This window comes from Ostrea edulis, chromosome 2 (assembly GCF_947568905.1).
Source record: "Ostrea edulis chromosome 2, xbOstEdul1.1, whole genome shotgun sequence".
In the NCBI taxonomy this organism is placed as follows: domain Eukaryota; kingdom Metazoa; phylum Mollusca; class Bivalvia; order Ostreida; family Ostreidae; genus Ostrea; species Ostrea edulis.
Genome location: NC_079165.1, coordinates 58,807,765 through 58,951,943, shown reverse-complemented (window position 1 = coordinate 58,951,943; position 144,179 = coordinate 58,807,765). Strand labels below are relative to the sequence as shown.

The 144,179-nt window shown below is 35.2% G+C and overlaps 3 protein-coding genes across 10 annotated transcripts in view; 1 reads left to right on the top strand and 2 right to left on the bottom strand.

The window, feature by feature from the left end:
- Positions 1-20,043, top strand: part of LOC125682586 (inositol-trisphosphate 3-kinase homolog) — a 138,359-nt gene extending 118,316 nt beyond the window's left edge. Inside the window, 3 exon segments of the mRNA XM_048923236.2 lie at positions 13,470-13,643; positions 13,895-14,071; positions 15,582-20,043. Of these exon segments, the coding sequence (XP_048779193.2) occupies positions 13,470-13,643; positions 13,895-14,071; positions 15,582-15,650 (420 nt within the window). The 3' untranslated portion in view covers positions 15,651-20,043.
- A 13,124-nt stretch (positions 20,044-33,167) lies between these two features.
- On the bottom strand, positions 33,168-122,150 carry LOC125678683 (protein turtle-like). 7 transcript variants are annotated; one of them, XM_048917311.2, is made up of 17 exons: positions 121,925-122,150; positions 68,681-68,746; positions 59,998-60,330; positions 48,520-48,795; positions 44,781-45,062; positions 44,313-44,600; positions 43,819-43,934; positions 43,303-43,462; positions 42,959-43,070; positions 42,615-42,793; positions 42,213-42,245; positions 41,432-41,512; positions 41,049-41,342; positions 40,678-40,752; positions 39,073-39,204; positions 37,682-37,739; positions 33,168-36,569 (listed from the first exon to the last, which is right to left on the bottom strand). In XM_048917311.2, the coding sequence occupies exons 1-17, from the start codon at positions 121,983-121,985 to the stop codon at positions 34,610-34,612; spliced, it is 4,506 nt and encodes a 1,501-aa protein (XP_048773268.2). In that variant the 5' UTR covers positions 121,986-122,150; the 3' UTR covers positions 33,168-34,609. The 7 variants fall into 7 exon arrangements, with proteins under 7 accessions (XP_048773268.2, XP_048773270.2, XP_048773269.2 ...); XM_048917313.2 differs by lacking the exon at positions 40,678-40,752 and having other exon boundaries at positions 121,925-122,144; XM_048917312.2 differs by lacking the exon at positions 42,213-42,245 and having other exon boundaries at positions 121,925-122,122.
- Positions 122,151-143,630: 21,480 nt separating this feature from the next.
- The window catches only part of LOC125678684 (zinc finger protein ZPR1-like), a 27,234-nt gene continuing 26,685 nt past the window's right edge, over positions 143,631-144,179 (bottom strand). For both annotated transcript variants that reach the window (XM_048917317.2, XM_048917318.2), the window contains exon 14: positions 143,631-144,179. This exon is cut by the window's right edge and continues 939 nt beyond it. The gene's annotated coding sequence lies outside the window, so the exon portion shown is untranslated.

Sequence of the window (144,179 nt, the reverse complement as noted above, 5' to 3'; positions counted from 1 at the left end):
TCTTAAATTCATTTGTATAGGTGGAGTCTCTGGATGATTTAAGGGGGGAATTTTTACTCATTATTTTGCATCCTTGTTATGGAAATTTGCGTTCCAGATCCAGATGGTCAGGTTTTAATACAAAACATTCAAATACATTGAAAATTTACCAATTAATTTTTTATGTCCCCTTTGCCTCCCCCCTCCCTCCTTTGAAAAAGAGGGGGTATATTGTTTTGTACTTGTTGGTCGGTCTGCTACTTGACAGTTATCAAACTTGATACAGTGGTTGCTCCGAGAGAGTAGATGGCCTCTAGTGATTTTCATGTCCAAGGGTCGGTCAGTCTTGTCCATTCAATATCTAAAGAACCCTTTGCTTGACAGTTAAGAAACTTGGTGTTGTGGTTGGCGAGAGTAGGGTCAAACTGGACATAGCAAAAATTGTCCTCAATATCTTGAGAACTCTTTGCCTGACAGACATCAAACTTGGTTCACAGGTTCTAATTGAGGAGAAGATGACTACTATTGATTTTGAGGTCAATGGTCAAACTACCCTGGACGTAAGATATTTTCTGCTTAATATAAATATTTAAAGATTCCTTTGCTTGCACCTGTTGGTCGGTCTGTTGCTTGACATTCACCAAACTTGGTACAGTGTTTGCTCTTAGAGAATGGATGACTCCTATTGATTTTCAGGTCACATGCAAGGTCAAGGGTCAAATTGGACATAGTAAGATATTGTCCTCTCAATATCTGGAGAATGCTTTGCTTGACAGACATCAAACTTGGTACACTGGTTCTACCTAAGGAGTAGATGACTCTTATTGATTTGTAGGGCACAAAGTCAAGGGTCAAACTACTCTGGACAAATGATATTGTCTGCTCAGTATCTTGAGAACCCTTTGCTGACAGACATCAAACTTGACACATTACCTCCTAAAGATTATAGATGACACCCATTGGTTTTCAAGTCAAAGGTCATGAAAGAAATGACTGAATATTTTAAATGTCTGCTCAGCATCTTGAAAAATCAAATTATGGTTGCCCTTCACTTTCATATTTTTCACTACCACTACAGACATTCTAGATGGAAAGTTGATCCTTTTCAATGTTTCTAAAACTTTTTTTTTTAAAACTTCATGAGGGTATGAACTGTGACACTTCACAACAGCATACTTCATGAATTGTTAGCACTTCATGAATTGTGTTAGCACTTCATGAAAAGTATGCTAGTGTAAAGCGTTGCACATCATAATCCTATGTATTTTTGAAATTTAGAATTATTTCTTATATTTACTTTCTACTTTATAAACAGAAACCCAACTCCACCAGAAATGCTGTAATTATGTCTCCCCTCTTCCAGGGGGAGACATATTGGTTTAGTCTGTCACTAAATCTTGTGAATGCTTCTCCTCCTATATGGCTTATCGGATAGATTTGAAACTTTTTACAGCTTCATTGCCATTTATAGATGTGCATATTGTTGGGACAGGAGGATTCAATTATTTTCCTAAAAGTTATAGTGGATCTAAAAGGGGTGGAGGATGTAAAATAGCTTGTGAACACTTCTCCTATATGGCTTATCTGATAGACTTTAAACTTTTTACAATACCACGATTTTTATTGCTTGTAAATTTATATGAAAATGTGGTGTTTTGAATCGTGCTATTATTATTTTTTCGATATAAAGCGTGCTTTAGTGATTATTTTGTATCGAAAGTGCAAAAAGCCAGATATGCATATTCTCGTCAGAGATTTTCACGCCATTAGTATGTGACGTCATACGTGTCAATGTCGGTGAAGCGAGCAAGCATGAAAACATTTAAACAAGTTGTGAACAGCACATACAGCAGGCTATTGATACAAAATGGAGAGATCCAACAGTTACAAGTCCCATTATATTGTGTTGTACAGTATATAGCTGTAATAATCAGCACAAAAAAGAAGAGTTTCTTTACTTTTACCAACGAGGCAAGTCGGAGAAAATTTGTGAGCTTAGAACTAAATTTAGAAATACTTCAAACCAACAGAAAACCATCTTCAATGACGAACTTACACATTGCATTCTAACCCATTTAATTCATGATATCGACATTTCTGTTTACAAATTAATAGGTTCGTTGTCCTTCAGACTGGACATAATCAGAGACTGCCTTCAGTTTGAGAACTCTTATAGCCTACCAGGTATTGAGGCAATCATTGAAGTCGCCGCGGGTCTGGCAACCACACAGAAATTTCTGTGTAGCATACACTGTTTTATATATATGCACCTTTGATTTCATATGCAACGATATATTGCCCCTCCCCCCCCCCCCCCCCCCCCCCCCCCCGCTTGAAGTTTTGAGTATTGACACCATGTACGAAATGACCACACAGTCTACCCCTAACCCCCACCCACCCACCCCGATTAAAATAGTAAGAAAATGAAAACGTCGAAAAAATGCCAGTTAATAATCGTCAATGATGCTGAAATATGGCGGCTTTATTTTTAAAAAATGACGGTGCGTGCCAAGTAGTGATAAGAAATTGCAACAATATAATGAATGACAGCCCCCCCCCCCCCCCCCCCCCCCCCCCCCTATTTGTTTTTAAAGTAATGAGAGGGACGATTATAAGGTAAACGTTACGACTATTGGCCCCATGTCTTCCTCTCTCTCTCTCTCTCTCTCTCTTAAACACACACTAAATACGATTTAAGATTGGTAATTTTAAAATCCGCCCCCCCCCCCCCTTGAAAAATTATAAATTAAATCAATATCTCGATATCGGTAAATCGACAGTTTCCTTCGACACATTGTAGGTCAATGCATCAATTTGATTAAAAGCAAATCTCTACCTTCTCCAGTGTAACGCTTAGAGAAGAACTCAGATTTTAATTAGATCAGCATTGGCTAATGCATGTTACACTCTACATATACAGACCTCTAATGCTTTAGAAATATTATGATCTACAAGGGAACACAGTCAAAATGTTTACAAACGAAATGTGTCATTCAGATATATACCAAAAGTTGAAAATTCCATCCTTTCTGTGAGCAGGATCTCCGTCCGAGTCCGTCAATGTCGATGTAGTATTAGGCTAATATAAATGTTTGCTGAGGGAATTTCTTTAAGATTTGACTCAGCGGCAGGTTCAAATATGTATGGCGGAATCTTAAATACTAACGGGATGTCATCGATGTCGGAACATTAATTATCCATTCTGTATAATTTATGACTTTCAATAGAATCTATTCACACACACATACATAGCTGCTGCAGCACATTGACACGTATGACGTCATGATGTATCACATGACTAGATAGCTCATTGGTGACGATTTGAGAAGCGGAAGCTTTGAATATATGCAGATAAAATGCATGTTTGTATCAATTATTGGGAGTAATGAAACAATATAACAGCATAAACGTGCTTTATTAAGGTTACTCCTTATGATTTTAAATACATTAAAAATCATGGTAAAAACCCTTTAAAGTTATAGTGGAACTGAGGGGTGGAGGGTGTAAAATAGTTTGTGAACACTTCTCCTCCTATATGGCTTACTGGAGTTTATGATGTCTATGTTCCAGCTCGTGCTTTCTCTTCCATACTATGCAGTACATAAAGGGGAGGAGGTTTCATTTGGAGCACTTTTAATTTGGGGAGTTTTGGAGACATTCGTTTTTCATAAAAACAATCTCTAGTATTTATTAGGTGGTTGTCTGGTTTTTGGCATCATAAATGGAAATCAGTCAACTACTGAATAAATGCTACAGTATTCCCGGTGGTGTTGGATTTCTTTGGATTTTCATACTGCTGATGAATAACTACGATGCAAAGCTTATTGAATACCCAAGATATCTGGTATCTACAACTGGAAATCCACCTCATACTGCATGATATTGGATCCAGTCTTCTTTTTTCTTTTTTGTTGTTGCTTTTTTGCTTGTTTATAGCTTAAACAAATAAATATGAACTTGTGTGTGTGTGTATATGTATATATATATATATATATATATATATATATAAGTTCGTAAATCATTATGCATGCAGTGACATAGTCTACCTGTATTTTTTTATAAAATCTGTGGACAAGCCAGTACTATAACCATAAAACGTGAATATTACTGTCTTTGAGAAAGTCTGTTGCTATGGTTATTCCATTATTTCAGTATTGATTTCTCTCCACTGGTTTGTGTGATAATACTCGTGTTCAAACAATTAAGAAAGAGAAATTTGATACAGAGATGCAAAAGCAGTAATAATGAAGCTTGTTATTTTGAGAAGCCGCCATAGATGGAATAAAGCACTAATTAAGAGAGAGGTTTCTGTTTGCCAAAGTGAAATTTATTAAAGATCAAGGCTTGCTAGATTTAATGATAAAATAATTTTTTTAAATTAAATACATGCAATTTGACCATGTGGCTAACTGTATCCTTTTTAAGCACCCCCCCCCCTCCCTGAGATCGAAGATCGGGGGGGGGGGGGGGATATTGTTTTTGTCCTGTCTGTCATTTCGTAATTCTGTCATTCTGTCTGAAACTAACTTTAGCCTTGCTAATAACTTTTGAACAGTAAGTGCTAGAGCTTTGATATTTCACATGAGTATTCCTTGTGACAAGACCTTTCCGTGGGTACCAACATTTTTGACCCTTTGACCTTGGCTTACTTTTTGAAAACTTTAATCTTTCTAATAACTTTTGAACAGTAAGTGATAGAGCTTTGATATTTCACATAAATATTCCTTGTGACAAGACGTTTCCATGGGTACCAAAATATTTGAACCTGTGACCGTGACCTTGGAGTTTGACCTACTTTTTGAAAACTTTAACCTTGCTAATAACTTTTGAACAGTAAGTGCTAGAGCTTTGATATTTCACATGAGTATTCCTTGTAACAAGACCTTTCCGTGGGTACTACTGTGAATTTACAGTAAGTGTGAACGACTCAGCTTCTCAAGTTCATTCGAGGTCTCGGATAGTTGGTTTCAAAACAAATCTGTCAATGATGACGCATCAAGGAAAGAACAATCACTGCGATTGGACCAATATTTAAAGGGGCGGGAATAAAAATAATATTAGATGGTCACACGTGTCTTTACACTAACGTGTCATTACATAATCTTTTAGCACGATGGAAGAGACTGCGAAAAGGGAAAACCAATACCAACTAAAACAATGACGTTGATTTTAAAATTACATGCCGAGGGTTTATTTTATGGTAAAATCAGTAAGAAATTAGGCGTCATAAAGGCCACGTTATAAAATTGTCAATCATGGGAACTCTTGCACCGAAAATGTCGCCAATGAAGCTCACACCGGATGTACTTTTGTTTATCGAGTATGAAATTAAAAAGAAATCAAGTGTATATTAATAGAGAAATCAGACAAAATTTATTAAGAAGAAATATTTGTACCCCTGACAATGTACCATAGGTGTCTTTAATTTGTAGAGCTGCGAGAAATTTTTAGGGAAATTACTTTCAAGAAACTGCAAAGAAAATCCAAGAGAAGCATATTTCGTCTGAACACAGGGACTCGTCACGAAATACCTGTCTTTTTAAAATTTGACATCGTCTATTCTATATTTACAAATAAATGTAAATATAGAATAGAGAGGGCCAATTCGTGATGAGCCCCTGTGGTCTGAACACGAACGAAGTGTTGAAAACTTCTTTGCTACTGATTTTATTGCAATTTAGGCCGAGTCAGTTATATATATATATATAGAGAGAGAGAGAGAGAACTCTAAAAACTTTGTTGAAATATTTCGACCGGGTTACCGGTCTTCTTCAGTCGTGTTTTCGTGAAGGAGACCGGTAACACGGTCGAAATATTTCAACAAAGTGTTTAGAGTTTTTTCTGTATTTTACTTCTGAAGAAGAGACTATATATATATATATATAGATATATAGATATATAGATAAAATTTCAAACTCCTATGGACATACAGTTAGGGGTGGACCAGTGATAAAGGTTCAAAGGTACGCCAGTATCGCAACATTAACAATCAACCTTTGCTGTGGTTTATTATGATGTTATAGAAGGCGCGTCTAGTGCTAACAAAATGCTGAATTTCTTTAATAATGTGTTACATGAACAGGAGAGGGATGGTTTGGGGAATTTAGTTTTTGCTAGAATTCACAGAACTTGCCTTTGTTCATTCAATTAACAGTATCTAGCGATGGTTACTTCCGAATTTCTTACGAAAATGTGGGTATATATAACAGTAAAAGACATCAAAGCATGCCATGTGTTGAAAATAAATGTTTTCTCGAAGTAGAATATCTATTGATCTTATTACTTAATCTGACAAATTATTTTAGGGGCGAGATCAAATGTTCAATGTTAGAGAACACTGAGTTCGCATAGTTCTCACCAAGACCCCCCCCCCCCCAATACAAAACTAAATATGAAGTATGTTGAAACTAATCGATTAACAAGTAAAACAAATGACAGTGTACATTGAAACTATTAAACATTTATTAAAATGTATTATTATGTGGTTTTAAAGTCAGTTGTCTTTTTTCCCCACTAACGTGTAATCGATGTCGGATGACAGAAACTAACGAGTTTTTACCCCCTCTTCCCCCTAACTATTTGAATTTAGAAATTCCAATGCTTTGCAAGATTTCGAAAATATCCTCCGAGAGATTCATTTTAAAATAACGATATGGAAACTGCAAATGTGAAAGAGACAACAAAACAAAAGCATTGTTCTTAAACGGACAAAAGCGCCTATAGAAACATGTACTGAAATTTCTGATCACTTAAAACTGACAAGTATCTACAGGAATTTAAGGGAGTAACCTTTCAATTTTTATTGGGATATAGAGGCAACTGTGGATCCTGCCTTTTCCCGCAGCATTATCGATCCCGTCATTTTTTTTCCTTTTCAATATTCAGCACTATTTGAATTCTGGGATATTGCTATCCTGCCTTTTCTTTATATATCGGAGCTCGCCTTTTTCACCCTGTATTCCCCCTCCCATACCTATTGATACTGCGATGGATTATAAGTATAACACGGTTATTCCTGTTTAAAAGATAAAATTTATAAGGTATCTGATAAAAGTTATATCTTCTAAAGTTTACGAGATATCTTGTATCTTTTATAAGACATCTTATATTTTTTTTATTTATAAGATATCCCATCACTTTTATACATGTAGATATCTAGTATATATAAGATAAACTTTACAAGACATTTTACTAACGTAATTTCAAATCTCCGTTGTCAAATCAAAACCGATATTGAATCTCACGCTACGTACGGTGCAACTTACACTGAAATCAAATAGTGAAACTTACACTTGTTAGGCACGAGATAATATAATGCCAAATACTTGGGACCGCCTACCTATAATTTAACCGACCTATCAAAAGCGCTCTTTAAAATCACTCGGGGACTTTCCAAATGAACTATCTGAAGCACGTCATGTACTGGCCGATATGTCTCGTTCACACTTACTGTAAATCCACAGTAAATCTTTTGACCTTGGCATTTCACCTACTTCTAGAAAATTTGACATAGTTCATAACTTCTAAATGGTAAATATTAGAGCTTTCATCTTGCACATGAGCATATTTTGTGACAAGATCTTTCTACTGGTACCAAGATATTTGTCCTTGTGACCTTGGAATTGGCCATTATTGGGGAGCATTTGTGTTTCACAAACACATATTGTTTTATTTGACTAAATGTATCAACATTTCAAAATGATGCCACATTTCTTTAATTTTCATTTGTAACTAATATAGAACAGCATCTTATTTTGGGGAAGATCATTTTTAGCTTCCCTGAGCTATAAGTTCTCATCACCCATTGCCTCTAGTCCATCCATTTGTCTGTAAACTTTACACATTTTCGTCTTTACATATTTTCGTCTTTTTCTCTAGAACCACTAGGCCAATTTAAACCAAACTTTGTACAGAACATCCTTTGGTAATGGGTACCGTATATACTCGCCTATAAGTCGGTTTTTTGGGAGTCAATTTTTGGTCCAAAACTTTATGTCCGACTTATAGGCGCGTCCTAAGAAGATTGGTATTTTTCTGGGCGACGTAAAGTAGTGTTTTTAAACAACTCCGATGATTATCATGGACTACCACACAAATGATTATTGTTCACAAATATCTAGACGTATTGTTTATGTATTTTAAAATCATGTATAAAGTACAAGTACTTACATATTTTTATCTAGTTTAAAATTATTTACATACCGGTAACTACAGTGTAATACTTTCAAAATAATCTATCGTTTATCGGTAAAATTGAATTACGAACCTGATTTAATATTGAAATATTCATATGTATACCGGCTGAAACATATTTCTTAAAAGATTGGATATTGTTCACAAATAATTTAGATCATCATTCTTGACTCTTAAAAACTATTGTTGATACAATGAATTATACCGGAATCCCACAATAACAGTTTTCGCGAGGCGCGTGCCACTAAGTAAACACAGGGCCAGGTACTGGTCATTAGGAGACCATAATTGCTTAGGTAAACAAGGGATCATGGTCCATATTAGATCAAGGGATGCGTTTAAATCCCAAACGGATATGGCTTGGATATTGAGCACCTCATAATTATTAATTTCTCCAAGTAGTTTTTGAAACATAGGTTAAAACACTAGAGAATTGACTTGAAATTGTCAACCTATTCTGACAAAAATTTGTACCGACTTATAAGCGGGTCAATGACAAATTCCTACAAAATAACCTTAAAAAATACAACCGACTTATAGGCGGACCGACTTATAGGCGAGTATATACGGTATTCAAAATTGTTAAAATGAAGGACCATGTCCCCTTCGAAGGGGAGATAATAAAGAAAAGGTAAAAATAGAGTGGCATCATTTAAAAATCTTCTCAAGAACCACTGGGTTAAAAAAAGATGAAGCATATTGAAAACATTCCTGACATAGTGTAGATTTTAAATTGCTCAAATCATGGCACCAGGGGATAAGATTGAAGCCACAGTGGGGGATGAAAGTTTTATGAATGAATATCAAGGAAATCTCAAGAACAGTCAAGGCTATAATTAGTCATAGATTAGTCATATTGATATGCAAGCATTCTTAGATTGTGCAGATTCAAGTTTCTTCAAATTTTTACATGGGAATTTATGGGGGGAAAGTCTCTAAAAATCTTCTCAAGAACAATAGGACCATGATTAGTCATATTAATATTGCAAACATCCTTACATAGTGCCGATTCCAGTTTATTCAAATCATGGTCCCAGGGGTAAGTTGGGGCATCAGTAGTGGATCAAAGTTTTGCATGGTATTACAGGGGGAGGGGATCTTTAAAAATATTCTTTTCAAGAACATTATAGCCATGATTAGTCATACCAATATGCAAGCATCTTTAGGTTGTGCAGATTCCAGTTTATTCAAATAATGCCCCTGGGAATAGGATAGGGCCGCAGTTGGGGATAAAAAATTTACATGGCAATATACGGGAAATTTTATGTCCCAGTAATTGGAGAATCAAGGGCATATAGATGTTGGTCAATCTGTCTGTTTGTCTGCAAAAAAACTTTAACCCTGGCCATAAATTTTGAATGGATGGTGGTAGGACTTGAGGGGAGAATTTGGGTTTGTACTTTGGTGGTGGGGGGGTGGCAATTTATGGATCTTGGGGTCTAAGGGTAAGACCTAATATTGAATAATCAAAGTTTAAAGGGACATGGACATAATTTGAGATGAAAATTTTCTAATTTTATTTTTCCATTTTTAGGTCACCTGATTTTACTCAGGTGACCTATTGCAATTGATTGTTGTCCTTCACCGTGCGTTAACAATTGAACATTTTTAACTTCTTCTTGATAACTACCAGGCAAATTTTTTTTTAGAATTTGGTATGAAGCATCTTTGGGATAAGGGGAACATAAATTGTAATTATGAGGACTCCAGCACCCCTGGGGCCCTAGGGGCGGGGCAAAAACTGCCCAATATTGACCAATTTTCAAAATCTTCTCTAAAACCGCACATGTTTAAGAAAAACTAAATGCATGGTGATGTAGAGCAGAAAGGCCTCTACCAAAGTTGTGAATTTCATGATCCTTGTCGTAGGTGTTTTGACCCCAGGGCGGGGCCAAACTTACTATATATAGTGTCTATGTGTAAAACACTTAAATAACATCTTCTTTAGTATTATTGATACTAAATTGAAACTAAATGGATATTTAGAAAGAGCAGGTTGTCTTTTACCAAAATTGTAAATTTGATGATCCCCAGAGTAGGGGTTCTGACCCCAGAGTGGGGCCAAACTTAGTAAATAGTATTTATGTGTAAGTTTGCTGATACTGTATAAAATCTGAATACATACTTAGGAATAGCAGAAAAGGATGTACAAAATATGGTGAATTTCACAACCCAGGGTTATGACTTTAGGATGGGTCTAATTCAGTCATCTATTTTGATGTTTTAATGTTAATACACCTATTATATTATGTAAAGCCTTTCATCAGTGTATGTACTTTTGAGGGAAGTGAAGTTTTAAGAACATGTCTTGTTTTATACTGTTGCTGAACATTAGAATTTAGTTTAGATATTCAGAACAGGAAATGTATTTTAGATTTCATAGCCCTTGGGAGTAATGATACTTTTTAACCAGTACCCGGGTGACCGTTTAAGGCCTGTGGGCCTCTTGTTCAATTACAAGTTAATTCTGAACACAATTAAATAGTTTCTAGTGTTTGACAAATCTCATTTTGTTTTAAACATATTTTCTATTGAGCAATCTATATGTAAACAAAAACATGCGTGAGCCTTGTTTATACATAACAAGGAATTGTGAGTACTGTATCTGTCTTGTAACTCAACAATTGATACTCAAATTTTGGTTGATGATTAGAAAATACTTCAGTTTAGCATTGCAAACAATAAGAATAGACAAATAAAAATTTAGAATGTTCAGCTTAAATCGTGTCCATACCCCTATAAATGATACGTGAACATTAGGGGGGGGGGATATTTTTTTTAAATCTTTAGAGGAGCAAGGCCATGTTTAATAGATATTGATGTTAATTATAAAAGCAAAGTTGTGTTGATTAAAGTTCTGTTAAGTCATGACTTAATGGGGCTGGAGAGAGGTCATAATACAGAGTCAAAACTTTTCATGGGAATAAAGGGATGAAATTTATTTTTAAAATCTTCTGAAGAATAGCGGGGCCAAGGTGATACATATGAACATTGTGGTTCATGGTTCTCTTTTAGTATATCATGCAGAAATGCATTTTTAGGTCACTGGAGTAAACTCAAATTTACAATTTATGTCCCTCTAGTCCTAGAGATGCTTCGTAATAAATTTGAGGTAGTTATCAAGAAGAAATTAAAAATGTTCAATTGTTAACGCACAATGACGGACATTTACCAATTGCAATAGGTCACCCGAGTTTACTTTGAATTACAAAACAAGTTTGGGTTATATATGCCTCGTTCACACGAAGAATTTAATTCGCATTAAACGTAAGTTAATGTGAATTAAATCTGAACCGCGTTCACACGGAGATTTTAATGCGCATTAGTTTACTTCGAATTAAAATTGACGTCGCGATTTAATGCAAATTAAATTTACTTCGCATTAGCTCCGTGTGAACGCTAAGCGAAGCTAATTCGAATTAAATGTAGACGCATGCGTAATGGCCAATTTGGGTCACATGCATCATACCCATGGTCAGCTATATATATTAATGTTAGTTTTGTACGAAAAACTAAGCAAAATGATAATAATTAATCACTAAAAACATGTACAAACAGCATGTCATTAGGTAATGTCAGACGTAAATCTGTGCTCTGCATAGGCAACTGAGTAATACATGTGGAAGGAATTGTTTTTAAATACGACAACAATGTTTTAAAATAGTGATAATATGATTTTCTTTTTTACATTTTTTAAAAACAAATGTGCCGCTCATTGTTAATTTGTATACCATATGACGTCATAGTAGACTTATGATACGTATTAGTAATTAAAAATTACGTCACAACAGTAGTCAGCGGAATGGTGAAAAAGACGTTCCGAAGTTTTAAAATTGGGCCCATGAAGAAACAATATATTGTCTAGATTGAATGCTGGTTGTCAGAGGAAATAACAAGTAATTTCTTGGGAACATATCAATAAACACGACAAAAAACTCCTTATGTGTAGATCAGTTATGTATGTAAATTGTAAACATGTAGTATACTACATGTAGGCCTATATAGCGTTTTGAACAAAGAATTCTGCATCTACACAATATTCATTAAAATATCTATAAAAATAATTTTCAATAACATAGTCTATTCTATTATTTCGCGCACCCTTTAATAGAGATGCATACGAATTTAATGCGCATTAGTTTACTTCGCATTAAATATTACCGCCGTGTGAACGCTATTTAATTCAAATTAATTTAATGCGCATTATTTTACTTCACATCAAATTTGATGCGAAGTAAAATTTAATGCGCATCCGTGTGAACGAGGCAATAGATTTAGTCGCTATGTCTACCAGCAGTGAATGTCTAATTTTATGTCTTCCTAATATTGCATACCATAATATTTGTATGATAATTACACACATATTTTTTTTTCATAACACACCATAGCTTTAAATTCCACACCTTTCTCGGGGCATATATCAAAAGTAGAAAATTAAATCTGGCCTGACTGTCAAAATTGTGAAAGCTGTAATTGAATGTACATGTACAAATGAATTTTTACTAAATGTGTATATTATTGCAATTTTCAAGCTGGCATTGCATGTCAGTTTTACTTAGACTGGGTTGGTAAGATATGAGTGTTGGTTCAGCTAATTATTTGTGCTTTTCGGATATTAAATCTATATACCACAGGCATTGTACATGCAAACTTTAAAAATTCTTCAGCATTATCCTACGCAAACTCCTCTACCTCTCCTTGATAAGTAGATGACAAGTCATTGTCTGACAAACAAAGTACAGTTGAAATCCAGATACTACATTTGATTGGTGAAAATTTGTGCTTTTGATGAAATTTTTTTTTTTAAATCTCACACAAACGCTGCACCTTTTCCATTGACTAAACAATTTACAATGATGTATTTTTTGACCTACTGGTTTATTGTTCTGATAAAATTGAAGGGTGTGCAGACAAATTGAATAACATGTTAGTACACCATTACATATTATTGGCCCAGCTAATGCATCATTAAGATTGTTTTTAAAACGTCATAATTAATTGTAATAGCCCATTTTTTAGAATTCTCTCTGCTTGTCAGTTAACAATTTGAAATGGTCATGGATGCTTTTGTCAATACATATATTGGCCAGATTGGCATTGTGATGTCGGTGTGATTTGACGTCAGATTGGACCATAATATTTTAAACTTTTCATAGTAAAATCATGTTGGAATATAAATATAATGCACGTCATTTTATACATAGAATTATTACATACTTGATGCTAAATTTTCCAGTATTTTTAGGATAATTTCATTGTAAAGTTGTTAATGCTTTTGTTATTGTTGCGTTTTATAGGTGTCAGGCGAATCACCTACCACAAATTTGAAGAAGGTGAAAACAGTGGCACAGGTAGAAAGTATTCTCTCTAATTTCATACAGGGCCAAGATTCTATCAGGTGGCAGTTTCACAGTAGGCTAAAAGACATCAAGGAGAAATTTGAATCATCCACATTTCTTATGTCACACCAGGTAAGACAAATTCAATTCAAATAAATTTAAACTTAGAGTAAAAATGAGCAGATATTTATCAACCAAACAGTTCATAAAGTCTTTGGATAGATTGTAGTTAGCAGTCCACCATCAACATTTTTTCTGGACTGGCAAATGATGGTTTTACAGCCAGCCACTGGAATAAATACAAATGTCTTTGTGACAAATTCCATTATTTCATTTTACAGCAGTGATAGAGGATATACCATACTTGTTTTCTTTTCTTACAGATTATTGGGAGTTCTATTTTGTTTATGTTTGATGAGAAGGGTAATACTGGGGCATGGATGATTGACTTTACAAAGACTTTTCCTATTCCCCATGGCAAGACCATCAACCATAGGGATGAATGGATGCTGGGAAACTGTGAGGATGGCTACCTATTTGGTGTGGATTCATTAATAAAAGTGAGGAGAATGTATTCTGCTAGTAGAGGGCAGCAATGTTTTAGTTCCCCAAAAGGAACTACTAGTTTGTATACTGTCCATCAATCCTTCTGTCCATCTGTCAAAACTTAGTTGGGGTCTTGATTTTGACAAACTTCTCTTTGATAGCTACTCTTCCAATTCTTTTAAAATTTGGTATGAAGGATCTCTGGAACAATGGGTACATTCTAAATTTCAAGATTTTTGCACACAAATGGCCTTAAAGGTGGGGAAAAGCTGCTAAAAAAAGACAAATTTTCAAGAATTTTCTTCTCTACAACCATACATCTGTAAGAAAAACTAAATGCTTAGTCATTTAGAGCAGGAAGACCTCTACCAAAATTGTAAATTTCATGATCCCTGGGGTAGGGGTTCTGATTCCAGGGCAGGTCCAAAGTTGGCATATTTATAGTGTTAATGCATAAAACATTTAGATAACATTTCTTTAATGCTATCTATATTAAGAATCTACATGGATATTTAGAAGGAGCAGGTAACCCTTCACCAAAATTGTAAAATATTGATCCAGGGGTAAGGGTTTTGGTAAAAGGGTGGGGCCAAAATGGTCATAGTGATTAAATGTTTTTAGCCGAGTTGCAACGAAGTTGAACTAGGCTATTGGTTTGGTGATGCGGGCGGTTGGGCATCAACAATTGGTTTCCGGATGATAACTCGAAAAGTTTAAATCCGAATTAAATGAAACTTTGATATATTGTTGGGTACCAGGTAAGGAAGACCCCTATTGATTTTGGAGAGAAAAAGGTCAAAGGTCAAGGTCACAGTGACCGAATATAGAATGAAAATTTCAGAAAAAAATAGTTTCCGGATGATAACTCAGAACGTTTAAATCCGAATCAAATGGAACTTGGATATATTGTTGGATACCAGCAAAGCAAAGCCCCTATTGATTTTGGAGAAAAAAAGTCAGAGGTCAAGGTCAGTGATCGAAAATAGATTGAAAACTTCAGACAAATATGGTTTCTGGACAGTAACTCGAAAAGTTTAAAACTGAAATTAGTTCTTCACAATTATAAATATGCCACATCATTCCTGAATTTACAATGTATCCCATGCAACTCGGCTCATGCACCCCTGGGTGCATATATAGATTTTTATTATTTGAAAGACTTCATCTTTAATTTTATTGATACTATATAAAAATTAAATGCATATTAAGGAAAAGCAGAAATGAATTTTATCAAAATTGTGAATTTCACATCCCCAGTTTTTGGGGTATTGGGGTAAGGGGGGGGGGGGGGATCTTAGTGAGCATTGCTCACAGTACCTCTTGTTTTGTGCTGCTGCTGAAGACTAGAATTTAGCATTCAGAACAGGAAAATTATTATAGATTTCATAGCCTTGGGGCTAGTGATACTTTTAACTAATACTCAGGTGAATAACAAGGCCTGTGGGCCTTTTGTTTTGGCTTATGGCTCTGTACTTTGGAGTTGACATCAATTAGAACATGAAATAGGTAACTTTCTGTTGTTAGATTTTTGAGAACCTTGACTGCTGTACCTCTACAAACATTCATGTTCCTCACCACCAGGATGATGGCTAACAGGGAATCTGCTTTTCTACAATCCACTCTGAATCTCATCTCACAAAAACCACACTGGGACCATGACATGATCATAGAGTTCCAAAGGAAATGCATGCTTGCAGTGTTCAACTAAATGTTTTTAATAACATTGATGTGATCAACTGTATAGGAAATACTTTGTTAATTATGACAAAAATGATGAGGTACCATTTCAGTGAAGTACGATTACTCCAAACATTGAAATGCAAGGTGCAAATGTATTTTAAATGAATTTAACAGATATTTAACAAACTATATTAATACTATACATGTATGCTGTAATGTATGACTTGAAAAGTGTTCTCTGTTAAATAGTACTGGTATACAGGTACATGTGTGTTGTCCATTTAGATTTTTCTTTGTATTGTGATGAGTGCTTTCAATGCACAACAATGCATACTCTACAAGTGGTTATGAATGATATTATTTACAGCAGAATGAATAGAAGGTACCACTATAAACAAGGTGTGATATATACTATTGAATGCAAATGATGAAAAAATCAGGAATTGTTCTCACTTATAGAAATTAAAAATGTATTAGCATGAAAATACAGTTCATTTTAAGCTCAATTTTGTCTCTGTTAGAATATTGTATAACCAAAGTGAAGCTGTTTTAGAATTTTAGAACTGTCAGACTGAATATAGTTTCAGGGTACAAATTTTTAAAGTCCATGTAGTTTAATAATTGCACATATAATCAGTAATGTATTTTGTTGAAGTATTTATTTTTAAACATTTACTTTTAAACAGTATGTTGTATTATGTATGTATTCAGACAGTGTTTAGTGTAGGGGAGGGGAGACCACCAAAAGACATTTGTTTTGTAAAACATTGTTATCTATTACATTGACTTTATACTTTTTTTATACGCCTGTCTAAGACGGGACGTATTATGGTATGGCAATTGTATCCGTCCGTCTGTCCCGCTTCATGTCCAGCTCATAACTTGAATACTATGAGACCTAGAATCATCCAACTTTGTCAGCTGATACATCTTGTTTAGAGGGTGGGTCACACTTCAAAGTTAGGTAACTGTGACCTTCGATTGAGACTATATGGCAAAATCCTGTCTGACTCATAACTTGACAGTTATTTGGTCTAGAATCATTAAACTTGGTAAGTTAATGCACCTTGGGTAGAGGGTGTGTCACACTCTAAATGAAGGTCACTAAGACATGACAATTAATGTGAGTAATTATTTTGTTTCTAATATTAATGATATAGATATACAGTATTGTACTTCAAAATTCACAAAGACTTAACAAGCACATCACACAACAGATAAAGGAATTGTACAATGATCATAGCCATGGTGTTTCAAAGAGTTCATTTAATTTTGATTAGAACCAAATTCTGTCTGTCCAATTAAGATTCCATTTGTCTTTTGGGAGTAATGATCTAAGCCATGGTGTTTCAGAGAGTTCAGCAGGACATGCAAAGATCATTTTGATAAGAGGCAAATTGCATCTGTTCAGTTGAGTGTAAGTAAGAAGGCTGTGGAAATAATGTATCATTCCTCAAGTTATTGTATATGGGGCATTTCTTTGTACAACCCAAACATTGTTAATAATTATATCATGTGAAAAAAATCTAGATACAAGTAATAAAATGAAACATGTTTTGAAATGTAGTTATTTGAACAATTCAAGAGATATATTTACAAGTCAATTGCTGTACCAAGATTAACATGATTTTGTCCCATGCACTCTTCTGTTTATGATTAATAAACATTTGACAGGCAGATCATGTGCCATGGTGGTGCACTTCATTTATTATACGCACGTCTTTAGACATATTATGGTACAGCAATGTCTGTTTGTCCTTCCGTCCGTTTGGGGTTTTTTTCTTTCGTTTCTATGTATTTTCATATCTCTGTCACACATCAAGCTGTAACTTGCTATATAGCTTCTTTGTGGGTCACTCTAGATCATGTTGCAATTTTGATCTATTCTGCCCTCTCTTGGAGGAGTTTTGTAACTTCATTTGACATTTTTTAGCCGAGTTGCAATGAAGTTGAACTCGGCTATTGGTTTGGTGATGCGGGCGGGCATCAACAATTGGTTTCCGGATGATAACTCGAAAAGTTTACAATCTAATCAAATGAAACTTTAATATATTGTTTGGTACCAGGTAAGGAAGACCCCTATTAATTTTGGAGAAAAATGGTCTAAGGTCAAGGTCACAGTGACTGAAAATTTCAGAAAAATTTGGTTTCCGGAAGATAACTCAAAAAGTTTACAATCTAATCAAATGAAAATTTGATATATTGTTGGGCCCCAGGTAAGGAAGACCCCTATTAATTTTGGAGAAAAATTGTCAAAGGTCAAGGTCACGGTGACTGAAAATAGAATGAAAATTTCACAAAAAATTCAGAAAGTTTAAATCCGAATCAAATGATACTTAAAGATATTGTTATGTACCAGGTAAGGAAGACCCCGATTGATTTTGGAGAAAATAGATCAAAGGTCAAGGTCACAGTGACCAAAAATAGATTTAAAATAAAAAAAAAATTGGTTTCAGGAGGATAACTCGAAAAAAAAATTAATTTGAATCAAATGAAACATGGATATTTTGTTGGATACCAGCAAAGCAAGGCCCCTATTAATTTTGGAGAAAAAAGGTCAAGGTCACAGTGACCAAAAATAGATTGAAAACTTCAGACAAATATGGTTTCTGGACAGTAACTCGAAAAGTTTAACTCCAAACTCCTTTTAAAAATGTATTCTCAAGAATTTTTTATGTTATATCCAACAATTAGTTCTTCACAATTATAAATATGCCACATCATTCCTGACTTTACAATGTATCCCATGCAACTCGGCTCATGCACCCCTGGGTGCATATATTGATTTTTTTTTGGTTAACTCCTTTCACAGTTTTCAAGTGAAGACTTTTCTTTTTAGAGTGTTTGTATCGGTATTAAAGATGTGAAAGGATTTTGATTTCCTTCAATTTTTGAGAAAATTACAGGTTGTTGAACTTACTCAGTTTTGAGGAATACATGTACTGTAAACATACTTTTTTTTGACAGTGTCATAATTCCACAAAATAACAATTTCTGTTCATAGATTTCTTGGATTGCCATTGTATGTCCTAAATGTACTTAAAGTATGCTAGACAAATTACTGCAGCATAAAATTTATGACAGTGTACATGCGTAAATTATTCTGATGTGGAAAAAAAACTACATCTACATTATTACAAAGTGAGTATATGGTTTGTCCATTTAAATTCCTTTTACAGTTTTCAAGCTAAGGCTTTTGTAAACAACTTGAAGATGTGCTTATTGCAAGTATTTTGATTCCCAACAATTTTATAGTTTTCTTTGATGTTTGAAAAAGTTACAGGTTGTTGAACTAGGTCAATTTTTAGGAAATATTGTACACACAGAGCTCTCGGTTTGTCTATCTACCCCCTGTCACAGTTTTTAAGCTAGGACCTTTCATTTCACAGCTTGATAATGGCTGATACTACCCTAAGTAAAGTTCTACAACTCCTGGCATTATTGTCATGTTTGCTAATTAGTGTCATAGAAAACAAACCCCTTAAAATGAACACCCTACATAAGCTTGTAACAGGCGTATTATGTACCGTTACAAACTCTTTCAAATAAACACCCTACATAAGCTTGTAACAGGCGTATTATGTATCATTACAAACTCCTTAAAATAAACACCCTACATAAGCTTGTAACAGGCATATTATGTACCGTTACAAACTCTTTCAAATAAACACCCTACATAAGCTTGTAACAGGCGTATTATGTATCATTACAAACTCCTTAAAATAAACACCCTACATAAGCTTGTAACAGGCGTATTATGTACCGTTACAAACTCTTTCAAATAAACACCTTACATAAGCTTGTAACAGGCGTATTATGTACCGTTACAAACTCTTTCAAATAAACACCCTACATAAGCTTGTAACAGGCGTATTATGTATCATTACAAACTCCTTAAAATAAACACCCTACATAAGCTTGTAACAGGCGTATTATGTACCGTTACAAACTCCTTCAAATAAACACCCTACATAAGCTTGTAACAGGCGTATTATGTACCGTTACAAACTCCTTCAAATAAACACCCTACATAAGCTTGTAACAGGCGTATCATGTACCGTTTCTAGTATTCTTTGTTTTCAACCGTATGATATTTTGCATTCCAATGCTTTGTCTCGGAATATCTAGCCAATATATTCACAGTGTTTGACATTTGAAATCTGCTTAAATGAAATATCTAAACAAATTGTGGTGTATTGTAAAAACTTTGTAAATTGTTTAGTTGTTGCCAAGCAGCATTTTTTTATGCATTGAAAAAATGTGTGCAGAATGTTTATTGCAAACATTAAATTGAATTTATGATAAACGTGCATTTAATGTGGTTTTGTGAAAAGTGCATAGATTTTAACAAGTCCATATTTATGAATAGTGCTGGGTGTGTATACATGTACTATTATTAATAGTGATAAATTCCAACCTTTTCATATACTTTACATCATGAAATTAAAATTGCAAAGCCTGAATTATAACCTACACGTATTCCCATATCATATAGATTAATTGTTATATATATATTTATAAAAAAAAATATTGTATCTCTGAAAATACTTGAGGGTATGAAGTTATGAACTATGATGCTTCATGCAGGCATACTTCATGAAGCACTCATATATTTTTAAAAGTTTTTAATAATTGACCTAGTTCAACAACCTGTAACTTATTATCTGAGTTTTTCTAAAGAATTCATGAAGGCACATTGCTGTTTGGTGCCATGTGGTTTGACCTTCCAAGTGTTCAAGTACATCTATTTCAACGGCCTGGGATTCCAACAGAAATGAAAGTAGAATGTAAATTTCATTTTTAAAAGTGAAATTTACATTCTACTTTCATTTCTGTTGGAATCCCAGGCCGTTGAAATAGATGTACTTGAACACTTGGAAGGTCAAACCACATGGCACCAAACAGCAGTGTGCCTTCATGAATTCTTTAGAAAAACTCAGATAATAAGTTTACTATCTATTATGGTTATTTTGTGCACCAGTACAATACATGGTACCGGTAGACAAAGGTGGACATATGTACATACATACATATATAAACTTTTGGGTGAACTGGCATTATGGTTGCATTCATCAAGTAATTCTTATTGATACTTGCATAATTGTTTACCACTGCAGGATGTTCATGAGGAAATGCCTGTCTTTACTATTTGTGAAGATACATTGGAAATGTAAATATTGTATGATGTACAGGGTTTCGCAAGTACATCTTTGACAAAATGTTTTGAAAAATATAGGAGTGCCAGATGAACTAAGTATCGGCAGCTGAGTTATAGTTTTCATATACATGTATCTGATATGTAAACAAAACAAAAAAAAACATATATTTCAAATGGTTTTTCCATACCTCATTGTAATTTTTAGCAAAAAAAATTACACTAATTTCAATGGCACATCCGTTTTTTCTAATTCATGCATCATATGCCCTCCCTGTCCCGTGCTTCTTTTAAGGAGGTTAGCTCCTTGTAAGTTTAAGGAAGTTAGCTCCTGAGCTTTTGAGCACAACTGCGCAGGATGCTACAACTAATTTACTGGTTCAATATTGATCCTATTGGTGCAAACATATTACGCATCTATTACTGAACCCTATCCTGTTGAAAAAGTTGTTGTCAATTCAAATTTTAAGGTTGCAATTTTTTTTTATTCCAAAGGACCTTGAAATTTCATTATAGCAGACATAGATTATTTTTAAAATAATGATTTATTACAAAATTTACCCTGATAAATTCGTAGCATAAACATAAATATAATATATAAGTATTTTGTTGTAAGTAAGGCCTAATAAACACTTGTAATTCAATGATATATATATGAAGCAGACCGAATTATTGATTCCCTAGAATAGAAATATTTGTGACTTTTTATAAGCATACCATAAGAAGCAAGACCACACACATGTATACATGCGTGCACAAATTGGAGAAAAAAATCGATGTGAGTTGTGTCGCAGTTTTAATGTTAGTTTACCTGTGACATATTAATATCCCCTCCCTGTCTCTTATCCGTCTTTTAATTATATTAGCTTTTTACCGTTTCATGCATTATGTTTGTTAATTTGAAGTACTGTATTTGTATATTGAGAAATGCAGCCCTGAGTGGCTCAAGCAATGAAGCACACATTGTAAATTCAGGTAATATTTACTTCGTTTTCCCCTTAATATTATTACTGGTTAACAAAGCTTTCAAAATAGCTTAATTACTGCTTATGAATACACTTGACCTAATGAGTACATCATGGGCTTATATTAAAATCCAATAAAAACAAGATGTGTATATGAAACACATGCACTCCGAATGGCAGCAAAGTTAGCCATGGTTAACGTTTTTTAAAAAGTAGACCAAACCCCAAGGTCACGAGATTAATAATTTGGGTTCAAAAGAAACGTCTTGCCAAAAGATATACAAATGTGAAATATAAAAGCATGAACACTAACCATTCGAAAGTTACACCCAGGGTTAACGTTTTTTAATAGTAGGTAAAGCCCCAAGGTCAATTTCATGAAGTCAAAATTTATGCTACCTATAGAAAGGTTTTTGTCAAAAGGAATGTATGTGTGAAATATAAAAGCTATCCCTAACTATTCAAGAGTCATGGCCAGAGTGCAAGTTTTCAAAAGGTCAAACCCCAAAATCAAGGTCAAAACGTTTAAAAATTGGTACCAAAAGACAGGCGTTGTAAAGCATACACTAGTGAAGTATAAAAGCTTTATCACCCTCCATTCGGACGTTATGGCCAGGATTAACGTTTTAGTGGAAAGACAAACCAAAAAGTATAAATGCCCCCGGATTTTCGATTACGGGAGCATATGACTTGAAATGTAAATTGGGTGTGTCTGAGCAGGAAGAGGTTAAATATAATCGGCGGGGAGGTAAATGGTACACTAGCAATCTCTCACCAGAGGGCGCATTACGCTGCGCTACAACACCTCTGTCAACGTCTAAATGTCAAGATTCTTGGCAAAACTTACCTATACCTATAGCATCATGGATAATAATTTTATAACTTTAAGTTTTATGCTTTAAATCTTTAAGTAGGTTCACAAAAACAACGAATTCCATGATTATACTAGTATTATTGAATGAATGAATATTTATATAAACCTTCTAATTTGCTCAGGTGTCTCATATTTACCATCTTCTGATTTTAAACAATTCAGAGAAGTGTTTGATTTGCCCAGATATTATCATTACAGTTCGATATGCTAAGTTAGTTTTTGTACGTTTTGATATAACTTTTTAGACGTAGACTGGTACACTAGCTGTCTATAATTCCAATGTTATTTATTACAATTGTTTTGATTGGACAAAAGTAGGTGAACAAGAGTTTATACATCAATAAATCCGAAAACGCGATGTATTCGTACAAGCCTGAAAACAAATAACATAGTGCGGGGAAACTATTCAAATTTTTGCAATTTTTAATAAAGTGAATGAATTGGAATTATAAGAATCAAACATTCTTTTTGAAGAATTTATCGATGTGTAAACTCCGGACATTTTACTCACAAACTTAACATAAAAGTGCTTTGCACTTTTATTCAGTTTGTGAGTAAAATGTCCGGAGTTTACGCATCGATAAATTCTTCAAAAAGAATGTTTAATCCTATAGTGTATACAGTGATTGAGAATTCCTGCTAGATATATGTCTTTCGGTTTTTTAACATATACTCAAGAGATGTTATATACCTCTTGTCTCTTCACATCGGCATGTGCATGTATTTCAGTGAGTGCTATCTCCATTATACCGGTGTAAAGAGGCTGGATGTGTATCAGTATTCAACAGGAACTCTCAGTCACTATACAGACAGTGCACTCTTTCGTTTGCTGTCCGTCTGTCTGTAAACTTTACACATTTCCTACTTGTTCTCCAAAACCACAAGGCCAATTTCAACCTTTGACATAAATTGTAATTAAAAGATTTATATAGCGCCCTATGAACATTAGTTCTCTAAAGCACTTTACAAATGTGAGAGAAAAGATAATATAAAATCGATGTGCAAATACATGTGAATAAAATATTCATAGTGTAAGAATTAAAATGCATAATTATTATTATTATACTTTCATGTGAAATACTCGAATCTGATTGGTCGAGAAGCATTTGAATAAACATACCGTTACACTCTGAGAACAGAAAACATGCGCCCCATGGTGATAGTATCTAGCAACAGGTAACAGTACTTGGCAACTACGCCTCGGTTGACAATGGTTTTCTCGGGGTGAAAATTTTCAACGTTACCCTCAACTACATATAATATTTAAATATTATTAATATATAGCGCTTAATGCAATGATATGATAACCCTAATAACATATATAACAATTTGAAACAATCCTTAGGAATAATTAAATACATAGAAAGGACATAAGTATAATAAACTACAGTTCAAAAAGCAACTGAAGTTGTTGGGTTTTTTTGTTTGATGGTTGGTTTTTTGTTGTTGTTTTTTTTGGGGGGGGGGGGGGGACAACGTAACAGCACTGTAAGAGCTGTAATGTAAAGAGCACTAAGTATGTAAAAAAAAAAAAAAAAAAATCACAAAAAAATAAAAGCTAATCTAAAAAGATGCGTTTTGAGGTCGCTTTAAAATTAGACAGTGAAGTGCATTGTCTGAGTTTATAAGGCAGAAGAGTTCCAGAGACTCGATGCAGCCTTATCCAAACGTCTATCCCCATATCGTCGATCGTACGTGTCTGTCTGTCCGAGGTACCTGGAGAAGATGCAGAGACTCGGATCTTAGTGATCGTATGGAATTTTAAACTGTAAGGATATCTTTTACGCAAACTGGAGATATGTTGTTGAGCGATTTGAAAGTATGAAGAAGGATCTTGTATTGAATTCTGTATTCAACTGGGAGCCAGTGAAGATCTATTAGAACAGGAGTAATATGAACGGAATTTTTTTAGCGTGTTATTAATCTTGCGGTTGTGTTTTGTGCCCTCTGAAGTTTGCTGGTGTGTTGAGAATTAACACCATAAAGCAATGCATTTCCGTGGTCTAAACTAGGTGTAACTAGCGAGTTTACTAGAATTTTACATGCTTCACCATTGATATATGGACGGGTACAGCCAATTCTGCGAATGTTCACATATGCTGAGCGGGAAATAGAGAGACGGTGTTTTTCTATGGTAAGGGATTTGTCAAACAATATGCCTAATTTCATTTTTTTTTTTTTTTTTTTTTTTTTTTTTTTTTACGAAAGATGAATCACTTACAACACAGTCACCGTCCAAATTCAAGATCAAAACTGCTCATATCTTTAAGTCTGTGTTGACTAAAACCCAGACTTAAAGATATGAGCAGTTTTGATCTTGAATTTGGACGGTGACTGTGTTGTAAGTGATTCATCTTTCGTATAAAAAAAAAAAAAAAAAAAAAAAAAAAAAATTAGGCATATTCTTTGACAAATCCCTTACCATAGAAAAACACTGTCTCTCTATTTCCCGCTCAGCATATGTGAACATTCGCAGAATTGGCTGTATCCGTCCAAAGACTACAAGTGAAATCTTCATTAGATGTAATTATTTCAGATACACAGTCTGGTTTTATGAAAGGTAGATATATAGGTGAAAACACAAGATTTATTTATGATTTAATGTCTTATACTGAATCCAACAACATACCAGGTCTCCTAGTGCTAGTTAATTTTGAAAAAGCCTTTGATTCATTATCATGGTGTTTTATGTATAAAGTACTGAATTACTTTGGTTTGGGGAAAAGATTTGTTGAATGGATTAAAATTTTGAACACAAACTTCAAAGCATCAGTTCTACAATATGGGCATTTATCTGACCAAATTCATATTCAAAGAGGTTGTAGACAGGGAGATCCCATTGCTCCGTACTTGTTTCTTCTTTGTGCTGAGATTCTTGCCATCCTTGTGAAGCAAAATAAAGACATAAAAGGTATCACCATTTCTCAAAGAGAGCATAAAATTTCTCAATATGCCGACGATACTTCGCTTGACGGTTCACCAACATCATTGTTTGCAGCTCTAGATACTTTAGATTTCTTTTCAAAATTATCTGGGTTGAATATAAACACTTCTAAAACAAAAATTATTTGGATTGGATCTAAAGAAAATTCAAACCAAGTCTTTCACCATCCAAGATGGAAGCTAGATTGGGGATCAACAAGTTTTTCTTTACTTGGTATTCAATACTCAGTAGATTTAGAATCTATCACTGAAATAAATTATGACATAGTTCTACCAAAGATCAAGTCTATGATTCAACAATGGAAACGAAGAATTTTGACCCCCATTGGTCGAGTCACTGTTGTAAAAACTCTTATTTTACCTAAATTTAACCATATATTCATTTCTCTTCCTACTCCCAATACAGAAAAAAAAATCTTTTTTGTGTAAAGACATTTTTGAATTTATATGGAAATCAAAGTGTGACGAGGTAAAAAGATCTGTAGTTACCCAGGACCATCTCTCTGGGGGTTTAAAGATGGTGAACATTGATAACTTTATCAAATCACTTAAATGTTCTTGGGTGAAAAGACTGGTAACTACTAATGATAAACCTTGGTTAAATATATTTTTTGCCATTAATGGAAATGCTGTTGTGAAAAACCTTTTGGATTTTGGAGATTCATATATTTCAAATGTTCTAATGAACAAAAATATTTTTTGGAATGATGTTTTAGCTCATAGCAGCATGTTATGAAGAAAATAGATCAAGATAAGAATATGAAAAATAAAACATTCACTATTCCAGTATGGTATAATTCAAACATAAACATTGGTGGTAAATGTATTTTTATAGAGAATTGGTACCAACAAGGTGTTAAAATTGTTGGAGATTTTTTGTCTGATGAATATACTTTCTTATCAAAATGTAAGTTTGAACAGAAGTTTCATATCCCTGATATAGATGTGATGCAATATAATAGTGTTATTTGTGCTCTTTCAAAATGCTTCAAGATTTTGAAAATTGAGAGGACCTGAATATTGAAAATTTGTCTTCCTTACTTACCATTTTATTTTGAAAATATTCTGCCAAATGTCAAATGTACAAATATTATATATAATTGTATAAACACAAATGAGATAACTCCTACTTCAATACCAAAGTGGAATGTAGAGTTATCTCCCCATGGTGTCAATGATATATGCATAAAGGATGTTTTCAAAGTTTGTTTTAAAACTACATCAGATTCCTCTGTACAGTGACTACAGTATCGACTTCTTCACAGAATTCTTCCTGTCGGCTAGTATCTCAAAAAAATTCAGGACTGATATGTCTCAATTATTCAAGTTCTTTATCGGACATACGTATGTGGATGAGTATCAATCTCCTCGAACTCAATGAAGATAAAACTGAACTTGTAGTCTTTTTTTTTATTATTAGCATTGTCCATTGTACAAATAGAAATTAAGTGCATCATATTATATACTTTTATAGGTAAGATGTACAATGGATATATAATCACTCATACCAACCATTCATACAGTCAGAATTTTCGAAAGTATTTACCCGCAAACAAGACTACCCTCAAATCCACATGTTTTTTCACATGTGTGTAAACAGCCTGAGTTCACTTCAGCAGGAAGTAGCCTCAGCTGAGTCAGCTACCAACATCAAATAGTTCCTTTGTATACAACTGATTATTTCTGAAAATATTAGGCCTACACAAAATTTCCTAATCAGGGGTACAAAAATTAAGAGAAAACAAGAAGACGAAATGAGCAGAATCGCGCAGGGGAAAAAATCATTCTTTTAAATATATGGAACTACAATTGACTAAGTTCATTTAATTTTGATTGTACAATATACCGGTGTGATACCTTTACACATTAGACGATCGATCCCGATGCCGGCTTATTTTGTAGAATATCAATTGAATATATATCTTTCTGTATGCAGAATGTATATTGATACAGTAGTTCATATTTTTTTTTTTTTATTATTTTTACTACACCCCCCTCCAACCCTTTAAAATTTTCCGTTCCAAACTCGGCTATATCGTATTCGTTTACCGCGGATTTCTTAACACGATATTACCCTCCAGAAACATACTAGCCTACCAAACTTCCACCAGAGTTCGTTTGCTCACAAACCAAACTCTTCCACTTGGGCATTATGGGATAGCGATTTCTTAGGCCGCGTATACTGTGACGTCACTGTAGAATGACGAAAAAACATAACGTCAAACGTAAACAACTTTCAAAACAAGAACGTAAACATCAAGTTCATTACTTTACACAATAATTTGAACAGAGTCTCCCTACTTTTTAATGATCTTTTGATCATTTTATGTTTAAAATAAAATCCATACTTTTATATTAATGCTCTTAATATTAATATCTTCAAACTTTTAACTGCGAACTACTTCTTTAGTGTAATTTGTCTGCGTGATAATCGCGGACTCACAATATACAAATCTGTATATTGTGGTGCGTCACATAGGAGAGCAAACTCCCCGTCGAGGCCTCATTACGTCACCTACGAATAGACCTGTTAGGTGGAAGTTTGATAGGAGAGGTCTATTCGTAGGCACTGTGACGTAATGAGGCCTCGACGGGGAGTTTGAGGAGAGGTCTATTCGTAGGTGACGTAATGAGGCCTCGACGGGGAGTTTGACTAGCCTACATGTATAACTTCTTTCTTTGTGAATATCTAAAACGTCACCGAATTATAACGTCACGGTGTATCATACGTCATAATGTGTTCGACGTATTAATCCCCCCTTACGACCAAACATAAACATACTGTCACTACTGTGCGCTTTCTTGGAGGCGATACATTCTAAAAGGAATGCAAATGGAAAATCAAAGGATGGTGTATGGAAACGTCTTCAGTTCTATGGCTGACGACAGTGCTTTGAAGAATGACTTCGTACCTCATGAACAGGTTAAGGATACTATATCAAAGATTGAAGTTTTAATAGCTGATAATGCAAAATTAATGTTGATTCATTTTTGCCGTCGTGGGCTGATGAGGACTATTTTGTGCAATTACACAAACCGAAGAAAATGGAAAGAAATATCTTTAAGAAAAGCATGGAGACTGAAAAGGCAGTGTTTAACGCAGCAACTATTGACAGCGGACGGACTATATTGAATGAGAAGGCCGAGAACGGACAAATCGCACATTCTGTTCCCGAGATCAGTAGCGAAGAACTTGATATCAAAACAGAGGATGTTGCAGCATACATCCTGAGTATTATAGAAAATGCATGTACAATAGTTCGCCAAGATATAACAGTCCAGAAACTAGATCAGGATGACGACAGGGTTATAGTAGAAACAAAAAATGTTCACACTTCAGATGCGAGCCAGGACAACGAATGTCTACAAAAACATGCCGAACTAATGAAACCTGTGAAATTACAAAAGTCAAAACAGAAAACCAAGTCATCCACAGCTAAACTAGACAAATCGGGGGAGCTTACTGCATTAGAATCAGAGAAAACATGCAAGTTCATTCCTCGAAAGCTGTTTTTATCAAGCGTAGAAAGCTTTAAACTTGCACCAGATACCCAAAGCATAGAAGAGGAGACCAAGTCTGCTAAACCAAAGCCTTTACAGTTTAGGTTTATCTGCACCATGGGACTTTCTCCTGCGGAAGAACCCCGTGTGGTGAGACCACGGAGAACATGGAGAAAGCGCATTCTGAGATTTTTTGGAATTAAAAGATAGACTTTCTGAAAATTTATGAAGATAAGAAACGTAATTTTAAAGGATTTGTTGGCACTTTGCAAATGTATATTATATGTGCATGTTATTGGTATTCAAATATAGATTAAATTTGTTTTCAAACTGTTACACCTCTTGTTTGTTCTGGTTAACACACTTCTGTATAATGGGCATCTGAGTAGCAAGTGGCCATATATATTTTTCCCATTCAAATGTTATATCGACAGTGCACTATTTAAGTCATGATTTAAAATACATTTTAGGTTTTTGGAGGTCACTTATTTTGAGGTATCGTCATTGGAATATGATGTATTGTGCAAAAATAGCTTGTCAATTTTCCCTTCGTATTTATTGTATTTTCAGGTGAAGTATAATGCTTGATTATTGATGTGCATATGTAAGCAAATCTATGTTTATGCACATGATACTTAAAAACATTAATAACTTTTCCATTGGCCTTAATAGATATCGAATGCCTGGACAGATTAAAACCCTACCCCCATCGCGTTTCTGTTGTTTTTGCAATCTCATTAAAGTCAACTCCTCGATCCGCTCCTTTATTTTTTTTTTTTTTCGCTACACGAGATTTCGTGTAGCGACAACAAAAAATATAAAGAAGCGGATTGAGGAGCTGATTTTAATCGGATTGGTTGTTTTTATTGTCTGGAATTGGTTATTTGACATAACATGTCTTAGCAAAGAGTAGCATTAAAAATTTCCCATTCATACCTCAATGATCTCAAGATATTTATTTTTTGGAAAAACGATAAAGAACGCTGTAACTAAAACTTTATTTTTCATTATTTTCAAAATGGAATTTTACACCTTAATGGAGAAGGCATTTTTAACTAATAGTCATGCAGGTGTCTGATACAGAGATTCTGAAGTCTACAAACGGAAATAATAATGTAGGGATGCTCGCGTATATTGATTGAATGAATGTTGTTTAACGTCCCTCTCGAGAATATTTCACTGATATGGAGACGTCACCACTGCTTGGGAAACAATGATACATTTTTATAGAGAGAAACATAAAATAAAATATCAAAAGATTACACAAAAATGAAGAGTACAACACTAAGGTACACATTTCTGAGAAACATGCCAAGAAATTCCTAGCAAAATCTCCGGTATAGAAAAACCGTTATAAATCAGTGATCGCAATTAGATAAGCGACGGCTACTATTAATCAGCATGTGATATGGTCCTATCGAAGCCGACGAATTCAGCCCGGACGGAATTTCTTGGCATGAATTCACAAGATTTGGGTGCCGAGTTCATCAGGATTTTTCCAATTTCTCCTGTAGTTGCAGGTGCAAATTTCGTGAGGTGTTCACCATCAAATGGAATATCAGAGCAAAAACGATCTTTTGCGCCATTGTTCAAGGCACTTGGTTCGCAAACTGATAAACGGATATTGCTTATTTTTCCATGAAAATATTTAGCAAAGTTTTCTGATAATTCCTTTCCCTCAGAAGATGAAGGTAAAATGGGTTCGGATGTGATACCCATGAGCCGATTCTTCAGACAATATAGCTTCTTAAGAGTCTCTATCAAACTCGGTTATTTTGTGAATAATATTCCTTTCTACACTGAGTTAAGGATTTTCTGCATGTTCGAACTGACTCCTTATATATTTGATGGTGTACAGTCAAACGTGTTTGTCGCTATGCACGTTCTGTTTTTAGCTTAGTTCGTTTTAGCATATGAACTTCCTCTGTAAACCACTGCGAATTATGCCTAACGATCGCATTTCTTCTTGCAATGGTGCGTGGTCATTTATCATATCACGGATCCCATTGTCTTCGATTGGAATATAGCTCATTATTTTTTATAACTGGGACTCAATGTCCAGGCATAACTTGTGTTTAATTTTGCGAAAGGAAAGACTTCCGTCGTTTTTGTACTTTGAGGATGGAATGAATGCCTTTATGATCACAAAATGAAACGCCTTTTCGAGTCACATACGAGTTGATTATCAACAGTTGGAGCGGAATTTAGGATTGTGCCATCATACGTCCAGTATATGTCCGCGCACGAGTAGGAGCAGTTACATGTTGTGTTAACCCATGCTCTTTGAGAGAATTTATGAATATTTGGGTCCTTAACCATGTTAAGATGGAAATTCATGTCACCTGTGATAATGAGTTCTCCCGATGAAACAACATAACGACTTACATAGGGCGACCATTCATTGAAAAATTCAGAAAACTGTTGTGATGGTGGCCGATAGACAATACATAACTATGTCAAAGACCAATCTTATTAAAATAAGATCCTATGATCTGCTCATCTACTACAGCTAGATGAGCGGATCATAGGATCTAATTTTAATTAGATTGTGTCAAAGATATACCATTAACCTTTCTTAAAGCCCCATTCGACCCGAAAATGCACAGCTTCAATAGTTTGCTTCTTTACATAGCTATGTTGGGTTGTCTAAATGAACCCCGATGAATTCCATAGCCATGTTTCAATACGTTCACACTATATTTTACAAACAACTCTGTCTATCCAATTTCCCTCAAATATTTCTAAATTAGATATTTTGGATGATTTATTTCATTTGAATATTGTATTAAATTAACGACTCTCATTCAGATACCAGAGTAATTCAACACTCGAGAATTATTTTGCCATTAGAAGAGTTATATTGTTCTCAGTTTTATCATTTGCTTTTACAATAACACACGAAGAGACCGGAAATATAATAATCAAAGGGGGTTCAAAATGACCGACAGTGTAACACGACTACGTCAACAAAATGCCACTGGCTCATGCTGACCATGGGTCAGGCGAGCAGAAATTAACAGGAGTCCGACTTATCTTATACCAGAAGACACATTGATAGTTTTATAAACGCTTTACGGGAAATTTCTTCTTGTGCTTTTGACCCTTCAACCTTGGGAAAACAAAAGGAACCAATAGGAATTTATGCATCTACCGAAACGTCATCATCAGATGCGAGAACTGAAACATTTCAACAATATTGGCAGCAAATTTGCTATCACTACCTGATCTCCCAATATTCATAAGAATTTGCAGAGATCTCGAGTCAACGCATTACAATACCGTCATCCATTGTGTTTGTACTCAATAATTAGTTCATTTTGCCAGATTGATTTATAAACATTGCATAATTATAATATATATCATTTGCTACTTTATGGAGCACCAAATTAACATAAATTCAAATACATTATATCAATCGTATGAGTTTATGTTAATCTGGCACTCCATATTACCTCGCTTTGCAAATCCTGAAAGCTACTAACAATTTGTACCATAAACTTTAAATATTTACCGACTGCATATCGATACCTTTACGATACTTCTGCCTTTTCAGTTAGTGATAATTTCACAATGCACGATACCGTGTCATCCCGATTATAGCCACAACAGCATCCATTCAAGTTCACAGCTAGAGTTGTTCACGGACATATTAATGAAATAGTGGTTAGAAATGATGTTTGTTTGACGTCCCATTGGAGAATTTTTCACTCACATTGAGACGTCACCAACTATAAATTTTAGACCTTGGGCCGTAGCAACGAGGGTTCTTGAATCTGCTGCAACTTCCGTTTTAAGGTCGTATCCGGAAGACCTGTGATTCTCGCTTCCAGGAGGAGCAATCACTACTAATGTTTAAGGCTGTCATGGCACGAGCGTGTATCGAACTCACGACCTCCAAGTCAAGAAGTGAACGCTCTTGAAACCACCGAGCTCCCGCGACTGTGCACAGAATGAAAAATTTAGACCAGACAATAAGTCCAACACGCCACAACGAAGTTTCCAAGAAATTTTAATTCTTTCACAATTGTTTGAATGTCAATTAAAAGCTAAAAATGACAGATCTCACATTCATATTGCATTAAATGCAAACATCTCCATTCATTCAATCTTCAAATATCACTTTCGATTCACTCATTTCATTTCTACATCATTCATTTTATACCAAAAATGCAATTATACATTCATAATAGATATGTACTTGTCAAAAATAGGTGACAAATTCTAAAGACAAAAAAAACCCCAATAAATATTAAATAAACAAGTGCTCATCTTCAGGTATCTGAAGCACAATTACCTCGAGAAAGTTTTCATCAAAGGAAAACAAGATATTAAAACCCTTGGTTCTATGTCAAAGATCAACAAAAAGTAATTCATCAAGAGATTTTTTAAAATTTAAAAATATAGGCTTATTAATTTAACATTCAGCCTTACAGGAAATACATATTTTAGGTATTTTCAATAAATGACAATTTCTCAAGACGGCCCCTGGTGAAAAGATGCATGAATTTTTTTTATTTATTCACTTATGTTCCAAGTCTAAAATGTGAAGATTCCACTAGAGTACAATATATTGTGTTTCAGATACCTTAAATACCACTTCTATTAAAACTCTACGATAAAAGCACAAACAAATTGTGATATACATAACAGTAATGGAAACAGCTGCCCAATGCATTTGGTATCATTAAATAAATGCCATTAATAGAAAAGAGAAAAACTAGTTTTGCCATTATTTCCACTACAAAACAAGTATTGCACTACAGTTTTTGATAAATAATGTACAGTAAATGGTAAAACAGATTTAGAGTAAATGGTATAACAAGTAGAGATCGCTTTCAAATATCAACTTTTTCATTCACTCAATTATACAAATAAAATTCTTCAAGATGTTTATAGAATTTTAAGGAAAAGATCACACATTGAAATTAACAAAAATCTATAATAATGAATAGTTATGATATGTTTGAATAATTATATCAACTTGAATGGAATTCTTACAACTTTGGTTCCTTAAACAACTTCCAACAATAAACAGTGTACACAGACAGAACAAACAACAAAGCCAGTGTCAAACAGGTGCTTCAACATCAGTCATGGATATCTCTGGTGTGCATGTACACAAAAAACAAAATGAAAGGGTTGGAATTCCCACATCTTGAACTACCCGAGATGTCAAGCAACATAATGCAGAAATGAATAGAATTTCTTAGAATATTAACACACACGTGCACACAACTTACGTTTTAAAGCAGTCAAAACTTGTAAACTAAATTCAATTCCACAAACAAGCTACAGTTAAGAACACAAACATAAAATTCAATTTTCTCACGAACTCATGTGTAGATACAATGTTCATTTAAGATACAGTTTGTCTTTTCTAAAACAAAACTAAATTGTTATATCACCTAATAAATGGAAATGGAATGCAATTAAATTACAGCATATCGCTATCCATGGCCAGACGTGTCTGTTGAAAAATTTCTTGTTGTTTTCGACGGAACTGATGAAATTCTTGGCGCAGTTTCTCAAATCTAGCCTCAGAATTGTCGTACTGACTTTCAACACTTGGCTTGGGATAAAGATTATCATAAAAGTCAGATGTGTTCAAGCCACTCTCAATAGCCATCCTGAGATCCTCACTTTGATTGGCTAATGGATAGCTACGGAGGGTGTTAATGAGATCAGCCTCAAGAGCTTGCAGTGAGTCAAACTCATAGTTATCATCTGCAGAGGTATCCTTTTGCAAACTTCCAGTAGCATCAAGGAATGGAGATGAGTCTTGACTGAGGTCATGTTCTTGTGGCGAGGCATATGAACTGAGAGAATTTTGAGGAATGCGGGAATGTTGAGATGACCCTGTAACTTGAGACGCATTTCGACTTCCCCTCCCACTACTAACAGAATCAGGAGTGAGGTCTTCTGGAGCGAAAGAACGAGGTTCTGTTGGAAAACGATGCCTTCCCCCCATGCTCCCTCGACCAGAGCTGTTCACACTTGATCGACTACCCCTTTCCCCTTTAAAAGGAGCTATTTCATGAGAGTATCTTTGACGAGGATGTTCACCATATTGGTCACAGCCTGAGCTCAATGTTGGAGAAAAGCTGAGATTTGGAACAACTTGTGGAGAATAAGACGAAAAGTTTGTTTCCTGAGATGGAAGACGCCCAGCAGACTTGGATCTCCGAGCTCGTGGACCTTTACGAATCTTTTCAACAGCTCCCTGAAGTTGGTCCCTAGTATATTGTGAAGGACCAAAGGAAAAGTCCTTTCTGGGCAACCTATTGCTGGGGGATGTGTGAGCTATCTGCTCCACTGTATTATTTCCTGGGTAGTCTAACTGATTAGGAACAAAGGAATGTAAAGAACTATCAAAAGCAGCACCACTGGAATGTGATCTGGGTCTGTCACTTCCTCTTGCTTTTGGTCTTGAATACCGTTCACTGGTAGATAATGGATAACCCTTCACTTCTCCACCACTCCAATTTGGTTGCTCTAGTAAAGTTCTAGAACTAGTTTCATTGTTGGGGGAGTATGTAAACCTGTCTCTAGCACCACTGAATGATTCAATGTAAGATGGGAACACAGAGGAAATGTCATCAGCACCAAATGGTTGGGTGAACCCTCCATCGTCCTCCACAGGGTCCCCAATCAGGTAGGTCTGATACGAGGGCTTCATTGAGCTGTGTCTAGGCAGTGAATGTCTACCTGGAAATTCTTGAGTTACGGGCAAGAACACATCATCAGCAAAAGACGAATTTATATTTTCATACAATGGATCATTCACAGAAATGGATCTTCCAGAGGCTATTTTCCGGTATTCTTTTGGAAGAGGTGGTCTCCTTGGTACAAAACCATTTTCATCATCTTCGTCTACGTAACTACCATGGTAGCCTGATGAATGAGGATGAGAATGAAATGAAGCGTCTGGGACTTGTTGTTCAATGGAATGAGGGGATGGCACATTAACATAAGTATGATCATCTCCCCTAAAGGTAGGAGACTGAAAGCTAGATTCATTGTCACTGTAATAACTATAATAAAGTGGGTATTTCCCTTTGGCCGGATTTTTCCATGCACTATGTGAAGTGTTTTTAGAATCAAGTCTTGATCTCTCAAGGTGATCATTTATTCCCTCCCAGTCTCCAGGGTCATGACCTACTGAACTGGGGAGCAGGTGCCCTTTATCAGAGTTATACATGTATTGATGGGGATCATAAAGCTGAGACTCAGCTATGTATTCCTGGGGTATCATATCCTGCTCTCTGTGGATTTCCTGGGTATCTGGCAGGATGTATATTCCGTTAGCAATGGGGATTCGCCTCAAAGAGTTAGCTCCTCCTCCTGATGATGACGGTGGTGGTGATTGCCTGCTACTCCATTCTGCTGAATTTTCACTACAAATGTAAATTGGTTTCTCAAAAATTTCTTTCAAACATGTCAATCAATGCTCATGTTCATACACTTATTGGCTAATTGTTTTGATATGAAATTGCAATATCTTTTTTTTTATACTTATACCAAATACAGTATTACTTAACATGAAATTTCTCTCTTATTTGTCTTACGGATCATTAGGTATAAGACTTAATATAAGCACAAGAAATGTATTATTACAGATAAGCCATGCACTTTATAAAGACAACACGCTGTGAATTCTGAAGTAGTCTTTCAAAAATTTTAATTGAACAGAAACTTGCACTTTCCCAATCTAATCTGAGCCATAAAATATCTTTAGAATTGGAACTTAAAAAATCACAACAGAGGGGTAAATTTATTGCCATTTTGTAAAACAAAAGAAACAAAAAAAAAAAGCCTCACCAGCAACAAATCAGTCAAACAGACACAAAATCAATATAAACTGTCACATTTATTTGAGGACCAAAGAAAAGAAACTTGGATAAATAATCTTGGATCATGCAGGTCCATGTAACAAAAGACCCAGGGTTAAAGAATTGCTACTGAACCTTTTCTGTCCCTCCTGTGGTCGCATTAACAAAGGAAACCTGAATTATTGCAGGTGCTTGGTTTGGTTACACTAGACCACTTGTCTAAGTAACATTAATTCGTAGGATCTTGTTGGAGTAGAATAGCCACTCTTTATTACTTGACTTTTGCTTGTCTGTATTTTAATTATTTGTTTTTTCTCATATCCCAATAAAAAGTTATATATTGTGTAGTTGTGACTTTGAAGTATTAGATCTTTGACTGTAATCAATAACTATTGTCTGATTTGTTAAATGTCATGCAAAAATCTCCTCTATCTTGTGGATACATTTATACAATGTGAACTGATTGTAATGTTTTGCTTTCATCTTTTTCAAAATATTGAATCAATTTCTAAACCTAAAAGATTGTTTTGCGCATACTTGTAAAACATAAAATTTGCTCTAAAATAATTGATAAATCTGTTTTTACAAAACTATTTGCTACAATTATCTTTCATTCTGACCAAGATCTCGTCTTTTAATTGACACTTTTCTTGCCGAGTCAAAGAAAAACTGCATACCCTCTGTAATGTGGACGGGAGTCTAGTTCATCTGCAGGTCCAATATACTTCACGTTTCCTAAAATAAATAATTTTTTCATGAATACCAGTATAATAAAGTACGATTTCCACAAGAATCAGATTGCATTTACCCGATGGAAAATATCACATTCCCGAGACAACCCCCCTCCCTTCTTTTTGTGTTAAAAACACCCTTAATATTTGCATTCATGATGGGCATCTTTGATTATTAGAGCAGAATTCCCTCCCAGAAAACTAACACTGGAGTGGAATTTTTGTGGGGGAAAATCCTACTCTAGTGTGAATCCTATAGTGGACCTCTGGGGAGGAGAAAATCACTCTTTGATTGAATCCTAAACCCTAGAAACATTTCTCCCAAGGAAACTCTGTTTCATGTGGAAAAATCCTACTCTATAGGACTGGTATTATAATAACACTCAAAACATTTAAAATGTCTAACATACAGGATACAAAATCACCTGGCATTCGCTTTTGAAACAGGTATTTTTAAAATCTGCCACATCAAGGAATAAGGAGTAAATATCCCAACACATAGCACGATATCTGTACAAGAGTGTTCTGAAGGACATAATTCCTGATAACTGTTCATGTACCCGAGTGACCCCCAGAGATATCTGTACAAGAGTGTTCAAAAGAACATGTCCTGGAGACACCTTATAACTGTTCATGTACCCGAGTGACCCCCAGAGATATCTGTACAAGAGTGTTCAAAAGAACATGTCCTGGAGACATCTTATAACTGTACATGTACCTGAGTGACCCCCAGACACACATACTGCCACACAAAGATGAACCTTTAGGGTAATAACCTGTTAGGATTCCTTTATATGGGAAACACATTAGTTAACTTGCATTTGCCTCACAGATGTTATATTGCACCATTTGGCTATGAAAATTTCATTTTTTGATTTTCGGACAAATTTTTCAAAATTTAACACCATCAAACCATGATAAAAGTACATGTAATTCTCTTTTTTTATAGCAGCAATAAAATAAAATCAAGTTCTATATTTTGTTCAGTTATTTTATACTCTACAAACTTTAAATAAACTTAGCACCAAAAAAAAAATCAATTTATTTTCAATTCTATTACCATTTTTATTCTGACCATTTATTTCAATTCATTCTCCATTTATATCACTTCATAGAAATTTGCAAGTCAATGCAAATGAATATTGCTGAAAACCATTTATGAGCCATCTACCATTCTAATTCTATTTATTTACCATTTCTTTTTATTAAGGGTTTCTGCCACATATGGCAACTGCCTATTAAAAGTTAAAAGATGATATTTCTTATTAAACCTTATCTACTTATTTTTAAAAAGGTAGCACGAGAACACAAAGAATTTCTTCATAAACAATACCTACCAAACTTGTCGGGCTTGCGTCTTTTCCTGTTGCAGATGATCCCAACAACAGCTAGGAGAATGGTAATAAGCAAGAACAATAGGGCTCCCACAATTCCTCCAATCTCAGCCTGTGACAGGAAAAATCCAGACTCTGCAAAACCCAAAAGCAACTGCCTCTAAACATCCATCTGTTAAATTTGACAAAAGTAAGCAATCACTTCTAATTTAAAGTCTTTCTTTAGTGGCACAATTCTATTCATTTGAGACCTAATTATAGAAACTTTTCACAAGTAATTAAATAACAATGTAATAATTGCTGAAAAGAAAGCAATATGAGTGATATACCCTCTCTGACACCTGACTTGATTTCTCATTAAAACTTTACTCACCACTAATTAAAAAGCTGCCATACATAATCACAATTCTAGTTTATACATGTTATGTGACAGTGAAATCAGAGAAAGACACTAAAGTACTAAACCATTCAAAACAAATGCAAAACTTACAACTTAAAACATACAATAATCACATTAATATCCACTACATTGTTGAAATTTGCAAATAAATTTACTTAGTTTAATTCATATAAAGTCAGGTTCATATACACAGAAAACAGTCAACCAAATCTGAATGAAATATAATTAATTAAACAACAACAATTCTGCCACATCCCTCACAGTGTCCATCTACTCAGGATTCCATGCCCACATGGGGTTACTAATCACACCTCTGTGCACACGCCCCTCTTTAATTTATTAAGTTTGTTAATGATCATGCTTTATAAGCAGCTTTTCACATAATCCTGGTGTTGGAATCCATCTGCTGCTACATGACAACTTTCTCAATGCAATACCGATTAATAAGATAGCGCTCATAATTTTATCATGCTTTAATAAAATGAAGGTAAAAGAAAATCTCCCCTTGATTAAGTTGAAGGAGAAAGTTTTATTGTGTTAGTTCTTGTTGCTATCTTTCAATTATCACTTTGAACATGCTAATGTTAAAATCCCATAAGTACAAAAGTATAAGATAATTTACCTCTTGAAGTATTATTTCCCATACATTTCACCGTATACGAGATGAGAATTAATGATTTTGCTTAGCTGTGTTAACTTGATTATACACATGTCATTTACTCACCTGCTATATAACTAGTACATACAGATATAATGGAATGCTTGTAGAAGTATTGCCAGATACCCTGTTAATTCTACAATCCCTTTTCCATATGACTGTGCAGATTATTTATTAACAACCTTTCCTTGGTACTTGAGTATAAATCTCTTACACAATAGCAAGCTTTAGAATTGAGTTATTAAATCTGCAGATTTAGATGGATTTTGAAATAGATAATATGCTTAACTTGTATTTCCCCTCTAGTCACTGTGACTTTAAAAAAGATATTGTAGGCAGCTATAAATAAAAATATTGTAACTTTCAAAACTTAGAATTACATAATAAAACATTCAGAAGAAAATATCTGAGTTTTTGATATTGATTCTACACATTTAAAAGGTGAAGAAAAAGTTGCAGAACTGAAATGTTTGCCATTAACTAGAACAAATGAAGCGGATATGTGATGTTTGTTATCAAGGCAGGCGGATGAGAAATAGCAATGCTATACCGTTGTTTGATTGGGGAGATATTGTGGTCAATCTCTCAGTGGTTAGGCTAACATATTGTCCACTCTGTCCAAAAACTAAAACAGCAAAGGGAGGTAACATGGTAAAACAAATTGTCACACAAGTTAGGTTTCACTCATGGCTACTTAAAGATTATGTATACTTGTCACTAAGTCAAACATACAAGTACATATACCATGCTGTGCTTTCAGAAGCTACATGTATTACTAATGCTAAATGAACATAGACCATCTCTAAACTTCAAAAGTTCTCAGAACTAAAGGTTATGTTTGAGGACTAAAAACTTGTAATTAGAGCCATTTTTATCAACACTAAGCCTCTGTGGATTGCTAGAAGTTACTCATCTACTTACTTTCTGCAGGAGGTGTCATAATCCTGACAACGCCACTAGGGACACTGTAAGCTGTCAGAGAGTAAGAGTACACTCGGAAATAGTACTCCACACTTGGGTGTGCGTCTCGCCAGACAAAGAATGTGTAAGGCACTTTAATTCTCTCATCAAAGGATTCCCACTTCTGACCATCTACTGACTTTTCTGTTATGTAGTAGTACAAAGTCATGTTGGTGTGAGGAGGCAGCCACAGGATTCGAATGCTGGAGCCTTCAATTCGGACTGTCACATTCCTCGGAGGTGGAGGCCGAACACCTACAATGTTAACCAACGCTTACTCAAGAAGTTTATCTCAAAACAACCAGAACACTTCAGTCTTGGATATTTTTCATGAGCTAACTTACCAATGTTTTTGTTAATTATAGGATAATATGTCTGACCAGACGAATCTGTAGGCAGTGCTGTGGGCAATATGGCTTCATCTCCTACAATTTAGAAAGTATTGAAAAAAGTTACATCTCACAGATCAAAGTTACTTTCTCACAGGGAGCACATACTGGGTACCTAAACAGATATACAACAGATTGCTAACAACAATGTGTAGGGTTTGGAAAGCTAAGCCATGCAGAAGACTAACGGTAAGAGTTTTCAAGTCTATGTAAGGTTAAATTCCAAACTGGCTCAATGTCTTTCAAACTGACATTGTTTTTACTGATAATTCAAAGATCCATTTTAAAATATGACAAATGACTCTTTTTGCAATGTTTTGTTATAGCTATAAACTGATATAAAATTTCCATCAATTTTAGTACGCAAATCAAAACTTTCCTGGCAAATTTCACATGCGTGACATCAAATCAGAAAGGCACAAACAACGTTAACAACGGATTTCAGACAAGAACATATACACGACAAAATAACATCCAACATCAATGCTAGTTCATAGATCAACTTTAAACAAAGCGCAGTATGGGGCTCAACAAGGATGTTCTTCAGCGCATTTTCCGAAATAGCTTCCATGTTAAAGATAACACATGTAAGGAGAAAAATTGCTGTGAAGTAACAGAGGTCTGGGCAGACAGGACGCAAGATACACAAAAAGTCATGGTCTGATCAAGAAATTTCAACAAAACTACAAAAGTGAGGGTTAGAAAAGGTGTGCAAGTGATTCCGGAAAAAATGTACCCGGTGGTCTTGGTGTGGTTGTGGTTGCATTTCCTGTTAGCATGTAAAGTCAGCAAAAATACAAGCTTAGCGATTTGGTCAAATCTTCTCATACATGTACACATGGTTTAAGGTGCGAGATAAAAACAAGCCGGAGAGAATGACAGTGGTTTGTATTGTTAGCATATGAAGTGAAAAGCCAAATTAAACAAGCAATTTTAAATTATATTGCAAGTTTATTTACATTTATAGTTTTAATAATGTATAGCTTGAGACGGTATTTTATTTACTACAAGGAAGTGACATCTGGGTCAAAACTGGTAATTTGTATTCCAATATTCAAAGAAAAGCCTTGATCTAATAAAAACATTGCAATATTAACAAAAGTCTGAATACAGAGGATAAATGTGGATCTGGGCTGACCTTTTGTTCTGGCTTGTACAATTTCACTGAAGTTTCCAGTTCCCAGTTCATTTCTGGCCAGGACTTTGAACTCATACATTGTGTCGGGTGACAGACTGTACACAGTAAAGACTGTGGCAGACTTTGGAATCACCTGCATTGTAGACCACTGAGAGACCTGTCCATTCACACTACGATACCTACAAACATGAAACAAACATTTTCATTAATGCAGTCAAAAAACATCATTACCATGACAATAAACCAAAGATTCCTAAACAAATTTCTAATACTGCAACCCGAGATTGCATTGATATTTCATATCAATATATCCAAGTTCATGTGATTTTGAAAGTATTAATTACCATATCAGGAAAAACTGGTCATTGCCTCCATTGTAAGCTGGGATCCAACTAACTCTAGCACTGAACCAATCAGGAACAACTGTGACATTGTATGGAGCGTGTGGAGTGGTCACTGCAAAAGGACATATTGTGAGTGTACTAATTTCCTACACTGCTTACAACAAAAATCTGTGACTGTTGTACAATCATCTTAACTGAAGTTAATTTCATGAAATACTCGTCAAAAAATAATTTACATCTACATCATATATAAGTTTGAGAGAAAGAATTTGTGTGTGTTATACAAGTGATCTGTTTCTGTTTCAATTTGAAATCTATATGGTATAAAATCAGTATAAACATACTTTGTATGATTAGGTCTGTACCCCTGACAATAGTTTTGACCTCATTTTCAGCCTGACATTCGTATCTGCCATGATCCTCTTTCCTCAGTGAAGTGATAGTTAAATTACCACCATTTAACTTCACACGCCCACCATTTGACAACTTAAGAACACCTGTTACCTAAGGCAGAAAAAATACATTGGAGATGAATTCCTATCACTCTGTATGCACTGGCAAATTGATTTAACTAATTTAACACTCTATGTGCAATCCTTTCAATTTCTACATCTCATACACAGTTTATTAAGTTCATTACAAGAATCAGTAACAGTTTTTGCCAAATGGATTTTGGCATACTTTTCTTCAGTCCATCTTTTTTTATTTGGCATACTTTTATTTCCAAGGGTCAAGTGTATGGTTTAGTATATCTTTAGCATTGTCTTTAGTCATCACTGACCCCTATATCTATGTAAATATTTTCATAATTTACTTCATAAATGACATTTTTCAGCAGACTTTAGACAATTAAGATTTACCTTTCTCCACTGAATTCTGGGGGTGGGTTTACCTGTGGCCCCACAAATCATTGTCACGTCTTGTCCTGGGATTCTGAGGTACTGAGGTTCTGGACGGAAGATAAACCTTGGGGGATCTGCGAAAAGACAAAGGAAATTGTCAATGTATTACCAAAGATCAGTTCTATTTTCTCTTGAAATGATATATATGCAATTAAGCCTTACTCTACCAGGCTAATGTGAAGACCCTTTTAAGATACCGTGCATTGAATCTTAATTGCATAAGAATGTATGTAATACATTGCTGATGGAAAAAAATATGAAATGTGATTAATGAATAAAGGAGATGAAGAACTTGGACTTCATCACAAATCTTTGCATCTAAGAGCAACCTAAGATGTGACAAAAATGATAAACTGTCTACTTTAGGAAGTAATTTTATGTTACAAAAAGTCTCTCATGCACTCATAGCATCATTCATATCTGACAAAAGCCCATATATAACATATCATTACCTTGCACAATGACTTGCATGAGAGGAGAAGATGGACCATTTCCAATAGAGCTGACTGGCATACAGCTGTAGGCACCAGCATCTGAGTGCTGGACACTTTTGACAAGTAGTGACCCATTAGACAGAAGGGTGATGTGATCAGAGCTAAAGGACACTAAATAGGTGTTCTTCTTCCAGCTGAATTCCCTGACTGGTGGGTTGGCATCCACTGGGCAGTCCAAGTGCTCCTGGTATCCCAATGCCCAGGTTACCCGTGCAGGCATTAGATCTACTAAAATCTTAGGAGCATCTGCAAATCAAAATACTATTTCAGTGGATATGAAAACATTTTCCAAAAACATACTTACACACACAAATTTCCATTGACCTTCAAAAGGTCATTTGAAATGAATGGCACTTTGTAGTGATATCAATTCAGTCACCCATACACCCTTTTATACCATTACTTGAGATCTGTTGATTCTCTTACATGTGACATTAAGGAATGCTGGCGCTTCTGGGTCCTCTCCCACACCATTGCTAGGACGACACATATACCAGCCCATATCCTTTTTGTACACGGGTGATATCACTAGCTTCCCATCAGGGTACACAGATATCCGGCTGTCATTGTAACTTAGAACATTGCGATTCTTGAAATACCACCGGTATGTGATGTTGTTTGGGAATGCAGCAGCACCACATGTAAACTGAATTCTCTGCCCCTCCAGAGTTGTCAAATTTGATGGAGCATTTAAAATGTAAGCAGCACCTACAAAAGCAAATAAATAGCTTCTTTAATTAAAAAGAGTTACACTGCTAAAATTCGATCTGGCAAATCTATATTCTGGAAGCACAAATATGCACTTTCAAACCGTTGTGATTTTTTTTTTATAATGCAAGAAAAAAAGTCAGTCTACTAAAACCAAATACAGCATGTAGATTCCCATTATATACACCAGTATTATACATGGTGAAGAAATATCAGGATAATTTTATGGGCAGACATGAAAGGGTAGTCACTGTCACAGTACAGGCAACACCGATCCATTATTTACCGTTTCTCAGCAACAGAGTTAATCATTCCCGCCTTGCACTTTAAATTTAAAACACCTTTTGCTTTAAAGATCTGTGGCAACATCTTTTTTTATTAAATGGATCTGAAATTGGAGTTTTGAAAATAAGCTTAAATGACAAAAAGATATCTACCTTTTCTCTATCCAAATAGTAATTTTAATCTACAGTGATAAGTTTTTTTAGTCAGCAGTACTATACATTGCTGGTATTCAGTCATCAATAATCAGAACATATGTTAACTTGTTACAATATTTGTTACAGTAATTCTATTGGTCGAAATAAATCTAAAACTCGAAGTCTGAAACTATTATCTCCTATATATATTTTCTTACCATTCTAAAAATTGTGAGTGCACATCACATGTCAAGCAGTCATGATGTGATAAAAATAATAATAATTCTCTTCATAAAATGATGATTGGGCATTGAAATACATGTATGATAATATCATTTAATAAATATAGGTTCTCCCATGGTTTGTGGTTGGGTATGATTATTAACCAAGGAGTTGTATGTTTTCTATCCCCGAGCCTTGAATTCGCATTTCGAAAATTTAATTAAAATTGATAATTACATAAATCTTGACTTAGTCTTTACATATCACTTGATCCTTAATTGTCAATATTGAGTAAACTTGTGAAAAAAAAATATATTGAAATATCGAAGAATCTTAAATATCGAAGAATCTTCTCGTGTTTGTTTAAACACATTCTTCTTCAACTTCTCATATTTATGTTGCAATTATTCCATCATCACCTGCATATGATGTTTATATGTCTCAACTGATATGATACGCAAGAGCTTGTTCTGCGTATGGTCAGTTTTTAAATCGAGGTAAGCTACTGACAAACAAGTTGATGGTGCAGGGGTTTCAACAGTCTCTTTTAAAGTCAGTATTCTGCAAATTCTAAGGTCGTTATAATGATCTAGTTTGCCAATACAACCTATCATTGGGTCAGATGCTGTCTGACGTGTTTCTTACCAATAGTTAGACTGTTCTTGGTACACTGATTTTGACTACGGATATTTATTACTCCGTTTACCTGATCACGATATAGGGCTCACGGTCGGTGTGACCAGTCTACGGGGCATGCTTACTCCTCCTAGGCACCTGATCCCACCTCTGGTGTGTCCAGGGGTCCGTGTTTGCCCAACTATCTATTTTGTGTTGCTTATGGGAGTTATGAGATTGATCACTGTTCGTTATCTTCACCTTTCATTCTTGTCACATGCATATAATTTTAATCACTGGAAGATGCATGTTTCAGTGGTAAAGTTATTTTCATTGAATATCTTTGTTTGACTGTGATTTCATTTGTCTCATTACACTGTATTCTGATTCTATGGTTGCCATACAATGCCACAGGGTTTATGAGGTTTTACAATAACCTTGTTTCTTTCAAGCAATATGTCCCCCCTCCCTCCTCTCTTAATATTGAAAGTTAAGCCTGAAAAATTCATGTAACATTATCATTCTATACATTGAAAAATGAACATTTCCATGAGAAAAATGTTTTTTAAAATGATAATATTGAATGGGACTTGGATTTGTTTCCTTCTTATACATGTGTTTCATTTCATTCAATGTTATTTGAACAAAAACTCAGTCTTCAATATTATCTGATAAATCAATTCACTTGTATAAAAAAAAGAGAAAAAAAAAGAAGTAACTTTAAATTCTCATTGAATCTTCTCATGTTTTGTTTTAACACTTTTATGTGGCATATTGTTTTATTTGTTGATAGATACACGTTTCAGTGGTAAATGTTTATAATGTTACAATTTTTTTGTTCACGGCTTCATTCATCTTGTTAAAGTGTGTTTCTATGGTTGTGCAATACTTCCCATCTACCCGGGTTTTGAATTATACAGATTTTACGAGGAATTGTCCTTTGTAAGAGATACTACTACCAAAAACATAGCCAGATTGGAGACCTCCCTCCTATCTCTTTATCATGAATTAAGATTAATCTTAATATTATATTGAATAATTTAAAAAAAAAATCAAAACAAAATGAATAAATGAATATTTCATTAAATACAAACACCAAAGCCAAATTTGAAAGCCTTGAGTACAAAGAATGGGGGAGATAACTCGCATTGGTTGATGGTATAAAACCGGTCCAATTCAACGAAAGTCATTCCACGATAGGCACAGTTTACATGAGATGCCTGTAAAATACCAAGCTGAATCACGATAAACAAAAGATCTGTGCTGCCTGTACCTGTACACCTTTATATGCAATATCTGAATGTGATGGGCATACGCACATCCTTAAAACCTACAAGGTCTTTCAATGGATGCTGATCTAACACTGCCTTGTTAAACACATGTCGATTATTTGATAAATCACCAACACATACAAAAAAAGTTATTGACGTTTGGCATTTCCCTAACAATGAATGAATTCATTTTTGAGTTATGATATTTTCAGCACAGGGTCATTCAATTGGCAATATCAGACCATCTTGATGACATTCATCCTCTTCATACAAACTTATCAGTCATCAGTAGAAATACGAGATCAATATGCCAAAACAAAACCTACTGAACTATCGAGAGTAACACCGGCAGGTTAACAATAGTAATTCTCTACCATGCACAACAAAGACTCAATAGTACCTTATCACATTTGGCTCAGTAACCATGTCTTATTTTCCACCTGAAATGATGCACACACTTTTTCCCAAATATCCTATCATATCTTAACAATATTTTCCTGTAACAATATTTAAAACACATTGAACTGAGTGCATCAGCTTTACTTTGATATGATCAGAACACTTATCCAATGATTGCTTCATTTTTCAAAGCATCATCAATTTCTCTTTCTGTGGTTCAAGAAAAATTTCAAAAATAATCACTATCCGTAACTTTCAGATTTCGGCTTTTGGTCGAACTACATTTACCGCTTACCAAATTATACCTCAACATATGACTCCATATCTGTAAACTATATGAAATCCTTTAATGCAAGAAACACTTCATTCAGATGTATGCAATGTGATTGTTTATGGAGTGTCATGCAATGTGATTGTTTATGGAGTGTCTTCTATCTTTGGAATGTCTATTTTGGTTAATGTTGCAGCCAAACAAAGAACAGGAAGACAGACTTAAACCAATATGGCTGCTGAAATGTCTTTCAAACAAACCTTCTACAATGAGATCAATTCGTTGAGACACTGCACCCATAGAGTTAGTAAAAATACAGGTATAGATGCCCCCATCAGATCGCTGAAGGTCACGAATTTCAACCGACTCCTTGTCCAGTGCAATGGTGACCCGTTTGGAGTTGACCAGTGGAATGCCATTTTTGGACCATATAACCTCTGGTTCCGGTGTACCCTTAGCTCGGCAGTAGAGCTGGACTGTGGCCCCTAGCTGCTGATGAAGCTGAGTTGGAGAGCTCGAAATGATGTATGGTTTAGCTGTATTTAGGAAAATAAAATGATACAGGTGATTCATGTTTACATAGTGGCTCTCAATCTAACACAGATGCAATTTAATTAAAATTACATGCTCTCAATCTAATGCAGAAACAATTTAATTAAAATTACATGCTCTCAATCTAACACAGAAACAATCATTAAAATTACATGTTAAATACACTCGCATACATGACATCTTGCGTATGCATGCATACAAATGGATCTAACATCTAATTTTTAACATAATTTTTGTTAACAGCAATTGTATCCCCAACGCCTTAAATTAAAAATACTCCAAATTACACCCCCTCCCCTTAATGTACTGCATGGTATGGATAAGAAAGCGTGAGCAAGAACATAGACATTATGAATGGTACTTTGTATATTGAGGAAAATGATGGAGAAAAAATTCCACATAGATGTGACCAATGTTGTATACAAAAATAATGACTGTTATGCTGAAGTACCAGTGGGAAAGTGAACATACCCTTGTACATGAAAAAAAAATCTATAAAACACTCCTCTTTGATCTACTGTAAATTGTAGGAAAATATCAGATCCCTGGGTCAGAACAATGTGATCATTGAATGATAATGAAGTATTGTACAAAATTTCAAGGCTATCCAATGAGCCATATGGGAGGAAAAGTGTTCACAGGCTATTTTACATAACTTTAAGGGTCACAATTAGATCTACAAATGGCAGTGAAGCATTGTACAAAGTTTCAAGTCTATTGGATAAGTAATATAGGAAAAGTGTTCACAAAGTATTTTACATCTTCCATCCCTCTTATATCCACTGATCCCGTGGAGATCCGGGTTAGAATACATCCTCAGTAACCCTTGCTTGTCGTAAGAGGCGACTAAATGGGGCGGTCCTTCGGATGAGACCGCAAAAACCGAGGTCCCGTTTCGCAGGAGGTGTGGCACGATAAAGATCCCTCCCTGCTCAATGGCCAAAAGCGCCGAGCATAGGCCTAAATTTTGCAGCCCTTCACCGGCAGTGGTGACGTCTCCATATGAGTGCAATATTCTCGAGAGGGACGTTAAACAATATTCAATCAATCTTATATCCACCGTAACAATTAGATCCTCCGGCCCAAACAATATGCACATCAACAAATGACAATGAAACATTGAACAAATTAAGTTTCAAGTCTACCTGATATGCCATACAGGAGAAGTGTTCACAAGATTTCATGACAGACAGACGGACAGAAAAGAGATATAAAATAACTGCATGTATATAACCAGGATATAATGAAAGAGCAAGACAACCATGGTCTATTATGATGCAAAATGAAAGCAATTTCAACAACATACTTTTAGCCTTTCTTCAAGGTTAAAAACCTATTCAAAGATTTTTTAAATTCTTTATGAACTTCGGGGAGTGCAAATTAAATCTCACTTCTTTATCTTCAAAAGATTTTCCCCTCAAGTAGATAGATACCCTATAAATCTTAATATCAACAGACATAACAGATTTTCTAGGCCATGACTCTTCAATCAGTTTTAACATTTCTCAATACAAAAGGTTTTACTGAGAAAGTATAAGTCTACCCTATGGTTAACGACTAATTAAAAAATAACCATGGGGGGAACAATCGACAATTTTAAGTGTCACTTAATCTGCATTACCTGTCAACCTATTTGTCATAGAAAAATTGCATGCACATGTGTCTCAGAGGGAGAAGCATTCATGTCGGCCATAATTAATTACAAGCACTGGAATGCAGAATCAACATGTAGTGTGTATATCCCCTAGACATTCAAATTAATGCAGTAGTGATCCTCGCATGTGCAAAATGCATGCACGATCAACACTCTGTAACAAATGGAATAGGATAGACTTTTCCCTCTCCAAATTTACAATGACGAAATTGACAAAATCCATATATATTTCAAATGTCATCGCTGATTACAGTACTGTATGTGATGTACACAGACCCTGTCTATCTGGCTACAAAATCAGAATTTACTGCACAAAATGGGCATTAAAGAATTTTTCTGTGGTCGTAATTACCTATGCATGAATGACAAATTCTTCAATATAAATATTTGAGTCTTGTAAATTTTACGTGTTTAAAATGCCAAACTAGAATAATTTCATCTAAACCAAAATGAGAAGTTCATCATGAACAAGTACAAGCAGATCTGTCCTAAGCATTCACATCGATTCCTTGATTTAATTCTAAATCTCACAACAATAAAATTTACACAGTTAAGTGAAAAGTCACCAAGTACTTCTTATCCTGCCAGAAGTCATGTACTTATAATGAACTTCCCTAACGATCCCTCTGTGATTATACAGTCTGTACATGTTAGCTTCCTACAGCAGTCATAAAAATCCCTCAGCACAAAGATTTAATTAAATATTAAGTCAAGAGGAAGGAAAATTATATGGTTTAATTAACACTTTTTTGAGTATCTGAGAGAATGCACCCAAGGTAATGAAGTTTCACTCCATCAGCTTGAACTGTACTGATTAAAGGTAAAAACACAGTCACTGTCTATCAATATACTTTGAACAGTAATCTATGAATTTTGACTACCTTAATTAAATGCATATACAATTGAGACTGCATGCCAGTGCTAAACAAATATATGATTTATTTGAAGAAGGAATTAAAGGGCTGCTCATACATTTTCCAATGATAACATCAAAATGATATATGATAGTGAAATCTAAACACATTTTAAGGCCTACTGGTTCTACAGTTTACCATACTGAAATACAGTTTGGAGCCTGTAACCTATATTATAACCAATGCATTTTTGATCAGCAGACTAATGTTGTAATGTACACTACATCACACAGCAGATTTTCTTCTTTACCTTGCCCATCAACATCTCCAGTGAGAAAACAGAGACAGAGTAAACCAAGGTACACCAGTGAAGGCAGCACCCTCATATTGAAATCAAACTATAAATAAATCCACATGCTCCCTCCAACACTTATACACTTCACTAAGTATATTCCATGCTTCTAGTCTCCTTTCCTTGTCAGGTTATGGCATGGTAACCTACATACAGTTTAAATCTCCCATCTCAGTAGTAGAGACTTTTGATTTCAAACTGCATGCCCCCACAACGCACAAAGCATTCACTCCATTCATCCCCAAATTTAAAGGAAGAGTCCACTTTTGAATTTCTACAGGTGGGGCCAGGTATGGGTCATGTACAATATGCCTAATCATCTAAAGAAATAAAAATCAACTTGCTGAAATACAGAAGGCTTCCTACCGACCTTTGACTGCTGTGCCATCATAATTAGTCAATATGCTTGTAATTAAACTCTATTGATTGCCCCAGCAGGAAGGATAAGTTGCTCACACCTGCACAGGTGAAAACCCAGATTAAATAAAGAATGTTTACTCTTTTATCTTAAGTGATCATGTGAGAACCCATTTCAAATATTTTATCTAAATTTTTAAATCTATAAGGATACATAAACCAAAATGAGTCTTGATTAAAATTAAGGTTCTACAATGTACATATCAGAAGTATGAAAACTGAACAGTTCAGAACCTACACGTGTTAGAAAGTATCTGCAATTTTCTTTAAGGACACACAAACATAATCAATCATTTTTATTACTTCAGCGATGACTTATCTCTCTTTGAACATTATATATACACAGTGGAAAATTGGAAACCTCCTGCATGCAGCCTATGGCTACAATGCTCACATGAACCACCTCTATAAAAAAAAAAAATAGTGACTCAAATGAGAATTATGTGTGCAGCTTCCTATTACATGTATATTAATTACTATTTACAGTAATTTGACAATTTTTCTTTCATTGCAGAAGAACATATTTTATAACAAGAGGCCCACAGGCCTTATCGGTCACCTGAATACTAGTGAAAAAGTATCAATACGTACTTCCATATATGGGCTATGAAATCTAGAAAAAAATTCCTGTTCTGAATATCTAAACTAAATTCTAATATGTTCACCAACAGTATAAAACAAGATGTGTTCTTAAAACTTCACTTCCCTCAAAAGTGCATACACTGATGAAAGGCTTTAAATAATAGATGTATTAACATTAAAACATCAAAAGATATGACTAATTTGGACTCATCCTAAAGTCATAACCCTGGGTTGTGAAATTCACCATTTTTTGCACATCCTTTTCTGCTATTCCTAAGTATGCATTTAGATTTTATACAGTATCAGCAAATTTACACATAAATACTATATATACTAAGTTTGGCCCCACCCTGGGGTCAAAACCCTTACTCTGGGCAAAATCAAATTACAATTTTGGTAAAAGACTACCTGCTCTATCCATTTAGTTTCAATTTAGTATCAAAAGCACTAAAGAAAATGTTATTTAAGTGTTTTACACATAAACACTATGTAACAAGTTTGGCCCCGCCTTGAGGTCAGAACCCCTACCCCGGGGATCATGAAATTTACAATTGTGGTAGAGGCCTTCCTGCTCTACATCACTTTGCATTTAGTTTTTCTTACATGTGTGTGGTTCTTTTGAAGAAGATTTTTGAAATTTGTCCTTTTTGGGCAGTTTTTGCCCAACCCCTAAGGCCCCAGGGGTACAGGAGTCCTGAAATTTACAATTTATGTTCCCCTTGTTCCAAATATGTTTCATACCAAATTTGAAAAGAATTGGAATGATAGTTATCAAGAAGAAGTTAAAAATGTCTATATTGTTCACACATTTAATAACTGAGCATTTTGGCCCCTACCTGATACCAAAACCCCTACCCCTGGGATCATCAAATTTACAATTTTGGTAAAGGACTACCTGTTCTTCCTAAATATCTATTTACTTTCAATTTAGTATCAATAGCATTAAAAAAGATGTAATTTAAGTGTTTTCCACATAAACACTATATAACAAGTTTGGCCCCACCCTGGGGTCTGAACCCCTACCCTGGGGATCATGAAATTTACAATTTTGGTAGAGGCCTTCCTGCTCTACATCACTATGCATTTAGTTTTTCTTACATGTTTGTGGTTCTTGAGAAGAAGATTTTTGAAAATTGGTCAATTTTGGGCAGTTTTTGCCCCGCCCCTAGGGCCCCAGGGGTGCTGGAGTCCTGAAATTTACAATTTATGTCCCCCTTGTCCCAATGATGCTTCAAACCAAATTTGAAAAGAATTGGACTGGTAGTTATTAAGAAGAAGTTAAAAATGTTTAATTGTTAACGCACGACGGACGAAAACCAAATCATTATGGGCATATTTTGACAGTACTACTGTGGCCCCACCTTGGTCTCAGGGTCATTATATTAAGGTGATGCTTGCACATCCTTATAGTGAACTCTAGGTCCCACACTGGCTCTTCAGGTCATGGTCCGAATATCTTTGCAATCTTGCATGTTATTTTGACAGCACTTATAATTTAGTATATTGCTCACAAAAAATTGTAGTTTGTGCAAAATGTGAAAAACTTACTTGCATTGTTATTATGTGGCCCATGCTTCCTCTTGCATGATGTGCCCTGAGAGCATATCAGGTTTCTTATTAATATACCAGTAAAATAACCCAGAAAAGTTTATAAGAGTTGCAAGACATTGCACCATTAAGTCTTTTATGACATGGGATTTGATTAAAGGTAGCTAAGACATGATGTTTCTCAATAATATATAACTCATGACATTTCAAGTGGGGATTCACTTGCATTCAATCTGTTCTCTACTAAAAATCCTGGAGTATATTACCAGGTTTGTTTTAGATTATTAGCATATTTTGATAGTTCCTGGTTGTGGCAAGTAACAAGAGGCCTACAGGCCTTATTGGTCACCTGAGTATTAGTCAAAGAATCAGTAGCCCTAAAGGCTGTGAAATCTGTAATAATTGTCTTTATTATAATATATGATTGAATAATTCCTAGCTCTCTAATTGGCTGAGATCCAACAATGTAGAAATCATACTACGTTATGTTTACCTGCACGTGACCTTCCAGGTGAACATAAAGAATTATTTTTTCCACATAGAACCAAAAATAGGTCGTTGAAACTTACAATTAAAGCAAAGAACAATCTTGAAGGGTTTTTTAATCATAATTAATCATATAATAAAACAATTATTGCTGTTTTTGAGGTCAATACGATGATTTAACCACCTTCGAAGTACAATATTTACCGAGCCCAAAGGGTTCGGTGAATATTGTACTCCTCAGGTGTCTAAATCATCATATTGACCTCAAAAACAGCAATAATTGTATAATTCTGCACATTCTTAAGTTAAATTCTAATACTCAGCAGCAGTATAAAACAAGATGTGTTCTTAAAACACAAATGTCCTCAAAAAGAAGACCAATTTTCATATCTTTGGTTCAGTCCTGCAAGAGCATGCAGAATCAGGGGAGTGCATGGCGATTAGCACAGGGATTATCACAATTACTCTGTCATACTGTTTGATGGAGCAGAAATGGTCGGATGCACTTTACTCAATATCCTTTTTTCAACTCCTCCTGTAATGCTTAAACTTTCAAAAAGCTTGAAAATCTGTTTTAAATATTTTGATATATACACAGTAGATCATTTCAATTTGTGAGGGCCAGTTTTCATGAAATGTTGAGATTTTACAGCTTTTGTGCATTTGGTTTCTGTTCATTGAAACATCATAAAAATTCTGTAATTTTGCTGTGGTTTGAAATTTGTGGGATAGGGTACCCACAGAAATTTATAAAGCCGGGCCATCAATCTCTTTGATTATATATACATGTATATATATATAACACGGTCGAAATATTTCTACAAAGTGTTTAGAGTATATATCATCTTAAATTTGTATAATTACCAATTTGTTATAAAAACTTTGGGCATTTACTGCCAATTTTGATTTGGCAAGTTTTATCAATTACCTCCATCTGAGTAAAATATTTTCACAGGGTTGTAAAAATCCTTATAATCAATATCTAACCATTCTTTTGCATAGGAACTCGTGCTTAATCTTGTATTTTTGATTCAGGTGAGCCACAGTATCATGCTTGTGGCCCTCATGAAAACTCAGACCTCCAATAAAGTGCAGGGTAATAAATCCACAACTTAGCTGCATTTAATTGCATCTGCTTTGTGCTCCAGCAGTTGCACTTTATTTACTAAGGAAACGTATAGTTAAATCGAAATATAGTGGGTCGGAGCCTATTCAAACTAAATCAAGGAAATGAGAATCAATATTCTATCACAACATAATTGTATCAAAGACAGAAGAAACGATTGAGTAAGGAACCTCGCTGGAATTTGCATTTTCATCCAGTTACATCCCTAGGACACTTCACAATGTCTGCAAGCCAATCTAAATGAAGAGAATCCTCGCCTGATTTATTGTACAAATTCACTTGGAAAATCAAGCAAATTAGATAAATGATTTACTTAATAATGGACAAATACATCCAGAAAACTTCCCAAAAATGATTCTGTGCAGTCAAACAATCTTACACCCTGTGATTGCCTAACGTGTGTTCCACTCATTGGTGCGCAAGGGAAATTTAATCTTCTGTCAATGGCGCAATGATGGTAGAAAGGAATTAATGAGAACAGAGAAGCATGGAGTTGTCACAGAGTGTCCAAGACCTGTCTTCACCAGATCAATGTCATTATAGAAACCGAGTTTGGTTCATGTCAGCATTAAAGTGAGAGCCCTGCATGTTTTTCTTATGTAAGTAATTCATCACCGATATAAAAACACTCAAGACATGTCAAAGGCCCACCAAATCTTCCATCCACATATCATCTCATGAGCATTTCTATGCAAATCAATTGGATATTCCTCTTTGTTTTCTTATTGGAAGAGATCATACAAACTGCAAAGAAATTGCTTCTGATCTGTTTCTGATAAATCTGCCACATAAAATTTCCATACTACATTCATGTCCTTTTATTACCATTCACAAAATTTGATCGCACAAAACACAGTATGCCATTCTGTTTTGGATTTGTGGTCAACATATCAGTTGATCATTTCATCATGTGTGGCTTCAAGGAGGGGGGGGGGGGGTTTACTATTATGTAGATATAGTCAAAAGGGAGATTTCCAATCAAAACAAATTAAATACAATTTATACATCTTAAATATACATGTTTATCCAGAATTTTTTTTCAATTTCACCAAAATATTAAGAAGTACATGTATAATAATGTCATAATGTATGCTTGTAAAATTACAAACAAACTTTAAGTATCATTTACTATTATACTGAGACATTCAATTCAGTGTTCTCCAAATGAAAACAAGTATTAATAAAACCAATTTTATTGTAATAAATATAGTTAAGGATCCGTGGGAAATGTGAACATGAAAAGGAAATTGTCTAATTTCACACTTGCAATGTTGTATGGTACTCAATCCCAAGTCATAAAAGCACTTGAATTTACTCATTTAAATATACAGATTCAAATGTTTTGTTGATTTCACAACTACATTTAAAAACCATGCACATATAGAGGTCAAAGTTCCGAATTGATCGTTTACACATTACCGATCCTTTGGACCGATTATATACAAAAAATGACCAGATTTTAGAAATATTTAATGGTTTTGCCAGTGGGACCGGAAGATTTCAAAAACTCGGACCGATTATATACAAAAAAATCACCGGACTTTAGATATATTTAGAGTACTGGTTTTGCTGGTGGGACCGGCGTATTTCAAAAACTCTGTAAAAGGTAGTTCTATTTAACAGTGGCATTACATTACTATGCATCAATACTGAGTGTACATACTTTAAATTTATTCTACCTTTTTATAATATATAATGCATTTCTGATATCGAGTCAAGTACAATTACATTATAGATTATAGACTTCATTTGAGATAAATTAATTGCGATAAATTACAGTGTTTGAAACTCTTTGTAAAATTAGCTAGACAGGCTGCTTGCCTGTAAAAATTGTCAGCCTGCCAAAGACCTACTAGACTGTCATTTTTTAAATTACCTTTATTACTATCTATCTTTGAATGAAAGCGAGTAAGTGACTGGGACTCAGTTTCCATAACTTCGATCTCCATCACACATAAATTCTATCAAGTTAATAAAGTTGTTACAGCTGTTACCGGTACAGTAAGTAGATAAGATAATCTAAATTCTATTTAATAGCAGAAATTCTATCACTTCAGGTCGGGTGTCTATGCAAAGAAATTTGTTCGCCCGCGGCAAAATATATGTGTCTCAGGTGCACGGTTATTTCAGACCCAGTAAATTACATCGTATTTGTACAAGAGTTCCACAAACAGTACAACATACTTAGATGCAATACCTTTTATTATGATGAGAAAAAGTCCAGAAAACTATGACCTACTTTTAGCCCTAAAGTAGGTCATGGTGCAACAATCAAGTTGAAATGTGAACTGATTATGTGGGTTTTTTCTGAGAGGGAGGTTGTGACAAAATTTCAGGGCAATACCTGTATTCTAATATATTCTGTGCCTTTTTTGACTTCTGTTATAGCCTGGAACTTTGTTTTGATTGTATGAACTTAAAGTTGATTTTAACACTGCGTCCTGTCCTGTCCCCCCCCCCCCGATTTTTGATACCAAGTCCATCATTAGATTGCTTATTAGATATACCTTGTGAATATTTTGTTTATAGGAAGACACAATTTTTAATTTTAAATATTTAAAATGTCGAGTACCTGTGCTAATAAAGTAAGGTCCCACTGTTAGGGACTGGCATGACAAGAGCTCTTACTGGAAAAGCCAGAGTCCAAGAAATTATATGTGACACCTCACCTAAAACTGGTGACATTTCAAAATCACAGAAATATTTTTACTTGGTCATCGCATTAATCAACAATCAAACAATCAATCAATATCATTTCAATGGAAAATACAAAGACCTGCATCACACACCATTTCATAATACTGAAAGTGCTAAGACAACAAGCAGAGCCATGATAAGTACATGTCGATATAACATGAATGCTTCCATAAAATAGAAAGCCAATAATTATCAGTAAATTAGCAATCTAATCAGAACAACAGTTGAGTATGACCTACAAAAATCTGCTTACTTGAAATTTTTGTCTGAAGTCCATAGGACATTCTTGCTGAAGAATAAGTCATTTAAAAAAGGCAGCCCATGGGCCATTTCACTCACCTAAGCAGTTACATTTTCCTATGTAAGAACATAAAATCTAGTTATGGTTTCACTCTGAATCAGGGGGTCATGGTAAAACAAACTACAACTGTCCAATATATTTATATGTAAAACTCATCACTATGATTTCTTAAGGTGGCAAAAATGTTGAATATACACTATCAAGAGTATAAAAAAAATTCCTGAGGGCCAACATCCAGGATCTACAGATTCTGAATTCAGATTCAGAACCTTGAGATAGATGTGATTGAGAGCATTGTTCCTTAAGTTACCTTTAACCTTGAGATGGATGCGAGTGAGAGCATTGTTCCTTATCTTTAACCTTGAGATGGATGAGAGTGAGAGCATTGTCCTTATCTTTAACCTTGAGATGGATGCGAGTGAGAGCATTGTTCCTTATCTTTAACCTTGAGATGGATGCGAGTGAGAGCATTGTTCCTTATCTTTAACCTTGAGATGGATGCGAGTGATAGCATTGTTCCTTATCTTTAACCTTGAGATGGATGCGAGTGAGAGCATTGTTCCTTATCTTTAACCTTGAGATGGATGCGAGTGAAAGCATTGTTCCTTATCTTTAACCTTGAGATGGATGTGAGTGAAAGCATTGTTCCTTATCTTTAACCTTGAGATGGATGCGAGTGAGAGCATTGTTCCTTATCTTTAACCTTGAGATGGATGAGAGTGAGAGCATTGTTCCTTATCTTTAACCTTGAGATGGATGCGAGTGAAAGCATTGTTCCTTATCTTTAACCTTGAGATGGATGTGAGTGAAAGCATTGTTCCTTATCTTTAACCTTGAGATGGATGCGAGTGAGAGCATTGTTCCTTATCTTTAACCTTGAGATGGATGAGAGTGAGAGCATTGTTCCTTATCTTTAACCTTGAGATGGATGCGAGTGAAAGCATTGTTCCTTATCTTTAACCTTGAGATGGATGCGAGTGAGAGCATTGTTCCTTATCTTTAACCTTGAGATGGATGTGAGTGAGAGCATATTTCCTTACCTTTAACCTTGAGATGGATGCGAGTGAGAGCATTGTTCCTTATCTTTAACCTTGAGATGGATGTGAGTGAGAGCATTGTTCCTTATCTTTAACCTTGAGATGGATGCGAGTGAGAGCATATTTCCTTACCTTTAACCTTGAGGTGGACGTGAGTCAGTTCTTCTCCACTACCATCAGTATATGTAATGCTGCACTCATATAATCCTTCATCAGAACTTCGAATATTTGACAATTCTAGAGATGATTGGTTAACTAATCGAACACGTCCAACGTAACTTTCCTTAATGAATTCTGGGTAATGCTGCATTTGTTGAAAGACCAGGATTGGTGTGAAGGAGTCGCTATACTTCACCCATCTGATCAGTGTTGCTTGTGATTTATTATTTTGAATGAAGCACTCCAAAACTTCTTTAGATCCTGTGTCCACAAGTTTCAAAGTTATTCCTTCAGCTTGCACTATACCTAAAAAAGCAAGCAATAATGCCAAAATAAATTTTATTCAAATATTTACTAGCATAATTAGCACAAACATTTCCATTTTTTCAGTTCAATGTGGAATTTTTTAACATTTCATTTCACATATATACACAAGATGACCATTGGAAATATTAATTGCTAACTTGTATGATAAAAATATGGGATTAACTTTAATACAACCTATACAAGGATTATAAATTACAAGAAAAGAATTGGAGAGAATTTATAGGGAGAATTCCTTATCAGGCCTCGGGCCTACCATGGGGTTGACATCAAAATAATTACTACCATGAATGTACTGATTAAATGTGTCACAAAAATCTTATATTTGATGACAGAAAAAAATTGACCCTGGATTTTCTATAATTTTGTTCAATTTTGATTAATATGAGGGCGTTGGTGTGAATTACTGATGCAAAAATGAGGCATGCTTTTTGCAGCAAAAATGTCATCTTCCGTGACATCTTGTTGCTTATTGAAATTTTTTAATCTCTGCATCTCTTGTTGTCGATAAAAATGTCTGTGGATGTTTTACGAGACTAGTCTGATTGACTGAACTGTCTCCCTGGTCCTAAGAACAGTCCATTTCTTTCTGTGGTCTCTTATCTATAAAAAAGCTGATCTAATTACAGACAGAAAAAAAACTGGTTTCTAGATGGTATCATGTGTCTGTATCTGAATACACTAAAATATTCTTGATTTCATTATATTCACATAAAACTGGTGTGGAAAATACAGACTACATTATCAGGGGCCTCTTGACATCAGCACCAGAGCCCTCAACACATTGCAGACATCATCAGAACATTCATTATAAACCATATCTTAAAGAATGCCGTGGAATGATTATCGGACAATTTCTTGCATCAAAACTTGCAATTTAAAGCCAACATGAAACCTCATTCATATACATAATGGCGATATGATGACCACTAAAAGACCATTCATAATGTCCTTGTGGCTGAAGCAAGGAAATTCCTTTGGGAAATAATAGGTGACACATTTTAAATGTCACAAGGGGATCAAACAGCTAAACAAGAGGTCCATGGGCCTTCACATTCACCTGAGTAATGCAACAACTCTGAAATAGACAGTTAATCAAACAAGGTGTTAATATTTTTAAAAATGAAAATAAATCATCCTAAGCATTTATTTCAATGTCCAAAAGTAAAAGGGCATTTTAAAAACTCATACATTGTATTTTTTGCTAAATGATTGCCACTCCCTGCAGACACAATAGCTAGTCCAGGGATAAAAATTCCACAATTTTGGTAGAAGTTGTCTTGCTCTTCTTAACAATACATACCACACAGCAAGTTTTTCCTGCAGGATGATCATTTTGGCATATTTTAGCGGTTAGGTATCATGTCGCCAAATTTTTAACAGATAAATTTGCATTCAAATGTGTCTGCAGTAATGATATGTGCATTTTCACAAGAAAGATAACTCTGTATAGCAGTTGTTTGTGTGTCAAAGGTACATGTATAGTACTCTTCAGCTTGTGAGTTAAATAAATTATTGAGTTTTTTAAGTCAGTTGTTTATTATGACAGTAAAATGTTTTACAGATAAGTACACTACTTATTTTATTAATATTATTTTTTTTTTAACTCTGTGTTCCCCATAATATATTCCGCTGAAATTGTAAAACTATGAGCTAGAAAATCACCCAATTTTACAGCTGCAGAAAAAATTGCTATATGGTGTTGTATTTTGTCACAGTGTGCCAAAATTGAAAAGGGATGATTTTACTGCATAAAAATCAGTATATGCACCCAGGGGTGCATGAGCCAAGTTGCATGGGATACATTGTAAAGTCAGGAATGATGTGGCATATTTATAATTGTGAAGAACTAATTTCAGTTTTAAACTTTTCGAGTTACTGTCCAGAAACCATATTTGTCTGAAGTTTTCAATCTATATTCGATCACTGTGACTTTGACCTTTGTTCTCCAAAATCAATAGGGGCCTTGCTTTGCTGGTATCCAACAATATATCCAAGTATCATTTGATTCGGATTTAAACTTTCTGAGTTATCATCCAGAAACCAAATATTTCTGAAATTTCATTCTATATTCGGTCACTGTGATCTCGACCTTTGATCTATTTTCTCCAAAATCAATAGGGGTCTTCCTTACCTGGTACATAACAATATCTGTAAGTATCGTTTGATTTGGATTTAAACTTTCTGAGTTATCATCCGGAAACCAAATATTTCTGAAATTTTCATTCTAAATTCGGTCACTGTGACCTTGACCTTTGACCTATTTTCTCCAAAATCAATCCTTACCTGGTATCCAACAATATATCAAAGTTTCATTTGATTAGATTGTAAACTTTTCGAGTTATCATCTGGAAACCAATTGTTGACGCCCAACCGCCCGCATCACCAAACCAATAGCCGAGTTCAACTTCGTTGCAACTCGGCCAAAATGTATCATAAATCATATACCAATTTAGCTCTGCCCTAGAATCTGAATCCCCAACAGGCTCACTAGAGAATTACACAATTTTGGTAGATAGCTATATGCTCTTCATATATAAGCATAGAATATTTCTTCACAAAGCAGAGAAGTAAGATGATTTTTAACAAGAGGTCCTATTGGTTCAAAGAGTATTGGTTAAAAGTATCACCAGCTCCAAGGCTTTATGAAATCTAGAATAATTTTTATGTTCTGCATTTACATATCCAAGTTAAGTTATAATATTTAGCAGCAGTATAAATCAAGATGTGCTTTTAAAACAAACAAGAGGCCCATGGGCAACATCACTCACCTGAGTCACCTTGGCTCATATTTAAAGATTTTCCCTATATATTTGTATGCAAAATTTTGATCCCTTATATTGTGGCCCCATCCTACCTTCCCAGACCATGATTTTAATAAACTTGAATCTGCACTATGTCAGGAAGCTTTCAGGTAAATTTCAGCTCTTCTGGCCCAGTGGTTATCGAGATTGATTGAATATTGTTTAACGTCCCTCTCGAGAATATTGCACTCACATGGAGACGTCACCACTTCCGGTGAAGGGCTGCAAAATTTAGGCCTATGCTCGGAGCTTATGGCCATTGAGCAGGGAGGGATCTTTATCATGCCACACCTGCTGTGACACAGCACCTCGGTTTTTGTGGTCTCATCCGAAAGACTGCCCAATTTAATCACCTCTTACGACAAGCAAGAGGGTACTGAGGACCTATTCTGACCCAGATCCCCACAGGATGTGGTTATCGAGAAGAAGATGGTTATCGAGAAGATTTTTAAATGACTTCACCCTACTCATGTATTTTTATGATTATCTCCCTTTTGAAGGTGGCATGAAGGAGAAGATTTTTAAAAGTTGTCAACGAATATTTTCACTATTATTTCCCTTTGGAAAGGAGCATGGCCCTTTATTTGAACAAACTTAATTCCCTTCACCCAAGGATGCTTTGTGCCAAGTTTGATTGAAATTGGTCCAGTGGTTCTGGAGAAGATTTTTTAAAGTCATTTATGTATTTTCACTATTATCTCCCCCTGGAGAAGGGTGTGGCTCTTCATTTGAACAAACTTGAATCCCAATCACGCAAGGATGCTTTGTGCCTTCAGCTCAGGTGAGCTAAAAATGTCCCCGAAAGTGCCCATACTGATGAAAAACTTTACAAAATATAATAATATAATGTTATATTACTATTGTATGATTATTTTGAACCTGACCTTTAAACCAAGGGTTGCAAAATTCACAATTTTGGTACATCCCTTTCTGCTTTTGCTAAATATATGCAATTAAGATTTCATACAGTATCAGCAAAATTAAAGGAGAAGTCTTTCAAATGATAAAGACAATCACTATAATAATTTTGGTCCCATCCTGGAACCAAAACCCCTACCCCTGGGATTATGAAATTTACAATTTTGGTAAAAGATGATAACCTGCTTGTTCTTAATATCTATTTAGTTTCAATATCATATCAAGTTTGCCCCCCCCCCCCTCACCTCTACCCCAGGCATAAAAATTTCATAACTTTGATAGAGGCCTTTCTGCTCTACATAACTACTCATTTAGTTTTTCTTACAGATGAGTGGCTGTAGACAAGACTTTTGAAAATTTGTCAGTTTTTCTTTGCTCTCAAGGCCCTATGGGTACAGGAGTCCTGAAATTTACAATTTATGTCCCCCTCATCCCAAATGATGCTTCATACCAAATAGGAAACACATGTATTATCTAGAAAAATTTCCCAATTTTAAATTATTAACACACAATGGACACAGACCAATTATCATAGGTCATCTGAGTAAAATTAAATGCAAAAAGATTACATAAGTTTTTTTTAAAGTTTTTCCATCCCTCGGCCCCAAGGGTGCAGCGTCCATAGAATTCCCCTTACCTCAAAGATGTTCCATTCCAGATTTGATAAAAATGGTCATATACTTTCAAAGAAGATCGAATCCCATTATGTTCAAATGTTAATGCATGACAACAAACTATCTATTGAAATTGAGTGACTTATGTGACTTAAAAACCCATGTTTAAAACACAAGCCAAGTGGACAAAAAAAATTACAGAGATTATGTGGAAAATTAATCCTAATCTAATAATATCGGAAAGATTCAAAGATGCATATTATATCTGGATGAACAAACTTTATTGCAAGCTAATCCCACATCATTTGCATGAAGAAGAAAATCAGGTCATGGTTGTAAAGAAAGCTACAGAGAGCCATTGAATGTGCATTGTAAATTAATTTAAATGAAACATTGAAATCCTAGACAATGTCCTCGTCATCCTACACTTTCATTCAGTTTGGTTAACCCATGATGATCTAATATGGTGATGTAGGTAGACTAATGGTGTCTTGAAGCAAGTGTTAAACTAATTTACCCAGCATTGGATGAAGTTACTCAGCTCAAGAATGTTAATTCTCTTTAAGTTGCTTCATCAATTCAGCACCTTGCACATTTGCCACTGGATAATAATTGCTGATCTAACTGTCTGGATTTTGTCTGGATTCTACCATCATCAAATGTACATGAAAAAGTTTCAAAATATTCTGAAGAACCTGTGGGCATGATGGAACACCTTCTCTGTTAACTCACAGTCCACAAGAATTGATTCATCTGCCCATCACATGGCCAATTGCTTTTGTATAATTGAAATAAATGTGAAAATTATCGTATTATTTTCTTGGGCGTCAATCCTGACCTTGGGCTTGAAAGTGTGCCTGCAGCACAGGAGTCTCGAAGTTAGGTCCATCATCTAAAACCATGGTAATTTTTAACATAATTATTTGCATCCCATTCTTGAATTCATGTAACAAGAGAACTGGAAAAGTGATGAAATAGACTATATATAGAGTAATAAGCTACAGCAGTCGAAGCAACATCAATTTATAACATCCTACACACACTCCAGCATCCAACATGTTTCTTCCAGAGCCTCTTGTCTTACTAAATATGGAGATGTGCTCACTTCATCATTTAAATTCTACTTGGTGAAGGGTCTGCAATATATTTTCTATGTATATAGATTGAGGGGCTCTGTGAAGACAAGCTAATGTGAAAAGTTTAGAGACCATTAAAATTCTGTCTACATTGTTTTCCAATGGTGTCCTCTGTCATTCACAGAAATAGAAAGTTTTTCATACCGAGTCCCTGAGGATTCCTCTGTTGGACAAGACAGTCTACACGATTGAGAGACTCATGGTGTTGTGAAATTATCTTGTTTTTCTTTCCACAAGATATTCAAATGTATACTGTTTTAATCAAGACTTCAGAAGTCAAGATTCAATTAGAGTGCTCGCATGATGAAAAACTCTTCAAGTGAATAAACGTTCTAAATTGATTTTAAAAATTGTGTACAATTTATTAGAGGTGGTGGTGGTAATCTCAAACAATTGCTATCTTATAAGAATAGCACAAATTAAAAAAAACCAAAGAAACAAAATTGCTGTCACATGAATATTTGGATTAATTGCAATTTGTTATGTAATTTGTGACTGCATGGGTTCTAATGAAGTATGCTGGGAGTTTTTGTTTGTGAGCATCAAATTTCCAACGATCAATTACTATTCTGTTGTGTAACAGGAAAAAGTGGGGAATAGTCCCACCATACCCCACCCATCCCAAAAAGCCGTCTGATCACAAAACCAATGGGTGTCGGTAATCATCATCCAGTTCATTAGCACTGATCAACCGACTTGCCTTTACAATTTACACCATCCTTGATGTAATATATTGGCTGCATGCATTGAATTTCAATGAAATTTGGGATAATTGGACCCCTCCTGTTTATGTAATTGTTATACACTATAGAAAGTGTTGCAATTAATGATTTTATTGGCATTTCTTTATGTAACAATGCCAAGGTCAAGCACATGTGTATCTAGGGATTTCAGTGCACTTCTTGTATAACTCTCTTTCCAGATATGTGAAATGGTACAAAATAAATGTTTCAATTTTGCAAACAATAGTGCTGACTACACATTATTTACAAATGCTTCCATTAATTCTGCATGACAATCAGATTAAGAATACAGAAAGGACTGACAATTCACCGATGATGGAATGCAGTGTTGGACACACACTGAATAGGCATATATATATAATACAGCACAATAAATTCCAAAAAATAATAACTATCAATGCTTCAGAATCCACTTCAAAGTCACATCACTTGAGCATGGTGAGTCGTGACAGTCTAGAGAAGGATATGAACAAATGACAGGAGTGCATGACAATCATAATTTGTCAAATAATGTCTTGTAAATCATGCTGTGTTTTATGTATGAAGTTCAAATATCCGGTTGACATTTGTTATTGCTTAATAATTGACAATACTAGTGACTGCAGCTTCATGGATGCGACTTTTTTTCTGACGTGCACACAAATCTATTACATAGTACATCGAACTTTAAAAAAAAAAAGAAGGAAAATTAAAAACTATAATAATGGTATTGAGTATTGTTGTAGCAGGAAGCAGCATGGCAGAGTTTTTTTGAATTCTGACTGACAGGCCCAGAGCAATACCTGCCTGTGTATTGGAGGCTCAAAGACAGCAGGAAGAATATAAAATACTCCAAATGGCTGGGACACAAGTCTGGTTTTATTAGGAAAAAACAGATGAGACTTGATTAAAGGATGATGCATAGTAATAAATGGTGTCTTTTATTGAACAATTACTGATGAAATATCGACAGATTTGCAATAAACATTCCTATGGTTGAAGTTGGCTTTATGGCAACACTCAGATTCCAGATTCCACATCTTCAGCTACACAGGACGGGGTTTGTGTATGTTTTAATTCACTATATGCGAAGATGGAATATATTCCAAACAAATGGTGCTTTCTTATTCACTGTGATATAAACTATTGTATCAAAAGCCATTAGCATCAACCCATCACTTTCCAATAAGTTATGAATTGCCTAAAAACAACAATAATTGAAATGCAATCTAGATTGATACAATTAATAAACCATCTGATTCTAGACCAAAAGATCCTATATCAACCAATGCCTTTAATTTATTGTTGTTCTCTAATAAAATAAAGTGTATGTTCTAAGTTTGATACTGTCTGAACTCCTTCCAGACTGACAGACAAGATCGTCTCATTTCCCACTAGAGACAGATAAACAAAAGTCCACTGGATTGTTGTCTTCAGCAGGATGCAATGATATGGCCTTGGTTGGAACAATACAAGTACCTCCATTTTTTTTTCCATTTTTTTTTATTATAGTCCTCTCTCTGCATGTTCATGTGTGCAGTCTTTACGTCATTTATAATTTTTCAGTTCCATACTAGCAATTCTCTTAGTCCCTGTTTTTTTTTTAAAATCAGTGTAGATTGAATATGCATTTGGTGAATTGTTTATTCTGAGATAAAGAGAATAGTGAAAAGTTGATTTATTAGCTAACTCATAAGATTTCCAAATGAACTTCAATGCAAGCTAACGATCCAAACCCACATTCAAAGAACTTCAGATTAACAAGACTTTATTGAATTAATATAAACTGTCGAAACATATTGCTAACGCTTATTATACACCAGAGTAATTTCGGACATTCATTCATATGACAAATGTTGTATTCATATGTCACAATCAAATAATTTGCCAGGTACTTTCCTTGGCAAACATTATGGGGAAAAGACTTTGGGCCAAGTTCAATCATATACATATGTACCTACATCCACTTTGTACTTTGTTTGAGGATGAATCCTATCATCACTGACAGCTTTCTCTGATGATAGAAGTATTGGATATTTTGTTGTAAATCAGCTACCAGATAAAGTATTTATATAAGACTTTCCTCATTAAAAGATCACAGCTTACTTTACCTCTCCAGTCAGTAAACAAAAAGATACCTTTCGTAATAGGACTCCACCATAATGAAAGACCAGCAACTACAATCCATGCAAGAACACCATCATCTGAAAGAGACAACAGCATGTTAGCGTTATCTGCCACATCATGATAAAATAAACTTCTCATGATCTTAAATCTCTCATGAAATGAGTAAAGAACAAAGACTTTTGGACAGAAACTCAGCCAAGGATTTTTAAACCCAAGCTATCCAGATGTTTGGAATGGTCACCTGGGAGTTTTTAGACTATGGGGAAGGAATGAGGAATGAGAAAATTATATCTATGTACATTCACAGTGACAAATCATGTGACTTTGGCATGATCAATTACAAGGATAAATGAAAGTTAAAAACAAGGGAAAATTGAAATGAGACAAACAAGTATGCAACACCTTTATTAATAATGAATTGTCACATAATTTGTATCAACATTTGAAGAATTTTCTCAGGAACCATTTCTATACTGAAATGGTAGTTCTACATGCGATAGAGGCAGAGATCACTTTATGCAGTTTTTTGGCAGTTGGAAAGTTTTTCAACAAAAAAACTGTGTCAGTGTTCTCTGCTTTTATTGCACGTAGAACAACCATTTCAGTAAAGATTTGTTCCTGAGAAAATTCTTCAAATGCTGATATAAATTATGTGACAATTTGTTATTGATAAAGATGTAATACTTACTCGTTTGAATTTTCCCTTGTGTTGACTTTCGTCGCCATTTTTCCATGTAATTGATCATGTCAAAGTCATGTGATTTACCACCATTATATCATTACTACTATCAAATATTGGCGCATTTCTTAAAATATTATTTGAAACTCAAGGTAAAAACACTAGAGCATTAATTTGAAATCATGAACAGATTTTTGAAAAAAGTTACACCGACTTATAAATGGGTCAATGGTAATTCCCTCCAAAATAAACTTAAAACTATACAACCGACTTATAGGCAAACCGACTTATAGGCGAGTATATACAGCAATAAAAAAACCCACACACACACAGCATGGTGATCCATGAAGTCGGATCACATTTAGTGAAATTAACAGTCCCTGATTATTGATGATATAAATAATTATGTACAGATGACTCTAATGAATTACTTTTCAGTTCAAGGGACTTGGATAAAACTTGGAAGAAATCAAGACTTCCGAGAGATCAAATCCGGAAATTAAAGATCCGACAGTGTATAACAACATCCGGGGATTGTTTTGACACGTATATTTTTCATTCATTGCATGGTATGTATGTTTCTAAATCATGTTCTCAAATTTACTGCATCATTGTCAAAATTGCATGTGTATACGCTACCACCATTAAATCGAGTATACGCTACCACCATTAAATCGTGTATACGCTACCACCATTAAATCGTGTATACGCTACCACCATTAAATCGAGTATACGCTACCACCATTAAATCGTGTATACGCTACTACCATTAAATAGTGTATACGCTACTACCATTAAATAGTGTATACGCTACTACCATTAAATCGTGTATACGCTACTACCATTAAATAGTGTATACGCTACCACCATTAAATAGTGTATATGCTACTACCATTAAATAGTGTATACGCTACTACCATTAAATAGTGTATACGCTACTACCATTAAATCGTGTATACGCTACTACCATTAAATAGTGTATACGCTACTACCATTAAATAGTGTATATGCTACTACCATTAAATCGTGTATACGCTACTACCATTAAATAGTGTATACGCTACTACCATTAAATAGTGTATACGCTACTACCATTAAATAGTGTATACGCTACTACCATTAAATAGTGTATATGCTACTACCATTAAATCGTGTATACGCTACTACCATTAAATAGTGTATACGCTACTACCATTAAATCGTGTATACGCTACTACCATTAAATAGTGTATACGCTACTACCATTAAATAGTGTATATGCTACTACCATTAAATCGTGTATACGCTACTACCATTAAATAGTGTATACGCTACTACCATTAAATAGTGTATACGCTACTACCATTAAATAGTGTATACGCTACTACCATTTTGGAATATCAAAAGTGAAAACAATGGATACGTTTAACGGGACACAAATTTCACTTCTCGAGATCAGAAGTTCGAGAGATCAAAAGTAGATGGTTACATAGAGCAACAAGATGTGTTTGTGAAACACAAATGCCCCCGATAATGGCCAATTCCGAAGATGGCCAAGGTCACAAGGGCAAATATCTTGGTACCAGTAGAAAGATCTTGTCAAAACAAATGCTCATGTACAATATGAAAGCTCTAATATTTACCATTTAGAAGTTATGACCAATGTAAAAAAAAAAATTAAAGTAGGTCAAATGTCAAGGTCAAAAGGTTCAATACCAACAGAAAGATCTTGTAACAAGGAATACTCATGTGAAATATCAAAGCTCTATCACTTACTGTTCAAAAGGTATTTGCAAGGTTAAAGTTTTCAAAAAGTAGGTCAAATGTCAAGGTCACGGGGTAAAAAATGTTGGTACCCACGGAAAGGTCTTGTCACAAGGAATACTCATGTGAAATATCAAAGCTCTATATCTTATTGTTCAAAAGTTATTAGCAAGGTTAAAGTTTTCAAAAAGTAGGTCAAACCCCAAGGTCAAGGTCATGGGGGTCAAAAATATTGGTACTCACAGAAAGGTCTTGTCACAAGGAACACTCATGTGAAATATCAAAGCTCTATCACTTACTGTACAAAAGTTATTAGCAAGGTTAAAGTTTTCAAAATGTAGGTCAAACTCCAAGGTCAAGGTCACGGGGTCAAAAATGTTGGTACCCACGGAAAGGTCTTGTCACAAGGAACACTCATGTGAAATATCAAAGCTCTATCACTTACTGTACAAAAGTTATTAGCAAGGTTAAAGTTTCAGACAGAATGACAGAATTACAGAATGACATACAGGACAAAAACAATATGCCCCCTGATCTTCGATCTCGGGGGCATAAAAAATTAGGACTGTGATTTATTTCTGAGAGATCAACATCTTTAAGAGATCAAAGTTCGAACAGTCACCTGTTCATGTAAATACAAGTCTTCTTTATTTATTTTTTCGAGTTCTAAAATAATTTTCAGAATGAAATTTGGAAACCCTTTATAGAGCTGCCTTCTGTGTTTAAAGAGAAATAAGGAAACCTTTTATAGAGCTGCCCTCTGTGTTTAAAGAGAAATAACACATCACAATGTTTTAGAAGGAAATTAGTCACAAATGCATAGACTATTCCATGTCCTTTTAGATTTAAAAATGCTGTGGCCTATCTGGCAAGCTCTGAGTGGCATCAATGAAATAACATAGTTATGGGCAATAACTATAATCATACCTAGGGAAACCTCATTCACGGATTTAGGTTTCAATAGTAAAGAACATAAGCTATTAGGTCAATGGTTAGCAGAATAGCAAAAATGTCACTACACACATATATATTCAAGCATCAGCAAAAGCTTTACAATGACTCTTCAGACAATCGGAGTTACAGATATTGGTTTTCTGTATGTCTCAGTAGAAAATAATGTTATTTTTCATATAACATGAACATGTAGAAGTTTAGAAATAATTAATCTTAATTCTTGCTTCTATAGATATAATTAGCTAAAAAAAATCCATGCTGTTTTCTGCCAAAATATCAAAATTGATGCCCTACCACCATTATTGATCAGGGCTTGAGTTTTAAGATTATTTTCTGGTCATATAGGCCTGCTCTCGTGTACTTGAAGATGCTTCATTTACAATTTTATCATAATCTTAATTCTAAAGGTTTGGATTCTGTTTCATATTTTTCTGGAAAATTGCTAAGCTGTCTTGTGTTTCAGTTTAGGAATGCCATTTCCTTACAATATGATGTTGCTCAAAATAATACCAGATCAATAATTCAGTGGAATATACATATTCTGATGCATACTAATACTTAAGAAATTTAAATTGGAAGAAAAGCAGTGATTGCTTGATTTATTTTATAAATTTAAAAAAAAAAAAAAAAACTAGATGTGATGGAGCAACACAAATGCCCTGCTGGCAACGAAGTTTGAATCTGCAGAGCTTTCCCAAGAAACTGAATTGTTTGAAATTTTTCACAGTCCAAGGGACATAACTCTGCAAAATATTTATCTGACCAGAACTGCATAGAAGTTGACCAAAATACTCTTATGAAAGGTGAAGATAACGAACAGTGATCAATCTCATAACTCCTATAAGCAATACAAAATAGAGAGTTGGGCAAATACGGACCCCTGGATATACTAGAGGTGGGATCAGGTGCATAGGAGGAGTAAGCATCCCCTGTCAACCAGTCACACCTGCCATGAGCCTTATATCTTGATCAGGTAAACGGAGTTATCCATAGTCCTTATATCTTGATCAGGTAAACGGAGTTATCCATAGTCAAAATCAGTGTGCCAAGAACAACCTAACAATTGGTATGAAACACGTTGGATAACATTTGACCCAATGATAGGTTGTATTGGCAAACTAGATCGTTATAACGACCATAGAATTCGCAATATGCTGACTTAATTTAAACAAGACTATTGAAAACCCTGCACCATCAACTTGTTTGTCAGTAACCTGCCTCGATTCATTGTCAGAAACCCACGGTTGATTACGCTTTAAAATTCCTCTCTCCATCACCCGTAGGTCCACTCATTCCTACTTGCTCGTTCTCATGAGTAATTAATGAGGCAATTTGATTGGGCGCTCATAGTAACCCTGAGCGAATTTGTCCATTCAAACAGATGCTTTCAGCCCAATTTCGGTATACAATTGTTGTGATTGCAAAGTTGAGTTAATGTTATCTTTAAAAACAGAAGAGCTACATTACAATAATGATTACTTTGATTGGACGATATTTTTTTATCATCACACCCGAGACAAAATTGTTGAAATCTAATTGGTCAGATCTTGGTCATATGACACCGTGAAAAAAAATGTATCATGCGAGAAAAATCTGTATTGAGCAAGTAATTTATTGTCGGGTTCGACTTGCAACCATAACAAAATGGTGAAGTGATTTGGGGAGACTAAGTTGTATGATATAGACCCCCACATATACAGTTAGAGGTCTTCGACGTGATAAATTTGTTACACAGTTGGTTAGTGACCTGATACGGAAAAATACATGGTGTGAAAAGTAAACCCGTATTGGGCTCGGCTTCGCCTTGCTACATTTTATCTTATCATAATTCTATTCTTCACCACACCCAATACGGGTTTTCATTTCACACCATGTATTTTTCAATATCAGGTCACTAACTAACTATGTAACTAATAAGATTTATTCATGATAACGAGTGAGTAGGAATGAATGCACCCATGGGTGATGGAGAGATCGAGGAACGAAGCGTAATCAACCGTGGGTTTCCGACGATGGCCTCGATTAAAAAACTAATCATATGCAGAACAAGCTCTTGGATATTGAATCAGTTGAGAGATATAAACACCATATGCAGGTGATAAATCCTGAATTTCAATTCAAAATGTTCATGTGTGACTGAGATAATGAGTGGACACCAATTCTAAGTCAAAGGGACACAACTCTTGTCAAAAAAGTTTTTGACCTGACCCAAACACGAACCTGGATATTGTCATGATGTATCTATACACCAAATTTCAGTTGATATTCACATCTTCAGGCATAAAACCCACCTCTTTACTGCATCATAGAAAAAAGGCCCAAGAGCCAGATCAATACCAGTAATTTACTTTTTGTATGCTTTGTGTACCTATATATATATATATATATATATATATATAATATATATATAGGTAAAAAATAAAAATGAAACACGAAGACGTTTATAGGTAAAAAACTATTATCTATGTATAATATACACACACACACACACACACACACACACACACACACACACACACATATATATATATATATCTCATTAGGAATACATATTGAAAATTCACATCAGTGCTGCTGTTTCTGAGTACTTACAACACATACTCAGATATACAAAAGCAGGGGCCCAATAAATAAATCAGATAAGACCTCTCCATTTTAACATTCTAAATCTCTAAATATAACATTAGTTCAAGCATTAGTAGCATTATTATATATATGCAATCAACTTAAAGATATATGAAAAGCAGTTTATTGCCTTTCATCTACAGACGGGGAAAAAATGCACTAAAACATGGGAGCAAAGAGAAGTCTCATTATCTGTCCACAAAAGAAATATCATTGTCAATTTATGACATGTTGCTGATGCTTTTCTACAATGGATGTTGGACTTCCACAAATAGGCATACGACAGATAAAGCCTGAAATCTCCAGTCAATTATTGTCCAAGAAACAGAGGAATATGGATCACGACTTAATTAGGCATGATCCTCCATTTATCATCTCTACCATCAGTATCATTTTAGGCTGTCGACTTAAACTAACAGATATGCAATAGCTGTCATAGCCATGAAACCTAATGTTGCAGAGTTACAAACATTCTCTGAGAGATACCATATGATGTATAACTGCAATTTCAGCACCCACTTCCCGGATTTCAATCATAAAATAATTGGTTGTCATGAAGCCCGATCATTACAACAATTACCTGTCTGACAGGATAAAAAACAATCTGCATTAATGCAGTAGGTGCTTTGCAGGCCATAGCTCCTGTGTGGACGTCCAGCACACTTCAGAACACTCTCAGTACATGTTAATGTTCTCTATAGTGTTTGTTTCTCAAAAACTGTGATCACAAATTATTTGGAAACAATACTTAAAGGAACTGACATTTAATATATTTAAGTAGAAATCACAAAAAATGTTCACACATTAATAAACCTCTGATTAATAAATCATATGTACTCAATTTTCACTTCAAATACCTTTATTTCAATTCTGCTTGCATTTTATTTTCTGGTACAACAATGAAGTTGAATTTGTCACAGTTAATCAGAAGACAAATTATGGCCATCTTTGAAACCTGATTGCTTTGCAATGCCTCCTGTGGACCACTAAAAGAACATTTGTCCTAAGTTTGGTGACTGACATGCAGACATTCTAGAGAAGAATTCAATTTTGTCTCAGCCAATCAAAAGTCATGGAGACCAACTTGAATTCCCAACACTAACACCAAGTCAGTTTACACTAATGTCAATCTGAAGAACAAGAGGTCCATGGACATCATTGTTCACTAGGTTATTTTGCTTTACAAGGATAATAATCTTATGAACTTAAAATGACCACAAGTATAAAGCCACATCATTTCCTTTACTCTTAGGTAAGGATTGTTGTAGAGATTTTTCTGTATAACACTCAATTTCTGATACATTTGTATATCAGCTTTTCTATGAGGGAGAAATGTTCTTACATGTATATTCACTTGAACTTTTGAATGGGACATACAGTATATATATGTATATAATGTTATAGACTAGCAATGCAATAGACAACAAGAAGCCCACAGGCCTTATCAATCACCCAAGTTAAAAGAACCATTAGCCCCAGTGGCAGTACCACAAATTTAGACTTATGCTTACACCTCTGTTTTTAAGGATATATCTGAAAGGACCCCCCCCCCCCCCTTCTCAATTCTAAATGCCAAGCATTTGGTGAAGGAGCAATCACAACCTATGTTAACGTCTCAGGTTTGACGTGACCATGGCACAAGTGGGCTTCAAACTCGTGACCTTTCGTTTGCAAAGCGAACATTCTACACTGATCAAGCTACCATAAATATCAAACAAGATGTGTTCTTAAAACTTCAATGTCCCTGAAAGTGCCTAATAATAAAAGACTTCACAATTTTGGTACATCCTTTTATCCATTTAGTTTATATACATATCAAAGTCAAAGACAATAATAACTATATTAATTTTGGTACCACCCCGATACCAAAACCAAATACTTCTTGGGATCATGAAATTTACAATTATGGTAAAGGTTGACAAACTCCTTCTTAAAATCTATCTAGTTTCAATTCAATATCAATAGCATTAAAGAAGATGTTATTTAAATGTTTTACACATATGCACTATATACCAAGTTTGACCCCACTCTGGAGTCAGAACCCCTACACCGGGGATCATGAAATTTACAATTTTGGTAGAGACCTTCCTGCTCTACATCACTACGCATTTAGTTTTTTTTTTTTTTTTTTTTACAGAAGTGCAGTTGTAGAGAAGAGTTTTGAAAATTGGTCAATTTTTGCTTTGCACTTAAGGCCCAAAGGGTGTAGGAGTCCTGAAATTATAATTCAAGTCCCCCTTGTCCAAAAGATGCTTCATTCCAAATCTGAAAAGAAATGGAATGGTAGTTATCAAGAAAAAATTAACAAGCATACCGCCAATGGTACATAATGCTAATATAAGGTGTTTTTCTTACACCATGGTTTGTAGAACTTGGTTTCAGGTAGTATCAGCAATCATCAGGGTGTGACATACTTTCTTTGCATTGTAAAAACAGACAAATCATGTACTCTCTATTCAATATTTTCACTTGGCATAAGATGCATGTATATAAAGTTTGATGGTCCTATAGCCTCAACAGTTCGGTCTGTATCCTGCTACTACAACCTTGACCTTTGACTTGAGAAACAATAGGCATCCTCCACTTGGCATAAAGTGTATGTGTACCAAGTTTGAAGGTCATAGCCCCAACTGTTCGGTCTGTATACTGCCTACATGGTTTTCCTACTAAGTGATACTGCGACCTTGACCTTTGACTTTGAAAATAGTAGACATCTTCCTCTTATTATGGTGATCAAATGTACCAAGTTGCAATATCCTGGAGCTTATGGTTTGGTTTGTATCCTGCCTACAATGTTTTCCTACTAAGTGATACTGTGACCTTGACCTCTGGCCTCTAACAACAATAGGAATCTTCCTCTTATCACGGTGATCACATGTATCGAATTGCAATATCCTGGAGCTTACAGTTTGGTTTCTATCCTGCCTACAATGTTTTCCTACTGAGTAATACTATGACCTTGACCTTTGACTTCTGACCTTGAAAAACAATAGGCATCTTCCTCTCATCATGGTATTTAAATACACAAAGTTGTAAAATCCTGTAGCTTACAGTTCAGTTTGTATCCTGCCCACAAAGTTTTCCTACTATAGGTTTTCCTACTAAGTGATACATCATCCTTGACCTTTAACCTCTGATCTTGAAAAACAGTTGGCATCTTCCTTTCATCATGGTGATTAAATCTTTCAAGTTGTAAAATCCTGGAGCTTACAGTTCGGTCTGTATCCTGCCCACAAGGTCAGGACAGACAGACGGATAAAGCCACTACCATAATACATCTCGTGACTTCGACACGAGTAAAAAAATTTCAATTGTTAATGCATGACAGACAACAACGAACGCTGACCAATATGCAATTTCTGAGTAAATGCCCAATAGTCATTTCCCTTTGTTTTATTATTTCAATTGTTAAATTTAGCAAATCACATTGTACATGTAATACCTACCCATTCAAACTTCTCTAATTTTGAGTTAACATTTGCAGATTGATACTCAACACAGTGTAAATTGGAACTAGCTGGACTGATCGTATACCCCTCACCAAGCACAATTGTAATGGGGTCAAGGTCAAGGTAGTGGATGCTCACTTATGTGTAGTGAACTCGGGTACACAGGGAAATCATTTGAGAACCAGAGACCACTGATCGATCTACTTCAGAGTCCAGTCTGCTTAACCTCAAATTGACCCTCTGACCTTGAAGTTCATAGAGATCATGGTGAGTCTGTATGAAGCTTAATAGTAAAAGGAAAATCAATTAATGTGTCTCAACACTACGAGATTTTAGTCAGAAAATGATAATTTTTCACTGTCTGGACAGATTAAGTCCAAAATAAAGGGATTTTGTGCCAAAAATTATTGCACCATGTTGATCCAAAGATACTTATCCTAAGCAGCCTCTTGCAAGAGGTATATAAAAATGTCCTGTGTATATCATATCTAGACCTTTTTATGTGTCTTGAAATAAAAAAAAAATATCAACTCTAAAAGTATTCCAATAGGTCAAAATTCTACTAGCAAGTCTATTATACAATATAAAAGTAAAAAAAAAAAAAAAACTTTCATTTATCTCAAATGTATTGGGAAAATCTAGTTCATATATCAAGTAAGACGTTTTCAGATTAGGATTGACAATATTATTTTCACTGTGTCACAGATTAAAGTTTAACCTACATTTACTATTTTGCTGTATAAGTGGTAGATTGCCTTCAGAATTTATTGTGATCCCTCCGTTTTTATAACAAGCATGCAGTTACTAGTAAAGAAAGGGGAAAATCAATATGTACACAACATTCTACTTTGAATTCTATGTGCATAATTAAGACTTGAGTTCAAGTGTGGATTCTTTTATTGTGATATTTTGAATATATTACTAATTTTTAAATTATTTTTATTCTCCTTTTAAACATATGCATGACGATTTCTACAACAGTATTTCATGCATTTCCCACCCCAATACATTATTATCAGAGATGTGCTCTGCTTGAGTCAAACTAGGAAATCATCAGGTTTGACAACCACATGCATGGATAGAGTGAGACATAGTATGCAAGGTGAAGATAACAAACAGTGATCAATCTCATAACTCCCACAAGCAATACAAATAGATAGTTGGGCAAACATGGACCCCTGGACACACCAGAGGTGAGATCAGGTGCCCAGGAGGAGTAAGCATCCCCTGTTGACCGGTCACACCCGCCGTGAGCCCTATATCATGATCAGGCAAACGGAGCCATCCGCAGCCAAAACCAGTGCGCCAAGAATGGCTTAACAATCGGTATGAAACACGTCAGACAGCATTTGACCCAATGATAGGTTGTATTGACGAACTAGATCGTTATAACGACCATAGAATTTGCGAAATGCTGACTTCAATCGAGACTGTTGAAACCCCTGTACCATTAACTTGTTTGTCAGTAGCTTACCTTGATTTTAAAACTTACTATACGCAGAACAACCTCTTGCATATCGAATCAGTTGAGATATAAAAACACCATATGTAGGTGATAATGGAATATCGCTACATAAATATGGGAAGTTGACGATGGAGAAGCTGAAATCATCCAGTATCTGAAGAAATATAACATACTTCCTCAGTAGTTTCTTATAGTTATTATATCTATTCATGAATCTGTCAGAAAAGCTTTAAAGTCTACATCATCATTTCAGCATCAGGTACTTTTTAAGAGTGACTGAATGTGTGAAAAATATAATTCTACAACAAACCTACAGTTATGTTAAGGAGAATCTGATTAACTTTAGGGTATACTTTATTTTCATAATACTGGTATTTAAAGAAACTTTGCCTGCTCCACCAGCATATCCAGTGATTTAGACTATTAATCATCTATCAGTCCTGTACATATATGTATCAGATACAAGCATGATTGAACAATTTCCATAAATCATTAGGATTCAATCACCATAAATCAGTTATCAATCTCCTCTAAGATCAGGAAATGAAAAAGAAATGTGTGAAAAAAAACATAAACTTTAAAGAACAAAATTAATTAAGCCTAGCTTTGATGTTCCTTGAAATCTTACTATAATAGCTGGCTGGTTGCTGAAGCTGTCAGATTAGCAAAAATAATTTGAAGTAAAAGCTAGTTTTAATGAATGGCCTATATTAATTAAGACCCAGTGTAGTTCTCACAAATACATGAACATGATGAAAGTTGATGTGAATTTAACTTCTGCGAATGCTCATAGCTTGGAGTCCTAAGTGAACCTCGTACACATTAATTAACCCTTCCCAGAGATCAATACATCGCCTCACTGCGACTTAAAAAAATTATTAGAATTTCAAAGAAACCCCTTCAAGCGTATGCAAATAAATTGAACTCGTGCGATACCTTTTATTCTAACTTTATTGAGCTTATGTGTTGTATCATCGACATCCACAGAATTCCACTGACTCTGAAATGTGCTTCAACTAAATTAAATTCTGATAAACAATTAAATTTCAATTACACTCCAGCAATGGAGATCTCGTTAATTTTGTATAGCTGCAATTAAGCATGATAAATTATCACAAAAGTTGATAGATGTTTAGTGAAATGCTCCTTAATTAATACATTGAATTCAAACAGATCTAATTCTGTTTGTAGGTTTTTTCCAGCAGTGCTTTTCTTCATGTATTTAACTCATTGACAATCATTTACCAATATTTTACTTTACGTAGATCAGCTCAGCTTTCAATCAACTTTTTCATAATCACTGTTTTGGAGCTAGTTGGAGTTTATTGGCATAAGAACTTAATTCAAAAGTTTTTTACCGCAGGTTACCGTGCAATAAAAAATAAAACACCATACCAGTATATTTCAAGCCTATATCACATCATCATCTTCTGCATGACCATCATCTACAGCCAATATTTTTTAATTGACAATATCACACTAGAAATAGCCATAGTGCAAGGCAATACATGTACGGATATTAACAATCACAATGAAACAAGAAATATATATTAAGAAACTAATCACTGAATATCTAAATCAGACAGCAAGGTCTATAAAAAATTCATTTCAAAAAATCATATAAAAACTGCTCTTTATCAATAAATGATATAAAATATCCTTGATTGTGTATAAGATATTCTAGCTCTTATTTGTCTAATTTAAATGTTTACAGGTACATGTAATGTTTTTATAAAACATTAATTTTTAAAAATGTTTACAGGTACATGTTATGTTTTTATAAAACATTAATTTAAATGTTTACAGGTACATGTAATGTTTTTTATAAAATGAATCCTGTTTCTATACTGTGTGTTTAATTGAACCCAAAGAGCAGAATATGTCTGATGCATGTTGATTAATAATCCATTATCAAGAAAAAAATTCAGTTCCCTAAAGATACCATGATCTGTTGTATTATACACATTGACAAGTACTCTTAAAATACTCAGGAAATCATGAAAATATAAAATTTACTTGTTTCTTAATATAAGATATCAATACAATGCAAAATGCAATACAAAGCAATTGATGCATAAAAAGTTCTTATTTTACATTTTCAGAATTAAATTCCAACATACATCTTTGTGAGAGTTATCTGAAATACATCACATGGTAATACACAAACTTACCAGAGGTTTCATCATTAATACACGGGATTTTTTGCATGTTTGACACAAGCGACATCACAACAGTCATATTATGCCTCGTCATTACAGATTCATAATATTTCCCTTGTGGAATTGCATTATGGATTCATACTACTCCTTGCTTCAAGCTCCTTTATTAATATATAAATTGAAAATGAAACATATATTCAATTCTTTTTTGTTTCTGTTTATCTTTTGATGGAGAGAAAAAAATCCGAACCCTTTCCCCATCAGGTAAATGGTATGCATCCTTCTCTGTCTTAACAGCTATGATTTGCAGATGCTGAGAAACAATTTTTCACACTTAAAACTTACTTTTAATAAGTAGCCACAGATCTTCAAACACAGTATATCTTCAGAATTAAAATTAATACCTGCATTTCTGCTAACCAATTCATCAAATTGGTTGCAGTAGCTTAGTGGTTTAAGCATTTGCTTACCCCGGTTGAGATTCCGAGTCCCACTCTTGCCATGGTCACGTCAAACCCAAGATGTAAAACTTTGATCATGATTGCTCATACCAAATGCTCAGCATTTAGAAGTGAAAGTCAAGGGTCTTGAACCTTAAAAATGGACATCTCGTAGTGTGTCAGGTATTGGCATGTTAAAGATGTTAAAGAAACCAAAAACACTGTTAAAGCCTTGCGCAATGTATTTGTGTAAATTTGTGGTACTTCACCTGCAGCTGGTGACATCTCAATATGAAACAAACAAAAATCAATCCATCAATAGAGAATAATACATGGCAAAATCTGAATCACACCCCATATCAACCCAAGATTCCCATATCAATCCCAGGGCACCAAGATGCACATCTTTAAGGCCATCGTCAACACAAAGTTGATGGACATTCTAACAGTTACACAGCCCAGATACAATTCTGAACATTTTGATGTTCTGTCATCTTAATCACAAACTAAAGTCTGAAGCAAAGGTAACTATAGTTAAGGCACAATTTCCATACATGTATACCATTGTCATATGACCTTGACACTGTTGATATAACTTTTAAATTCAAGATCGATATACTTGACATGTTACAGTTCATGGTCATTCAAAGCAAGCTTGGCAGCGAAGTTATAGTTTTGAAGTATGAATGAACATAATTTGTGACGGATCAAGGATTGATGGATCAGAAAGACTCACATTCCCAAAAATAGTATGATGTCTCCACCTAATAAAGTTGAGCAACCTAAATTAACTTTGTTACTGAATGTACAGGAGATATGCTAGTTTCTGTCAAAGCTGCATTCAATATTTCATGTGCCATACACTTTTATTACTGTATACAGCAGTATTTTCGCTGCAGTTTTAATTTTTGCTTTATTCACTGTTGGCCAAATTCATGAAATTTAAACTGCCGGGATGTTACCAACCCATAAACTTCAACATACTGAATAGACATAAAATCATGAATGTAGAATAATGTGAAAATGAATCAAATTTAAAACTGCATACATATATAAACCCTTTTCTAAAAATTCGGAAAAAATTATCTGAAATCTGAAACTTGTGTTTTATTATATACTAAAATCAACCAACGGAATACAATAAAATAATTTTCAAGACATTTTCTTAAAAGCAGCAGAATTCGTCTGTAAGTTTCCTCCAATTATAGGCCCTAATATGCGACTTTGCAAATCAACAAGAACTGATGCTGGTGTTAATGGTCAAACAACATGCAAGCAAACCCATCAGAATGAAGTTAATCTATACAGAGTCGTAACAATATATAACCCACAATAGAGAAAGCCAATATTTTCCAAGCTCCGACACACAGCAGATCTGAAAATTTGACCAACATAAGTGGAAAATAAATTTCATTCATTTTCATGCCGCTACCTTCTACTATTATTTGTCTACAGTTCTATATACAGCTGGAAGTCTTCAAACACGCTTCTTTCCTTCACTCTGTGTCAGTAAGTGACACCTGATGCCCACCTTGTGACTGATTACATTACTATTTCCATCAACCTACTGTGCATTATCTTTCTAAAACAAACAGACAAAACTGCAACACTGATTTGCAGAGTATCTTACTATAAAAATCTCAATTGATTGGATCATCCCACTACAGTCCTCCCACCTCAAATCCACTCCCACAACTGCCAGCTTTGATTGAGATGGATCCCCGAAAAGGTTAAGCTAGAAACTTTAATTTCACCAAAATGTATGGGCATTCATTCATAATCTATCATCAGAACATTAAAACATGGGAAAGCTTGACAAAAAGTCATCAATTTCATTGTAACCAGCAGGATAATAACAGGCCCAAACACCATCAAAGAACCTAAATTAGCAACAAATATCACTTCTTAATGAAGCCTTGGCAGACTAACTTTTACTACTATAAGCCACTAAGATGCTTATTATTATCTCGATTGATCATCTAACTTGAAACGAAAAAAGGTTAGAAAATTTATTCCTGCAACCAATTCATTTATTTTCTAGAACAAGTGGGTTTTGGTTTAGAAATTCCTTTTCAGTCTCCACTTAACATTGGTAAAAATGAACACAAGACTCTGTGATTGCTTTGATCTTTCATCACCCTCTTTGCATTTCAGAAATTAGAATTAGTCTTTAGAATGCAAACAAAAATAAAAAGAAGCGTTTACTCAAACAAGCTAGCTAATTAATACATTTCAGATATTTTTTCAATAAGTGCTGGAGGACATAAAAAAATGCTATATCATTTTTTTGTTGTGACTGTTGTGATACATATGTACACATACATAGCATATGACTAACAGTACTTTACAAAAATTATATACATAAAAGGAATATTTTTCTATTAATCCACAACATTCACATTATATCTATAAGTAAAGAAGATAAAATTTGATTTTTTTTCTTTTAGAAAGGCAAAGATAACAGTGATCAATCTCACAACTCCTATAAGCAATACTAGATAGTTGGGCAAACACGGACCCCTGGACACACCAGAGGTGGGATCAGGTGCCTTGGAGGAGTAAGTATCCTCTATTAACCGGTCACATCCGCCGTGAGCCCTATATCCCCCGATATATATATATATATATATATATAAATAAAATATTAGATTATCATTCTGAATCAAGAGACCTTGCTCTTGACAGTAATGAAGTGCTAAGACAAAAGTATTTACATGCCAGCTAGTACAACAATTCCCCCCTTTCAAAATCATTCCTCTTCTTTTTTACAGCTGCAAATAAAGTTGGTCTTCACTTAATTTCTATAAATATTTAATTGCATTACTTCCTGCTACTGTTCAAAACTAATAATCCATAAAATAATCCATAAAATAAAACAATTAAAAATCAATAAGTCATTGTGCATTAATTATAGCGAGATAATTGACTCAATAAACCACACCATTGCATAACGTCCACACCATCTTTTATTAATTCATTTTGATCAATGTCAAAAGTTTTGTTAAATATAATCAAATGGGTGATGTAGAGAGGATGTGGCGGACTCTGTAATATCTAGCTACAAAGGCACTCATGAAGTTATTACTGTGGTAACTTTAAAATGAACAAAACATAACATGACTTGGTGGTGATTTTTTGGGTAACAAAAACAACTGAAATAAAGTGGTCAAGTGTATCAAAATTCCATCTTGGAAAAAAAATCCATATTCTTAAAGTTGTCATCGAAAAAAGATGTTCTCAATTTACTCTATAGAAATTTTATGAAACTGTGAATTGACACAACTTGAAATAAAAGACAGCACAGAGTCTTCCACATCTGCTTCATACTTAAGATATTTTTAATGGCAAATTAACAACTCAACTTTATGACAAATGGGATGACTTCAGCTTCTTCATCATTAAATTCCCATATTTCTGCAGCAATATTCCATTATCACTTACATGTGGTATTTACATGTATGTCTCTCAAGTGATTTGATGTGGAAGTGCTTGTTCCGCATATGATCAGTTTTTAAATCAAGGTAGGCTACTGACAGATAAGTTGATGTTACAGGGGTTTTAACAGTCTCGTTTAAAGTCAGCATTTTGCAAAATGTTATGGTGGCTATAACAATCTAATTTACCAACACAACCTGTCATTGGGTAAAATGCCATCTAACATGTTTCATACCAATTGAGGCTGTTCTTTACACATTGATTTTGACTACAGATTACTTCATTTACCCAATCAAGATAAAGGGCTCAGGCGGGTGCGACCGGTCGACAAGGCAGTCTTCACGAAAAAACTTTGTGAAGCACAGGCCCTTTGGGCCTCCCAGTATAATAATTTTGCAAGCCCGAACAATATTTTAATGGCCCAAAATGTTTTTTCTAATTTGACCACTTGTCATTTGCAAGGTACAAGCATGTTCTACTGTAGGAAAATACATATCCAGATGACCATAGTTAAAGAACAACTGACATTATTATATCTTATTTTATTTTTCAACAGATGACATCAGAAGCTCATGTTATACTGTGTTTTGTATACACCACGCACAAAACATTATTTTCTCCCAAATTAAATCTTAGCAAAGACCCACCCTCGGTCCAAAGGGGCTTAACTTTTCTATCTCTTTTTCTCCTTGTATGGGTGGTTGTTTTTTTTTTTTTATTTATTTGGATCTGATGGTTGTGATTGCGAAATACGCTTGTGAGGTTTGGAATTTCACTGATGAGCCCCCTCCCTATAAGGGTTGTCATTATTTTACGTCCCTCTTGAAAATATTTCACTCATATGGAGACGTCACCACTGCCGGTGAAGGGCTACATAATTTAGGCCTATGCTCGGCGCTTATGGCCATCGGGCAGGAAGGGATCTTTATCGTGCCACACCTGCTGTGACACGGGACCTCGGTTTTTGCCATCTCATCCGAAGGATCGCCCCTATTAGTTGCCTCTTACGACAAGCAAGGGGGTACTGAGGACCTATTCTAACCCGAAACCCCATTGGAATCCCAACACGGACATTGGAAGTTAATGTAAATATATAGTATGTGCATGTATTTTTTTTATATATGCACATACTATATATTTACATTAACTTCCAGTGCCTGTGTCTCCCTACACTTCATAAAAGGCAGGGTGGTTAATCATTTTTCGATGCAAAATTTCATTGCTACATGTAAGTCATGACAAAGTCTGAGTAAATCTCACGCTATATTTGTAATATACTACTCAAAATTTGATAAGAATCATATATATTTTTCTGTTTAAAAAATTAATAACTGCATAACTGGCAATATTGTGTCCAAGTGAAATCAAAAATGTCTTTCTCATCACAGTTTATGCTTTTGTTACCATTGCACGATTTTCACTCGGGCATCGGTGTCTGATTCTTTCTAAAATTTCAAACTCACTTGAGTGTTTACACTACGTTTATCAACACAATGCCCCCTCAACGTGTAAGGCGTCGCCTGACGACAGAACAACTGGGCAGATGTATTGGAATGCTTGATGCTGGCTATTCACAACGTGACGTTGCAAATGCACTAAACGTCAGCCAGAGCGTTGTAAACAGGGCCTGGAACCGACAGCAAACTTTTGGTACAGCAGGACACCGACATGGGGGTGGTCGTCAGAGGTCGACAACCCAACGCCAAGACCATTTTGTGGCTCTTCAGGCACGACACCATCCCTTCTGGACAGCAACCAGCCTACGTAACGACCTCCTGAATGCCTCGGGGGTGAATGTGTCCACTCAGACGATACGGAATCGGCTTCACAATGCAGGTCTCAACTCGAGAAGGGCATGTGTTCGAGTCCCTCTGACTGTTCGACACCGGCGGGAGTGATTGGACTGGGCTGAAGATCATGTCACTTTGACACAGAACGATTGGGTTCAAGTTCTGTTCACCGATGAGTCCAGGTATTGTTTGGACTTTACAGACAGGAGGCACCGAGTGTGGCGACGACAATGTGAACATTTCCATGATGCCAACATCAGTGAACATGACCGTTATGGTGGTGGTTCCATCATGGTCTGGGGTGGAATCAGCAGGGATGGAAGAACAGATCTTCATGTCCTGGAGAGAGGAACAATGACGGGGGTGCGGTACCGGGATGAGATCCTCGATGTTTACGTCAGACCCTACGCTGGTGATGTTGGCCCTGAGTTCATCCTGATGGATGATAACGCCCGTCCTCATCGCGCCAGGGTGGCGGAGCAGTACCTTCAGCAGGAGACAATTGTCCGTATGGACTGGCCAGCGCACTCGCCGGACTTGAACCCGATTGAGCATGTATGGAACATGCTGCAGGTTGCCCTTTCACGTCGTAGAGCACAATCCACGACTTTGGCAGAGCTCGGAAACGCCCTCGTGGAAGAGTGGAACAACCTTCCCATTGGAAACATCCGGGTGCTTATTGACAGCATGGCTCGACGTTGTCAAGCTGTCATTGATGCAAGGGGAGGCCATACCCAGTATTGACACTTCATCGACTAAGTATAATGATGGACTATCCCCAAAAACTGTGTAATTCTTTCTCTGGTTTGCTGTTAACTTTTTGTAATGAAATGCCTTTTGGTGTTGTTATCAGATTTCTCATGAATTTTCATTCATAACCTGAGTAAACATGTTTCTGAGTCAAATTTATGTCTTTTGTTATGTTAGTGGTAAATTACACACATATAACCTAGTGATCCTTATCAAATTTTGAGTAGTATATATACAAAACATACAATAAAACATTTACAGGCCCTTCGGACTCCTGGATTAAATATTTTTAGAAGCCTGATCCCGATTTTACTGGCCTCGGGCATTGGGCCACCGGTTAACGTCGAAGACTGCAAGGGATGCTTACTCCTCCTAGGCACCTAATCCCACCTTTGGTATGTGCAGGGGTTCATGTTTGTGCTACTCTCAATTTTGTATTCTCTATAGGAGTTATGAGACTGATCACTGTTCACCTTTTCATAATACCCTACAAATCTATATGTTCAAAATATATGTGGATTATAAACCTGTTTTCTTTACCCTTGACACAAATATTCCAATTTTATGGTTGTAACTGACACCAGAAGCAGGGATGTGGTAGACTGCTCTATCTGTGATTGAGTCAAAATATGATCTAGGACCCCTGCAATGTACTGCATGCACAAGCATGATCAATACTGAAGTACCAAAACTGCACACATATTTCCTGTCTTTACTTTGAGGTAGTGCAGTAACCACCAAGGGATATTTCCTGCTTCTGTAACACAGTGACATACTGTCTGAGTAATGCTTGTTGAATTATTCAACACCCTCTGGATAGCAGGAGTTGCAATTTCATTTTTTGCCTCTAAACATTATCTTGACCATCATAATTAAACAGAATTTAATAGCCAATTTGGTGAGTACATATGCTAAGCTGCTGTATATATGAGGGTGGTGGTATCTATGCAGTTCCATCAGTGTGTCCCCAGTATGTACAGGACTAGATCCTCCTGATGCCTTTGTGGGGACATTAGCCATCATCATCAGTAGATAGGACCCACTGATACTAGATTCTTTATCCTTGCCACAGAAATTCTTAACAGTGGGGAAAACATCTGTTGAGGAAAGTCATCCAGTGATCAATTAAGATAAGTTAAAGAGGATCCTTTGTTAAATTTACTGAGACCACAGTTGTTTAATTTGTTGGTTTTCAGACTTTGACAGAGACAGTAGTTAAGGTTGGCTGATAGGGAAAAATCATTAATTAAACATTTTGCCGAAACAAGGACTGCTGAAGCAGTGCATCCCCCCATAACATGGCATTCCTACATGTGCTACTGGTGCAGTCTGGAACATAAGGAATTTTGGAGCTACCATTCCAGTGACCATATCTAACTTGAAAACCAGTTGGAAACATTGGCAAAGGATACCATCCTTGCAAGTGGATTTGAAATTAAACAAAATTCAAATCACTATTAAAAGCTATTTACAAGGAAATTACCCTTGCAGGAAGATTGATTACTTTATACAGTCCAGAGTCCTTGAAACAGATATTTATGCAAGATTTTATTCCTAAAAGTTTCATAAAATTTGAATATGTAATATAACTTAAAGAGTCTTTACACACAAAGAATTTCTAACCTCCATTTCAGAGCCTTTGACCTCTTAACCTGCAAAACCTACAAGATATGTATACACAGAAAGTGCTATTCCTGAAGTGTAACAAATACTGGGTAAGCTTTTCCTTCTAGTGGCCTTTACTTTTCACTTGTAAATTCCAAAAGCAATAGAAAGCAATTTCTTTTATACAAAATATCATTATCTGGCAAGTTTGATAGAAATTGAGAATGACATGACACTTAAGCTTTACTACATCTATACACATGGCCAAACATACACACAAACAAATGTACAAAGGAATGAACAAACAAATGAACCTAAAATGAATGGGCAAGTTACCCATATCCTTCTTCAACTCTGAGGGAGGGAATAAAAAACTATATGTATTGAATTATCGACTTTCCTTTGTATATTAATTTCTTTGTAGATAATAGTGTATGCTTTGATGTCCAACTGTACTGGCACCTGGAGTCCCATCTCATTATAGCAACCTTATGAACTTGCTGTTTTGGATAAAGGACACTAAGGACCACCTCTACTGATTGTAATAAATCACACAAGGATGAATATGTTCTTTCTGAAAGCTTCAAATTCATTCATTGATAATCTAAATGTTGTTGTCACTGTTAACTATTTGTGATTCAATTCCTTTTGTATTCTTTTTATTTATTTTTGTAGGACACACAGCAAGTCCAAGTGGGAAAAAAATTCAAGTATTACCATGCTATCATCCTTCTCTTCCAAGAAATCATCTTTATGGAAAATGAAGAATTAAAAATAAATCTCTTTTACTTCACTTATGGGCAATGAAGACTCAGAATAAAAGTACATCATTAATGATATGAATGATTTTCTTCATCTGAAATTAAAGCAATATGCTCAAGTAGTCTTACATCCAACTTAAATTCTTTTTATGATATTGAAACTAGTTTTCAAAGAAAAAACAAATATCAATTTTAAAACTTTTTTACAGTCCCTAAGCTGCAGATCCAGCTGCACTGACATTTTTCGCAGTTAAACTTTCTCGGATCCAGGAAACTGTAACTTAACCTTCTGAGCCCTGCAACTGATACTTTGAAAGCATAGTGAAAAATAACCCCATCCTCCAGTAAATCTCCTTCCTCTTCAATGACTGGTCTAAAAAACACAATGTCTGTTGTTATGATGATGGACGAGATTCAAGATTGCTAGGTTGACAAGATTTACTTGGACTATGTGTAAAATTTTACACACTCTTTTTTATTAATGTCTGAGAACCAAACTCTTGTAGTTCAGAGTTTTACATGTCTCCTGGGAATTTACTTTTCACTTCCTTTAACAGATCAATAACAAAGGAAAATTATTCACAAAATCTCAATGCAAATAAAAACAATTTGATTGTGGATCAAAAAATCTTTAGGCAGAGGACCAGGTTCGATCTTGGTCATCACAAAATCAATGATTCTAGTCTGGGTTTCCTTGTAATATTACATTTGAACATTCAATAGCAGTCCACTTTACGTCATAAACAAACATTTCATTAGGGCACTCCAAAGCAGAACAAATACTATCTTATGTTCATTATAAATTTACTATGATCATGACCTAATGATTGACCTAGAAATCTACAGGTATCTGGTATCTTCCTATTTACCCAGTCCTGTAATCTTTGTACAAAGTACAAGACTAAAATCTGGCATGGTACATTTGTAAACAGTAACCACTCGACAGGACGAAGTTAACTCTTTTTGGTACACTGTTCTGTACCGGCTGTTTTAATTGTTGAAAAATTATTAAGTTGGGATGAGTACTTGCACAAAAATAATACATCGAAAATTGTAGGTTAAAGAAAAATGAAATAGTAATTTATATTGTCATTTATTAATTTTATTACAGATTAACAATTTACAATACTTTCCACTGTGTGACATCATGATTAAATGTTTTTTATCAATAACGGGCTGGGCATATGTATTTACTATATTTCATTTGATAAACGCTCTCTAGGTGATTGCAATTTTTTATACATGGTATCTACACAGTTCGTTCCCAAGAGTTTCAGATTTTATGTAACGACACAATTACCATTCTTACTTATAATGCTTAATGTAAGCTGATATTTGGGAAATTTTCAATCAAATTTGGGGGGAAAACAGTCAATTTTCAATTGGGAATATGTCTGTTTACTTGACCGCATGCAAGGGATAAGCCCTGCTCAGTGTCTTGAGGATTTTATTTTTACGTCATCTCACAAGATTGCAATATTTACTTCCCACAATAGTTTCCATTTCACTCTGTAAATTCTGACATAAACAACCGTTTGCAAAAATTTCCACTTGCATATACATTTTTGTACATATGAGCAAAACACAAGTGTACCAAAAATAACGGATGTATAGTAACTATTATCCCCTGCCACGTTGTTGCCAAAGGGATAAAATTTACAAAAACTGCTAACCATGATCACAGTTAATTACAGTAAAATAACTGTTATCATCACACGATGGAACACCTACTGATTCTATTTACCATAAGACCAAGAACCTTGGGTATCCCTCAATACTCTATCAATAATGCAGATATCAAGTTTATAATGCATATTCCACTGACATTTTTATAACAAGAGGATCATGGGCCACATTACTCACCTGAGTTACTGCATTTGAATCTAAATGGCATCTTTCAAGTTTTGACTTCTCAAGTTAAGTGGTTCTTGGAAACACTACCTTTTTTTTTTACTTTTTCTTAGTTACTTCTTTTTAGAAGTGCATGAACAAACTTGAGTCCCCCTTCACACAACGATGCTTAAGGTGGCTCATTACACCAACATTTTACTTAATGGCTCGTTAAAACACCTCTAATGAAGTACGAATTCATCATCGAAAAAGTGATACAAGCCCTCAATTATTTTATATGATATATTTTGTGATTTTTTCTGGAATTAAAAAAAAGTGTTTTGTTTGCAAATTAAGAGATTTTAAAGAGTCCAAATTTTACTGTGACTTGATGCATGATATGAATATCTAATAAAACATGCCTAAAAGACTTAGACAGACATTCTAATTTTTTAAATAAAAACATATTTATGAAAATTAAAATGTTCTTTAATATTTTTAAAATCTACGACTAAACTTTTTTTCAACAAAAAAAACATATCAATTAATACAGAATATCGGAACAATTATTTTGTCTCCGATTCCATCTTGGTTTTAATACATATTTAGTTTGTGCAACGAGATCATGTTTTCTACTTTTCAGTAAAAAAGAACAAGTATACTATACTTATACTTAATACTATCAGATATAGTGAGTTCAGGCACATTTTAGCATTGCTTTTGAAAGTTGAGGGGTTGGCTACAGAGAAAAAAAGGTGCCGTTATATTTATATGAAAAATCTTACCAAGAAAATCAGTTCTGCCCAAACCCCTAAATCGTAAAGGGAGAGGGGGGTATATCGATCTTCAGTACATGCAAGTTCAAATTATCGATTCAACCTTGCATTTCCACTACCGTATCTATATCAAGTGACCAGCTTTGCATGTAATAATAACAATTGTTGTATGTGATAATTTCACATGATGTCAAGAAAAAGATAATGGGGAGTGGGGCAGAAGTGCTTATGTGTTGATTGTTTTAATGACTCAATAAAATCTTGTAAATATCACATACTTGCAAACTGTGAGGAAATAAACTTTTTCTTTTGGGTGAGGAAATAGACTTTTTCTTTTGTTCTATCTCCACTACCAAACATCACAAATTTAATCCAACAACTCATGTTAATTGGTACTAGCTAGGGTATTCACTCCAGAAAAAAATCACAAAAAACTCAAATAAAACAAGAGGTACTGTGAGCAATGCTCACTAAGAATACTCCCCGCTTACCCCAATCTCCCAAAGGGTGTTGGTAATAGGTATAAACTACCTCTTTTCTGAGTGTAAAAAACAAATGGCAAGACAAACCTTGGGTATTCTCGTTTGTAGGGAGAAATGGATTATCTAGGAACACAGCATATCCATGCGATGAAAAAAGCCATTAAAGAATTTAAATGGAAACCATATTGCTACTTTGATGTCTAGTGCACGTGACCTTTGACCTTTTGACCCCAAAATCGATAGGGAACATCTTCATCCCATGGGTAGTCCATATGTATGATATGGTGACTGTAGGTGGAAAGGATAACGCTTTAGAGCCCGGAAACCATATTGCTACTTCGATGTCCAGTGCGCTTGACCTTTGACCCCAAAATCGATAGGGAACATCTTCATCCCATGGGTAGTCCATATATAAGATATGGTGACGGTAGGTGGAAAGGATAATGCTTTAGAGCCCGGAAACCATTGCGTCTACAGACGGACAACCCGATTCCAGTATAACCCCCCCCCCCCCCCCCAACTTGTTGCGGGGGGGGGGGGGGGGGGGGGGGGGGGGGGGTATAATAATTGAGCAAGCTAGCTTGTATCACTCTTTTGGTGGTGAAATCATGTGCATCATATGAGGTGCTTAAACACTCCGCTAAATAAAATTTTAGTGGAATGAGCAACCTTAAGTTTGGTTGAAATTGGTTTTCGGTGATTCTTTAAAAATGTGACAAATTTACAGATTACAGACAAGGACCATTAAAGAACAAGGTACGAATGTGTACATCACAAGAGGCCCAAAAAATTTCTCTATCTAAATGTGTCTTGAATTAAGCTTCATCTGTGTTTAAAATAAGTTAAATATTCGCCAAGTACACTATATCAACTAAATCAAATTTATTGGTTTTTTGATAGAATTATTACGTCATGAATACCCCCCCCCCCCCCCCATTTCTGAACAAAAAGAGCTTGAAGGTGCTGTGTGCCCATCTGTCAAGCAAAATGAAATTAATATATATTGTGTAAAGATAAAAAATGCATTTGAATATGAATTCACTAGACACATGGGCTGTATGTTTTCTGAAAGGAAAACCACCTGAATTTATCAATTTTTTCATTGATTTTGGCATTTTTATGCCAATTTCATGCTCATATTGGATAACACAAAAGCAATTTAGAACAAATTAAACATAGTTTGGGTTTGCTTATATATATCTTATTTGAATGCCAAAGTTTGAGACTCCTACTGAAATCATCCATTATCTGAGCCGCATGACTGTAGAAACTGTACCTGCTTCTATCAAAAAAGTTTTACAGGAGAACTAAATCATGCAGCAAATTCTTTTACACCAGTTTCCATCTCTGACATTCCCCTCTACTACATCTGAGAAGACCATATATACTTACATTAATGCTCTTGTTTACGTTAAGGAATCCTGATACATTACACACCAGAAATTTTAGCACTTCCAGTGATCTGTTCTCAATTCATGTTTCATATTTTTCATTTTTATATGCCTAGTGGGTATACACATTGGTAATCAAGAGGTACTGCCAACAAGAGATCAGTAATGACAGTTAATCTTAGCTTGTTAAAAGTAAGTTGAAATCCTACAAGATACTAGCATTTCTTTTATCTTCTATTTTGTAAAATCTGAATTTCTAAAGTTTCTTTTTTTTTTTTTAAACCAGCATGAATATCCTAGTTTTCAGTTTGGTTGTATCTTGGGTAACAATTAAGTCAGGCACGAGTTCACGGTTAGTGTATTGGGTCCCCTTAAATTCACCAAGGGTAAATTTAGCCTCCAACTGCATCATTAAAAATTTACTTCTTTTAACAACTCCATTCTAATTCCTTTTTAAGGTGGTCATGCAATTTGGAAGCAATCCCAACAATTAACTATTGAGAAGTGGTCTTTCTCCCTAGAAAATCACAGCATTTAATCTCCTACCTCTGATTAGACGCTCCAAATAGTTCATCTCTTGGATGAATGTCACTTTGTACAATTCCACAGAGTATATTTCCTATCTGGGGAGGAGAAATTTACTAATTCTGGAAATCTGATGGAATGATGTTATGATTAGGTTCAGGCTCACATTTCTACAAAGGACTTGTGAACAACAACATCTGGCTTCGTAAAAATACTAATTCATATTTATTAGATAGCAGAGATTCAACAAAAACTATATATATACAATGGCCCTTAATTTACACAAAGAGACCAATGACCATAAGATATATATACTGTGATGCATTATCAACAATGGTGCTGGAATATTGCTGTTTGTTTTTCTACGCCGATTTGTGGGCTTGTCACAGTACCTAAACCATCGTATCTTTATCGTCCCATTATTTGCAACACACCTCATTGGTAAACAAATCCAACAGACCAAGTAATTCAGCTGCACTAGGGATATACATGAAATTTAATTGTGCAGAAAGATTCGTTAATGGAGTCCAATACAGCTCTGGCAAAAAAAAACCTGAAAATGTGGAAATTCACACAGCTAGTTCCCTGGAGACTGTCACTGAATGTGGCACCAGGAGGATTTATGATAGATCAGTCTGGCATTCAGGTAGTAGAATTTATCATTCACCTAACACTAACAATGCCAACTTCATCAATCAATGAAAATCATTGGAGACTGTTAAAATTTCAGTACAAAATGATTTCTTTAGGAGTAAATGTCTTTTTCCTTGTTTCCTGAACCAACTGTCCTTTTTCACAAGCAACTCTGTAGATGTCATTACAGTCTTTATCAACCAATTATGCTGCATACAATTAACAATGTCATTACAGGCCTGGTCTCTCAACCAATTCCATCATGACAGCCACCAGGAAGCTATATCTTCAACTAGAGGCAATAGCCATGGACCTTTCTACTTTCCACATGGCTACCAGTTTTTAAAAAAATCAGATTTCAATCAGTTATTCACTCCCTTAATAACTTTCTCCATGGAAACAGTTTCCAAATACTGCTGTGTGTATGCAATTTTCAATTTGCATTTTGAAATCATTTATGCTTCAATTTTACTGCTGTCCATACCAATTTAAAACATGAGGCCATAATGCAATTTTTATGCATTTATTGCTTTTCTATTGATAAACACATTTAGTGATCAATCAAACTTGCATCAACATCTAGAGATAAAATATCTAATCACCCAGACTGTTTGTACACTTTTTCCTTAATTGAAGTAATGTGTTTCCCTGGTAAATTGGTTGGTCATTTCTACAGGGAGGTTGATCTGGAGATGGCAGAAAAATAAAAGTGAATCAACAACTTGTATTATGCTGTTTGACAGACACTCTCATTTACTTCAGCACCAAAGCATATATTGTACCCTTAAGCGTCAAGACACTATGATTATCCGAATATCCGACATATAATTAAGATGGCTCACTACACCTTGAAAGAGTTTCTCACATCAGTACCAAATGATTGAATTATGAAAGATATGATTTGTAATAAGTACACATCTCAAAAAGACAGAAAATATGTGATTTTGGATAAAAGACTTGATTTTCAAACAAGAATATCAGTAAAAATGATGGATGCTCTCTGAGGTGCATGTAACCAATGAACTTCTTCATATGATGAATGACTTTATAAAGAGATGTTTCTACTTATAAAGGAAATTAAATGTTTAGCGCTCAAACATTTTTCTGCTTGTAAAACAAATGTTTAGCATTCAGACTTGTGATCACTGGCTTGTATATATTAAATTGTTGAAACAGAGGCCTTTTTTTCATATACAAGCCATGATGAGTGATCCTGACCTTTCAAAAATGCTTTTTTTAAACTACAGGCCATGTAATGACCTTGAGTGACCTTTGTCCAAAGGTCATTCCCACAATGATCAATAACTGTTGAAATATTGTTGAAATGAGGGTTTTTCTTACATATAATGGAATATGTTCTGGAAAATTTTGGAAAGCATCAAAATTATTTCCATAATAGTAAACAAAAGATTCTGCTGGATTTTAACTCGGTATCTGCAGTTCAGTTAAGGATTTGAACTTGGTATCTGCAGTTCAGTTACGGATTTGAATTCAGCTGTATCTGTGGTTCAGTTACGGATTTGAACTCGGTATCTGCGGTTCAGTTATGGATTTGAACTCGGTATCTGCGGTTCAGTTACGGATTTGAACTTGGTATCTGTGGTTCAGTTACGGATTTGAACTCGGTATCTGCGGTTCAGTTACTCTACACTTTTTCCACTGAGCTACAGTGATAGACAAACAAATCAATCAATACAAATAATTTCACAAAACATTTAAATCACCATCTTGTGCCATGCATCATAAAAAATATAAGTCTTGGTGTAATGAGCTACCATTAGGCCAATTCAACGATTATCATCCCCGCCCACCCCTCAAAAATCGGCCTGCCCGGAATTTTTTAATTTTGCAGAGCTTGCGATTTCCGGAAAATTTTCATGTCCGACTCCGGTATTTACACTTCTTGTTTACATTTCCGGTATAGCAATGTGAAAAGCCACACGAAGAAAATAGATCACACTATGGTTTTCTTAATTTCTCACCTTCTTGCATGCGTAAATGAAAGGAAAGGACTAATGTGCTTCATATCTTGAAGAAGTTTGATATCTTTCTGTGTTTGAAATTAAAGCTTAACCTAAGCTGGAATTCGTCTGTGAAATAAGCATAGATCCATCTGGCATTAAATGATGCACTACTTGTTTGTCATTAATATTTTTCTCAGAAAATAAAAATAAAAAAATAAAATCCTCCTACCCGCCCCATACTTTTTTGTGACCCTGGATGATAATCTACTAATTAAGTTGAATTGGACTAAGATACATCTGCATATTCAGAACATGATTGGTCTGTGTCCCTGCACAGCATATGGATACGGCTGCTTCAGATAAGGTTAATATTATGCCACTACATACAGTGCCATTCAGCTTGAAAATTACGTGGTCAGTTGCAAGGTCACAGCCCATGTAGTAAAGATCTACTATTATTTGTCACAGGTGAGGAAATCAAAACCCCTTCCCATGTTCACAAACCTTATGTATATGAACTATTCCAGGTGATAACAAGAGGCCCATGGGCCTTAACTGTCACCAGAGTATACACATTGTTTGGTCTTTAGAAATCATTGTTACCTAGTGTGTGCTTTTCATACTTCTCCATTTTTATACTTTGTACTAGATATATAAATACATCAAACACAATTGATAATTTAGAATTCTTTTATAAGAGAGTAAGTATTATCACATCACAGCGAAGTCTAAAAGGGCAAATGAATTTTTATAGTTTTTAAAAGAGCTCATTGCTCATTAGAATCATCCTGGAATCATGCAGACAGTTTCTCTGATGTCCAGGGGTACAAAAGATCTTTTATTACATATTTTCAATGCATAATGTATATGACCAATCTAGCCCCACCTTGGTACCTAAACCATGGGGTTAAAAATTTCACAATTTTGGTAAAGTGCTCAATGCTCATCATAATCAAACCCTTTAATTACCTCCTTGATTTTTTCTAAGATACAATGCATTTTCAATACATGACCAACATAGCCACACCCTTGGTCTGAACCCAGGGTCACAAATTTCTGTTTTGATAGAGAGCTCAATGCTCACTATATTCATGCAAACATTTTGCCTCCTCGATGTCCAGAAGTAAAGAAGATTTTCAAAGATATAATCGCATTTTCAATATATGACCAATTAAGCCCCTGACTCTAAGGTATGGACCCTAAACCTTAAGGGGGTCATCAATTTCAAAGTTTTGGTATAGGGTTTATTGCTTGTTATAATCATGCCAATAGTTTAACTGCTTGATGTTCAGCATCTTCGCAAGCCAAATGTCCAATTCGCTTACTCTCATCTCCCCCTTGGTGGATTTAGTTGCGCCTGAACTGCCATCTAACGGATCGAGCAAGTTATCGTTCTTGACGAAAACAAAATCTAACCAATCAGATAACGCATTTTAATTTCTGCTACATGTGCACGTTTACAAAATGGAGTTGACATATGAAAACAATAAAATTGTTTTTTTAATTATGTGTGCATACTTGCTGGACAACTATGTCACTTTTGTGTTCAAGGCGTAAATCATGTATCAAAACAATTCATTCAGATTTCAGCGTTTCTACTTTCGTTTTGATATTGTACTAAATTTTCCCCGAGTTTATTCCGTTCATTCCAGCACATACCGTCCTTTAACGTCATTTGGGTGAGGTACATTATCAATTATCTCTAGAAGCTGATAGTAAACCCCAAAACTTTCTCCGAAAATCACCCATCTTTGTTTTTTAGATAAAATGTCACGGCAAAGGGGATAACACGGACTAGACATGGGGGCCACCATCACTCAAACCAAACTGTTCGTATGGTGCGATTTGATTGGATGCCTTGGAAAGCCAAAGCGTGATATTTTGAAGTCTTAGAAATGTGACTAAATCTGCCAAGGGGGAGATGAGAGTAAGCGAATCGGACACTTGGCTTGCGAAGATGGATGTTCAGAAGTATATATAAAGAAGATATAAAAGCATTTTTGAAATATGACCAACTTAGCTCTACCTTGGGACATAAACTCTGAACCAAGGGGTCATGAACTGCTCAGTTTTGGTAAAGGGTGGCTCATTTCATTGCTTATCATAATCATGCTAATAGTTTGACTGCTTTTCTGTTGCTTGCTTGAATTTGTACACAGCCACCATACAATGCCATTTTTATGTATCTATTGTGTACACATTGTAACTGATGTGATACGACATGTCTTAAGCAATAAAGAGAGTAGACTGCTTGATGTCAAGGAGTAAAGAAGATGTTTGATTGATTGTATATATTGTTTAATATTTTTCACTCATATGGACACGTACGTCACCATTGCTGATGAAGTGTTGCAAAATTTAGGCCTATGCTCGACACTTACGGCCTTTGAGCAGGGAGGGATCTTTTAAGTGCCACACCTGCTGTGACATTGGGCCTTGGTTTTTGTGCTCTCATCTGAAGGACTGCCCCATTTAGTCGCCTCTTACGACAAGAAAGGGGTACTGAGGACCTATTTTAACCCAGATCCCAAGATCTTTTAAGATTACATCAATTTTGATGGTTTTGGCCACACATCAAGTCCAAGGGAGGTATGATCCATAAAATAAACAAATTTTGTTCAACCCAGAGTTTATGAAATCTACCAGTCCAAAAGATTTCACTGCTAAAAATTCCTTCAGACTGGTTAAAGTTCAGAGTACATTTCATTGTTTGGACTGATAAAAAAACATGAAATATCCAATACATTAACAGATATTATTACACTTCGGAAACTGTATACCAAAATTTGTTGAAACTGCTTCAGCCGTTTAAGACAAAAATGCTGAAAATGTTCAAAAGTTTACGACCAATGCATGACTGATGATGGTGGACCAATAGCAATAGTTCACCTGAGTGACTTCAAAGCTAAGGTTCAGTTAATAAGGGAGGTTAATAATAAAAGAAAAGGAAACTAAAATTTAAGCTTGAATTCATTCAGTAACTTATGTGGAACTTGCATTCAACCATGAAACTAAAATGCTCATCTGATCAATCATAAGGTAGCAAATAAATCTATCTATTTTCAATGTTTGCCATGTTGTAATTGTCCAAAACAATCTCAAATCAATAATTAATTATCTCAGGTAACCACACCCTAAATGTTGATGTCTATTAAACTGAGTGTAGGGAGTATGATGCAAGAGGATCTAACATATTGACTCTGAACATACCTCTGTAAAACCAAGTATGAAACATACAGAAAATGTGTAACTCATCATCCCTAGATGGCGATATTTGATGTACACACCTTTCCATGGTTCTTTGGAAACCAACTATAAAGCAAAACAAGATGGATGAAGATGAACCACGCACATGACCAATGCTACAAGTTTTACGACAATCTACAACACTAACATAAAAGGAGACATAACATAGAAAAGAGTGTCATTTTATCAAATCCATAAGTAACTTAAAACCGGAAAAGTGCAAATTTTATTTCATGCATTTCGATTTATCACTGCATTAACCCTATAACATGCAACCAAACGCACACAAAACAAGTATTCATCCCAAAACACATTTCCAGATCAATTTCTTGCAAAACCAGGAAATTGAAAAAAGTCATCACTTACTAGCAACTATTTATAATGATTGAATTTCAAATGGTATAGAAATCAAATCTCTGAGATCAGGTGACATCAAGCCAACATAGTTTACTTAAGTAATCAAATGCCCGAGTGAGTAAATCTATCTGATAAATAGACTCGATCTATAAAATAGGAATCACTGAATTTCAAACAAAGACATATGATAAAAGTGATAATACCATAGAAAGATTTTGTAAGAATGACATTATCCTTTATTGTAAACAAATGAAAGATAACAAACACAAAACAGGTACATAATTCATCTACAAGTACATGATGCATAGATCTCATTACTAGTATATCATTCAGTGCCCACATGACTTACTATCAAGTATTGCAAAACCATAACTTATGGTATATTACATGCTCACATCATTCAGGAATGTTATTTTTTGAATAATGGATATATTGTACATCATAAGTACACCAACATGACAACCTTGATTCTTGGTATGAAATCCAATTTGGATAACCAATCATACTTTCAGACAATTTTCCATGATTTTGCTGAGTTTCATCACATATAAACAGTGAAATATCAGATGACCATCTCATTGTACAACACATTGATTCTGCGTGGCTGCTTGATATTTCATGAATAGTTGATCACAAGGATCATCTCAGGCCCCAGTGGAGATCAATTCCTGCCAAAAGAAACCTTCAGTCTTCATTGACATGCCACTTAATCTCTGGACCATTTCTTGTGATTGCCCGACCATCTGAGCTGGACTTGTCCATCTCTAACCAGACAAGACCTTAAATGTTATTAATTGGTTAACATAAGCCATGTATTTTCAGACAGTAAGCAATTTCTAAAATCCATTAGAGAGGAGACACCATGAATCTTCAAGGCTCTCAAAAACAGTTTCACGCAAAAGTATTCACAAAAAGTCAGATTAAGACATTTGACGAAATAACCTTTAAAAGAGGAGGTGTAAGTTTTGGCTGCAGCAGAATGTTCGAAGAGATATTGATTCTGAATTTGATATTGTTGCTTCAAGAGCCTTAAAACTTTACACAAAAACCTAGTGGTTTACTGTCCTTAAGTTCAATGTCCATAATTTTCAATTTCCAACAACCTAATATAATTATCTCCTTTGCCAAATCTAATACCATAAAGTCATCAAGTGTTTACCTACATATCTGTTTTCAACCATCTTCCCTCTCACCAATCATATATTCATATATATCTAAACAAGACGCCCATAGGCCTTAATAGTCACCTGAGTCTCGCACAACACAACACTAAAATTAAAGGTGCTGCATGCTGGCAGTTCAATGTGTTCATCTTTCAAACTTTAAGAATTAGATGTCAATTTTTTGTGTGATCAAAAGTGGCATCCACTACATTGTCCCTACATTACAATATAATTACAATATTTTGCCCCCAAAAAATTCCCTTATGACCTTGGCTTAATTAAGATTGAAGGTCAAACACACTGCCAGGTAAATAGTAATTAATCTGTGTGCAAAGTATGACTTTCTTATAAATCTCCAGCACCTAGACAAATATTTTCTTTCCAATTTTATTTCAAGCTTGAATGTACTCTGCAAGAGGATGCTTGAAGATAATTTGACAAGATTTTTTTTAAAAAAAATTTACAAAAGATTTTAAAGAATATCCCTATGCATGCAAATACAAAATTTCAATATACCCTCTCGAAACCCTAGCTATCCAGACACCCCCACCCTCTAAGGGTCATGATGTGAAAAAAATTGAATCTATATCAGGAATGTTTGCTTATTTATTTGATGAAATGTACCTTGGTCTTTCTGCAGAAAAAAGATTTTTACTATTCTCAATTCTTCATTATGTGAGCAATTAATAATAATTCAAGAGAAACTTTTCTCATAATAAAAAACGTCACAATTTCATTTGATAATACATGTACTAACATTCCATTGTATTTTCCCAAATTGCAAACCTTTGTTTTATTACACAATGATAACAGGGGCATTTTTGTATTATTTAGAGTGCATGCAATGGTCATTTATAATAGAAATTATAAGTACTGGGAAGAAAAGTTTGAAGTTCACATCCTGTGATTCTGTCAGCAATATTTTGCACAAAGCCCATAAAATCCACGGCAGTGCATGTTGTAATGCCCATGTTATATTAGCTGGAGCACAAATTAATTTATAGTGTCCCATAAGCTGTAAGGGTTGCATGCACATCTCAAATTATCTCCATACAGGTGGAATGCAGCTTTCCCACAGTTCACTCTGCATATTTCATCTTCCTGGGTCATCTGAGGTCCATTCACACTACACTATAAATGATTGATGACTGGCTACAGTTGTTAACTTTGTACTAATGATACCATAGTAAACAAAGAAACTATGAAAAGAACCCATGAAATATTAACAAAGAACTGGATCTACTTTTAGGTATAGAGGGAGATTCTCCATTCAAATTACATATAATGTCAATATTTTAACAGAGCTAAACTTTCTGAATACAAAACATCCAATATGTGTATTACAGAAAACATTCTCCCCATCTCTGATCAATAAGGTATAGTATTTAATTTCCCCCTCAACACTTACAAAGCATGTCTTCAGCAAAGCCCCAATGTATACTGTCCAGCAGCTCATTCAAAAGAAAATGAATTTTCCACTTGAGGAATACCTAAAGCAGAGGAGCATTGCTGTAGTTGTTACTCTGTAGTCCAATCTCACATGTTAAAATTAAAAATTAATGTCTGCACCATGTTGCAAAAAGGATATATTTCATAATTTATCAGCTAACAGCATTATTTCGAAAGTGAATTGAAACTTTTTACATGCTCTAGGTAAAACATGAATTTGCTAAATGTTAACAAGAGACCTATGGGCCACATCACTCACCTGATCAAATGTATTTTCCATGTAAAACATTAGATCCTAATTATGGACACATGAAGCATGATGGGAACAAACTTGAATCTACACTACATAAGTACTCCTACATTTACCTTTGAGGTTCTAAAAAAAAAATTCAAAAGATTTCTTGTTTTTGTTTGTATATTGTTTTACATGCCATTTGAGAATAGAGATGTCACCAGCTTTAGATGAAGTGCCACAAATTTTGACTTAAGCATGGTGCTCAGAGCTGCAACAGTGAGAATTCCTTATCATGATGACAATTGATGCCAACCATGACATGGGACCTCCATTTCTAAGGTCATACCCAAAAGACCAAAGACTTTCACTTCTAATGCCAGGCATTTGGCGAAAAAACAGTCACTGCCTGTTCCATGATCGAACCAGGACCTCCTGGATGTAAAGCGATTGCCCTAACCACTAGGCCATGAATTTCCCCACCAACTCACATGTAAAATGCTGAACCCCCTTCAGTGCCCCCAGCCAAATTTCTGGTAAGGGTGATGGTGTGAACAAAGTTTAATCAAGCGCTTGTATATTAATTTAACAAACTGTAACCTTGCAGCCCTTAAGGAGCATATTTTCAAAAGAGTTCCTACTTAAAACTTTAAAACCTTTTATGAACCTAGCCAGTCTCTCGGGATCATGAATTGAACAAACATGTTTCTTCCATATGAGGAAGTTGCAGTGTAAGTTATGGTCTTTCTACTCCATAATGGATCTTGAGAAAAACAATTTAAACACCATACCCTATTTTCCATGTTTCTAACTAAGGATGTGGTCCTTCACCTTCACAATCTTGAATCCCCTTTATCTAAGGGTGCCATGTTTGGTTGAAAAAAAACCCTTTTTCTGTATACAGAAGGTGGATAAAATGGAAAACACAAAACTTTTTATCTGAATAGCTCACTTTCAGCTTATATGAGCTAAAATGTACCAGTTAATCATTAAAACATGCAGAGTGAAAGTATGATAGCATGCCTTTATCCAATATTTATGTTTTTGGCAATTTAATGATAATTAAAGTACAGGTATTTCATCTGCAGATGGAAACAATAAAACACATCTCACATTACGGTCTAATATTCATTATTATTAAAAACATGCAGCAGACCATAATGAAGGACAAATGGATTGCTGAAGTTTTATGTCAAATTCTTGCATGTCACATTTCCTGGACCATATAATCTCCTGGCATTTTCCCATGTTCCACACACATTACTTTGAAATACTGAAAAATTTATATCAATGTGACTCAATCATCAGATACTTCTTTTGATCTAGTTCACAGCACTACATACATCAGCATCATTGCTGCTAATTGCTTTCCCATGTTGCTCAGTACAAAACTCTTTCTCTCTTAATCCACAATCCAAAACAAAATTTCTACTTAAATACCAAGAAACTTCATCAAGTTACACTATATATAAAACAACAAGAGGCCCACAGGCCTCATCGGTCACCTGAATACTAGTGAAAAAGTATCACTACTCCCACAGGCCTTATCAGTCACCTGAATACTAGTCAAAAAGTATCACTACTCCCACAGGCCTTATCAGTCACCTGAATACTAGTGGAAAAGTATCCATGGGCTATGAAATCTAGAAAAAATTTCCTGTTCTAAATATCTAAGCTAAATTCTAATGTTCAGCAACAGTATAAACAAGATGTGTTCTTAAAACTTCACTGCCCTCAAAAGTGCATACACTGATGAAAGGCTTTACATAATATAATAGGTGTATTAACATTAAGATATCAAAAGATCTGACTGATTTGGACTCATCCTAAAGTCATAACCCTGGGTTGTGAAATTCACCATTTTTTGTACATCCTTTTCTGCTATCATTTAGATTTTATACATTATCAGCAAACTTACACATACATACTATATACTAAGTTTGGCCCCGCCCTGGAGTCAGAACCCTTACTCTGCAGGCAACGAAATTAAGGGGAAATACTCGCTAAATGCGAGTTAAAAATTGAAATTGCGAGTAAAAAATCATAAGTGATCGCAACTTTTTGCGAGTGAAAAAAACCCCGATCTTTTCCCGGATTTCTTCGGTTTATTGGCTGTACTTTGGAGTTTACAATAATTTTGTCTTGTGCATAGAAACGCTTTACAGAATGAATATATACACGTATTGAAAAAGTAAACGTGGATCAAATAAATAACCAAAGCCAAGGTCATCTCAGTCAGTGATATCGAAGATGGCCTACTTCAAGCACACTTCGGGCGTCTCAGTGACGTCTGATTTAAATAGCAAGCATGTTGATCTCGTCCGTGTCTACATGAAACAACACATGACAGTGTGTCACCGTTTCACGCAGTGCCCTTCTGTACTCTGTAGTCAAACACTTCGAGTTCGTGAGGTTTTCTTTTCAACTAGAATTTTTTAGATGAAATTTCCAAAAGTTTTGAACATATAGTTTGAATTGGTGCAAACAGTCTTCAAGATTTCAATCCACATGATGTTGTAAATAGGTGGTAGATCTCTGGACAGCGAGTACGCCGCACAAGTGTACCCTATGACCCTCACCATGCACCATGCATGTTGTCTGATAATTCATTAAATTTTAAATGAAAAAATTCGCAACCTTATTTATATTATTGCACTTTAAAGGAGATTTTAAAAGATTTCCCCTATATTTTGATAAAGAGACATGCTTGTTTTCTTAAATCCATGTAAAACAGCAATCAATTGAAAAATGCTAGTAAAAGCTCAATTTCGCTAGTTGGAAAATAATCCACTAGCTAAAATTTGCTAGTAGTGAAAAAAGTTAATTTCGATCCCTGCTCTGGAGAAAATCAAATTTACAATTTTGGTAAAAGACTACCTGCTCTATTCATTTAGCACTATATACCAAGTTTGGCCCTGCCCTGGGGTCAGAACCCCTACCCCGGGGATCATGAAATTTACAATCTATGTCCCCTTTGTTCCAAATATGCTTCATACCAAATATGAAAAGAATTAGAACGATAGTTATCAAGAAGTTAAAAATGTCTATTGTTCACACACTTAATAACTGACCATTTTGGCCCCACCCTGATACCAAAATCCCTACCTCTGGGATCATCAAATTTACAATTTTGATAAAAGACTACCTGTTCTTTCTAAATATCTATTTACTTTCAATTTAGTATCAATAGCACTAAAGAAGATGTTATTTAAGTGTTTTACACATAAACACTATATACAAAGTTTGGCCCCGCCCTGGGGTCAGAACCCCAACCCCGGGGATCATGAAATTTACAATTTTGGTAGAGGCCTTTCTGCTCTACACCACCATGCATTTAGTTTTTCTTACATGTGTGTGGTTCTTGAGAAGAAGATTTTTGTAAATTGGTCAATTTTGGGCAGTTTTTGCCCCGCCCAATGGGCCCCAAGAATGCTGGAGTCCTGAAATTTACAATTTATGTCCCCCTTTTCTCGATGCTTCATATCAATTTTGAAAAGAATTGGAGTGGTAGTTATTAAGAAGAAGTTAAAAATGTTCAATTGTTAACAACGCACGACGGATGACACCAATTGCAATAGGTCACCTTTAAATATATCCTGAATGAAAGTTTAGAGACTAGGCAACTGCTGTTGTACATAATACAATTGTTCAACATAAATACATGTACTAGCTGTTTGAGATTATTGAAGTTGCTGTGTTCAGAGCAGAATTTTCAAAGAATGGAAATGTTTCCAGTTATGCTTTGAGAAATTGAAATCATAACAAAACTTCAACCTGTGATATCTCTACATGAGTGAAAAAATTCTTGGATGGGATGTAAAACAAAATATGTAATTTGACAAACATAATGAAACTTAAAAATATATAGCTTAAAGAAAAACCTTTAATCATATTCTACTTTATTCCTGGTTTAAATTACTTACTTTCTGCAAAAGTTGAAAGGTCATTTGCACACTAAAGGACTATATCTGGTAAAATGTCTCTACCAATATACAGATACATCAAATACATCACAATGGTGATGAATATGATAGAATGGAACTGGGGTACTCTTACTCAATCACTGGGAATTGGAATTGGGAGAAAAAAGTAAGGACACTTTGTTCATAATTGGGAGTAATTAAAGCAAATTTCAATGACTTTGAACTTTGCATTATTTAAGGAAAGGCCGTGCTTTTACGTATCCGGTTTTAAATTTTAAACACTGACTAGAAAGTTCCGGTTATAACTTCTTTGTCTGATGTTTGTAGTTTACGAGAACTGTACGAGTCAAATTTAGCATTCAAATGTGAATCTTCAGATATATTTACCATGAATTATTATAGTGTCAAGTCCTCATTAGCTCCAATGGTACAAAGCAATATAATATCTACACTGATCTCTAAAAGGCTCAATATATAGCTTGCAATCTAAGCCTGAACAAATTAAAAATTATACATAGGCGTGATCCTCACAGTGGAATTCAAACTGTTTCTAGTGAGTTTGTATTTGGTTCAAAGAAACCCAGAATTATAAAGCCTCAGAAAATCATCAGCAAAGTTGTTTAATATTTGAACTCTTCTTCATAAGTACTTTCAAGAAACAAAATTATTTGTACATGAGCTGTAGTTGCTGGAATCTACATGAATTGTATGTTACACTATATTTACTTTTTCTATAAGTATGAGATAGCATGTATGTATTTTTATGTATGATATGATTGATAGCCAAAAAAAAGGAAAAAGAAAAATAACGCACGCACGCAAAATTGTGAGAAAAAGGAAGCCCCCCCCCCCCCCCCCCGTGTTCTAATTGTCTGGTAGGACAAAATTTTCAGTATGTTTTACATATATATATATACATTGTTATATTCTGTTAATCTTGATTTTAAGACTGTATTTGCTGTTACAATTTACTATTTTCAAAGTGTGCAAAGAATAATTGTAAAACTTAAATTAAAAAATGGGGGTTTACGTATTCAAGAGAGCATTTTGTAAAATGTCTCTGGTCAACTATGGTAAAATATGGTTTTTTGTTAACCTTAGATATAATTCTAAATATTTTTAAAGAAAAACTGGCATGTAAACATTTTAGATTTTGAGAATTTTTCAAAATTGCGATATTCTGTGATTTTTTTCTGAAGGATGTGAGCAGATTAAACAGCAATTGTGTATGTTTTCAATTGAATATCTTTAAAAATTCTCTCACTAAATGAATATCTATTTGTTTTTATATATTATAGCTTAATATGATGTGATTTGGTACATAAATTAATAAAACATGAGATCATGCATCCTTGTGTTAAAATCTGGCTTTTGCATTTGGGGGTATATGTGCTCTGTAGCACATAGTATAAAAATAAACCTGCAAAGGTATGTCTAATATGGGTTTTTTAGTTAGTTTATGAGTTGTTAAAGTTATTTAAATGAAAAAATATTTTGATTCTACCATTCATATTGAAATTAATCTTTAATTACAGTTTTGTCAAATCATGTCCGACAGGGGTGGGCTGGCCCTTTTCACTGTCACATCAGAAATGTAGCCTTCTATTAGCCATTGTCTTTTAACAGCCCTGTGCAATTAATGTTTTGCAATATGGTGTCAAATTAGTACACTGACCTGAAAATGCTAAAAATTATTTGAACTGCAATAATTTGTATATTTTTTTTTTATCCCTATGATAAGTAATATGCAATATCAAAACATAAAGACATTTATTTCATTAAATTGCTCTCTCTAAATTGATCCAAAGCATGGGTAACCAGTTTTCCATTACTGTTCATATAAAGATGTAAGAAATGCACTGAAAATCTGTCAGCTAGTCCACACACTAAAACAGAAAACTGAAGGAAAAAGATGTAGTAGAAACCCGGTTCCATTATAAAAATTGAGTGTGAAGTTTCAAAGCCTTCAAGATGAAGAGATCTTTTAAAAATAACAAGAGCAAGTTGACAAATCATTTGCTTTCCATATAAATTACGACACTTGAAAAATAGTTTAGATATCTAAGGTTATATAGTGCTGCTGTTAGAATGAGGCTTTATCAGGTGCAGACTTAAACCTCTAATCTGTTAGATCCACCAGTAATTCTTATTACCAGTATACAGATTGCACACATACATACATAAACAGTGACAGTCACATTTCACAGTGCTAGCCTTGTGTCTTGTTGCTTAGGTGATGACATAGTGCAGCGTCAACCAAAAGGGAATCAGTTTATCCTAATACAGAATGAGAGGTTTGGAACAATCTCACATGGAGTCATCATCATTTTTACCAATGTGCAGCTCAAATTTACAGTGTTAATCAGCAAAGCTCCCTTCGCTTGCAATTATTCTTACAATTCCCCCCCTCTTTCCATTACATTTCATTAAACACATTAACAGTCACTTGTCTGAAGGACAAGTGGATATATAGGACACACATGGAATATAGGGAGAAATTTCCTGAACTGGACTATTGGTCTGGTCTCTTCCAGACTGTGAATTAGCTAATAGATAGCTGGTGATCTATGTGGCAGATGAGCATCTGTGCGAAAATTAATTTCCTTTGGGATCAGTTTGTAAAATGGAGGATTACTGCTAGTTTCTATCACCACTAACAAAGGAGAACAGGATAACTTCATTTCTCAAAGAAATATCTCATTTTGTCCAAGAAGACATTTCCATGCACACCTCTAAAATATCTGCATATGCATTGTGAACATCATAAAATACACAGGTATAAATAACTTCCAGAATAAATAATTTATTTTTATGAGGGCAATATTCTCATGGTTTGAGGAAAATAAGCATGCTCTTTAGATCTAGAATTCATGATTACTGTGGTTCTTAGATGTGGCAACTATCATATTAAATACAATGAAAAATAAACATTAGAACACCTTGGGCATGAACACTCACCTGACACTCTTAATTCACTCGATCATACAGAGAAACAGATTTCTAGGTTTGGGACTTTTAACAATGTAAAACTTCCAACCATAGTTGTTGTTCAGCCATATAGGTTCTGGGAGTCATGATTTGAACAATGTTAATTTCACACAATATGAAGGATGCTCAATTGCCTTTCTTGAATAAAAATTTTTCTAACTTTTCCAAATAATAAAACTAGCTTTCAACTCCTACAGTATCCCTGCCCTGGCGCTACAGGTTATACTCTGAGCAAATATCAATTTAATAAATTTTAATCTTATCATTGGTGAAGTCCCTGAAACTTTCCCATTTTTCCGACTAGATTTGTTATTTTAAAGAAGCATTAAAGAAAACCACAAAAATGTGGCAATACTCGTGATCCTACAATGTGTGTGGAGGGGAAAGAATTAAAGATGAAAGCAATGTTCTAATACAGGAGAACTCCATGTTGAGGGGGCATTTTTTGCAGCAACATATAGCCCCCCCCCCTTTTTCTTGACATTTGTGACATACTTATCGCGTTATCATCACATACGTTTGTTATAAGTAGATGCAAAGATCAATTTATTAGCTGGTCACTTGTTATAGTTGCAATGAAAGGTAGTAGAAATGCAAGATTGAGCCTATGTTTTGAAATCATACATGTACTCAAGAACCCCTCCCTTTGAGTTTACGGACTTTGAGGTTTGCGCAAAACTGCTTTTCTTGCTAAAATTGTTCTACATATTTAACAGCACCTTTTTTCTCCATTTGCTCCCCACCCCTCAACTTTCAAAAATGACGCTAAACGGTGCCTGAACTCACTATATCTGATATTAATTATAAATACGTGCTCATCTACTGAAAGTTGTCCAAGTTATTATCGCAAAAAATGTGATCTTGTTGGTCATACTAAATATTAAAACCACGACGGAATCAAAGACTAAATAATAGTTCCAATATTCCGTATTGCTGCCTCAGTATATACATGGGTGACATGGTGAGGAAAAACTTGGATCTAATTTTAAATAAGGATGCTTTCCTATTAATCAGACTAATTTCATCCTTGTGATTCTTGGGGGGGGGGGGGGGGAGTTAAGCCTCTGTATCTTGAAGTCAATATAAGCACCATGATACAAGATATCTTGAAGTATGACATAATAAGGGTTCTTCACTATTTTAATAATCAACATAAATAAACTTTCATTGTTATACGTAGTCACAGTATTTGATGTTAACTTTGCACTTTGTATGAACTTCTGTTTGTTGTTTCTTCTATATGTTGAGTAATGTATGCATTGTACTGTAAGTTTCTTCTCTATTCCTTAGACCAGATCATAACACATTCTAGATTAGAAGTATATATTTTGATATGTACAGTACAACCTTGTTATCTCAAACCCAATAGGGCCAAGAAAAAACTTCTAAGATATCTGAGGGTTTGAGATATAAAGATTATAGTAGGAACTTCCAAACACTCATTTCGACATATTCATAGTATTTTAGATATATCGATGTTTGAGAAACTGAAGTTTAACTGTACTGTCTTTTCCACATGTCACTGTCAGCCACTTTATCCATAATGGACATCTCTAGTGCACTATAAAAGTAAAACCAGTTGTTGTAAAAATTACACAAACAAAATATATTTTAATAGTTATTCTTTATTTTAATGCCCAAATGATCCCAAAGCTGAAATTTGTAGGATAAAGGAGGCTTAAAGTTTAACGAGGAAATGCTAAACCAGAGAAATTTGATATAGATGAAAAGTGGAAGATATGTACAACAATATTTGAAATTGAAAACTTTCGTATTTATTTTATTTAGTCAAATAATGCAGTTTCAGTAGAAATCAATATGAAAAAAATTTAAAACCCCCGCTGGTCTCGAACCCGCAATCTTAAATTCAGCAGTTGATGTGCTAACCTACTGAGCTACTCAGCTAGGAAATGATATTTGAAATGAGTAGATAAATATTGTCGACATTTATATTTTCTTTCATGTTTTAAAAGAAGTCCACCATTATGATGATGTAGAGTACCTCCTTCACCGCATTGTAATACTTTTCTTTGTCCAGAATCAATTTTGAAAACTAAAACGGATGATTCAGATAATTACAGACAGATTTAACCGAATTGAGATAGTTTAAATGTGCCGCAAATTGAACTGTGGTAAAATTTACAGCTCAGTGTACCATATCTCACAGTTTGTTGCACTCTTAATCCAGATGCACTGAAATACAACATCAACCCATTTAAACTACATCCATGCAGTCTTTTGCTACTTCAAAGAAATAGATAAATTCAAATTCACCAGTTCATAATTTGCTATCTAGGGAAAGGCCATATTGAGTGAAAATGAAATGGAAGCTATAATTTCCTTGTATATTCAAGAAGTTCATAGACATGTTATATTTCAAATACACGCACATTCAAGAGTCAATTGATGAAACTTAGCCCTGGGTATACAGTACCAAGCACAGTCAGAGAACAGCACATATTAGGAATACTGGTAATTTTATTTTAAACACACCAATCCAGAATTTCTCTCTGCATAATGACAGAGCATATGGAAGAGTTTATCTAAATTTCATAATGTTTGAGTCATTTAATGAAGCTGCTGAGCATCTGATATCTGCAGTCATTAATATCAAATTCCAAGACTCACATTCTTGCATTGCAACTGCATAAATATGGTCATTGTTGGGTAAATTTTCATAGTTATCACTGGATACTTGATGATATTTGGTAGGTAGATTCCATACGTCACTGGCCAAGTAATTTGAATCCCGTCATAAAAAACACTACACTACATGTACAGGAGGACATATGTCACTAAATATCAATTTAACAAAGTATCCCCTTGCAGCTCTTGCAAAATTGACTCTTATACATTTTACATCATAAAATTTTAAAACCTTTTTGTGGCCGTGTCCTGTCCTTGTGAGTCATGGTTTGAACACTGAAATGACATTATAGAAAGAAACTTTCATGCAAGTTTGGTTTTTTTTTTTTTGGTAAAGTGGTCCCTGAATAACATTATATTTTCCAATTATCTCCACTCTGAAGGGAGCATTATTACTAAGCCCTTCTACTCAAACCTGAATTCCCTTCATCCACAGTTAAGTGTACATGTACAAAGTTTGGCTGAAATTTGTTCAAAATTTCTGATAGATTAAAAAAATGAAAAGTTAATGACTACAACAACAGACAAAATAAGCTCAATGGTTAGGGTGAACTAAAAATTAAAAATGTTATCAACCAGCTAACTGTAAGCTAACATTATCAAATAAATACTGGTACCAGTGCTATGGTGACCTAAACCTTTGACCAAAATACCAATATCTTTACAATTGACTGACAAGGGTGACCTAAAATCAAACACTAGCATTTTTTCAGGATTGCTTTAGGGTACGACTCCAGGGACAGAGTGAAAGGATTGACACCAGAAACATCTATGTCTTCACCTACCTATAGAAAGTAACACAAACTTGAAAATTATGTATTACTCGAATTTGTACAATTAATTAACTTTAAGGATTCTTAAGATATTTTGGCCAAATACCATCTCAAATAAAAACCATATCAACAGATGTCGGCAAGAGGGCATGGCCACAACCTTTACAAAACAACACTAGAGGTGGATATAAGGCATGTCCTCAGAAGGAACCAGACAGTATCACTAAGACAGCCCAAGTTCCTAGACACCAGAGGGAAAATGAAAGAGAGGACAGCCAAAATTAATGACAGAGGACAGTGGAGGCAGAAATGAAACACCTTAAGGAAAGTTGAAGTACCCTCCAGAAGACAGCAAAAGACCGACAGGGATGGAGAATCCTCGGTGCTATCCTACACACCAAAGGCATAATGGGAAGCAAGTAATTAATAGGCAATAAGTAATTAACTTACAAAACAGTGTCAAAAGATCCATTAACAAAACCTATTGAAGTTTGGTGAAAAGTACAAGGTCTGTTCAATATGTAATGTGTATTGTACGATATCTCAAAAGCATTCGACTCAAATAGTGAAATGAATATTACATCCCTTCAAAGTATTCTGCAGTTTGAAATACATAATTTCAATCTCTGAATACATTCTGAAATGCTTCATGGTACACTGATTTAGGTAGACCTCTGAGGCACTGACTGATGGCTGAGCCAAGGGCTTGTCAGGACTTGTAACGACGAACAGATAAGAACTTTTTAAGTTTTGGAAAAAGGAAAAAGTCTGGAGAGTATGGTGGTGTGGCAAGATGGTAACCTCCGACTTCAAAAATTGCTTCACAAGCTCAGATGTATGTGATGGAGCATTATCATGAAGTAGACGAACATGCCTAAATCCTGACACAAGGCGTCGTTTATGATATTTCTTGAGCTTTTTTAGTATAACATCTCGGTAATACCGACCTGTAACACTTTTGCCCTTCGACACAGAAATTTGTACGGCTATACCATCACATGAGGAGAATATGCAATAAAGAGCCTTCTTTGTGCTTATGGTTCTTTTGGCAACTACAGGCCTTCTACCGTACGTGTTTAGTTAGCCATATTTTGTTTCCAATTTTTCTTACTGGTTCGAAATAGTGAACCCATAGCGCTGTGGTACTTGTACCTGTTTTTGGTCATCTGTCAATATATGCAGTATCCATCTGGCAGAAATCTTTGGTACTTTCAAAATACGCTTCAAAATGAAATGCACCCGTGATAGCGATATGCTAATAGCTTTGGCAATATCACGAATTGTGTATCTGCCACTTTTGAGACATTTGTCTTAGCTGTTACAGTAACAGGTCGGCCAGATTTTGCTGCATCTTTGACAGACTCTTTCAGAAATTTCTTTCTCCACCTACAAACTGTCTCATAAGATACCTAAATATCAGACCCATAAACTCCCCCTCCCCCCCTCAATTCAGTAAAATTTTGCATTACCGAATGATCAAGTTTTGTGCGAACTTTTATATAAGCTCCAATTTCTTCAATATTCTCAACCCGTTTCCCAACCATTTTTACAACAGTGGTCAACGACTGCCTCTATTGAAATGACTATAAGTTTAAAACTATGTGGAGCTGAAGGCTCGTGTTTATACCGTTGGAAAGATATTGAATAGAGCTATTCAAGAGTATCATGATCCATGAAATTGTGCAAAGCGTTGTCGCACTGTGGTACAATACACATTACATATGGAACAGCCCTCGTATATGTTTATATATTACAAGTTCAAACAAATTGAGATTATATTCGTCTAACAAAATGCACATGAAAGTTAAGTGCATCAAGATCAAGTGATTAAATACACATATCAACATTTCGTCGCAAGTTATGGTCCTTTGTGAGGTTATCCATTTAGGTCAATTGGTAAAAAACCAAGTTTTCCTTCTTTACCTTACCAAATGTAAGATGCTAATACTGTAAATTTTAGCTAATTATCAAGCTTTCATACAAGTTAATGGGTTGCCCCACCCTGGGGCTTTATTGTAGTTGATTGCAATTGATGGAAAAATAACAAATGTCAAAGCTACAGATAAGAACATTACAAAGGCCAACGTAGGGAAATACGATTTTAACTGAGAAATGACGGACAAGGGATGTAACTTGCGCGAAGTGTTGATACGTGTATGCAATGAACTACTAATTTCAAGTTCAAAATGTAATAAAAAATACCACAGGTGACACAGCTCCTTAGAACACTCTAGTTTCAATGAAAATGTAATTAACTGAACAGATCATACACACAAAATCCTTTCAACATGGAACTAAATCCATATGAAGTAAAATTATAAAAGAAAACAAAAATTGTAGAATGTGGTTTCTAAACTCCTCTCCTTTCTTCTATGCATTACACTGGAGGAGAGGGGGAAAAGGGGGTCCTTGTTAAATTAACAAAGAAAGATTGCAATAACTGAGGAGAGTATCATCGAGGAGAATCATGCTGCTGTTTATCATCGAGGAGAATCGTGCTGCTGTTTATCGAGGAGAATCATGCTGCTGTTTATCATCAAGGAGAATCGTGCTGCTGTTTATCGAGGAGAATCGTGTTGCTGTTTATCGGAGAATCATGCTGCTGTTTATCGGAGAATCGTGCTGCTGTTTATCATCAAGGAGAATCATGCTGCTGTTTATCATCGAGGAGAATCATGCTGCTGTTTATCATCAAGGAAAATCATGCTGCTGTTTATCATCAGAAAGGTCCTCAGATGCACCCTCCTCCAGCATACCAGGTCAAAGACAGGTCTTAAGAATACCATGTCAAGGATAGCTAGGTCTTAGGCATACCATGTCAAGGACTGGTCTTAAGCATACCATGTCAAGGACAGCTAGGTCTTAAGTGTACCATGTCAAGGACAGGTCTTAAGCATACCATGTCAAGGACAGCTAGGTCTTAAGTGTACCATGTCAAGGACAGCTAGGTCTTAAGTGTACCATGTCAAGGACAGGTTTTAAGCATACCATGTCAAGGACAGCTAGGTCTTAAGTGTACCATGTCAAGGCCAAACTGTTTTTAGGATGGAAACATCCATCATTGAATAGATCCTAAAACATTCACCCAAATAAACAGTCTTCTCCATTGGTAGTCTACAGAAATTCTAAGTCAGCATCACTAGTCACACAAAAGAATTCTGAGTTTCAATTCATCATCAACATTACCTATAGAGAGTGTTTTGCATGGTACATGTATACTTCAATACAAACCCAAAGTCTAGAAGAAAAGTAGCGATTATATGTAATTGTAGAGGCCCAAGTACCATCATGATATACTACTTATAGGCAATATGGTGTGTGGTTGATTTTTCCAAATCCTGAATACATTTTTCATTCCTGTAACTGCTTTGGGCTATTAATGCATCAGGTTTTTTACCCTAAAGTAAACATCACCCAGTTATAAAACAACAGAAATCAATTCTCATAACGTTCAAAATTTTGAATTAAGAGACAGAAAGAGATTTAGAAAGGAATCCAACAGCAGCTGTACCTGTGTAATTAATTTCAAAAAATCTGTAAATTCCTGCAATCCTTTGATTACACTGCCTGTAGACTTGGTCTAGACTATTCCAAACGTGACAGCATGCTCAGATCACCTACCCATATCTCACACAGTGAGAATCTGCAGTCTCCAGGCTTCTCCAGATAGCATGGAGCTTCATCATTATGGAGCACAATGGTCCCTTTTACAGGGTATTGATGAGCTGTATCAGTTTAATGCATCTGTCAATATTTGCACTGAAGCAAAACAGAGCCTATGATATAGAAAGCAATATTGCCATAATCAAATAATCTCTCTATATATATCTGTGATATACTAATATCTGTTGGGCGATTTGATATTCTTCATGTGAAGAGGATCACAGAATTCTCGCTACCTGTGATTTTCATACTTTCAACATCAGTTTGTTTGGAAAATCCTTTAATAAATATTGAAATATTTTGTTGTGAATATAATGAAGCTATCACAAGACACAGTTTATCAATTACGCTAAATGGGTTCCTTATTGGTGGGGAGGGTCTGAAAAAGATTAATCATTATACATGGTAAGGAAGGAAACCATCTGAAATCAGTTTTCACATTAATCCTACTATATTTGCCAAATGTGATAACTATTTCTCTGGTCAGCAATCAAGCTACCCTAATGCAACAAACTGACAATATCATACACTGAAATAAGAAATTAAAACATGAAATGTTGATATAACTGGCATGCTGTTTTTTATTTCATCAAATCTATAAAAATAAATCCTTATAAAACTTACTAGCATATATATTTTCTCATCATAATTTGGTTGCTGACAACACATACAATATTTACTATGATCAAATATATCCAAGCTATAATGAATATTAACAATTTATCAGCAAATTCTCAAACCTCAGAACACTAGCTGATGACATATCATGAATTAAAAGTTACTTTCATTAGTAATTCCCACATGGGGAAACTCTTCAATCACAGTAATTTAAAAGAATGAGATGATGTTTTACTTAATTGCTAAAACTTCATTTGATATAACCTCCTGACTGCAAATGAATTTAATTGAAGTTTGAACAAGGTAAAATCATTATGTTCATACAAATACATGTTATTAGAAAAAGATTGCTGCTGACAGCCATGAATCTAGAAGAAGATTCCTCGTTGATGACAGAAGAAAGCCAAAAGATGACTACACTTGATAATGAGAATAACAATGGTAAAATTGTGCTTGGAGATCACTCTAACAGCCCACTTCTACCAGAAAGAGAAATGTATCGGTGTTATCAAATTAACCATACAAGTTACTACTGTATAACATCATTATTTTTATTACCAAATTATTCCTACAAACTTAATTGCACAACTACTGCAAAACAGCTAGAATTTTGTAACTGGCATGATTGCCGTGCTGTTTGGAAGGGAAGTTAGTACGTGCTAATGAAATGGATATAAATTGTTTTTCTTTTTTTCATTTGGTGTGCAATTACATGGCCAATTTCACTCTTTTTATGTCATAAAATTGTCTACAACTTATGTGCATGGTAGAAAATTTAAGAATACCTAAGAATAGAAATTAGGCCAAGAAAATTTTCTCGAACAATGCATCAACTCATCTTAAATTCAGGTCAATAGGCCAGAGCGGAAAACCCGGGAACTACTAATTAATTAAAACTTTGCATTTCCGCCATCCCAGAAAAAAACTAATCCCTTTCATTCATTCATGTTGTGATGTTGGAGCATTGTAATGTAAAAACAACAAAATCCAGTTAAGGTGGTCTAGTGATGTAATCTTTGCATGGGGAAGGTACCATCATTATCCACGACTCATCAAAGATAATGATGGTCCATAATTGATTGCAAAAGGGTTAGAAAACGACCATTGATTACCTGTATTCCACAAAGTTTGATCACCACCAACATAACATTCATTTTTCATAGGTATTTCACATTTACTTCATCTCCTGGGAATAAGTTTATGCTCAAGGAGCCTTACATGGGCAACCTAAATGCTCCGTGCCATCTGTTATTGGACCATTTACAGTTATCCTTCTTACTAAAACATGTTTCATAAAACAAATACTGAAGACTCTGGTTCACTTACAGATACAAACCAAAATCTAGCTACTATAGATCTATGAAAATCAGAAAAGGAAAACATGAAAGTTTTATTTTACTATATATACCTCAGGAGATCGACCCTCGTACTGGGGCTGAAAAGGGAGGGAATTGTTAAACATGGAAAGGTTTATACAGAGATTTTTTTATTATTAAAATCAAGGATTACTTTTATATATTTCATTAAGAATCACAACACTTCTGGAATACTGATACAATGTAAGAAGAGGTTCTTTAAAATCTATTATTTGTATCCACTGTCATAGCCGTCATTTTGATTATTTTACCAGTCTGAATAATGAAATTTGTAGTCAACTTCTCAAAGCCGAAAGGAACTTGTAGTTGTCAAGACCTTCAGACCAACAGATCTTTTTTAATCTCGTATTACTGTTGTACATTATATATGTATCAATAATAATCTCACTATGATTTTGGGATTAAATTTGACAACATTTCATGTCTTCCTTTATCTGGACAATGTGAAACAACAATTTTTTTTTAATTTACACTTCCTTTTTTCAGGAAATTATTCCATCAGCATAGTAAGGCTTTCAATGTAGTCCCCAGTGTGACTGCATTTGCTCCTGTGGCATTTTTATCACGGGGTAACTTTTATGTTACATGTCCCTATCTTCCCGTCATCTCATTGCCAAAATGCATATAAAGCTATACAGTGCGTTTCTAGCTGTCCTAGTAGTGTATTGAGATAATAAATCAAATGCATTGGGTGCACATTAGCTAGGGTCTCCAAGTGAACTAATAAATTATAATACAACTTCCCAAACAAATTCTGTATAGATGTAAATGCTACACAACATTTTTTACAGAATTGTTTTCACATTGATCATGTCGATGATGAACATCATTTTCTTTAGAATTAACATATAGAAAAACTTTGCATAAAATTCAGCCGTGAAAAAAATTCTGTAATGCTTCTTTTTTATTTTAGTCTGAATCGGATCGGACGGACTAAATGTGCTGTACACTGAGGAGTATTGACCCCGGAATCGTTGTCATCCTCTAATTTGTATACTTTAGAACAGTCAATTTAAAAATCAATACAATTTTCATTGTAAATGAAAGGAGAATTTTATTAATTTTTCATGTCATAATGCAATTCTGTAGTAAATACGACTAATCAGCTATTCCTGACTTTTCACCTCTTCCTCAACATTAATTTATAAAAATGTATTTATGAAGAAATTAATTAAGGGGTGAAATAGAGAAAGTAATGTTAAATCGCGTACATCAGCTGCTTCTTCAACTTATTCACTCACTCACAAAACGCTAAAATCTTAAAGTTCAATGACTTTGACACTTCACGTTAAAGTTCACAATACGACCGTTATTGTGTCTACTCAATAGGGGGCAAGGTATTTTAGAGCGCTCTTTAAAACTTACCTCGTTTGACTCCAAACCCCAACGAATGCATTAGGAGGAAGCATGATGCAACTAAAACCATGGCAGCCCCTTCATTACATCCGACAGAATATCCATGGATTATTTCATTTAGCTAAATCGCTGTTTGAAAAATCTGTGTACAATGTGCATCGTGTGTGCGGAAAGAAGATTTTACTCGAAATCGACATCTCAGAGTCACCGCCAACAAGGTGTGCGAACTAAGCCCGCATCTCCGATAGCCAATCAATACTCGTTATTCTGAACGTAATTGCCTTTCCACCAATCAGAACTACGAACATACCCGACTTTGCGTTTGCCCCAATTCTCATACGAAATGGTCAATGGACTTACTACGTCCCATCATCGCAAGCCATAAATTTAAGTTATGGGGAGCGGAGTGAACCTAAAACCCTTGGCTAGCGAAGATGACCATGACCATGTAGTTCAATATACTCACTCACTGAAACGTATATTTCGTATTTGTAGAACTCATTCTAAATTTCATAAATTGCACTAATCAATTAATACATCTATTACTTATTTTGGTAGTTTATATATACATCATCAAAATTCCATATTATATGGTGTCCCTATTTTAATACAGTATAATATATTGAAAAAACAAATCAGTCGATTTTACGGGCTTTAAGAGGATGGGAGAAAGATACTGGGGAGGGGCGCTGTCTATATATTGATATGTTAATGGCATATACGTGCCACTCTGTGGACCCGAGTTGCTTGAATAAATATTCTTATTCTTATATGAAATGCCAATATATGGTAAGAGTTTTAATTCTTTTCACATTTAACTTTTAAACAAAATATTTATACTCTACAAGTTTGTGTTAATCACTTGATCAATAAAACATATTTGTTGTACATAGTTCTAGAGGCCTATATCCCAAACAACTGCACACCTCTACCATCGAAACGGAATCTCCTGGGGCCTGGGGGAGTGCCTGGAATATCGATCTCTCGTCGGTTCATAAGACAACGGGTAATGATAACACAACCATTTTCCCCACACTTCTCATTTGATAGCACATAGGCCTAGATGTACTTACATCAATCTTCGTGAATATTTGAACTGTGAATAACACTAAAATCAGAGACATTTGAATTATACAAGACACATATTTCACACTCAGTCAAATGAAAGGTGAAGGTGAAACTTCGTTAGGTCAAGGTCGTTTGTCAGGGTGAACCAAACTATACGTCAACTTGGCTCGGCTGGAGGACAGACATGTTTTGTTTGTCCCCTCGTCCCTTTTCTAATCGTCGGTTAAGGTTGATAGATCCTCATGTGATGTCAAAGGTTTTTGCAAAAATCTTAATAAATCAAACTTTGCGCATGATAGAAATATATCTATCTGAGGAATTTTATTGACTGGATATAATAATAAATCTGGTAAACTATTAATACTGAAAAAGTTAATATTTTCCATAGATAATCAATTATTTGTGATTAAAATAATTTTGTCAAGGACAATAACTCCTACGCTGGAATTTCCTCTACTGGATGTCTATTATACATTGGTTTACCTAATATCCACAATTAATCTATACATATTTATGAATTATCAGTTTTTTTAAACTGTTGATATTTAAATTTTGTCATTTCAACAAGTTTTTATCTATTTTTATTATTCTGTTTAACTAAAATGTGTGATTTACTGATGTTGATATATACTTCTGTTTTTGTATGTCTGACATCTTTAAAAAGGTGCCAACATATATATTTTCTTTGGTTATTAATTAAATTAAACTATATTGAGTGGAAATTAATACAGTTTTCCCACTTTTAACCATTAATATTGATAAGTCATATGAGGATGGAGCTACCTTAAATTGTAAAATTGACAAAACTGTCGGGGGAAAACAACGATTTATACTGCGACTGATCATGTGAGGTCCCTCACATGGGGGACTGCGCTCAGTACCACCAGATCAACAGAGTGTCGATACGCAGTGATCTCCAACAGCGAATCCAACTAAATCAATTATAAAGCCGCCTGTAACCCACTCACTCGGATTGCGGTAGTATCAAATATATCGTCTTCCTATATACTAACTCTGGCTATAGGGTTAATCCTTTAGCTGGATCGGTACAGCACTGGACATTAGTACCAGAAGTCCCGGGTCCGATCCTCGGCAGACTGACTCTGTTACAGGATGATCACCCCAGACAATCGTGACCCCTATACGGGGACCGGTTGCGGTAACTCAGTGGTAGAGCGTTTGCTTCGTGACCTAGGTGTTGAGAGTTTGAGTCCCGCTCGTTTTCATGGCCGTGTTAAATTAACCTAGGACATAAACATGGATAGAAAACGTTCGGTATCACAGGACTTTCGGATATGACATTGAATACAGAGATTCCATGTTCTGCAGGCGTTGGCCCGTTAAAGAAACCTCACTGTTGTGTCCCTGAGCGCTAAGCATAAGTTACAGGATTTTGGGTGAATTTTCAAATGGACGTAAAACAACAAATTGAAAGGGATAATTTGAATCTTCATTCAAAACAATACAATTAACAACCAATTAACTGTAGGGGGGTCTTGCACATATCACATTGCTATCACAGAATACCTGTTGCATAAACCGGTCCATATACCACGACGTTCACCTGAGTTGCCTCGCTCGATTGACCTAGATAATACGTAACCTATCCAAGACTCCAAGTTCACGATTTCGTCTAAATTTTGATACAAGCACAATATACATGTATATAGAAGTTGATGGTAGATGCCTTTGTATACGTTAAGGTTGATCGATCCTCATGTGATGCCATAGGTTTTTGCAAAAATCTTAATAATTCAAACTTTGCGCATGATAGAAATATATCTTTCAAAGGAATTTCAATCACTGGATATAATAAAAAATCTGGTAAGCTATAAATTCTGAAAAAGTTCATGTTTTCCATAGATAATCAATTAATTATGACTAAAAAAAATGTTGTCAAGGGCAATAACTCCTATGCTGGAATTTCCACTACTGGGTGTCTATTATACATTGGTTTCCCTAATACCCACAGTTAATCTATACATATTTATGAATTAGTAGTTTTTTTTTTAAACTGTTGATATCTAAATTTTGTCATTTCAACAAGTTCTTATCTATTTTTATTATTCTGTTTAACGAAAATGTGTGATTTTCTGATGTTGATGTATACTTTTGTTTTTGTATGTTTGACATCTTTAAAAAGGTGGCAACATATACATTTTCTTTGGTTATTGATTAAATTAAACTATATTGGGTGGAAATTAATAAAGTTTTTCCACTTTTAACCATTAATATTGATAAGTCACATGAGGATGGAGCTACCTTAAGAAGAGGACTCATCAGTTTTGACAACCTTCTGTGGGGTTGGAGAGAGGACTTAGCAATTTAGTTGATTTTAAATGTAGTATGATCCGCTGGTATAAATTATCCTCTTTCTCGTATATATCTCACACCCTTTGTATACTTTTTCATGTGTTCATTGGTAAAGAGCTAACTTATTCCCACATCAAATGTCTGGGTTATTCATAAGTTATACATGAATATATATTCTCTTTTGAGAAATGTAGAGGCTGGCCAAGTCACGATCAACATGTTGCAAAACCTATAGGCATATACTAGTATCATGTCTAGGGGTTCCGTACATTCCTGAATGATTCATATAAAAACTTCTATACTTAATACATTGTCTATCTATATATACAATATATAATAATATATATCATTAATAAAGATTTCTATACATAATTATATAAAACGTTGTCTAGTGCTCGAGATATATAGGCAAATTTGACAACTCCCGCCCTTCCGGATTATTTATAATAGTCCTACAATATGCAATCTCTCCTTGAGGGGAATATTTACGAAGATTTTTTTCCATGCATTTTTATTTTATTTTCATTCTATCATTTTTATTTTTATTCCCACCATGACCGTGACGTTCGTGTGGGACCAATGAGGATGGGGGGGGGGGGGTAAGACCGTTCAAGTTGGCCTAAGTTTTGCCAATTCTGACCAAAAGGTTCTGAGAAAGATACTAATATTCCTAAATGACACCACCTAAATCAAGCATACATTCATTATTTCCAAGTCAAACTTCATTTGATTAAGCCGACTCCCTTTTCAACAGAGGATGCTGTGTGTCAGGGTTCATTAAGAAAATTCCGCGATGGTTCAGAGGAAGTTCGAAGTTGAAAAGTTTATAAACGACTGGACATATACTCAGTGGTGTGCTAACAGACAGACGGACTTTGACAAATTTTGTAATGAAAGTTTACTCGAGGTTGGTTCAGGTAGGCAGGCTTCACAGCAGTTTGAAAGGTTCCCCATATGGTAAGCACGGCTTGATACTAAGTACAGTATACATGTGCACTTAATTCTGTTCGTTTTTATGGGGGTTTTCAGCTGTCTACCAGAATGTTATATTACATGTGTTTACCCGGCTGTTTCATCGATTATATATTTATAAAATGGAAATTCAATAGCATGGTTAGGTACTTAAACTGAGATGAGAGGGACATCGTATGTTTTTACTAATGACACAAAGGTCTAGAAAATAATTTTTCTTTCCCCTTTCAACATAAGGCGTTTAAAAATATATTCCAATTCTTTAACATAAGGAATTTCGATACTTCAAATCCGTGACTCAATCATGTGCATTGGATAACATCGCTATAGGCGACGAAATGAAACAACGGTAAACGAGGATTTCGGAATTCCCCATTCTAATGACCTTGACATCCAACCTTCAACCCAGAAGAACCAGACCCCTACGCAGGGTATTGTAATTGTCACCAAGAACAAATTCAAATTACGGTACACTACAATTTAACCAGTTAGTTTAATTTTGCACTCCAAAATTTCTTCCGGTGACTCTTACTTTTCATGTGTAAAATATGAACTGTAGCTTAGATCAATTCACGTGTAAAATATGAGCTGTAGCTTAGACCAATTCATGAGTAAAATATGAACTGTAGCTTAAATCAACCCATATGTAAAATATGAACTGTAGCTTAGATCATTTCATATGTAAATATGATCTGTAGCTTAGATCAATTCATGTGTAAAATATGAACTGTAGCTTAGATCAACTCATGCGTAAATATGATCTGTAGCTTAGATCATTTCATGTGTAAAATATGAACTGTAGCTTATATCAACTCGTGTGTAAATATGATCTGTAGCTTAGATCAATTCATGTGTAAAATATGAACTGTAGCTTAGATTAATTCATGCGTAAATATGATCTGTAGCTTAGATCAATTCATGTGTAAATATGATCTGTAGCTTAGATCAACTCATGTGTAAAATATGAACTGTAGCTTAGATAAATTCATGAGTAAATATGATATGTAGCTTAAATCAATTCATGTGTAAATATGATCTGTAGCTTAGATCAACTCATGTGTAAAATATGAACTGTAGCTTAAATCAACTCATGTGTAAAATATGAACTGTAGCTTAGATCAACACATGTGTAAAATATGAACTGTAGCTTAAATCAACTCATGTGTAAAATATGAACTGTAACTTAAATCAACTCATGTGTAAAATTTGAACTGTAGCTTAGATCAATTCATGTGTAAAATATGAACTGTAGCTTAGATCAACTCATGTGTAAAATATGAACCGTAGTTTGGATAACTCATGTGTAAAATATGAACCGTAGCTTAGATCAATTCATGAGTAAAATATGAATTGTAGCTTAGATCAACCTTGACCATGCACTATCTTGAAACCCGACAGGGACCAAGATCTACGGACAAGGTAACATTCCTGAACGTGTGGTACAGCTCGGCCTTGGTTCACAGGTCCAGTCAAAGCACCCAAGAAGAAACAGGAGAGTTCATATTTACCACAGCTCTGTTGTGAAGGGATGACTAAGATAAATCACCGATAAAATAACAAGAATATCCAAACGTGGTCCAATTTAGTAACAAGGGAAATTGCGACACCATTAAAGTGTTCCCATGAACAAATCACAAGACGCCTCAAAGACAGGAACAGACAATATATGCGAGTGTGTATCTGATGCAAATAACGGAATAGATCAAAACACTTCTCACTATATAGATGGGAAAGTTTCAAAGGACTTAATCAATAATTGATAGATATATATATATTCCAGTAACATTCACCGCTGTCATTAGAAATCAGTCCGGGTAAATTACGCACCAGGAATTGAAATGGTCCAAACAAATGTTCAATATATATATATATATATATATATATATATATACTTGTTAAAAATATCTCGTCTATAAGAATTTTAAAAAATCATAAATCCTTTAAATGTGTATTTATCCTTATCACAATATCTAGCATTAAGTCTATATCCAGACTCTGGGGTATGATACCAAAACCTTAAAAGCACCTCCTACAACGCATTCCGCGCAACCTCAGACAAGTCTTGTCCCAAGCAACGTGCGAATCGCTCGCACACAGCACATTCAACAAGACAAAAAGAAGAAAATTTATAGCCCCGTCATTGACCGAATACATGTATATTAATAAATCTCGACAAACTATTTCATGTATACGAACATAAATCTGTCAATTACATTTGAGGTGTCATAATTTGTTACATCAAGCGAATAAATAAGTATTGATATTGACAAGAATTGTCTGGGGTTGCCTTAATGTCACCAGCTGTGTCCCCAGATCATGTTACCTGCTAACTTGGGGGGAAACATCTTGTGTCGCGAGGCAATGTTCACCGTTTTGTTTTTTTTCCTAAGTGGTCGTCTAATTCAGGAAACCATAAAGCAAAAAGTTCATATTTCCCCGTTATAGGGTTTATTTGGAGTGAAATTAAATTTAATCGTTTCACCCAAAACATTTATGTAACTGCGAAATTGATGTAGAGTGGAAGGCTGTGGACTGGACAAATAAGTGTTATACAATTAAATTTCCATCTATCAAGTATAACCCTAAATAAACACCCGGAGGTGTGCAATAGTCCTAATACTTCCTTCGTATTTAAACTTACTATTATTCCGTGGGGATCCGGATTAGAATAGGTCCTCGGTACCCCTTGCTTGTCATAGAAGGCGACTAAATGGGGCGGTCCTTCGGATGAGACCGCAAAAACCGAGGTCCCGTGTCACAGGAGGTGTGGTACGATAAAGATCCCTCTCTGCTCAAAGGCCATAAGCGCCGAGCATAGGCCTAAAATCTGCAGCCCTTCACCGGCAGTGGTGACGTCTCCATATGAGTAAAATATTCTCGAGAGGGACGTTAAACAATATTCAATCAATCAATCAATGAACTCACTATCGGAGATAATGCTCCTTTGTATGGTGATTAGAATACTGGGGAGTATTAATCATGACTGTTGGTTATAGTACCGTAGGAACTGGGTAAGGGGCGCAGCATGACTAAATGATTAACAAGAATGTGGTGTAAGGTTACTAGCCTTATAAATGTGACAAATGTCTTATATCTGTTGTAAAAACCACGTGTGTTTTCTCTCTTCATACACACTTTTGGAAGAAAAATGGTCAAATTGTGGTATCAAAGCAATAGGGGCCATGACTCTTCATGTAAAGTTTCATCGCTATTGCTCAGACAGCATTTGGGGTATCACTAACAACTCATTTCTCACTGTATGTCATGATATTTGATCTAAAACAACAGATATCATCTTTAAGTAATGGAGACCCTTCATGTGAAGTTTTATTGCTTAAATGAAATTATCTGAAATATCATCCGGATACTATTCTAAACACATATGACCAGGTGATCTTCAACCTTTGGACCTCTAAGCCTCTTATGATACCCGAGATACCACCCGGAAACCAGGCACTGACGGACTGTCAGGTCGTTCATGTATAGAAAATCTTCTTCCGCAAAGCACACCTCTATAATACAGGTGTAACTCAGGGCCCCGTACTTTGCCCACTGTTATGTTGATTTACGTCTACAACATTTCTGAAAATATGTTATCTGATTATATCCAGATGATGATTCTATACAACAAAATTCCACCTTACAGAAAAAACTATGAATCATGACTTAATAGTTTGTATGAACGGTCAAAGAAATGATTACTAGTAAAACCAAATCTGTATTTTTTAGTTAAAAAAATAATAACCAGCTTTTGACTACAGTCGGCTAAGTTTATTGGCACATTATGTCTTCGGAACTATGCTGGTCTAACTATATTGATAAAACTGGAAACAAAACCCAAAAGGAAGTAAGAATTTTCAAAAAGCTCAACTTTTTTATATCGCGAGAAACACTTCCTCAATTATCTATAATTGCTTCCATAAAACCACCACTAAATTATGCAGTTCGACTCTTGTGTGTCTGCACCTTGCAAGATGTGATGAAAAAAGAGAAGGTGCAATAATTGTAACGGGTCTCCCCATAATACCTCCAAGAAATTCAGTGTACAATGTACTTAGAAACAGGGTATGAACCCCTTGATAAAAGCTTAAGATGTGGTAAGACCTTCTTTTTTTTTTTACCATAAATAAAATTCACAAGAATTTAGTTCCTGTATATCTGGGGGAAAAATCGTCCCAAATATCAGAAATACTACTTTTATTATTACAACACCTGTAATTCTTCAGATTACAATCTACCTGCTTGCGAATTAAAAATGTTTTAAACGATCGCTCATATCGCAAGCTGTTCACAAATGGAAGCCAATTAGTAGTGTAGTAATGGAAACAGCATCAATTAGCAGTTTCAAAAAACTTGTACTTCCAAGCAAACAGAATGCACCCAATTACAAGAACGTTGCTGTTGGAAAGCGTCTTTTAAATGCCTCATTTAAGGTATTCAATGTACAGTATAATGACTATATTTCATATCTAATTAATGGATGGTGGAATATCTATAATCATGGTATCATTTTGAAGGGTTCATCAAATAAATTTAATCCACCATAGGAATTTTCAAAATTTTGTTTACTGTTTGATTTATTTCACCTAGAATTTAACATTGAAGTATATGGGAAAAGCATGTTTTATTACAATATTTTAAAAACAAGTTATATTTTCATAATAATCTCTTGGTAGAAAGTTACATACACTTTCTTTTTATGAAAATATGAAATAAAATTAATCATTGACCACACACATTTTTAGAAAATTAGATTTTTCTTATTTTTACAAAGGGCAGACAACTCTTCCAAAAAGTCTTAAGTGCAAAAAGGTCAGCTTCTAATCATTTACCAGTCATGTGAATTTTATCTGCTTCACTTTCATCATTATTTAACAACAAACTTGTATGTTGATCTAAATCCTTCAAAGTTGTTCATTATCCTTTCATTATACATGGAATACCTTAAAGTCAGCATTTCGCAAATTCCTTGGTCATTATAATGATCTAGTTTGCCAATACAACCTATAATTGGTTCAAATGCTGCCTTACGTGTTTCACACCGATTGTTAAGCCGTTCTTGGCATACTGATTTTGACTACGGATTACTCCGTTTACCTGGTGTAAGATATAGGGCTCACGGCGGGTGTGACCGGTCAACAGGGGGAGCTTACTCCCCCTGGACACTAGATCCCACCTCTGGTGTATCCAGGGGTCCGTGTTTGCCCAACTCTTTATTTTGTATTCCTTATAGGAGTTATGAGATTGATCACTGTTCGTTATCTTCACCTTTCATGTCATTCATACGAAATTACATTGTCCGTAACCTACGGTCGGTCTCGCTACTAACAACAACGAAATGAAGACCTACCTGTATTTTTCATGAATTTTTCGTTAACTTGTTAGATTCCTACAGAAAACCTACTTAAGCAGCCATATTCTTTAAAGTTCCCAATAACTGAAAAAGCTTCCTATTAATGCAACATCTCGTTCAGAATTTTATCGATATTTCTCCCCTCTCAACAAAAATTAAAAAAGTGTTTAAACTGCAACGACAAGATTATTTGATTCGAGTACATCAAAAGATCCTCCGCTGGTGGCGTTGTCTTCATACAACTGTTATTGAATAGATAATCCATGGAGGGACTTTAATTAGTTCTGTGTGACGTAATCCCGAGAGAGTCGAGGTGTCACATTCTAATGATTTTTTAAAAAACTAATTAATGAACAGAAGATCAACTAGATTCAATTTTTGTGCTAAAAATATTTGACTAAAGGGCATAGCTAATCACGATGCAACACTAACTGACAAAATACAAAGCCGTATCTGACTCTCACAGTTGCTCAAGTATCATACCAAACTAAAACTGAATCTTCTCCATGATGCTCATCGTCGGAAACCCACGGTCAGTCGTACTGCTTTTACCGTGAGTACGACCGTCCGTGAGTTTACGACGATGCGCGGCGTTCTGTTAGACTGGTTCGACGTCTGCCCTTGTGTTCAGCATTTAGGCCTACATAAACGTATCTTGTGGAAAGTTAATGCTAAAGGTCAGGGTCATGACGGAGGGGGTCTTCCAAGCAGCGAGATGATCCCCTCCCCCAAATTGAAGGGATGGGGTAGACAAAACGGTAAGTAATAATGATAGCAATACGGTACAGCAATACAATATAGTTTTCTGTAATATGAGAAGTCCGTGATTATATCTCACACTTGACAACAGTGAGTAATTCAATACGAGAGGGAATATTAGTAGCGGTGCTGTTTGTGTGTGGGCGAGTAAATGTGTGCGTGTGTTACACTGAGCTTGTTGACACTCTACTCTATAAGGCATATTGTTTGCTCGATTGATTTGATACTTCACCTTGACATTAAAAACGGATGTCCCGTGTCTCGGTAGGTGTGGCACGCTAAAGAAATCTCACTGCTCAATGGCCGTAAGCGCCGAGCATAGGCCTAAATTTGAAGCCCTTCACCGGTCTTGGTGACGTCTCCATATGAGTGAAAATTTTTAAGCAAGATACAATCAATATAGCTTTAATTGTTTTCAAGAAAGGAATAACCCCGTTGATTTGAGGTTCAAAGGTCAAGGTCTCTACGGAACACCATAGAAAAAGCTTGTAGACCCTTTACATTATTTCTTCGGTTGATTATTGAGAAAAGAAGAACAATATTGATTTTGAGTCTAAAGGTCAAAGGTCACTACAGAACTTCACAGAAAACGCATGTAGACACTCTACAGACCACATTCTTTGCTCGATTGATTTGATACTTCGCATGTAGTTTTGTTATCAAGACAGGAAAAACTCTATTGATTTGGAGGTCAAGGGTAATTTCGGAATTTCATAGAAAAAACTTGTAGACACTCTACAGGCCACAGTATTTCTTCGATTGATTTGATATTTTACCTGTAGATATGCTATAAGAGAATAAAAATTGTATTGATTCTGGGGTAAAATTATGTCAAGGACACTACGGGATTTAAAAAACAAGATCTCCCACCGCCGCAAAAAAGTTGAAGCACAAAAGTTCCATAACTCCTGTAAAATTTGTCGAATCAAAATGATGGCGCGATGTGATCAACTACAGATGGTGACTAACAATCCTACAAAATTTGAACAAAATCCGTTGAGCAATTTCGGAGGAGGTGAGTCCACAAAGTATTCCTATAGTGTAGCATGTACAAATTCAACAAAGTCCCATAACTCCTGTAAAATTTGTCGAATCAAAATGACGTCACAATATGATCAACTATATATGGTGACTAACAACCCTACAAAATTTGAACGAAATCCATTGAGCCGTTTCTGAGGAGTTGCGTCCTCAAAGTGTTCCTTTAGTGTAGCATGTGCAAATTCAACAAAGTCCCATAACTCATGTAACAAGAGGCCCACAGGCCTTATCGGTCACCTGAATACTTGCGAAGAAGTAACACTACTTCCATGGGCTATGAAATCTAGAAAAAAAATTCCTGTTCTGAATATATCTAAGCTACATTTTAATGTTCAGCAACAGTATAAAACAAGATGTGTTCTTAAAACTTCACTGCCCTAAAAAAAGAATAGGTGTATTAACATTAAAACATCTGCAAGTATGCATTTAGATTTTATACAGTATCAGCAAACTTACACATAAATACTATATACTAAGTTTGGCCCTACCCTGGGGTCAGAACCCTTACTCTGGGGATCATCAAATTTACAATTTTGGTAAAAGACTACCTGCTCTATCCATTTAGTTTCAATTTAGTAAAACTAGCACTAAAGAAGATGTTATTCAAGTGTTTTACACATAAACACTATATAACAAGTTTGGCCCCGCCCTGGGGTCAGAACCCCTACCCCGGAGATCATGAAATTTACAATTTTGGTAGAGGCCTTCCTGCCCTACATCACTATGCATATAGTTTTTCTTACACATGTGCAGTTCTAGAGAAGAAGATTTTTGAAAATTGGTCAATTTTGGACAGTTTTTACCCCGACCCTAAGGCCCCAGGGGTGCAGGAGTCCTGAAATTTACAATTTATGTTCCCCTTGTTCCAAATATGTTTCATACCAGATTTGAAAAGAATTGGAATGATAGTTATCAAGAAGTTAAAAATGTCTATTGTTTACACATTTGATAACTGACCATTTTGGCCCCACCCGATACCAAAACCCCTACCCCTGGGACCATCAAATTTACAATTTGGGTAAAGGACTACCTGTTCTTTCTAAATATCTACATGTATTTACTTTTAATTTAGTATCCATAGCACTAAAGAAGATGTTATTCAAGTGTTTTACACATAAACAGTATATACCAAGTTTGGCCCCACCCTGGGGTCAGATCCCTACCCCACAGATCATGAAATTTACAATTTTGGTAGAGGCCTTCCTGCTCTACACCACCATGCATTTAGTTTTTCTTACACGTGTGTGGTTCTTGAGAAGAAGATTTTTGAAAATTGGTCAATTTTGGGCAGTTTTTGTCCCGCCCCTAGGGCCCCAGAGGTGCTGGAGTCCTGAAATTTACAATTTATATCCCCCCTGTCCCAATGATGCTTCATACCAAATTTGAAAAGAATTGGAGTGGTAGTTATTAAGAAATTAAAAACGTTCAAATGTTAACGCACGACGGACAACGACGAACGGAAACCAATTGCAATAGGTCACCTGAGTTTACTTTAAAAAGTGTCGAATCAAAATGGCGGCGTATTATGATCAACTACACATGGTGACTAACAATCCTACACAATATGAACAGACTCCGTTGGGCGGTTTCTGAGGGGTTGCGTCCACAAAGTGAAGTGGTATGGACGGACGGACGGACGCCGGTATTTCTAACCCCCCCCCCCTTCCGCGTTGCGTTGGGGGACAAAAAAGTTAAAGACGCCCTAGAGGTGTAATTATCCTCTCGCTATTCATGGCGTGAGGGGATATAGTAACAGGACCGTGAATGTGTGGATAGGTGTGTGTGTGTGTGTGTGTGTGTGCGAGCGTATGTGTAACACTGACCTTGAACACTCTACATCCCACATTGTTTGCTCGATTGATTTGATACGTCCGTGTCTACCTGAGCAATACTGACTTTGTAGACATTCCACAGACCACATTGTTTTGCTCGTTCATTTGATAGTTCACATTTACCTTTGTTATCAAGAGGGAAAGAACCCTTTTGGTTTTGCGGTTAAAAGATCAAGGTCACTACGGGATTATATTTATTGATTGTCTACATTTCGAGAGGTTGCTTCGCTTTGCAGAGCTCTTGTTTCATACATTGAGTAACATTTTGTTATTTTGTGTGTTTGAGTAGAAATGATTTTTTGTTTGTTTTCTTTGTTTCTTTCTTTAAAAAAAATCTCATCCGTAGTGATTGGAAGACAAGAGGCCCATGGGCCACATCGCTCACCTGAGTCACCTTGGTCCATATCAGAAGACTTTCCATATATATTTGCATGTAAAACCGTAGTCCCTATTATGGCCCCAAACCCACCTCTGGAGGCCATGGTTTTTGCAAACTTGAATCTACACTATGTCAGAAAGCCTTCATGTAAATGTGAACTTCTTTGGCCCAATGGTTCCTGAGAAGAAGATTTTTAAAGATTTTCCCTATATATTTGTATGTAAAACTTTGATCCCCTATTGTGGCCCCATCCTACCCCAGGGGGCCATGATTTTAACAAACCTGAATCTGTACTATATCAGAAAGCTTTCATATAAATCTCAGCTTTTCTGGCTCAGTGGTTCTTGGGAAGAAGATTTTTCCTATATATTTGTATGTAAAACTTTGATCCCCTATTGTGGCTCCATCCAACCCCCGGGGGCCACGATTTTAACAATTTACAATCTGCACTACCTAATAAAGCTTATCTATAAATTTCATCTTTTCTGGCCCAGTGGTTCTTGAGAAGAAGATTTTTTAATGACCCTACTCTATTTTTACCTTTTCTTGATTATCTCCCCTTGGAAGGTGGCCTGGCCCTTTATTTTAACAATTTAGAATTCCCTTTACCTAAGGATGCTTTGTGCCAAGTTTGGTTGAAATTGGCCCAGTGGGTTTTGAGAAGAAGTCAAAAATGTTGAAAGTTTACGGACAGACAGACGGACGCCGGAATACTGGTGATCAGAATAGCTCACTTGAGCTTTCAGCTCAGGTGAGCTAAAAAAGGAGGCTGATATTGAACTGCAATTGAAGACATATATATATATATATATATATATATATATATATATATATTGCCGTTTAGAACATATCCCACGTATTTTTTCATCTCCTAAATAGAAAAGTAGAGGTGTAATGTATTTCTGTCGCTTGTATGGCCTTCACACCATGCACTTTATTAAATCCAAGGTTCTCCTGTTTTGAACAAGATTTCTTTTTTTTTTAGTAGAGATTAGAATTTCTCTACATGGGAAGGCTTCGTTGACACATCCGATTACCTACTGACTAACTTTCCTATACGACAGCCGATTAGGACCACTTAAAAAACAAAACAAAAAAAAACATTTCCAAAGGCGTATAGGCAATATATCGCGAAGCTAAGGCGTAATAACGCAAACGAAAAGCGCAATAACGCGAATGAATTGCGTAATAAAGCGAAGTAAAAACGTAAAACCTTCAGAACTAGCGTAATGCGATTCAAAAGGCGCAATAACGCAAATCAAAAGGTGTAATGTTCATTTTAAAAAAGACAATGCAAAGTGAAAAGGTGTAATAACGCAAAAAGGCGTAATAATGCGAATCAAAAGGTTATTACGCCTTTCAAAAGGCATTATAACGCGAAGTGAAAACATGTAATAACGCGAATCAAAAGACGATATGACGCGAATGATAAAGCGTTATTGCGCCTTTGAAAGGCAGTATAATGCGAAGTAAAAAGGCGTAATACCGCAGAAATTCAGACAAGATAAGTAACCCTAAAACTACCGTTTTCCGCCCTGTAGGGGTATCACCCGGGGCCTCCCGAGGGTCAAGCCACATTTCAGACCTCTCTAATGATTGAATATGGGGTGCTCGAATTAAACAAAACTGACAAAGGGATAGAGAACAACAAAGTCAAACAGAGAACCCTTAAAAGGTGTTACATAGGCCTTTAAAGGTAATTGAGCTTAACTGAAAGTACCCAATTCTATATCATGTAGGTCACAATGAAGGTTAATAACAACTTAATCAATGAAGGTTAATAACAACTTAATCGTTGAAGAGTCCACAAAAGGAGTATGCAGGCAAGACAGGGGACCCCTAGGACTATCGTTTTCCGCCCTCTGTATGGGACTGTAGGGGTACCAACTCTTTAATCATCTAGAAATGCGAATGATAATTCCATCTGATTGACCTAATATCGCCAAAAAAAATTTGTTGCTAAATCACAACTCGAAATATTGCTTTAATGATTGTTTTTATCGAACCTTCTGTCCATTACACGATACCGTTTTATAAATACTCAACGTACACTGTTTATATTCCTTTTATTCGCATTATTATGCCTCCCTTTGCGTTATTACGCCTTTCATTCGCGTTATTACGCTTTTCTTTCCGTCGGTACGCCTTTGTTTCGCGTTATTACGCATTACAATCGCGTTATTACGTTTTTCTTTCGCGTTGGTATGCCTTGTTTCATTCGCGTTATTACGTGTACGCCTTTCATTCGCGTTATTACGTGTACGCCTTTCATTCGCGTTATTACGTGTACGCCTTTCATTCGCGTTATTACGTGTACGCCTTTCATTCGCGTTATTACGCCTCTGCTTCTCGTTATTATGCCTTTTATTTTGCGTTATTACGTCTATGGTTTACATTATTACGCCTTTAGAAACATGTTTTGTTTTTTAATCCCACCCTTTCGTTAATCAGGTGTTTAATATCTGTAACTATCCACAATAGACTGGTTAGTTTTTAGCATCCACCCCCACGTGCAGCTAGTCGGTGCTATATGTGCAGCATATAAATTACGTTTTATTTTTTGAATTATGATTTATTTTGTGTACATCAAAATGAGATAACTATATACTCTTCAGGGAATATAGCAATTTACAGTACCACTGAAGAATTGAATTCAGAATCCAACGTATCTTTAACGAAAATATTGAGCTTTGTCTAGTGAGTAACGTTCAGGTTCACTTCATTTGATATCACTATCAAATACAAATGAATGATCTCAATTCCCCGTGTGCTGTTTTATATTACGTTAATGCCACATTCCCTATCCGCCACGGACATCAAAGTTAGCATGTCAGCCTAAAATTTCTGTACTTTTTCCTAGTAAGTTCCTTTATAAACTTCTTATCCCTAGAGCTTTCCAAAGAATCTTTTCCTGATTTGGCGCTACTTGAGAACACAAACAATATCGGAATATTTCCTGGCTAGTGCCAGTCTTCAAGCAACGTAATCATTAATGCAAGTTTTAACATATCCGACAAATATTGCTAAGATGTTGCTTACAAGGGCAAGATATAACCCACCCTTGGGGAGAACAGACTGCAGGGCAGATCTTATGGCAGAGTGGGCATATACCGACTTTATTGTAGAATATATAACCGGTCCTCATGCTAGAGTGATCATAATTATACAAACTGTGATGTCAGAAATAAAACTGATCCTCATGGCAAAGCCATTTGAAAATATAATGACGGTTCCTACAAGCAAAGTAGGTAATTCAACGACGCTGTAGAATATTTTACCGGTTCTCATGGCAGAGCAGGCATATATAAAGTACACTGTAGATGATAAAATAGGTTCTCATGACAGAGATATAAACAATATATAACCGGTCCTCATGGTAGGGTGGACATACGAAAACGGCACTGTAGAATATAAAACCGGTCCTCATGGTAGGGTGGACATACGAAAACGGCACTGTAGAATATATAACCGGTCCTCATGGTAGGGTGGACATACGAAAACGGCACTGTAGAATATAAAACCGGTCCCCATGGAAAGAAGGACATGCACGAAGTGCGCTGTAGAATATATAACCGGTCCTCATGGAATGAAAGACATGCACAAAGTGTGCTGTGCTGTAGAATATAAAACCGGTCCCCATGGAATGAAGGACATGCACGAAGTGCGCTGTAGAATATATAACCGGTCCTCGTGGCAGAAAGTACATACAAACTTGCACTGTCGAGTAAATGAGCGATCCTCGATACGGCACTACACTGTAGAAGTCACATAATGCTTTTTTGTAGAAACACTGTCGTTATCCTGAATTATATTCGGAACCCATAGTCTTCAATACAGTTGAGTTCAATGAGAACGTGTGCCTGTGAATATGTTTGCGTGTACATGTATAGAACAAATGGTACAATGCACAAGAGTTACTAACATTTTACATAAGTTAATATGAATTTAAAAAAATGCAAGCATATGCATTACATAAAAATACGTAAAACACGCCCCAAATCTTCGTCGTCACCGGTTTTCGCATCGTGCTAAACATGAAAAGACGCTTGCCCAGTAAGCAACTTTTTATTTCGCATTATAACGCATTTCAACGGCACAATAACGCTTTTTATATTCGCGTCATATCGTCTTTTGATTCGCGTTATTACGCCCTCTGAATCGCGTTAACATTACGCCTTTTCACTTTGCATTATAACGCCTTCTGAATCACGTTATTACGCTAGTTCTGAAAGTTTTACTTCGTGTTATTACTCCTCTCATTCGCGTTAATTAATTGTATACGCTTTACTTCGCGTTAAAACACCTTTCTTTCGCGTTTTTACGCCTTTCTTTCGCGTTATAATGCCCGTTATGGATTATTGCGCCTTTTAATTGCGTTTATGCCTTAACTTTGCGTTATTATGCCTTCATCATTGCATTATAAAGCCTTTGATTCGCATTATTAAGCCTGGTTTTTTAATGTGATCCTAATCGCCTTTCGTACTTTTTCATACATATCTCTTCATTATCTATGTCAGAACTTTTTATGACGTCATCTCAGATTCGTTGTATATACGATAGTGACTAATCAATATCTCAGGGGTACAGATTTGTCATTCTTCCTTTCGTTAGATATTTGGCCCCGAGATAGCTAAAAGACAACGCCAGAACGAAAAGACAACAAACTCAGGCGAACAGACAACAAAAACGAATCACATATATATTCTTGTGGTTTTGGTTCCGCTAATTCCTTAAATTTTTTTTTTTAAGGACCTTGTCGCAAAGGAACTTGAACAATCGGATATCGACTAGAAAATTACGTCTAATCATTAAATCCAATTAAAATTTCGTAATAAAACTAGGACACGTGTTACTACTCTAGGGAGTTTTAGCACACACAAATTTTTGCCGGGTTCCGATGTAAAAGGAGGCAATAACATCGCTGGTTTAGATGCCTTATAGACCCCTTCTGAACGCTACGAGACTGATTGATTGTGCTCCAAACAGAACATACACTGAATATTTAGACGGACTCCAGTGCAAAAAGTTTTTTTTATAAAACTGCCGTTTCAGGACGTCTGGGCGATAAATAGTTGGGATCCAAGTGAACGCTCTGCACTAAACAAAACATGTGCCATTATGGATAGCCTAGAGAGAACATGTTCCATTATGGATAGCCTAGAGACTAAATAGGTGGGATCTGAGTAGGGGTTTTGCACTAAACAGAACTTGTTCCATTGTGGATAGCCTAGAGAGAACATGTTCCATTACGAATAACCTAGAGAGACTAAATAGTTGGGATCTGAGTAGGGAGTTTTGCAATAGATAGAACATGTTCCATTATGGATAGTCTAGAGAGACTAACTAGTTGGGATCTGAGTAGGGAGTTTTGCACTAAACAGAACATGTTCCATTATGGATAGTCTAGAGAGACTAAATAGTTGGGATCTGAGTAGGGAGTTTTGCAATAAACAGAACATGTTCCATTATGGATAGTCTAGAGAGACTAACTAGTTGGGATCTGAGTGGGAGTTTTGCAATAAACAGAACATGTTCCATTATGGATAGCCTAGAGACTAAATAGTTGGGATCTGAGTAGGGGTTTTTGCACTAAACAGAACATGTTCCATTATGGATAGTCTAGAGAGACTAAATAGTTGGGATCTGATTAGGGTTTTTTGCACTAAACAGAACATATTCCATTATGGATAGCCTAGAGACTAAATAGTTGGGATCTGAAAAGGGGGTTTTGCAATAAACAGAACTTGCTCCATTATGGATAGTCTAGAGAGACTAAATAGTTGGGATCTGATTAGGGGGTTTTGCAATAAACAGAACTTGTTCCATTATGGATAGCCTAGACCACGTTAGCACTTGGTGCCATTTGACTATTCTGGTGCATAGGCATCACGTCGCTGAATAGATCATTATTGAACTTTATGAGTCTAAAGCAGTGTCATCAAAGTGGGGGGGGGGGGGGGGGGGGGGGGGGGGGGGGGGGGGCTGGAGTTCAAACCAAGATTCATCCTGCATAAGTGGAGGATGCTTTAGTAATCTAGGATTCTCCAAAGTGAATCAGCGCCAAGAGTTATTTAAAGAAAGCAGAGGTGAGTAAGCTCACATACCCCATGCTCCAACATTGCTTGACAATGCCCACATAATGAATGGTAATGTTATGCATTACTGCAAGAACAGGACAGACATACTCAAAATTCTAAGTTCAATAGGGGCATAACTCCCAGAAAAATTATTGAATCAGAATTTCCTGGGAATATGCACATCTACACAGTGTGTCCTTATTAACTACAAAGTTTCATGAAATTCTGTTAAGCGGTTTCAGAGGAGTTGCACTGACAAAAAAAAGGGACTGACGGACAGGTCAAAAACCCTTCGCATCTTCGTTGCGTGGAGTATAATCAAGGTGCCGTTTCCTGGGAATAGACCTAGTGCTGCTGTACCAGACAATATGGTAAGGATCTTAGTAGCATGCTTGACACCTACACTAGACACCATAAATGACACCACTTTAACAATAGGCTCCTCCTGATTGTTTCCTTGGCACTGAATAGACCCCAAATATGTCATGTAGCTGAATTTGCAAGGAGAAAAGATAAAAAACACATCTGAAAAGGAATCTCAAATTGGTGGGGAAAAAAAGGTATAGAATGCAAACACTCTAATCAAAATTGGATCCTATGATCCGCTCACCTATCGCTACACATAAGCTATGTGTAGCAATAGGTGAGCAGATCATGGGATCTAATTATGTTCCCCAAACAAAGTTTGGGAACATATTGTTTTTACTCTGTTTCTTCTTATTATTATTATTCTTTTTCTCCGGTACTTTTTTGTCCGGTAGTGTTCTCAGAAACTACAAAAGGGATCGGTATGAAACTTTCCAGGATGATAGTATAGCGTTTGTAGATGTGCATAGTGATAGTCATTTTGTTTGCACGTGCATGCACGCGCGCGCACGTGCATTGCAATTTTGGTACAAAAAATGGAAAATCAGAATATTGAAGGAAGCGATATAAAACCTAAATAGGATGATAGTATATCATTTGTACATATGAAAAATAATAGTTATTTTGCCAGCACGCGCACGCATCCGCGTGCACGCGCATTACAAAATTTGTACGCTAACTTTGGAATCAGTCTAACTTTTTTGTTGTTCATTGAAATGGCTTGAAATTCATATCATAGGTAGATATTGAGACCCTTAACTGATTTACATGGTCAAAATTACCAATTTGCACGCGCATGCACGTGCGCTTCACTTTGATTGGATAATGCTAAAACGTTTGTAACTATCTTATTTATGAAGCGAATGAGATGATATTCACAGCATATGTAGACAATATGTGTATCTATATGTTGGTGTAACAAAAAATGCCAACGCACACGCGCATGCGCGTGCAACGTTTTTTAAATGTTCAATTTTTAAAGGACGATAACGTTTTTGTTTTTCATCAAATTCTATTCATATTAGGGGTTTAGATGTATCTTGGTACTCCTTACAAATTGCTGTGGTTAGAATTACTGCTCAGCACGTGCATGCACATGTGCTGATTTCTGATTGGACGATTTTAAAATTGCTATAACTTCCTTATATTTGGTGGAAACGTTATGAAATTCATACTGTGGGTATATGATACAAATGCCTGTTGAACGACATCAACAAAAATTCGGAATCATACACGCGTGCGCGTGTATGCACGTGCAACGCTTTCTTTCATTTCTTGGTACTGAAATGACCATATTGAACGTACTACATGTAATTAAAGGCTAAAATAAAATGATTTTTTCCTATAGATTCACAAGGACATCACTTTTTAATTGGGGGAGGTTTGGGGAACATCTGTAACGGTCCCCGTTACAATTAGAACTAGTTTTAATTAGATTGAGAATGCAAAGCACTAAGACAAGAAAGAATATCTCATTAATTCGTGATGTGTACTTGTTGTTTTTACATTGAATTTTGTCTTCTTGATATGAAAAGACATCACCATATCAACCAAATCTTTTGTGAAAATTTTAATGAAATCCAATTAGCGATTCTCACAGCACAGACAAGCACCTGTAGGAAACAATTTTCTCAATGGAGGTATTGATATATACATGTATACTGAATGTTTTACACAGTTTAAAACATTCAAGTTCACCAATAGCTGCAAATCTGTAGCTCTCTGGGAAATTGGGACAGAACCCGATAATTTCCCAGAGAGCTGCAGATCTGCAGCTAGTTACCTACATGGACACAAAAAAATGTTAGACAAAGAGACAGAATGCAAAAAAAAAAAAAAAAAAAAAATTTAACGTCCATTCACTTTGTGCGATTTTTCTATCTGTCCTGTTTAATTTTGCTGAAACAGTACAGTACAACTTCAGGATATATTAATTATTGAAAATGTTTTGAGTAAGGTCATACTTGATGTTTCTGACATTTGAAGAACAATTACAATTTCTGTTCCTTTTCTCCAATATACCGGTACATTACATTGCATTTAGAGACTTTGCAAAACATGTTCAAAATGTTTTAAAATGTGTGACACCCCTCCTCCAATATAC

What these genes read in the sequence shown, in the direction of transcription:
- LOC125678683 (XM_048917311.2), bottom strand. Translation starts at nt 121,985, where the DNA reads ATGGTTTTAGTTGCATCATGCTTCCTCCTAATGCATTCGTTGGGGTTT. An exon ending in GGGGTTTGGAGTCAAACGAG is followed by an intron (nt 68,747 to 121,924) that starts GTAAGTTTTAAA and finishes TGTCTCTTTCAG; the next exon opens with ATGATGGTGTTCTTGCATGG. An exon ending in AACCACACCAAGACCACCGG is followed by an intron (nt 41,513 to 42,212) that starts GTACATTTTTTC and finishes TCTAAATTGTAG; the next exon opens with GAGATGAAGCCATATTGCCC.